Here is a 144,179-nt window from a genome sequence, read left to right on the forward strand (position 1 = left end):
AAAAATGGTCAGAAGTCACTTTTTCAGTGCCATTGCAATTTTGAATGGTCACTAAATGAATTGTTGTAAGTTGGACATTTGGAAGATTTAGTGAAAAAACAGGATTGGCTGAGATATAAAAACAGTTGTACTGAGAATTGAACCCTGAATTCAACTGGGCTTAAGTTGTCCACTGCAACTTTATTTCCACTGATTGCATCAATTTTCCATTTATTGTGCCTACTTCTTGATTGAGTTCATTGCTATAATCTACAATAAATGCAATACTGCATTTTATAGAATTTCATCGACCACTTTAATGCATAGTGTTTTTTACTTCAAAAAACTTAATAAAGCTATTTTTTAAAAAAAATCTGGATCCAAAAACAGTTTTTGCTAAAATTAACAACATCTGAACTCAGTGTTCCAAATTTGGCAAACCTAACTGCTGTTGAATTGTTCATACCAGTGAGCACATGCCCTAAAAAATATAAAGATCTGTATGAGAAATCAGTGAATCACAGCATGCTAAATAATCTTACGTTGATTATGCCATAAAAAAAACGCTTACAGTTGCTCCAATGTATTTGATGAACTATGTTGGCTTGAAGAGTCATAGATCACATATATTTGGGTTAAAAATGTGTACATGACATATACTTTGAGGATTTTCAGCTTTCATTCTGTGGAAATGGAAGAATCCCAATGGCACAGGCATCCAGAACAAACCACAATGCTATCATGTGCATTGTGAAATTGTCTATATAATAGTATCAGGATGTAGGACGATGTCCAGGAGATTGTAATTAAAAGAGCAGGAGAGTCATTTGTAGAATAACGGTCAAATCGCAGCAGACTCACTTTGATCACGAGCTTCTGCAGTAAAAGCAGTAAGTGACTGGCATAACTGGGAATCTTGCATCTGGATGGTTAATCACAATGCCCATATATGTAGCTAAAGTTGGCTTTGGAATGTCACAACTTTAGCCTGTAAACAATACGGAGATCAGACACAATGCTGATGAAGGTTTTGAAGATATCTTCCAGGAGCATTTTTCAGTTCCTTGATGCATGATGTTGTAATTTGGCTCTGTTTTTGTTGGGTGAACATCTTGCTTCTGCCAGACACTAGCTAAGTTAGACCATAAACATAACACATCTGTAAACTGTAAGCATCATCAGAGAAGCAACAAAATTGTATGCTTTCAGACATCTACTTAAACCTTCAGCTGTCATTACACCAGTTATCAAGTGCCCAGATGTGACTGTGGGGATGCTGCTACAGTTGTGCGAGAATCGGTCCTTTAAGTTACTTTTTCCACTACAGTCATAACTTCAAACAGTCATTAAATGGATGATCATATGTTGAGGACTACCTGAATTAGCTACATTACAACAGGAATTCCAAGACTTTGGTCCCTGCTGGTTAGGAATTCTCAGAGTTGTAAATTGAGCATAACAAGGGTGTCAAATTAGGGAAGGTTGTACTAGTTTCTTATTTCTTTAGCATTATTGTCACAGCCTTCCTTTCTGCTAGCTATGCATTTAACTTGATAATAATGTGAAATAAAATTCTCCAAAGAAGTTTCTGTTATATTTGAGATAACTGCAAATACAATCATTTCCAGTGGAGTGGCTTTCACACATTCAAATTCATCAAGTTATTCATATACATACAGAAACCCTTTCTTAGTGTTCCCTTGCTAGAGTATGAGATGTCAGGCAGCCTTTTGAATTATAATCTAGATGCAGAGATTCTTGTTAAAATTACGTGGAGTTGAAATTCAAAGACTCCGTTTGAAGGCAATTCGGTTGAATCTTACCTTCAGCCCAATCATCAGATCCAATTGTTGAATCAATTCTGTGTTTATAAGTTGTCATGCGTGCAACTAAACACTTAACAAGAATTCAACAATTCAAATTGAATTCATAATTGAATCAGTCATCTGAAATTTACTGATGATTCAGACTGGATCAGAGATGATTTGGAAATTCTCAATACTTAACCTGTATTGGAAATAAACTTCTTTTTAAAATGGTTTTTGAGAGAATCCCATAAATGATTTTACCCCCAGACACCTTGTGAGTTTGGATGCATCTTTCTTGAATTCTTAACTGCAGTAAAAACAAACAAACAAACAATTAAAAAATATCATAGTTATTATTTACCGTAGAAACAAGCAGCACAGTCTAGGTCTGGGCTGCGGAATTGCTGAAGTGTTGTCTAAAGAGGTTGGAAAGTTAATTAGATTTTAAAAGTTTTCTTCTTTGACAAGATCTTAAACTTTCTAAAGAAACAGAACATAAATGAATGAAAGAATATCCTTGCCTGAAGTTTCAGAAGTTGCATGTTGGATGTGAATATTTAATGTCATGTTTATCAGAAAAAACTATTATGAACATATCCTGTTATTTGGTTTAGCCCAGTGATGTCCATGGTGTTGGCCACTGACTTCAAAACCATTGGCACAATTGGGTTATTAAGGCCCAGTTCCTTTTTTAAAACATGCATAACATGTTTTGCACACGTGTAAAAAAAGGCAGAGCTAGAATCACCCAGTTACATCTGCTATTTTGAAGCCAGTGGCCATTATTGTGGACACCCTGGTTTAGCCAGAGAAATGTTTGCAATTTTTACCTGTAACTTTCTGTTACAGATGTGCGCCTCTGTATGAAATGATATTATATTACCATATTTGTTTTGCTAATTATTCTGAATGAAGTTTGTGTGAGTAAGCAATCCTTTGAAGCCTGGAAACCTTATAATAGCTAAAAGCCTTCTAATTATCAAGGATAATCGATGTTTAAATTTTTATAGCTCTTCACTTCATTTTTCCCCGTAATAATTTCCTTTCAATGCTCATGTATAAATTTTGAACAAATTTGAATAAAATTTTTTATCATGAGGAATTTTTTTATGATTGATATGTCTGAGAAGAATCTTAATTGGGATGCTTCCTTATCTTTTATATTCTACGCCAAAGCAATTTTTTCCCCATTGTTGTCTAGAGTACCTAATAATCTAGTAATCAGACATGTGTAAGAACCCCAAATTCTAAAATATTTCCTGAGCTTATTTTTAACGGAGTTTTACTATATTGAAATAAACATTTTGATTCATCTAATTATTTACAAAGTAAACTTTATTTTGGATAAACTTCACATTTGGAACCTAAATTGCCCCACAATACCTTCCCCCCACATGTCTGAATAGGTAAAGGTAAAGGTTCCCCTCGCACATATGTGCTAGTTGTTCCCAACTCTAGGGGGTGGTGCTCATCTCCATTTTAAAGCCGAAGAGCCAGCGCTGTCCGAAGACGTCTTCGTGGTCATGTGGCTGGCATGACTAAATGCCAAAGGCACACAGAATGCTGTTACCTTCCCACCAAAGGCAGTTCCTTTTTTTCTACTTACATTTTTATGTGCTTTTGAACTGCTAGGTTGGCAGAAACTGGGACAAGTAATGGGAGCTCATGCCGTTACGTGGCGCTAGGGATTTGAACAGACGAACTGCCAACCTTTCTAATCGACAAACTCAGTGTCTTAGCCACTGAGCCACCTCAGCATCCCATGTCTGAGTACATCACCAAAAATGCATTAAGTGATCAAATATGGCTTATGAACCAAAATGACTGAATTCATACAACATATAAAGTCATAGCCAAACAAATTGTGAATTATATATACCCCAAATTTCCCCAAAATCACCTCTCTTCTAGTAATTACACATTTTATTTATAAAGCTGTAATTGAAACAGGATTCATGCATAGCTTCAGAGTCAGATTCTGAGTCCAGAGCCTGGACTTTATCTCCAGATAAAATGGATTCCTCTGTTTTCAGAGCAGTTCTGAAACATCTCACAACATAATTTTGTTTTTAGTAGAGTTCCATCCAGCCATCTATTCCTCTTGAAAATGTTGACAATGGACAATATATTGAGGCTGTAGCTAAGAGCTTGTTGTAAAATTACCCTTTCGGACTAAGTCATGAAAATTTGAATTTTACTAGGAAGGAGGTATAATCTTTGGATTATTCAATGTTGCAAAAGACAGGATTATACCACAATTTTAACTTATTCCAGAATCTGAAACCAATGGGAAGAAATAAACCTGATATATTCATTCCAATTAACCTCAGAAATTGAAGTATGAAGAATTGCATCTTATTTTGACTTTTAGACAGAAGGTATAGGAAGTAACTTTTCAACTAAGAACAACTCTCTGGTGAATTCATCATTCTAATACCTAGTCTGCATCGTACATAACCATGCATGATTAAGCCTCACATGATCAGTGTGAAGCAAAATACTGAATGTTACTGAAACTATTATTATTATTATTATTATTATTATTATTATTATTATTATTATTATTATTATTATTATTATTATACTTGGAGCCAATATAATTGAAATGGCATAAAAACATCCCTAATAAAATAAAAACAAATGAAAAAGTTTTAATAGAAGCTGTAACAGTAAGTTTAAATGAGCACTGTGGGTAAGATAACTGCATCAGATGGTGTTATGAATTAAAAGTCTGAATTGTATCCTGTCATTTTCACTCCTGATCTTTACCCCTCTGGGGTATCTTCAGTTTTGTGTAATGTTGGGAACTTCAGTTTCGTGTAATGTTCTCTTTGGATAAGTGAGGTCTTGTCTTCAGTGTTATATTAGCAATAGAAGCAGTTATAAACATTACTTTGCCGATTAAAGAATATGCTTAGGGTTACTTCAGATGCTCAAAATACTTGTATTATTATTAGCATAGTTACAGTTCACATCTAATCTTCCTTGCTCAAAAGCAAGAACCATTGAGTTCAGTGCTGTAGACTTACCTAATGTTAAGGTCCCCGAATAAGAGCAAAACTTAATTTTAAATAAACTATTTAGCAAATCTCTTTAGGATTTAAGTCTTTGAAATAAAATCTTTATCTGAGATGTGCTATTGTATATATATTTCCCACCAAAAAGATTATTTGTAATTTTTCTATATATGACCGGGACCATACTTTACATTAAGTTATAATGTGGTTTAGTTAGTTTGGGATTATTGTTGTGTGACTCCTGCCATTTATTGATAATACAATATCTAACAGTGCGGTCATATAGCTACTGACTTGGAACTAACGTACTTCTTGGGAATTAACTTACTTCTGATCGATGTGAGTAAGATTGCTTTGTATAATCAGCATGTGCTGTCCAAAAATAAAAAGAACCTCTGCCCACCAGTCTAAAAATAACAATACAGTGAATTATGGATGAAGTCAAGGGAAGGAAAGCACAAAAGAAGAAATGCCAATCCCTTGAAATATACATCACAAACTACTCACTTCCTAGTTCCTCAGTCTCTACCATGTTGTGGATAAAGATGTTGCTTTCAACCTTCAACCTGTTCCATTTTCATGGCTGGCATGTTACAGTTTCTTGGGTGCCTGAGCCTAATTCATTCTTAATTTCAAACAATTCTGCTTTATTTGAATTTAGTAAATACTAAGTTACCCATGTTTGTAAGAATTTTTGGGAAATGTCTAAAAATGAGACCACAGAAGAAGAAAATATTTGAGGGGATGGAATTTGAAACAAATTTATCAGTACTGGATTCACATCATAACAAAAGAGGAAATACTGATGTTACATTATTTATTACATTTAGATTATTTTTTCCACTACAGTGCAATTCAATGTATGCAAACTGAATCAGGACAATGTACAAAAAAGCCAAACAAAATAGAAAACATGATGGAATAAAGATTAAAAAAAGAAAGGAATAAAGAACGAGAACAGTGCAGCCAATAAGTAAACATTGGTTAAAAACGTTACTGTGTTTAAAAAGTCAATAAAACGAAAATATATCAATAAAGAAGCATTGTCTATGTGCATATGTTATCTTCCTAAGCTTTCCTAAACCTAAAGCTTCCAGCTCTTTCTGTGCGTTCTGTGCTCAAACGGAAATGTGTTTGGGATGCTTTGGCTATAGAAGAATGAAATGAAGCTATTTTGATCTGGATAGGGTTTGAAATATGGTTATTCTAAGTAGAAGTGGCATGGGGAGAAGAAGAAGAACAAGGCCAACATTGAGGGCTTTGTGATGACAAGTGTGAATACCTGGGAACAGCAGCGGCAGCAGATGAAGGGAGCAAGGGAAGATAAGATGCTGGATAGATCAGAGAATGGGTAAGTCGGTGATATGTCACACATTCAGCAGCACTGATGGCAGAAAGAAGAGGGAGGATGGAAGGAATGTGGTAGTAAGATTAGGGAGGGGTGTACCAATGGAATATCATGCACTGGGAAATTTGGTGGTAGAAGATTTCTGCAGGGAGAACGCTCCAGAGGGCAGGATCTAACAACATGTCCCTGGTGATTGGCAAGGCCCAACAGGGACTTCATTTCCTTTGAGTCCCGCGAAAAAATCAGGTGGAACAACAGCTGATGACCTCTTTCTATCGGTCCGCAATAGAAAGTGACCTCACATATTGCATTATAGTATGGTTTAAACCACTGGTTTAACTGCTGTGGACAGAAAGGCACTACAGAGAGTGATTAATTTGGCACAAGTAACCATTGGTTTCCCTCTAACACCACAAGATGACATTGCCAGATCTTGCTGCTTTAGTAGAGTAAGGAAGAAAGTCAGAAATGATTCATACCCTGGTCGGAGTCTCTTCACACTTCTACCAAAAGATATAAAAGCATAGCCAGCCGAACAAATAGGTTTAAAAATAGTTTCTATCCTTGGGCTTTCAGACTCTTAAACACAACCACAATCACTCCATGCACATGCGGAAATGTATGACTAGTTTTTCTTTTTTTTTCTTTCTTTTTCTTTTTTGCTATAATTTTGCACCAGTGAGGCTAAAACCAATTTCACTGTTTATTTATTTTGTATAATGACAATAAAGACTATACTATATTATAGCACATAAGGCATGTCTCCTAATTTCTGCCAGCTGACATTCCTTGGCTGATGGGATCATAACATACCCAACTTGCTGGTCCAAGTTGAACAGGTAGAAGACATTCCTGGGAGAAGATGGTGCGTTAGGGAGCCCAGTGACATGGCCCAGGCCCACGCTCTGGCCTCAGATTCTGATGCTGAAGAAGTTGCTCCAGCTTAGCCTCTGGAATGTCATCCTCACGAGGCACTAAGCTGGACACCACATATGGCTGATCAATCATAAGCACCATCTGTGCAGCTGGACTTGTCTAGTGAGGATGACTGAGGAACTCCTGGTCCCCACATCAAAAGGAGAGTAGAACAGAGGAAGTCTATTAGGCTACTTGCCGAACAACAAGTAAGCATTAGTGACAGCAGGATTCAGCTTATATAAAAAAAGAAAGACTTGCTTTACTTCTGTTCTCTTGTTGGAAACAATGCCTGACTTGTGCGTGTCTTCTGTGAGTGAACTCTACTCTTGTAGAATTTAGACCTTGAACTGGCTGACAACCAGCTTTTGAAACGTGGACCAACTTGAAATAATTTGTCTGCATATTCCTTTTTGAATACAAGCTTCACAGGCAAGCCTTTGCTTTGTTTGACATTCCTTGCTATAGAGCTCATTCAATTGCCTGAAAATAAAATTGGTAATTTCCCAGGAAATTTACCTATCTGTGCATCTGTGGCTGAAACCTGAAGCAGGACAGTACGGTCCCAAGCTATGGAGGGGTTTAAATGTGACAACCAGTACCTTAAATTGCATCCAGAAGCACCGTGGCAACCACTGTAGCTCATGTAACAGTAGCGTGCCATGTATCAAATATCTGACAAATTTATTACCCATGCAGCTGCATTCTGCGGTAGTTGAAACCTCTCAGTGCTTTTTCAAGGGCAGTCCAATGTAGAGTGCATTGCAGTAATCCAGAGGGAGATGGTGCTGAGAAGTGAAGAATATCAAGGATGGTCACACAGTCCCCATCCTGCTCCTGCCAGAGGTCATCTGAGAGTGCAATCAATGTTGTCTCTGTTCTGTAACCTGATCTGAACTTTGACTGAAAGAGCTCCCAATAAGGCAGGATACAAATAAAATAAAAATATATCTATACTTAAGAATCAGGGTTTTCAATTCAAACCCACTGCTCTTCTCTAGCATACCAACCGTAAGCACATTACATTCAAATAAATGTTTCTGTGCTATCTCCTATAAGTGCTTATAGGACTGCAGATTACAGTAATGTGGTTTTTTTTAATGGCCAGTGAGGAGACTCTAAAGTGGCTTGAAGTTCCTACAGCAGCACACATTTAATCGCTTCCTCATTTTATTTTATTTTATTTTTTTTGCTACATGAAAATTTGTTCACAGTATTTGTCTATCACTAAGTCCTCCCCAGTGTAGTGTTCAAGGGATGTTACATGGTGGTTCAATTTTGCAGAAATCTAATCTAATAAATGAGAGATCATAAAAAGAATACTCACTGTAAGATGCTGTGCCTGTAAAATTTTCACAACCTCCTGAATTTTCTCTATACCCCTTGGTATGCCTTGGGTGTAAATAGTAGGAACACAATATATAGTACTAGTTTTTTTTTAAAAAAAACCCTCAACAATAGTTATATTGTACCTCCAGGGTGGTGAGGTTCTCTAATGAACTACGGTAATAAGAAACAAACAAAAGAAGTTAACAAGAACACAACTAATTTCCTATCACTAAGTTCTGTCTTTTGATCAGAGTTCTGAGATTTCTTTCTTAAACTCACAGATTTAATGGCCTGAAAAAAGTTGAAATCCCTCCCATAATGCACATATTTTAGAGCACTGTCTGTAAAAATTGGGGCTGATTTAACAGGTTGGTGCTGATTTAACACCTTATCAAAGTGCTGATGCAGATGCTAGTCCAGAAACAAGTTGATAAATTTAATTGTATTTATGGTGAGAAACACTCTGAAATGTTTCTCCTCCAGAACGTAGAGAAAGTCTTTTAGATTTATTTTGCTGAAATGTTGCTCTCCGGTGAGGCTAGTAAAAATGTCTTCAATTTCAGCAAGTAGTATTGCTTGGCATGTAATTGTGGATGAATGGTAACTTTTAAATCAGCACAAATCCTGACAATATCAGAATTTTAATTAGAAGAACCACAGGGTTCGCCCTTAGCTTCCCACTAGTTCAATGTTTGCATACACTGTAGCAGTGGTGGGTTTCTACCGGTTCGCACCGGTTCTGGCGAACCTGTTGGACAATGAACCCGGAAGTAAGTTCCTGCCCCGCCCCTATCACTCACTTGCTCACCCCTGCCGGTTCAGAAGCCACTCCATTGCTCGCTCACCCCCCTTTCTCCCGTTCCTCCTCTCAGCGATCTGAGGATTCCCCACCCCACTTTTCCCTTCCCAAAAGATCGCTGAGAGGAGGAAAGGGAGGATTCCCCACCCCACTTTTCCCTTCCCAAAAGATGGCTGAGAGGAGGAAATGGAGGATTCCCCACCCCACTTTTCCCTTCCCAAAAGATCGCTGAGAGGAGGAAAGGGAAGGGAAAAGTGGGGTGGGGAATCCTCCCATTCCTCCTCTCAGCGATCTTTTGGGAAGGGAAAAGTGGGGTGGGGAATCCTCCCTTTCCCCCTCTCAGCGATCTGAGGATTCCCCACCCCACTTTTCCCTTCCCAAAAGATCGCTGAGAGGAGGAAAGGGAGGATTCCCCACCCCACTTTTCCCTTCCCAAAAGATCGCTGAGAGGAGGAATGGGAGGATTCCCCACCCCACTTTTCCCTTCCCTTTCCTCCTCTCAGCGATCTTTTGGGAAGGGAAAAGTGGGGTGGGGAATCCTCCCTTTCCTCCTCTCAGCGATCTTTTGGGAAGGGAAAAGTGGGGTGGGGAATCCTCCCATTCCTCCTCTCAGCCATCTTTTGGGAAGGGAAAAGTGGGGTGGGGAATCCTCCCTTTCCTCCTCTCAGCGATCTGAGGATTCCCCACCCCACTTTTCCCTTCCCAAAAGATCGCTGAGAGGAGGAAAGGGAGGATTCCCCACCCCACTTTTCCCTTCCCAAAAGATCGCTGAGAGGAGGAAAGGGAAGGGAAAAGTGGGGTGGGGAATCCTCCCTTTCCTCCTCTCAGTGATCTTTTGGGAAGGGAAAAGTGGGGTGGGGAATCCTCCCATTCCTCCTCTCAGCGATCTGAGGATTCCCCACCCCACTTTTCCCTTCCCAAACGATCGCTGAGAGGAGGAAAGGGAGGATTCCCCACCCCACTTTTCCCTTCCCAAAAGATCGCTGAGAGGAGGAAAGGGAAGGGAAAAGTGGGGTGGGGAATCCTCCCTTTCCTCCTCTCAGCGATCATTTGGGAAGGGAAAAGTGGGGTGGGGAATCCTCCCATTCCTCCTCTCAGCGATCTTTTGGGAAGGGAAAAGTGGGGTGGGGAATCCTCCCTTTCCTCCTCTCAGCGATCTGAGGATTCCCCACCCCACTTTTCCCTTCCCAAATGATCGCTGAGAGGAGGAAAGGGAGGATTCCTCACCCCACTTTTCCCTTCCCAAAAGATCGCTGAGAGGTGGAAAGGGAAGGGAAAAGTGGGGTGGGGAATCCTCCCTTTCCTCCTCTCAGCGATCTGAGGATTCCCCACCCCACTTTTCCCTTCCCAAATGATCGCTGAGAGGAGGAAAGGGAGGATTCCCCACCCCACTTTTCCCTTCCCAAAAGATCGCTGAGAGGTGGAAAGGGAAGGGAAAAGTGGGGTGGGGAATCCTCCCTTTCCTCCTCTCAGCGATCTGAGGATTCCCCACCCCACTTTTCCCTTCCCAAATGATCGCTGAGAGGAGGAAAGGGAGGATTCCCCACCCCACTTTTCCCTTCCCAAAAGATCGCTGAGAGGTGGAAAGGGAAGGGAAAAGTGGGGTGGGGAATCCTCCCTTTCCTCCTCTCAGCGATCTTTTGGAAAGGGAAAAGTGGGGTGGGGAATCCTCCCTTCCTCCTGTCAGCGATCTTTTGCTAAGGGAGGCTTCTCAAAATGGGAAGCCCATCTCTTTGCACCCTTCAATCCGTCTCTCTCTCCCTCTGACCTCCCCCAATGGCTCAGCTTGAAAAACTGGGGGGAACAGAGGAAAAGGAGGAGGAAGGAAAGGGGGGAGAGAAACGGGGGGAAGAGAGAGAGAGAAAGAGTGACACACCAAGGGGGGAAGTTGGGGGACTTCCCTCTAAATACTGACGCCCTCTGCTTTTGGGGGGAAAGGAGAGGAGGGTCCTTGGTGATTTGTGAACCTCTACCCCCTATTCACCCTATCCCAGTTAAGCCAGCTGGGTTTGGGACCCAGCCTTTCTAACTTCATTTGGGATCTTCTAACATCCCACTCCCACCCGGTCACACGGCCAGCAAGCCACTCCCACCCGGTCACATGGCTGGCAAGCCACTCCCACCTGCTCACATGGCAGGCAAGCCACTCCCACAAAGCAGGCCACACCCACAGAGTAGGTTCCAAAAAATTTTGAAACCCACCACTGCACTGTAGTATATGGAAGTGAACATGCTTTATGAAACTTGGGAGTGACACTTTCTTGTTATACTATTTTACCAAAGCTGTGCTTGAATGTTGTTCACCTGTTTCTGATCAGTGTATTTTACACTGACAGATATTACACTGTAATTTTTTTTTGCTAGTACTAATTTTAACTGTATTTCTTGTGGCTTTGGTTTAGCATTATTACTACACTTCTCAAATTCATGCTGTTAGTCATTGTGAAGGGACGCGGTAGCTCAGTGGCTAAGATGCTGGGCTTGTCGATCAGAAAGGTTGGCAATTAGGCGGTTTGAATCCCTACTGCCACATAACTGAGTGAGTTCCTGTTACTTGTCCCAGCTTCTGCCAACCTAGCAGTTTGAAAGCAGGTAAAAAAACGCAAGTAGAAAAATAGGAACCACCTTTTGTGGAAAGATAGCAGTGTTCCGTGTGCCTTCGCCATTTAGTCATGCCGGCCACATGTCCACGGAGACATCTTTGGACAGCGCTGGCTCTTCGGCTTTGAAATGGAGATGAGCACCGCCCACTAGAGTCGGGAACGATTAGCACAAGTGTGCGAGGGGAACCTTTACTTTTACTTTAAGTCATTGTGAAAGCAAAACCAGCATCCAACTGCACTGGTAATATTTTGCTATTCTATTTTTGCCATGAACCCCATTGCAGGTCTTACTTTCATGCAAGAGATTGGCTACCCCTGTTTCAGTAATAAATTCTTCATCTGCAGTAGTTTCTCAACCTGGGCGATTCAATTGCTGGCTGGGGAATTCTGAAAGTTGGGTTCCCTTCATCTCAGAATTGCCAAAGTTGAGAAACGCTGATTTACAGCGTTTACTACTGCACTCCTTTTAAAGTAATGGCTTGGTAGTTTATCTCAGCAAAGGGTTTGCTTTTCCTTTAACAACAGGTTCTCCGGATATATTTCATAGACAATATTGTGTTGTTTCCAGCTAACAAAGAAAAGACTCTGGAGTCACAAGCTTGACGCTGCTCTCTTGAACCTTTTTATAAGAACTACTGTAACTCTCAGGAGCCTCCAAGAGCAAAACACCTACAGTCAGCCCCAGGCAATCAAACCACAACCCCAGATCACAGGCATGCCTAATCAACCAACAACTACCCAGTACACTATAGTAAGGTAAGTTAACCAGAGAGTTACTGTAACGCTTGTAGAAAATGTGGCTAGAATTTGAACAACACATTAGAACTTTAATTGAACTGGCTTAATGCTGCCCTGACTCTTATCCAGTAAATATATGTAGAAGTCATACTGTAGGAAGCCCCCCCCCCCCCAATCTCAGAGAATGAAATATTTTGGGGAATATTAAAAGAGGCAGAATATTATATTTCCGCAAAGGAGAAATGGAGAAGAAGAAAAAACCTTAACGAAGGCAGAAAGCAGCCCCAACAGCCTCCAGCAGATGCCTGAAGTCTTTAGAGATGGATATTTTGTGCCTGTTAAGAAATCCAGGCCAGCCTATTCACAAACAAAACACCTTCAGCTCCACCTGATGGGATCAAAATTTACATGCCCCACCCAAACTCTAAGAACAGGACGTGACCTTTAGGACAGAATAGGATTAACCCACCACCATTAGAATAGAAAAAGACACCAGGCTCACTACATCCCACAACCCCACAGGAGCATCTCAGAACCCTATAAAAATCCATGCGCTCATCAAACCAATTTGCCAGCTGCCCCAGAACTACATGTTTTTTGTTGGTTCTGCTCATAAATAGAGAGGGTCCTTCTTTCCAATCAGCCTCCATTTTATTCCCAATGGTTTTAGGCGATCCCTGTGAAAGGGTCATTTGACCACCAAAGGGGTCCCGACCCACAGGTTGAGAACCACTGGTATAGTTAATCAACCAATTAAATATCAGTCCAAACCTGAGTTCCAGTAGATCAGGGGTGTCAAAAGTGCATCATCATGTCGTCACGTGATGTATCGTGACTTTTCCCCTCCTTCACTAAACCGGGAGTGGCTGTGGCCAGCACATGACACATCCAGCCCGCGAGCCACGAGTTTGACACCCCTGCAGTAGATAGTCGACATTCTGCTCTCCTTATAACCAGGACAAAGTTTATAATTTATTGTATGAAATAAATACAACCTCCCAATTTCTAGATAAAGTTGGGACTCTGATTTAATTAGACATGCTCTTTTTTGTTGTTGTTCTATTTTATAATCAGTGTTGAATCTCTATGTTGGACAATGGTGACTTCACCTCCTTCCAGTCACCACAGTTAAGGCCACTGTTTTTTTAAAAAACAGTTTGAACTGTTCCTTTAAAAAAAAACACAGAAACAAACAGCCAGGCAAGCTCTGCAAAGCTGGTGGGTTGTCCATCAAAATGGCTGCACTCTAAAAAAACAGATTGTCCTCCATTTGGTTAGGTGATCTGGTTCCAGGTCTCTTGGTAAGTAATTTTTCCCTGGTTAAGTGTATTATGCAAACACCTTCATTTTGCATAATCCATAAACCAGCTGAGCACATTTCAACCCAGAATAAGAGTATCATGCAAAGACAGACATAACTTGATTGTTACAACTTTCTTCACACGCCTCTTTCCCTCCAGTTTGGCTTCTTTTCACTGGGTCAGTATTTCTTCCCGTGATCACCAATGAATCATTTCAGTGAGTAAAAGTATCCGTCATGCCCACATGGGCAGAGGAATTGACAGGATTGTATTTCAAAGTAAGGAATCGGGCAGAGCTTTACTTGTCAAACATGAAGCAATTTCAACAGCTATTAGCTGGATTCACACTTCTCGCTAAGCCATAATGCGGTTTATTTTTGGTGTGGTGTATGTACTCAACAATTGTGCCTTGTGGCTTAATAGGCTGGGCAAATAAAGTCAGTTCTGGTTTATTCCTATTTAACTGTCTGTGGTGAGAAGCCAGTCCCTTGGTGAATCTACAAAATATAACAAATTGTAGCTTTGTCGAGGTGTGAATCCAGCTCTTATTTTTTTAGTTACCCTAAAAACCCACTAATTTTGAATTAACTTTTCATTCCCTATTTAAAAGGTAAAAACTTCCTTCAGTAGAGTTGACTCCTAACAGTTACATGGACATATCCATGCAGTTTTCTTGGCAGCATTTCAGTCTAATACCTTTTCTTTCCCAATGCCTTTTGCATCTGCCATCAGGACCAGAAAAAAATTGCAAGGGACATCAACATCTGCTGGATAAAGAAAACCCAAGCTGTCTTCTTTGGCAGCCGTTCCTGGGACAGTGTTAATTCTAAAAGCTGCAGGAGGCCAGAGATTCAAAACTGAATAGCAATCAGAACATCTGAACGTAGAAAGAGAGGAAAGGAGTAATAATTATTTCTACATGGTAATTCTTTTTTTTTCTATTCTAAAAACCTTTTTCAAGTCATCTTTGCTCAGAAATACCATTTAGCTCAGGGAACTTTACTCCTGCCTAGAAATATGAAGGCCTAATGGGGTAAAAAAAATAGCGGCAAAATCCTTTTTCTGATATTTTTTGCTTTCTGTAAACAACTGTAAAAAAAATGGATGAAATATTTTCTGGTAGTTTCTTTTTAAAACATAACAGCTGAAAGAAATTGGCCTATTTTTGGAAATATTCATTCCAAATCAAATGAACATGTAAAAGAATAGAGAAAGTTGCCTCAATAGTTGCAGACCTTTGGTTTTTCAGAAGCATACAAATGATAAAATAAGGGTCAAAGAATTAAAAATGTACTAATTAGACAGCCTAGTAATTATGTATTTGTTAAGGATGCTGGTCTAATGGTTAAGGAGCCAGGCTAGAAAGGAGAAATCTCTGAGTTCTAGTTTTCCCTTAGGCATGAAAGCCAGCTGGGTGACCTTGGACCAATCACTCAACCCAACACACCTCACAGGGTTGTTGTGAGGAAAATAGGAGGGAAGAGTATTAGATATGTTTGCCACCTTGAAACAGCGGTGGGGAAAAAAATAGCAACCCCTTCAGTAAATTCTTTTGGATTTTCACTTGTTTTTCTTTCTGTATCAACATCTTTTCCCACATTGTAAAAGGACTCAGTAAAGTGCACTGCACACTTCTATCGATGGTACATATCACTTTTGTCTCCATTGTTTTGTCATTTTGCTTGCCAATATACAGGCTACATATATGACTGGAGATAAGTAGTAAATGTGGTGGCTCAGTGGCTAAGACGCTGAGCTTGTCAATCAAAAAGGTCAGCAGTTCGATGGTTCGAATCCCTAGCACCACATAATGGAGTGAGCTCCCATTATTTGTTCCAGCTTCCCCCAATCTAGCAGTTCAAAAGCACATAAAAATGCAAGTAGGGCTTCCGGTTCTGGCGGCTGACGGCGATGGGCAAGTCGTTTGCCCGCTCCGGCTCCCCGGTGGGCTTCCCCACTTCTTGGGGGGCACAGGACGCCCCGGAGAGGCGTCCTGCCGGAGGAGCGGCTTCGCGGGGGATCCTGGCATCGGCGGCGGCTGGTGGGGGCCCCCCTGCTTCGCTCTAGGCATCGGGGAGCAGTTTCGGAGGGCGCTTTCGCGTCTTCGCAACAGGCTGATCGGAGTATGAAAAAATAGAAGGAAGCAGCAGCGGTGTGGTGAGGCACTACCCCCCTTCATCCCCTTTCTTGACTTGAAGGACCTTTCAGCATTTTAAAACTTTAACTTTCGGATTACTTTGCAGGTGCGGCTGGAGGGAGGGGGATTTCCCCCCCCCCCTTGGACAAGCAGCTTGGAACAATTTTGCTCTCAGCCCCAGGGGAAGGAGGAGGGGGGAGAGCCAACCAATGCACTTTGCAACTGCCAAAATTTGTATACCTTTCCATTTACCTTTTCCCTTATAAATGTTAAAAAAACCAATAATTTTTTTTTTTTAAAAAATGCAAGTAGAAAAACAGGGACCACCTTTGGTGGGAAGCTAACAGCGTTTCGTGCACCTTCAGCGTTTTAGTCATGCCAGCCACATAACCACGGAGACGTCTTCGAACAGTACTGGCTCTTCGGCTTTGAAACCGAGATGAGCCCCCTAGAGTCGGGAATGACTAGCACATATGTGCATGGGGAACCTTTACCTTAAGTACTAAAGTTATAATGTGGTTTATTTTGTTTTAATATATTATCTTGGCCATTATGAGTTAGATGCTATTCTGTCTCATTTAACAAATATTATTTAATAGAACATCTACAAAGTGACAGAGTACATATATTATGGTAGATTTCTACCTTGCAGGTTTGTATACTTTGTTTGTACATAGGTTCTCTAGTTTGTTTACATAATCTTGGATGACTTGTGGAACTAGGTCACAAAATATTCGGGTTTATATTGTTAGCCATAATGTGGTTTATTTGCTTTTGGCTTAAGTGTGATGCATGAACTTAATTGTTGTTAATAGTTCAGGATATTGGATCATTCCAGGCAATTGTGCTGTTAAAGCAAATTACCATTAAGCAATCCATGGCTTACTGCAAGAGGCAGCTCATTGCTTCCCTATGGCCTTCAATAGTAAGTGATGATGAATCAATTGTAGGAGGTTGGCACCCACCCTAACCCTAACCCTAACCCTCTCCTAGAAGAATGAAATATTCTAGGAAATATTAAAAAGACAGAATATTATATTTCCCTGGATGAGAAATGGAGAAACATGTTTTTTAGGCAGGAAGCAGACTCACTCTTAATAGCCCCCACCCTCCTCAATAGCCCACAGCAGATGTCAACACTTAAGAGTGTTGACAATAAAGGGACAGCTAGGTCTATTCAAAAGCAAATGTCCTCACCCAGGATTCAAGAAAAGTATGATTAGCCCTCTACCCATCAAGCAACAGAAGTCACCACATGGCACCTGGAGAGATTACATCACCCAGGAAGATTCAACCAAGCTTGGGACTCAAGACACTGCAAAGTTACCCCTGCATGGCAGAATCCAGTTTTTCTGTGACGTTTCCATTTTATTATAATTGCTTTACCTATTTAATAACTGTGGTACTGATGTTTTTCCCCATCTCAAACTCTGCCTGCAAGCTATCTACCCCCCCCCCCCACTCCCCATCTCTAATCCTTTTACAATGCCTTTCCTGGGAAGATTACTCACAAAAGGGGGAGGGGACCTTGTTCTCATGTCTTTTAGCCCTGCACAGATGACTCTGCAACCTGTACAAGTAGATCACGCTGATCCAGATGCTGCCTCCAGAGGACATGTTCCATCCATTTGAGCCAGAAATTGGGTTTGGGTCCAGTCATCCACCTGAAAGCCATTACAGCAACCAGGAGTGAAGCAGACCTTCCCAAGCCTGACTGACTTCCAGCACATTAAAAAGAGAGCCAATAAAAATTGGTTCCTTACAAGCATCCAAGTTAAAATACAAATACAGGTAGTACTTGACTTGCAACCATTCATTTAATGACCATTCAAAGTTACAACTGCCCTGAAAAAGAGTGACTTATGACTGTTTTTCCCTCACTGTTGGAAGAAATGTCCATCTGGGTTCAGCTCCAAGTGGGGAGAAAGACACTGGAAGCATGGAGGCTGCTTGGAAGGATGGTTTTAATGGTGAAGCAGAACCACCAAACACATGCTATTCTGGGTAGCTGACCACATCGAGTGGAGAGTGAGTGTTATTTAGACCATCTCTTGGGCTTTGAACTTGAACTTCCTGTTCCTGTGGCAAGGGAATGTATTAGGCAGATTCCTATATCAAGTCATATTTGTCTGAATTAAGTTGTTTGAACCTTGGCTTGGTTGTGCCACGTGATGAGTTCTGCTGATAGATAACCCTATTATGTCCTGGAGGGTCATGTCTTAATCCCATTATCCTGGAGCTGAGGTCTTTTGTTTTGTACATGGGCTGGCCCTGTCCCTCTTAATGGGCACCAAATACTGTATCTGCTGGAAGCAGGGAGCTGCGTTTCTGTATTCTCTTTTAGGGGAAATATTCTGCCTTTTAAATATTTCCTAAAGGATTTCATTCTTCTAGGAGGGGCGGGTGCTAACTTTCTTCACCACAGCGCCATTGCAGCATCACTTTAGTCATTTGATCAAAATTCTGATGCTTTGGCAACTGGTATAGGAAGTTAGCACCCACCCCTCTCCTAGACAAATGAGACATTTTGGGAAATATTAAAAGGGCAGAATATTTCCCCTAAAAGTGAGGCAGAAACTCACACACACACACCTTTGTCAATAGGCCATTCAGGCCTGAGCCAGTCTATTCTACATAAGATCTAACTCCTTCAGGCAGAGCCATAGTAGGAATTGCCCATCTCACCACATGGCACCTGGGAAGATTACATCATCCAGCAAGGCTGGGAGACAGATAGCCTACAGTTAGCTAAGATCCCTGCCCCCTGGGAGTCAGACCACCAATCAGAATACATTTCTTGCACAGGAACAGGAAGTTCCAAGGCAGGGCCCAAGAGAGGGTATAAAACTCAGGTTCTCTCAGCATCTTTCCTTTTTTTCTTCTTCAAGATATTCAAGGCATGTGATCCCGCTTTTTTCCCCAGGACCTCAAGCCATGTGGTCCTCCACCATTAAAACCATCTTTCCAAACAGCCACTATTGTATCCAGTGTCTTTTTCCCCACTTGGAATTGAAGCCAGAAGGATATTTCTTCCAACACTGGTGTGTAGTCATACCAGGGTTATGTGATCTTCCGACAAGCAAAATCAATAAGGAAGCCAGATTCGCTTAATTAAGAACCATGTTACTAACTTAACATCTAGAGATTCACTTAACTGTGGCAAGTTATTGGGCAAAACTCACAACTGTCTTGCTCAGCAATGGAAATTTTGGGTTCAATTGTGGTGGCAAATCAAGGACTGTCTGTAGCAACATGTAAGCATTACAGAATAATGGTAAATAGGTATCAAGTTACTGCATTTCCACACATGCCAATTATAATCTTGCATAATGAACCCCAAAATAAAGCCCTGGTTAGGAGAAACAATGTAAAAAGGATTTAACTGTGTTAGAGTTAAGCCTCTTTACCAGTCAGATGATCAAATTTGCTATAGAAGTTGGGTTTGGAGCATATTTATAAAATTAAACATTCAATTTTGGAGTAATTGATATATAATTGTGTTTGAAATGCCTCTAAAATTGGATGGGAAGGCATATACAAATGCAACCACAATAATTCTCTCTTGCCTTAAAATAACTCCCATGTTTTTAAATGGCAAATTCAGGGACTTTTGATTCAGTGTTCCCTGCATTTTCACAAACTTTTACTTAGTATAGAGTCTGCGTAATACTGCAAACACCTTTACCGGTTTTGGTCACAAATATGCTAATCACAAATAAGAAACTGTATCTTTCACTGAAGATGTGCTGGGAGTCTAACAAAAAGTGCAAAATCCTATAGGGATTTACTCAATATTTACTGCACCAAAGAAAAGCAGGGCCTAGTATAGGTATGAAGGGGTTTCTCAGATCAAAATGAGCTACTCTGAAAGGCATTTTCTATATAAATAAATATAAATCGGAAGTAAATAAACACATTTGCCTCAATCAATATTATTATAACCGAAACGCTACCCAAGGACCGTCTCCCCCCCGCCCCCGGTGTATGCACATCCCATTTCCCTTGTCTTTACACCTTCCTAATCTTTTGAGGGCAAAAACCCCCCAAACCTTCAGTCTTGTGGACTGAGCATGCCCGAGCCACCTCCGCGCATGCTCATTGAGAACAAAAGAGCTCGCCGATTTGATGGGGAGCAGAACCTAATAGAGCTCGGCAACCTTCGGTGTTTTCCGTTGGGGCCCGGCCGCCATTTTCTCGCTCCCTCTCTTTACTCGTTAGCTGCGCGGCTCCCTGCCCTGGTCGCCAGCGCTTTGTCCTGTTCGGCGATGGACGGGTGAGTGAGGGAGTGAATGAGGGACGGCGGCCGGGAATAAGAAAGGGAGGAGGGAGTTGTGCCGCCGCCGCCGCCACTTCTCCCGCCTTTCTTGTCTTCGCATCGTAAGCTGACGGGGGAACTGGCCGGGCATCCCTTGTTGTGCTAGGCTTTTCCTCAGCCCCCTTCATCTTCGGCCGGCTGGTTCGCGGTGTGCGAGCCAGGAGGTTTCGGGATGAGAGGGAAAAAAAAGGGGTGTGTTTTTTTTTTGGGGGGGGGAGAAGAGGAGGAGGCCGGGAAGGTGGACGGGAAGACGGCTTCCTTCCCCTCCCCCTCTCGCCTCTGGTTACTCTCAGGGACTGGGCCCGCAGCAGCAACTGAGGCGCTGACATGAGGCATCATCCTATGGCTGGTCTCTTGAGATGCCGGGTTATCCAAGCTGGGGGAGGGGGCTTTGAACCAGAACAAGGCCTTCAATGCTGAAAGAGTGGATATAACACACTTTCTGACTCTTTCTCTCCCCCCCTCCCTCTCAGAGCGGCCCTCTTTTTCATTCGGGCTTGGGGGGGGGGGAGCTCGCGCCCCACAAGTCCCCGGCCCCCTTTTTATAGTAGCCAACCCCCTTTCCCTCCCCTCAGACGAGGGACCGGAGAGCCAGCAGGAGGCAGACGCCTTGCTCTTTTGTTCCCCCTTGGAGCTGCTCCGCGGCCTTCGTCCCCCCTTCCCCCCCAGAAAAGATGCCTTTGTATTCGTGGAAGGCCGCCTGTCAAAGCCGAAGGGAGGAAACGGCTGTGGGGTGGTCCGCCATATGGAGACAACGCACACCAGGGCTCTCTCATTGGCGGGAATATATTTGGGTGGGTAAGTCTGTGGACATAGAGTCACGAGGAGGCCCTATTTTTTTTTAATTGGAGGCCAAGCAGCCCCATCCATAGACATCAAGAAAGATGGTGTGTTTTTTTAATCACCCTTATAATTCTACAGTATTTAAATTTAGCTCTATACCACTTTAAACAGAAGGATGCAGGAGTATTCGAAGGTGGGCCTTAGGGAATTCATGGCTGAGAACTGTCAGTGATTTAGAATTGGTTGGTCAAGGGGAAAATAATGAGGTATCTATATTATTATTACTACTATACACAAATGTGAAATCACACCTGCCAGTTCTTTAGCTGGTGTTGGTCTTCATACATGTCAAGTTCTAAGTATGTCCTAATTTTTTGGCATAGTATATGTGCTGATCCAAGCAGCGTGGCCTTTTGTAATTGACAGATGGAAATTTTATTAATGTGCAGGTTTTCTATGGTGCCCTGTGTCCAAATAACAACTAGAACCACCAAGGCCATTTTTTTTGTTATAATCTTACAATTTCAGATCTTGATACTCCACAATTCCTTACCTTTTATCCTACCAGGTTTTGCCACATTAATCCACACTTTTTTTCAACCACAGTTATTTCTAGTGTGTTATGAGCCAAGACTATCAGTTTGTATTCAGAAATGACACAAAATTCTTTTTCTGCTACTTTTTCAACTGTAAAGCTTCATCAATTTTTCATTACTGGCATATCATATTGGTTTTTTTTAACAGATATTCCAGTTTGGAGGTTACTGTTATGTTGTTTATAATCAGCTTGTGTGATCTTGCATGAGCTGAGTATATGATCTACGGTTTCTTCTGCCTCCTTGCACAGTCTATCCTTTGAATCCTTTGATGATATTTCAATTCTGGTCTTGATTGTATTAGTTTGAATAGCTTGCTTTTGAGCAGCCAAAATCAAGCCTTCAGTTTCTTATTTTAATGTGTCAGTTGTAAGTCATTCCCAGATTTTACCTTTCTCAATTTCCCCTTGATCATTTGTAGAAATAGACCATGTACTGCAATGCTTTTCCTTGCCAACATTCTATTCTTTTTGAAATAATTGTACATTATTTCAATATACATGTTTTATTTCCTATACATTCAATAAGTTCCAATTTTGAAGTTGCTTTGATGCCTTTTTTGCTATCTTTTATATAAGATATCCGTTTTCTTCTTTGATCGTTTGACTTGAAGTAAACCTCTGCTTCCATTTCTGTACGGCACATATAATCTATCAAAATTACTACAGGGATGTAATACATAGTTTATTTTATTTATTTATTAAATTTGTTAGCCGCTCCCTCTCCACAAAGGGACTCGGGGCGGCGTACAATAAATAAAACACATAATATAAAATTACACATTGTGCGGAGGAGGTATAAAAAACACAATACATCATTATTATAACATAGAAATATTAAAATAAGTTAAAATTAAATACCCCATGGAGATTACAAATATAAAAATTGCCAGGAGGAGTAAAATGGAACTACGGTTGAGCCAGGCCTGCTAGTTGAAAAAGGTGGGTCTTGAGTTTCGAACGGAAGGAGCGGAGGTCGGTGGTAATCCTAATATCCGGGGGGAGGTCATTCCAGAGGGCTGGGCCCATCACAGAGAAAGCCCTACTCCTGGGCGCCGCCCTCTGGCACTGCTTAGTGGACGGCACCCAGAGAAGTCCCTCTCTGTGCGAGCGAATTGGTCGTAGGGATGTATGGGGCAGGATGCGATCCCGCAGGTAACTAGGTCCTATGCCATGGAGCGCTTTGAAGATGGTAATCAACACCTTGAAACGCACCCGATAGACCACAGGGAGCCAGTGCAGCTCGCGCAGGAGAGGTGTTATATGGGAGTATCTCGTACTTCCCATAATCACCCGCGCGGCCGCGTTCTGGACCAACTGCAGTCTTCGAGTGCATCTCAAGGGGAGCCCCATGTAGAGAGCATTACAGTAGTCTAGGCGGGACGTCACCAGCGCGTGAGTGACCATGCGAAGGGCATCCCGGTCCAATAGGGGGCGCAATTGGCGCACCAGGCGAACCTGGTGGAACACCCCCCTCGCCACGGCTGCCACATGGTCATCCATGGACAGCTGGGCATCCAGGAGGATGACTAGTGAATAGTCATTAGCTTTGTTGCTTTTCAGTCAAAGCTGTTCAGTTCAACTTGTGTCCAGTTAATAATTCAAACAGTGTATTGTATCATTGGTATGGGCCATATATTTGTGGCTTTGATGGTGTTCCCACTGTTCAGTTTTCTCTTCAGCACTTTTCTCATTCTTTGGATGTATTCTTTACTTATCACATTGTTAATTTGTCCCATGCTTCATATTATCCAACTGTAAAATGCTCAGATGTAGGCTTCATTCTGATGGCTCCTGATGGCTGGGCCATTCAGTATTTCAGCTCCATTACTGTTGTGTTTTTATTCCAATTTATTATATTTTATAGCACATTTCTCTAGGCCAAATTCCATTGCTATATTTTGTGCTGAATATTCTTACTCTACAGGTAGACCACGACTTATGACCACAACTGTGTGCAACATTTCTATTGCTAAGCAAGACAGTTGTTAAGTGAGTTTTGCCCCATTTTATGACCCTTCTTGCCACAATTTTTAAGTGAATTATTGCAGTTGTTTAGTTAGTAACATGGTTGTTAAGTGAATCTGGCTTCCCCTTTAACTTTGTCAGAAGATCATAAACTCTGATCACATGATGCCAAGACACTGCAACCATCATAAATATAAGCCAGTTATTTGTTTGAGTCATTTATTTAACAAATAAGTATGAGCCAGTTGCTAAGCTTTGAAATTTTGATCACATGATCTCAGGGATGCTGTATTGTTCATGTGAAAAATAGTCATAAGTCACTTTTTTCAGTGCCATTGTAACTTTGAGTAGTCACTAAACAAATGGTTGTAGGTTGAGGACTACCTGTATTTGTCAGTGACTGGATTTTGATTTCTGATTTTCCATAAAGTTTCAGATCATCCATATAAAGCAAACATGTTTTATTAGCATTTTTGTAATATGGTAGCCAATATTTGATTTCTTCAAATATTGTAGCAATTACAAATAATAAGGATGATACTAAGTCACCCTCAAAGATGTCTCTCTAATGTAGACAAGCCGGTATATTTCATTTCCAACCACCAGTTCTGTCTTCCGCTACTTCATCATTGTCTATAAGCATTCTAATGGTTTTATTGACAAAAGTTGTTTGCAAACATTTGATAATTCATCTATGTGGTAATGAATCAAACTGTCTTTTTTATAATCAACTAGCTAATAATCTGGCATTGTCCGGATATTTATTTATAGGGGGAAAATGTCCGGACCAAATATAATTTCTAATGTTGGATTTTCCTCCTTACCAGAGGGAGGCTGCTTGTGGAGTACTGTGAAGCCGTTACCATGGCAACTCCACTACGCTGAGCCATTTTACAGCAGTACAGTAGAAGCCATTTGAAGGCACAAGAGGGTGTATCCTAACAACACCCCCTTCCCCCCCAGGTGTATAAGGGGTGTCTTACCCCCACAATATTTGTTTCCAGAGAGTAAGTCATCTGTGTACCAATTTTGGTTGAAATTGCTCAAGGCGTTCCAGAGTTATGCTGGAACACACCGACACACACACACACACACACACACATTCAGACTACGTGTAAATTGCTTTTACTTTTGTTTCTTTTTTGTTTTATTGGAAGGATGTTATTTTCTTCTAAATAATCTTGGATATTGTCCGCTACTAGGCCAGTGATTCAACATTGTAGGAAAACATGTTATTGTTTACTAGTGGTGTCCTTTTGCTGGGTATTTTTGAATCAGGTACATTTTACCAGAATAACTAGTTGCTGATGTCTCCTTTGTGCAATATTTCATTAACATATTAAGCTATAATTGAATGTAAGTTACTCAGATATTTGAGCCAAAAGCCATGCAATTGATAATTTCCAAGAGATGCCCAGTTCTTAATTTTTAATCATTTCTGCTGTAATTATTAGTTCTTTCATTTGGTTTTACTAAATTCATCTTCATATTCTTTTATCCATCCAGCTTTTTTATAATAGTCTATTGGGGTTTCTTATAGATCTTTTCAAAACTGGATTGTTTCCTTTTTGTTTGGTTTTCCATGTTCAGAATTTCTACTGCCATTTATTCTTAGAATTCCCTCTGGTCTTATGGCTATTATGAACAAGATTCCTCTGTTTGGATCTTAAAGTCCCATAATAACTTGACCTGCTCATTTTTCAAAACCTTCTCAAGTCTGATGGTACCAGTAGTTTTTACTATATTTAAATCCAAACCTCGGGCAATTCAATTATGACACTACTTGTAATTTGTAAAATTTTGTTCCTGTTGCAGTCATTGATCAAAAGGTCAATTGTTTCATACGTTTTACTACAAAGGTGACATTTGCCATTCTTTGTTGCTTGTTGTATTTTCACCATAATGCAGTTAGTTGACAAAGTTTGTTCTTGAGTCACTAAAATAAAGCCTTCAGTTTCTTTGTTTAACAATCTTGATTTTAACCAACTCCATATGGGGTTTTGAATCTATTTTCTTCAAGTATTGACAATGCATTGCCTTGTTCTTCCAATTAACAAATTAGTTTTTACTTGTTTCTTGTCTTCACCTTTGTTGTTTTCAAGAATTTTCCTTGACTGACTTCCTTCAGCAAGGCTTTCTGGCTTTTCTTAATGAAGTCATTCAGGCTATACATTTCATCCTCCAGTTTGCTTCACTTGTAGGAATTCTATACTCCTCAACTCTTGCCAAATACAATTGATCAATGCCATTTTTGGGATGCAAGGTTTCTGTATTGTCATTTTTTCTTGGTTTCCAATCCAAGTTATCAAGTTCCATTTGGGTCCAATCAATATAGAATAACGGACTGCCCAGGTATTAATTGCTTTAATGATAATCCTACCATTCAGCTTTGATTTCAATTTTTTCAAAATAATATATTGTAAAAGAAAGCAAAGGTAGTAGCAATAGCGATAGGTCGTTTTAAGCGCTCCGAAGGCATCAGGGAAACCTCGGACGGTCCCTGAAGCGTTCGGAGCGCTTAAAACCACCCTTAAAACCACCAACCCGGAAGTGACTTCCGGGTTGCTCGGAGGGTCGTTTTAAGCGCTCCGAAGGCAGCAGGGAAGCCTCGGACGGTCCCTGAAACCTTCGGAACGCTTAAAACGACCCTCCAAGGAACCCAGAAGTCACTTCCGGTTTGCTCGGAGGGTAGTTTTAAGCGTTCCGAAGGCTTCTGGGACGGTCCCTGAAGCCTCCGGGGGGGGCTCTTTTCGCCCTCCCCAGGCTCCTATAAAGCCTCTGGAGCCTGGGGAAGGCGAAAAATAGCTTTTAAAAAGGTGAACTCAGCTGGCCAGCGCATGCATGCGCGCTGGCCAGCTGACAGGGCAGCGCCTCGCGTGCCCTGACAAATGGCTCCGCGTGCCACTTGTGGCACACGTGCCATAGGTTCGCCATCACGGCCATATACTATTTCATTGTTAGGATGGAGAAAATATCTCAGAAGATACCCTCCCTGTTCCTCTGGAAAAGTAAAGGCAGAGGATAGAGAAAGTGCTTTCAGTCTTGCAATATTCTGTTATTGTAACCTGAGAATGAAGGTAATATCAAAACTATGAGTTCTGGTTTCCTGTCTGGACCTGTCTTTCATAGGGACAACAGCAGCATACAACAACAAACAATCCATAAATCAATACCTCACATAACATTAAAATAGATAAACATAAAATGCAGAAAAAATGGTGACTGACCACCACAACAGAATAACTAAACGGTTCTCTAATGCCTGGAAGAAAAGCTAAGTCTTAAATGCAAGCACAATTGGGGACCAGTTAGACATCAGCTGGAAGATTGTTCATAGAACATGAGCAATTATAGAAAAGGTTGCAGATATTTATTCATATTTAAAAGAAGGAACCTCCCCATGTGAGCATGTGGGACAGGCAGATTTTCTTGGGAAAAGGAGCCCCTCAGGTTTTCTCATTGTACCAATTTCAGTTGTATGGAAGCTTCTCTGTGTAGCTAACCATACGTCCAATCTGCTGTGGAAGATGGGGGCCACCACAACAGATTTTGAGAAGCTCTGTAGAAAATTCTAGAAAAAAGCAGAGAAGAAGAAATTTGTTTCTTGTTCAACACAATAATTTACCTTTAATATGATAGTGCTCTTTGAATCAGTGACATGGATGGCATATCAATTTAATAAATATGTCATGTAAATGCAAATGTATTCCAATTTCCCTAGTTTTTAAGTAATCAGGAAGTTAAATAGCAAATTGAATACTTGATTTTATGAAAAATATTTGCGTTGGTGGAGAAAAATACATTTCCTATTCTAAAATCTATTTTTCTTTCTTTCCAGCATTGTTACTGATGTTGCAGTTGGTGTGAAGGTATGTAATCAGTTTAAATTACAATGTTGAATAATGAAAGCATTGGTCTAAAAATATTTATTTCTAAATTTGTTTTTTATTATCTTGGTGACTGGTTGTCATTTTTTTCTAGAAACTTCAAGCAACCTAGAAGTTAGTAGAAACCCCCAAATTATTTATCATAAGCACCAGAATCTAAATGTAATTGCAGCCAACTATAAAATGAATTGAAACATTGAAAAGCTTGCTGGAAATGAGATAATTGATAAGGAATTTTCACACTTCTAATCCAGGGTTTTTACAATAGTACTGGGGGGGGGGGGGAAGAATCTCAGTTTAAACAATAGTAGCAACATTCTTAAGGCCTTCTGTTTTTATTATTCTTAGAGGCCTTGTCTAGACATAGCCTTTCCAATTTTTATATCTCAAGTAATGGAATGGTGCTATAAATATGTATACTTATTTACCTGCAAATTTTTCTTGTCCTGTGCTTTTAATACATCTGTTGGTTTACACATTGTATTAAACCATGATTTGTCATGTTTAGTTTTAATGTGGAGTGTAAATCTAATCATTATGCTTTGTAAATCATGATTTATGTCTGAGAATGTGTTGACACATGCCCCAAACAATTTTATTCACTAAACAGCTTGGCATATTATTTTATGGACTTAACTTTGGTTTGCTTTTCCTTTTTCTTTGTCTTGATTGGTTAATTAACTTTGGACTTTGTATCCTCTGCAAACTGTTGGTAGATTTTTCTTTCAAAATTTCACTCTGAGTAAGTTAGGTTCAATATTCAATGCCATTTTTGAAGACACTTGTTCCTGAAATCAGAGTTTGAAATACAGTAGAAGCCAAATTGTAAAGATTTTTGTTAATAATACTATAATATTAATATTAGGAAGGGGTTTTTATATCTAAATCAGTGGAGTTTAATGTAACAACATACCAAAGAAAGAGAATTCGTAACTGTTGAATACCTTCTAATGAGGCATAAATTGTTGGATTGGGTCCATATAGCATACAAAATTACAAAAAAGTAAGCCACATTTTGATTTTATATGTTATATGCACATACTTGTGTAAGTAGGGGCATTTTTGGAGAATAAAGTATAATTAGCGTGCAGAAAATAACTTTTGTAATATTATTTACCTTGACTTAAGGAATTTTCAGAGTCGTGAAAAGGGAGGTTTTTTTATTTGGGCTAATTTTGATTTTTTTAAAAAAAAATACTGTCCTTAAACAATATGTCTCTAAAATTAGAGTTTACACTGTAGTCTTCATGTGGTCTTCACACACTGCTTTCCTTTTCAGTTACATTACAAGTATATCTATTTCTGACCTCCCCTTTAGGCTTACTTTTTTCAGTAGAAAAAGAGTTGTTTCTACTGAAACAACTCTGGTTGTTATCTTATAGAAATTGTAATCCTAGTCTACATATAACATAATCCTAATTTAAATAAAAGTTTTATTTGCACAGATCACTGTTTTCTGAAACAAATCATATTGGTGTGATTTACCTATAAGGGTAAACCATATTACATTGTGAGCTACTGAGAAAAAACAAAGCATCACATTATGCTAATATTGGTTGCAGACTAAAGTTTTACATAAGGCACTAGATTTTTGAAATGAAAATTTTGGTTTTCTGGGGGATTATAACATATTCAGAAGTTTTGAACTATAAATAGAAACATTCATTGGGAAATCTATATATAAGAGAATGTAGCTTAGGGTTGAACTGGGGAATATCATCAGTACTCTACTGTTGCCTAGTTTGGTAATGAAATGTCTGCAAGACAACAACCAAACTCAAACCCCCACAAATCCATATATCTAAATAATACTGTAGAACTTATTGGACACTTTTAAATACAAATGAAAGAATTGTCCATTTTGTCATGTTCAGACAATTGTGAGTGGATAGTTTATTTTGTCAACATCATCACTGATAATCATTTACTGGTAAGGAAAGATATCCACTTTATTCCATAAGCAACAGAGTAATTATGTAATAACAGTAACTGTTAACTGTAAATTACTTAACATATGCAAAGTAATAATACTAGAAGAAAGCAAAACATTTTGGTTCCTTTGAAACTAAGAATAATTGAATAATTCTAAACTGTTAAATAGGGCAATCAAACTAAAAACAAGGGTTTTGGGCCCATGTATCTATTATGGGTGGCTGTAGTACCTTTCTGCAAGGAAAATCATTTAGTTTAATTGTCTTTATGAACTCCTCTAAGCAGAACCATTGGAAGAGTTTTCTGTGCTCCAATGAGTAATCTATGAAATTTTCAGAAAATTGTGGCAGTAGTTCTTTAAGGATATAAATAAACGGGTGTTTGTGAAAAGGAATCAGTGTCAAAATGGTGGATGCAATGAGGCAGTGAAAGTCTCAGCCCTTTTTATGTATATGTGATGTATTGAAGCACCGAGACATGGTTTCAATCACTTGATCAAACATGCTACTTTGACTTTCTTGACACCCTGGTCTCATCCCCAAGAATGATGAGAGTATGGTAAATATAATAGATGATCTCTAATCCTTCTTTTGGCCCTTTTTGGAATGAGGCAAACTTCTGGAGCTGACTATATATCTGATGTGACAAAGTCAGATAATAGGGTATGGTTGGATTGTTGTTGGTTGCAGGCTTGCTATTGTCACATTTAGCCTAGAATTGTTGTTACCAATCTCTTGCCCCTCTTTTCCCATAATAAATGATCAGTTCTGCTTTACAAGTGCATGCCAAGTTTTCCTTATTTATCAGCAAATGAATTAGTGTATGAATGGTAGTTGATTATAAGCTTTATATCATATTCTCCAATGTTAAGTATTGTGCAAATATGCAGAGATTCCATGTAATCATTGCTATAGATGAAGCCAGATACCTTTTAAAATCAATATTTGACTTTCATATTGATCTCAACATTACTTTCTATACAAATTAGTTGAAAACTGGAAAACACAATCTACTTAATTTTAACATTTTTGTGGCATTGGAAAGAATGGCAAGGAGAAATTCTATAGTGTAGAAGTGTATATTAAAGGAGAATTGGTGACTCAACTATATTGCAAGAAAATTATTTAAATGGTTTCCAAAAATCTTGGAAAGTTGTACTACAAACTTTTAACACTGTCCTTAAAAAGCATTTTAAGAGGCAGTTGTAACTGTCAATATAACCTTCTTTACATAGATGGAAACTATTTTAAAATACAATGGCAACTCAATATGTTCATGGAATTGAGGCTAACAAAAACAATTTTACAGTTTTCTGTAAAGCTAAGTGAAAGTTATCAAATATTCCTATCTTAAATTTTGGGTAAATCTTAATCAATCAAACCTTCAGTATTTATTAAAAACATTATCTTTCAAACCAAATTGTTGCATTGATATGACGAAATATGCTCATGTGTGGAGCCTAATAAGTTGACTCTTGCATATGGAAACTGTTACATCTTTGATCCTATCCAGGTGTGGAAGTTCAGCAGTTGGACTTAGAATATGGATGGGAGACCGTTAGGGAATTGGGCTGAAGGCCTCATTGGAATGTCAAAAAACTTCCTAGAAGAAAGCAACATTGAACTATTTCCATGCTGTAGTGAAGATAATTGTGCAAGTATTCAGTTGCTCATATAGAAGTTGAGCTCAATGGACAGAATCATTACTCTTTAGTTTTCTTGTGAATTTAGCAAAGCTTGAAAAAGCAAATGTTACATACAAAATTAGCTTCCTGCTTTGTCCCTCCTTTGACAAACCAGGGTTCGAAAACAGGCTATTACTACTTCTGATTCTTATTCTATGCTTTGCACAATTAATTACCCTGAAAAGGAGTGTGCATATTTAACAAAAGTAATTCAGTCAAGATAAAACAATTTTGCTAACTGTCTAATAATGGCATATCAGGTCAGGGAAAATCTATGAATCTCTTTTTCAACAACTTGGTGTCTCCTGTTTAATTAAGTAGCCCTAGCTTGTGGGAAAGGATGCTTTTGGGTATGTCTTTATTGCACGATGTGCAAATGAAATCAATAAGTTGCTGTGCCTGTTGTTCAGCCTGTTGTTGTGTTATTTATTTTTATGAACGTGTTAAAAACAATGCAGTAAAGTAGATGGAAATCCAAATAGTGCGGAATATGGCAGTTAAGTGGGAATGAATATTAACATAATCCCAGCACTATCAACTAAGAATAATAAAGGTAGTCTTCAATTTATGGTCATGATTGGACCAGAATTTCAATCACTAAGCATGGTCCTTAAGCAAGTCTCATGTGACTGGATCCTTTTTACTTCAGTTAAGGGACTCAAACAAATCCAGCTTCCCCAATTGACTTCGCTTGTCAAAAGTTGACTGAGTAGGTCACAAATCATGATCTCATAAGACACTGCAACCATCACAAACATGAGCCAGTTGCTAAGGGCCCAAATTGCTATCAGGTGACTATAGAATCGATGTGATGATCATAATTGAAGGATGGGTTGTAAGTCACTTTCTCTAAGGCTGTAGGTATAAGTTGAGGACTACCTGTAAAGGAAAAGCCCTTTTATTTCAGTATTTTGCGTTACATATTGGTCAACAGATTATTTGGAAGTTCACAGTCATGAACAAGAAAATGACAACATGTGACTTTACAGTTATCTATGATTTAGGAAGCATTATACAACTATTAATTTAATTATTAATAATCCTATTCTTCGCCCTTTTTGTTTCTTGATGTTTTTAAAGTTTTATTTTCAATGTTGAAAACAGTTCGTAAATTTCCCAGAATTACTGAAAATTAGGCAGTATATAAATATAAATAATATTAATAATAAAAATCCTCCAGTGTTGATAGTTATCACCAGGTTTTATGGCATCAACCTTTGTAGTTTAATAATGCATTTGATAAAGAAATACTTTTATCTATTTCCACCTATATTTTGTTTTAGTGGGTTGTTTCTTGAAGGGAGGAAGAAAGCTCCTCTTTATTCACATTGTTTATACAGATGTATGATTTTGTATCCCAGTGTGATGTCTTCCTTCTTTACTCTAGCTCCAAAATCAAAACACTAAAATGCTGGAGTCATTTCTGGAAGGGAAAGATGTTCTAAGCGCCTAATCAGTTTGTATAACCAGTGCTTCATTTGGTCTTAATTTGCTTTTGGAGACTTAATTATTTTTCTGTATCCTGCCTTCTTTTTAGAAATAACTTAAGGCGGCGAACATATCCAACACACCCTCCTCTTCCTCCTATTTTCCCCACAATAAAAGCCCTGTGAGATGGGTTGGGCCAAGAGGGCAGTGACTGGTCCATAGTTACCCAGGCCGGTTTTTATGGCTAAAGCAGGACTTGAATTCACAGCTCCTATTTTCTGTCTGGTTCCTTAGCCACTAGACTTTTTATTTTTATTTTTGCAGCTTTAAATTGGAAATATGGAATCTCTATGGGTTAAATCTGACCTCAGTTCTTGACTCTTTCAAAATCTCTGCAAAATGGTAGCTTTTAAAACTTTCCCCATTTTCCTTTCCCATGAAAATCAAAGGAAGATGAAAATGCAGTGGTGCTTAAAAGTTTCAGAACCCTTTTCAATTTTCAATATTTTTGCATTAATATGATCGAAAATGTGAGCAGTTTTCCATACAAACCCTAAAACTAGTTAAAGAGAATCCAATTAAAAATTGAATCAAAAATATTATACTTGTTCATTTACTTATTGAGGAAAATGATCCAAAACCACATATTTGCATAGTGCAAAAGTATGTGAAACTCTATAATTACTTAAACTTTTTCTGAAGGAGAAATTAGAGTCATGTATTTCAATCAATGGGATGATTATTGATTATGAGTATGAATGTACCTCTCCATAGTGCCCCCAACCATCAGGCTCCTCATTTTACCAACCTCTCAGGGATGGAAGGATGGGTCGGCTTTAAGCCAGTCAAGATCAAACTCCTGGCTGTGGGCAGAGTTTGTCTGCAACACTGCATTCTAACATTGTAACCACTGCACCACCACAGCTCAGTCTGATGTTCACAACACAGGTATTTGGAAGTGTGGCATGGCTCAAATAGAGGAAATGCCTGTGGAAAAACAGTTATTAATGCTCACCAGTGTAGAAAAGGTTACAGAACTAACAAAAGGTTACAAAACTCCAAAAGAGTTTGAACTCTACCAGTATCCAAATGGAACATTGCTGCCCATCTATAGTTTATGAAAGACCACTTGGATAAGCCTGAAAGCTATTGGAAGAATGTTCTGTGTCCAGATGAAACCAAACTAGAACTCTTGGGCTTGAATGAAAAGTTTTCTTTATGGCGAAAGGCAAGCACTGCATTCCAGCAGAAGAACTTTGTCCCATCTGTGAAACATGGTAACATTATCATGCTTTGGGGATCTTCTTTGCTGCCTTTGGACCAGGACAGCTTGCCCTCATTGGTAGAACTATGAATTCTGAATTGTATCAGCAGGTTCTACAGGAAAGTGTCAAGGTATCTGTCTGTGAACTGGGTCATTCAACGAGACAATTGAAAACACATGTCATACAACCAAAAAATGGTTAAAGCAGAAGAAATTTGTTTTCACCATTTTCCTCAATAAATCAGTGAATAAGTATGCTCTTGACTCATTTATTTTTGACTCATTTGTTTACTTTGGTTCTGTCTAATTTTAGCACTAGTGTGAAGAACAAATCACCTTTTAGGACATATTTCTGCAGAAATATTGAAAAATATTGAAATACTGAAAATTCAAAAGGGTTTGCAAACTTAAAAAAACACTGTATATCTACAGCTTCAAGGGCCTTCACTACTTTGGAAATACTGCCCTGATAATTTAGTTGCTTCTCATTTTTCAAATGGGATGTTTCTAATTTAGATCTCTTATCTGCTATTTTCATGGGGATTTGGATAAGTAACTTTTGTTTTAGTCTCATCTGAACAGATTATTGTATCTGAATAAAAACTAGATGTAAATAAGTTAATATCTTTTAAAAGGACACCTGAAAGTTTAGTGAAAAAATTGATAACTCTCTAGTTTCCTTGCTTTAGATTTTCACTTAATGTCATTTTGACATTATTAATACCAATTTTGTATGTTTAGATGGCAAACTGCTTATTGTTTCTTTCTTTCTTAGAGAGGATCTGACGAACTTCTTTCAGGCAGTGTACTCAATAGCCCGAACTCTAATATGAGCAGCATAGTAGTTACTGGTAAGTGATGCATTTTAAAGGATCATTGTTATTTGAATATCAAAATATATCCATCCTGCAGAATAGATGAAAATATATGGCAGAAAGAATATTCATGATGCCATTTGAATCATGACACACTAAACTTTAAAAACAAAACAAAACCAGCAATAAATGCCTCAACTAAACTCATGTGATGTGCATGTGTGTGTGTATATATGTATGAATGAATAAATTGGAAAAAATCTTGCATTCTGTATGTTTTAAGGCAGGATAACAAATGGAAGTTTCTTCCATTCCAAATCTATTTGAAATTATATTATCTTATTCTTCCTTTGCCACAGCCTGACCTACAATTGTTATTTAGCTACAATATTCAGGTAGTCCTTGACTTACAACTGTTCATTTAGTGACCATTTGAAGTTACAATGGCACTGAAAACAGTGACTTATGACTGTTTTTCACACTTAAGAACATTGAAGCGTTCCCATGCTCATGTGATCATAAGTCAGATGCTTGGTAACTGACTCATATTTATGGCAGTTGCCATGTCCCAGTGTCATGTGATAACCTTTTAAAATCAAAGGCAAAGTCAGTGGGGAAGCTAGATTCATTTAACAATTTTTCTACTAATTTAATAACCTTTCGGGAGAGGGGGCGGTATATAAACGCTAATAATAAATAAAATAAAATAAGTAAATAAACTGCAGTGATTCCCTTAACAACTGTCAATAACAGTCATAAAATGGGATAAAATTCACTTAACAATTGTCTCACTTAACAGAAATTTTGGGCTCAGTTGCAGTTGTAAGTCGAGAACTACCTGTATTACAGAAAATTAATGCTGAAATTTACCTATTTTCCTTTACGCTCTCCAGACCTGTTACTCTTGTATCCCTTTTACTGCAGTATTTCTATTCTACTTTTTCTGCCACATACAAGAATATACTAAATGTGCAATCAAAAAAATGTATGCCCTTGAATAATTATGTACGTTTTTCAAATAATGTTAAAAGGACAAGTTCCCAGCATTTTCATACTCGGATAATACCTTGCTTGAGCATCTAGCAACTTTGCAATCAGTGTGTTGAAATCTTAGTGTTTTCCTTAATTATGCATTAATGTTCTTAATTATACATTAAGGTATCTTTTCATTTTATTTGATGCTTCTATTTATCCTAAATTTGACAGGTAGCATTAGAATTTCTTTTAGTTTTTAAGTTATCCTTAAACTTTGGTTGAGAAAGTAGTAATGAACAAATGAACTGAAACTAGAATATAATGAAATTAGGAGAGAAGATATTCTTGGATGGCATGCTTACAATAAGTAGGTAATCTTTGATTGGACAATAACCTGCACAGGGATATCTGTTTCATTCTTGTTGTATATGATGGGATTATGTGTTTTTTTGGTGTGTGTGTGTGTGTATGTGTATGTGTTTGCTTTCAAGTCAGGGATGACTCCTGGTGACTGCCTAGACAAGTCCTGTAATTTTCTTGTCAAGATTTCCAAAGTAGTTTGACATTGCCTGCTTCCTAAAACTGGCGTGTGTGTGACTGGCATGAGGTCACCCAGTTGGTGTCATGCCTAAGGCAGAATGAGAACTCATGGTTTCTCTATAGTTGGTGGAGACAGCACCCAGGAATGAGTTAACTCTGTCATCCAATTGGACTGAGTCTGCAATCTGTGATGACACTCCTCCTCTGGTAGCTCCTCCCAGCTTTTAGACTCAGTCCATTTTAGGACTAGACATGTTTTTCTCTCCTCTGCTTACATTTCTACAACAATAACAACTTCTATCTTCAACAACTTGAGGCTTGCTCCCTTTAAAGATCAGGTTAGAGCAGCCTTTCAATCCAGCGATCAGGGCTTCAGCCTCATTTTGCTGAAGGACACATGGCAGCAGTTCGGAACGCTGACCACAGGAAACGCTGCGTAGCTGTCCCGATGAGTCCTCAGGCCTCCAACAGCAACGGATGCCATTTTGCTTCACCGAGGGTAACAGGCACCATTTTGAAGATGCATGAATACAATGGGTGCCATTTTGAGGCACAGTTCAGCATCGGCAGCCATTTCAGGATGTCGGGATTGAGGCCTGCAAGGAAGCGAGCAGCCCCTCAGTCACAATCCAGAGGGCACTCTAAGAAGGCCTCTAAGGCCATGTAAAGGGCAGAAAGCCAGAGCCAGAGGGCCTGAGACCAAGAATTTGCCAAAGCCCAGAGGGAAGCAGCCAGAAGTGCTCCATAGAGAAGGTCAGTCCCCACCCCTTCACAGAGCTGCCCCTCATTTGTAACAGCTCCTAGCAGATCGAGATGTTACCCGGCAGTGAGGAGGAACTTTCCTTATCCCACCCTGAGGAAGGTGTAGATTTCTTTGGCACTCCACCCATCAGGCAACAAATATCCAGGCATAACAGCCCCATTCCGGAGGCCATCTTCACTCTGACGGCAGCAGGCCTCTGCCTTCAGAGACTGTACATTCGCCCAACATGGGGGCCATTGTCACTGAGGCCATCAGATGGGGGATTGCTGCAGGGCTGCAACACAGACCCGCTGCTCAGGTATCAGATAGGCTCAGGTCTTCGGGAGGCCAAGGACCCCCAGGGGCTCTTGCCCCACCTGGATCACCTTCCCTCAGTATCCCCCAGTCAGACTTCCCTATCGGAGGAGGAAGAGGCTCGCAGGCACTCAGACTTGTCTGAGGAGGAGGGGCTGACCCCTGACCAACCTGCCTTCATGTGCCTCTTTCGGCCCTCCTTATTCAGATACTTTCTTTTCAAGACTAAGAAGGTGGCCAATATGGGAACTAGTCAACCAAGGCAGGAGAACTAGTAAACCAACCAACCCACATCTACATCAGGAGAACCTCTTCGCTGAGACACACAGAAGCCTTGTTCGTTTCCTTTCAGCCAGCCACAATGGGCAACAAGGGAACCCCATCCGCTCTGGGTCGCCGGATCAGGGCCTGCATTGCGACAGCTTATGAATCACAGTCCTTGCCACTGCCAAGACACATTATAGCCCACTCCACTAGGAGTGCATGGCCATGACCGCGGCATGAGCAATGCAGGCCTCGATAGAAGAGGTCTGTCAAGCCGCCACCTTGGCATCTCCATCACTGTTTATCCGCCATTACAAGTTGGACAGCTACGCCTTGGGGGGGGCTGCTTTTGGCAGGCGGGTTCTACAAAGAGTACACATCAATCAAGGGACTTTGGCCCAGACCCGTAAGCACAAGCCAGGCTTTGGTATATCCCATTCCTGGATGCTATCTTTACCAACTATGGAGAATGAGTGTTGGTCCTACCTGAAATGCCTGTTCTCTGAGCGATGGATATAGCATCCAGACCCACCCAATTTTATGTCTGGTCCTGGGTCTGGGATGAGAGACATTTCTTCACCATCATACTTCAGTCTGCAGTGACACCTTCGTCAAAAGCCGGGAGGAGCTACCAAAAGAGGCGTGTCATCAGAGATTGCAGACTCAGTCCGATTGGATGACAGACAAAGTTAACCCATTCCTGGATGCTATCTCCACCACCCAGAGAACAGGTGTCTTCAGCTAAGACCAACGCCCATTCTCACCTGGTGGCTTAAGCCCTACATCAAACTGCCTCTCTAACATGCTGGCATTAGATTCTGTTGAAGTTATATATTAAAAGGAAGCACCAATGCTCTTATTTAAGGATTAAAAAAAAACTATCTGTTGGTAACTGACATATATCAGATTTTGAGATATTTCAGGAATGTACACAAAATAACTACTAGTGGAAACTACTAGCGGAAGCATGATTTTCAAAACATGACTGCCAGAATAATAGTTTATAGTTTATTTAATTTATAGACCGCCCCCTCTCCCCGTAGGGACTCGGGGCGGTGTACAGACCATTCATAATCAAAACAATAAAAATGACATAAGACATAAGACATGAAACATAAACAACTCACACACACGGTCTGTTATAAAATCCCAAAACCAATTTAAATATTAAGAACAATTTTAAAACCCGTTAAAACCCCAATATAAAATTTAAAAAGCCATCCAGGAAGGTTTGAATAGATGTTAAATGCAGTTACGATTATGGTTGTAATTAGGCCAGACCTGCTACTCGAAACAGGTGGGTCTTAAGTTTCTTGCGGAAGGAGCGGAGATCAGAGGTGGTTCTAATATCGGGGGGGAGGTCGTTCCAGAGGGTTGGGCCCATCACAGAGAAGGCCCTACTCCTAGGCACCGCCCGCCCGCACTGTTTAGCGGATGGTACCCGGAGGAGGCCCTCTCTGTGAGAGCGGATTGGTCGCAGGGATGTATGGGGTAGAATGCGATCCCGCAAATAACTAGGTCCCGAGCCATGGAGCGCTTTGAAGATGACAATCAACACCTTGAAACGCACCCGAAAGGCCACAAGTAGCCAGTGCAGCTCGCGCAGGAGAGGTGTTACATGGGAGTACTTAGTACTCCCCATAATAACCCGCGCGGCTGCATTCTGGACCAGCTGGAGCCTTCGGGTGCATCTCAAGGGGAGCCCCATGTAGAGAGCGTTACAGTAATCAAGGCGAGAAGTCACTAGGGCATGAGTGACTATGCAAAGGGCGTCCCGCTCCAGTAAGGGACGCAATTGGCGCATCAGGCGAACCTGATGGAACGCCCCCCTAGCCACGGCCGTCACATGATCATCTAGCGACAGCCGGGAATCTAGGAGGACGCCCAAATTGCGTACCCTATCCACCGGGGGCAGTTGTACCCCCCCAATGGCCAGAGATGGAACACATTGGCTAAAGCGGGGCGCCGGTAGCCACAGCCACTCCGTCTTGGAAGGGTTGAGTTTGAGTCTGTTGTCGCCCATCCAGACCCGCACGGCTTCCAGACACCGGGACATCACCTCGACGGCTTCGTTGGGGTGGTTCGGGGTAGAAATGTATAGCTGAGTGTCATCTGCATACAGATGGCACTCAACCCCGAATCCTCGAATGATCTCACCCAGCGGTTTCATGTATGTGTTGAACAGGAGAGGGGAGAGGACCGACCCCTGTGGCACTCCACACGTGAGCGGCCTCAGGGTCGATCTCTGCTCTCCCGCCAACACACATTGCGTCCGACCGGAGAGGAAGGAGGAGAACCACCGCAAAACGGTGCCCCTCACCCCCATCCCCTCCAGCCGACGCAACAGGATACCATGGTCGATGGTATCGAAAGCCGCTGAGAGGTCTAACAGGACTAAGATGGAGGAACAGCCCCCATCTTTCGCCCTCCAGAGATCATCCACCAACGCGACCAAAGCCGTCTCTGTGCTGTGGCCCAGTCGGAAACCGGACTGGCGCGGGTCTAGATAAGTAATTTCCTCCAGGTGTCGAGGGAACTGCTGCGCCACCACACTCTCGACAACCTTCGCTAAGAAGGAAAGGTTGGAGACAGGACGATAATTGGCTAACTCAACTGGGTCTAGGGAAGGCCTCTTAAGTAGGGGCCTCACCACCGCCTCCTTCAAGGCGGCTGGCAGGAACCCCTCCTCCAGCGAGGCGTTCACCAGACCCAGGAGCCAGTCACGTGTAACCTCCCAGGTTGCCAGTACAAGCCAGGAGGGACACGGGTCCAATAAACATGTGGTGGCCCGCAGTCGCCCGCGTAGCCTGTCCATATCCTCGGCGGCAACAGAGTCAAACTCCTCCCAGATAGGTACCTCAAGACTCGCCTCCGGTGTCTCCTCACGATCACTGAAGGGGACCCATTCGCTCCGGATCTGAGCGATTTTGTCCTGCAGATATTCCCCAAATTCCTCTGCCCTCCCCTGTAAAGGGGCTTCCCGCGACCTCTGTGATAGGAGGGAGCGGGTCACCCGAAACAGGGCGGCAGGGCGGTTTTCTGCAGACGCAATAAGGGTGGCATAATATCGACGTTTAGCCACCCTTAGTGCCACAAGGTAGGCCCGTAAATGGGCTCTTACCTGTGTTCGGTCAGATTCGGCACGAGAGGATCTCCATCTGCTCTCTAGGCGTCTCTTGTGGCGCTTCATCACCCTCAGCTCCTCGGAAAACCAAGGGGCCAGGGTGGTTCGCTGCCACCGGAGAGGCCGCAAGGGCGCTACCCGGTCCAAGGCCCCGGCCGCCGCACTGTTCCATGCAGCCACCAGGTCCTCCGTCCGGGAGCGGGTCAGGGCAACAGGAGGTGGCCCAAGCTCCGTCTGGAACCTATCTGGTTCCATCAGTCGCCTGGGGCGGAACCGTCTAAGATCCTCTGGTTCCGCCTCCCCGCGATGGGGGGTGGCGTCAGGGAAGTCCAGCCGGAGAAGCGAGTGATCTGACCATGACAGGGGAGTGATCACCTGATCCCCTATTCCCAGATCACTCTTCCATCGACCAGAGATAAAAACAAGGTCCAGTATGTGTCCTCCCTCGTGTGTGGGGCCCTGAATTATTTGGGTCAGGTCCAAGGCTGTCATGGAAGCCATAAACTCCTGAGCGACCTCGGATGATTCACCCGTCGATGGCAAGTTGAAGTCCCCCATGACTAATAGTCTAGGGGTCTCAACTGCCACCTCCGCAATCACCTCGAGGAGCTCAGGCAGGGCCGCTGAAGCATAGCGAGGAGCCAAGTATGCAATCAGCAGGCCCAACTGACTCCCTGGGCCCCATCTCACACCTAGAGTCTCACATCCGGATATCTGAGGTACGATGAATTCTCTCGGTGTCAAGGCTTCCCGTATAATGACCGCTACCCCACCACCCCTACCCCGGGCACGAGGCTGATGGAATACACGGTATCCTGATGGGCACATTTCCACGAGGGGCACACCCCCCTCGTGGCCCAACCAGGTTTCCGTGATCCCTGCAAGGTCCGGCTCCCCCTCAGAAACCAGATCATGGATGAGGGGGGCCTTATTAACAACGGACCTTGCGTAATCATGATCCCGAGGTATTTACATTAAACTTTACATTGCATTGAAATAACAACAGTGGACAGTAATATCGTGACACAAACCCTAAATATATTTAATGGTATTCTGGTATCTGCTGCAAGTATGTATGCTATAGGTTTCATTGTGACTTCTTAGTTGGTTTATGTGTAATAAAGTTGGTGTGTGTATGTGTATTATTTATACACACACACACACACGTACGTATACCGATTGCTTTGATATGCTTCTAATGTCTCAAATGATCAACACAATCAAAATCTTTGGAGTAGCCTATAAAACATAAGTTGAGTTCTTTTGATATTTTCTTGCTGTTTCTGTCAACCACCTAATATTAAATAACATGATTTTGTTCTCTCATATTTTTCCCATTGTGAAAATATGGGAGAACAGAATTGGAAATTGTGTATTTCCCATACAATTGCCATTTTTCTCTCTCCATATAGGGCTATAATCCTGTAGTAATTTCAACATTTTCTTGTTGGCATATGATATTAGAACTACTTTATTTCAAATCTTATTTTAAATCTGGCTTCCTATGGGTTAGGTCAGTGATGGTGAACCTATGGCATGGGTGGCAGAGGTGGCATGTAGAGCCCTCTCTCTGGGCACACATGCTATCGCCAGCTTCTGGTTTTAAAAATGGGCCACTTTGGGTGCTCTTTTTCAGGCTGTTTTCAGGTTGAAAAATGGTCTGAAAATGGCCCAAAAGGTGGCCTGAAAACTGCCAAAAAATGACCTGAAAACGGCCCAAAAGCGGCCTGAAAACGGCCCGAAAAATGGCCAAAAAACCAGCCAGTTGGTCTTTGTGTTTCCAGCGCTCCAGTGCGTGTACATGCACACATGCACATACGTTCCAGTTTGGGCACTCGGTGCCGAAAAGGTTCACCATCATTGGGTTTGGTGTAGGTAGATGTTTTCCAGTCTTGGGTCCCTGTTGCTTTTTTTACATTGGTTTGCAAAGAACTGTCATGATTGATTTTTCACACTGGTCTCCTTTAAGAGCTTTATGGAGATATTATCAGCCCTGGAGTTTTCCTATACAGGTAGTTTTCAGTGACTACAATCCCAACACTCCTTGCTGCCATTGTTAAGCAAGAATTGTGGTTTGATAATTGGTGAGAGACCCAGATAAGAAGCGTTGGGTGCTTCGGGGGTTGGGAGAGGCCCTGGGAGGTCAGCGCAGGCCATGAATGAGTTGATGGAGTGCTGCAGAATAGTGCAAATGCACGGAGGGTAGCAAAAGAAGTTGCACCAGTTCCTGAAAGCTTCAACCACCTCAACAGTGTGCCCCAGGAAGCACGAAAAGCCCAGAAAACTTCCACAATGGGGTGTGAAGGAGCCACCCCTAATAAAGTGCCAAGCATGTAGGAAGCATCCACAATTCAGCAAAAGATGCTATATTCAGGGAAGTATCAATGCCTAGAAAGTTCATAGTGGGGGACAAAGCAGGAAATGCCAAACCCCAGGAAGCTGAACAGCACTGTTCCCTCCTTGTCTCCTTCGCTCACACAAATGCACTTTGGCTTCCTTCCTTCCTTTGCTCGCTTGCCCTGTGCCTTCCTTCCCTCTTTTGCTGACATGGACCATGGCCTTCGTACACTCACATGCTTTGTGCTTTGTTGCAGCTCTGGGAGGAATGAGAAAGCCTCACAAACAGCCAGCAGCTTCCAAACAGAGCGCCAAATTGTACTAAAAGCACCCCGGCAGAGTCTTTGGAAGACACTTTAAAGCACGGGTATCAAACTTGATTGCATCCCGTGACGTATCACGATGATTTTTGCCTTTATGGAGCCGAAGTGGGCATATCCGGCCCACAGAACATCAGTTTGACACCCCTGCTCTAAAGAGAAAGGCAGGGAAGGAGAGTGCAGTGTGAGTGAAGGAGGCAAGGAGGGTGCAGTGCATGAGAGACTTGGGACCTCTCCTGCCAGCTTCCCCATTGATTTTTTTTCCTGGGAGATATGCAAGAAAAGTTGCAAATGGTGATCATGTGATTATGGGGTGTTTGGCAACTGGTTGTAAGTGAGAACAGGCGCCAAAACCCAGACTGCAATAATGTGAATGTGGGGGTACTGTCACAGTTATTTGGCCACAGATCATTGTTCAGCACTGTTATAACTTTGAATGGTTGATAAACAAATGGTCATAAGTCAAGTACTTGCTATATGTTAGTTCTTTTATAGCCCATCTGACTTCATCTTCAAGTACACCACATTCTTGAATACAATCTCATTTGTGTTAGTCACCTTGTATACGTTTTTCATGTCCTTCTATGTACATGATCACATTAACAATTTAATGTGATCAAATCCTTCCATTGTTCCTTATTAAATTGAAACAAGTTTGGAGTGTCCCCATGATTGCTATAATTTTCTATAAAATATGTTTTGTTCTTCCTTTCTTCCTTTCTTTGTCTACATTCTGAATTCAGACATATCGGTATATCTTTCCCACCTGTTGTTGGAAATTTGCATTAAGGTCCCTAGTTTTCCCAAGATTTCCTCTGGCTTTTGCCAAATCTCAGCATGAGGAACCATAGTGTATCTTCAGTTAGCAGACAGTGGGATGATCAGATTACCTATAGTATAAGTGGGATTTGGACCAAAGAATATGTAGTCGCAGATCACAAGTGGCAGTGTCATTAGGATGTGGTGAACTATGGAGAACAATGCAGTTCTACCAAATGTCCCAGAAATCCAGTCACAGCATTTTAAAAATTGCAGCCCATCTCCCTTACTGCAGGCAACACAGCATGTTGGCATAGATCCAATGTGAAATAAATCAGATGAGATTATTACCAAGCATCCACAAGTGAGGCCTCAGCAATTCTATCAATTGGCATCATGAAGAAGTATAACAACACTATTTTAAGATCAGTTTAATAGTTTATCAAGTATTACAAAAGGAGTGTTTCACTGTTAGTCTTCAGAGAGAAGCTAAATTGTATATAACATCAGTATGCTTTAGTTCTAGATTCCTTTAGCAGGAGTTGGAACTAAGTAATTTACTGATTCTGATTTATATATTGGCTCTGTGCTTTTTGCTCTAGCATACTGCCAGAGAATTAAATATTTATTTTTGATCATTTCTACTGTAAAAAAGGGCCAAGACCAAGATTCGGTTACTTATTTTAAAAGTTTACAGTGCTTGAACAATCTACATACCGTATTTTTTGGACTGTAAGATGCACCGATGTATAAGACGCACCAAGATTTTGAAGAGGTAAGTAAGAAAAAAAGTTTTTGCCTTCCCTCAGCCCCCAGCAGCACTCTGCAGGCTTCAGCAGGGTTGGGAAAAGCCAAAAAGGTCCCTGTTTTTGTGAAAAATGTCCTGTTTTTCGCAAAAACTGGGGCATTTTTGCCTTGCCCTAGCCCTGCTGAAGCCTGCAGAGTGCTGCTGGGGGCTGAGGGAAGGCAAAAAAGCCTCAGTTTTTGCGAAAAACGGCACGTTTTTCTCACATTTTTTGCAAAAATGGGATGCGTGGGCTGGGCTTCGGGAGGCCAGAAATGGCTGTATTTTGTGTATAAGATGCACCAACATTACCATGCTCTTTTAGGCGGGAGAAGGTGCATCTTATACTCCGAAAAATGCAGTATTTTGTCATTCTGAAGAGTACTATAATTCCAAATGGCAAGTTATTTTTGAAAGGGCTCTCAATCCAAAAAAGGTAATGCTTATGTCTCTTTTGAATTAAAGTTGACATAATATAAATGCATTAGTAATTTCTAATAGCAGAAAACAGTTCAGATTATGCTTGGCTAAAGTATATTAGTTGTTTATTAAATGTTTTTTTGTTTGTGAAAAAGAAGTTTATAGAAGTTAACATTTTGCAACCTCTATCATGGAAGAAAGTTGAAGCTGCATGCAGCCTGAGCATATTGTTTTCTGGCAATTAACCCTTGCTATTTATAATAAAATATTCTTCAGGTGTCATTGCAACTTTTTAAACTCAATGACAAATCTGTAGTTATTCTGGTAACAAGCAATCAGGAATAATACCAGATTTTGGCTGTTTTCCTTAATTTGCAACCTCATTTTTCACCCTTTTCCTTCAGAGCATCAGACTATATTTTTAAAGGTTGTAATGTTTTCCCTCATTACCTTGTTTGGAACAGAATCAAGTAATCATTTATATTTGAAAGTTAAATGTTGTGTGCATGTTTATATTTATGTTTGGTCTTTGTAAATATTTGTAGCAAATTTTAATTAACATAGAATGATGGAATCTACAGTACTGAGTGGACAGTAATTGGGATGGTTATTAGGGAGCTTGAAAAAAAACGGTCTAAGAAGCCATCTGCTGCTGTATATTCAGGATATTATTGGAGAGGAGGTAAGAGGAGGAAGTCTGATCACTTTTTTATTTAATTTAGCAAATCTGCCAGGCCATTCAACTCCAACATGTTTCACAGATGGGAAAAGGTTTTTATGTTGGAATGCAATGTTTGCCTTTTGCCAAACACTTTTCATTCAAAGCCCCTAAGTTCTATTTTGGACTCATCTGTCCACAAAGCATTCTTCCAATAGCCTTGTGGCTTATCAATTGGTCTTTTACAAATTGTAAATGGGAAGCAGTGTTCTTTTCAGAACATTGTATAACCATTATTTTCTCCTGAGTGCTCCCGGGAGAGTGCAAGAATGGGTTGCCTCGTCTTTTCTGCTTAGAGACTGAGCTGTCAACTTTGTGGCCACGCCCCCTGTCACCTTCTCTGGCCCAATTTTGGCTCAGTCTGTGCTTAGACCAGACATGTCAACTTATCAGGAATTCTTGCACTCTTAGGAAACAGGTTTTTACAGCGATTTATTGCAATTTAGGGGGGGGGGGGAGACTTTAAAATCTATATTTTGGCTAGATTTTGGAGACAGTGGGAAAAATACATACTAAAATTAGATACTGATAAATTAACTACATTTAGATAATTTCTTAATAGATAACGATTTAGAGTGGGGCCTGGAACCAGCAGTCATAATTCATTTTTTTAAAAGGTAGAATAATTAAGCAAACTACAGTGGGGCAAAAAAGTATTTAGTCAGCCACCAATTGTGCAAGTTCTCCCACTTAAAAAGATGAGAGAGCCTGTAATTGGCATCATAGGTAGACTATGAGAGACAAAATGACAAAACAAATCCATACAATCACATTGGCTGTTTTGGAAAGAATTTATTTGCAAATTATGGTGGAAAATAAGTATTTGGTCAATATCAAAAGTTCATCTCAATACTTTGTTATATATCCTTTGTTGGCAATGACAGAGGTCAAACGTTTCCTGTAAGTCTTCACAAGGTTGGCACACGCTGTTGCTGGTATGTTGGCCCATTCCTCCATGCAGATCTCCTCTAGAGCAGTGATGTTTTAGGGCTGTCGCTGGGCAACACGGACACTTTAAACTCCCTCCAAAAGTTTTCTATGGGGTTGAGATCTGGAGATTGGCTAGGCCACTCTTACAACTCCACTCCTTCGTTGCCCGGGTGGTATGTTTGGGATCATTGTCATGTCGAAAGACCCAGCCACGTTTCATCTTCAATGCCCTTGCTGATGGAAGGAGGTTTGCACTAAAAATCTCACAATATATGCCCCCATTCATTCTGTCCTGTACACGGATCAGTCATCCTGGTCCCCTTGCAGAGAAACAGCCCCAAAGCATGATGTTGCCACCCGCATGCTTCACAGTAGGTATGGTGTTCTTTGGATGCAACTCAGCATTCTCTCCTCCAAACACGCCGAGTTGTGTTTCTACCAAACAGTTCTATTTTGGTTTCATCTGACCATATGACATTCTCCCAATTCTCTTCTGGATCATCCAAATGCTCTTTAGCAAACTTCAGATGGGCCCGGACATGTATTGGCTTAAGCAGGGGGACACGTCTGGCATTGCAGGATCTGAGTCCCTGGCAGCGTAGTGTGTTACTGATGGTAGCCTTTGTTACGTTGGTCCCAGCTCTCTGCAGGTCATTCACTAGGTCCCCCCGTGTGGTCCTGGGATTTTTGCTCACCATTCTTGTGATCATTTTGACCCCACAGGGTGAGATCTTGCGTGGAGCCCCAGATCGAGGGAGATTATCAGTGGTCTTGTATGTCTTCCATTTTCTAATTATTGCTCCCACAATTGATTTGTTCACACCAAGCTGCTTGCCTATTGCAGATTCAGTCTTCCCAGCCTGGTGCAGGTCTACAATTTTGTTTCTGGTGTCCTTCAACAGCTCTTTGGTCTTCACCCTAGTGGAGTTTGGAGTGTGACTGTTTGAGGTTGTGGGCAGGTGTCTTTTATACTGGTAACAAGTTAAAACAAGTGCCATTGATACAGGTAATGAGTGCAGGACAGAGGAGCCTCTTAAAGACGAAGGTACAGGAAACGTTTGACCTCTGTCATTGCCAACAAAGGATATATAACAGCGATGGCGAACATTTTTTTGGCTCGCGTGCCACAAGTGGGAGGGTGGTTTGTGGGCGTGGCGCACCCATAATGCAACGCGCGACCCCCCCAGTGCTCATGCGCGCACAACGCGCGACCCCCCATTTTTACATGCTTTTTCCGCCCTCCCCAGGCTCCAGAGGCTTTATAGGAGCCTGGGGACGGCGAAAAGAGCCTCCCCTGCCCCCCGGAGGCCCTCCGGAGGCTTCAGGGACCGTCCGGAGGCTTCACTAAAGCCTTCGGAGCACTTAAAACCACCCTCCGAGCAAACCGGAAGTGACTTCCGGGTTGCTTGGAGGGTTGTTTTAAGCCCTCTGAAGGCATCAGGGAAGCCTCCGGACGGTCCCTGAAGTCTTCGGAGCGCTTAAAACGACCCTCCGAGCAACCCGGAAGTCACTTCCGGTTTGCTCGGAGGGTGGTTTTAAGCGTTCCGAAGGCTTCAGGGAAGCCTCCGGACGGTCCCTGAAGCCTCCGGGGGGAGCGGGGGAGGCTCTTTTCGCCCTCCCCAGGCTCCTATAAAGCCTCTGGAGCCTGGGGAAGGCGAAAAATAGCTTTTAAAAAGGTGAACTCAGCTGGTCAGCACGCACATGCGTGCTGGCCAGCTAACAGGGCAGCGCCTCGCGTGCCCTGACAAATGGCTCCACGTGCCACTTGGGGCACGCGTGCCATAGGTTCGCCATCACTGATATATAACAAAGTATTGAGATGAACTTTTGATATTGACCAAATACTTATTTTCCACCATAATTTGCAAATATATTCTTTCCAAATCAGCCAATGTGATTGTATGGATTTGTTTTGTCATTTTGTCTCTCATAGTTGAGGTCTACCTATGATGCCTACAGGCTCTCTCATCTTTTTAAGTGGGAGAACTTGCACAATTGGTGGTTGACTAAATACTTTTTTTGTCCCGCTGTATATATAAATACAGGTAGTCCTCAACTTTCAACAGTTCATTTAGTACTGAAGTTACAATGGAACTGAAAAAAATGACTTACACTTACAACCATTGCAACATCTCTAGGGTCATGAGGTCAGAATTTGGTTGCTTGGCAACTGACTCATATTTATGCCAATTGTAGTGTCCTAGGGTCATGTTATCATCTTTTGTAAACTTCTGACAAGCAAAGTCAATGGGGAAGCCAGATTCACTTAACAACCATGTTAATAACTTAACAAAAGTTAATCACTTAACAACTGTGACAAGAAAGGTTGTAAAATAGGGCAAAACTCACTTAATCTCTCATTAACAGCATAAATTTTGAGTACAAAAGTCGAGGACAACCTGTACATTAGTTTGCTTATTACAGTTAGCTTTATGCTAGACATGTAGATTAGATACAAAAGCATTAGCTAGAACAAGAAAAGCAGAGGAGTAGGTAGAATTTGGAGAAACCGATCTGCTATCAAACAAGGCTTAGCAATATTACATTTAATGGAGAAATACACTTGTCACTTCACAGTCTCCTTATACTTGGCTTTTATAAGTTTTAAAATTGCCTTTTGATTCCATCTCTTGAATAAAACAGAGAAAACTGAAAGCAACCATAATGGATTATCACCTATTACTTTCTACTTGAGCCTTTTACGATGTACACTATATTGCCAAAAGTATTCACCCATCCAAATAATCAGAATCAGTTTTGAGTGAATACTTTTGGCAATGTAGTGTATTTGAAAGTCAGAGGTAACCCCCAAAGCTATCTATCAAATGCTATGTCAACTTGAGAGGCAATCAAACAAGATTGTAAGTTACCTCTGCTTTGTTTAACTTTTCCATAAATGACATAGTAGGTTACTTAGATGGGACTTTCATTCTCCAAAGTTGATAGAGCCATTTATATCCATCCTTCTGTATGCATGTCTAGAAACCCCTATAAGTCTTAGAAGAATTCTACAAACTGTTGAGAATTTTGCAGGGACAATTATTTGTACACAAATAAGATAAAAGCTAAAAATATGAGTTTTGTTTGAAGACCAAAGAATACTGTTGGCATATAAATGGGCGTACATCTGGGTAGGTCATATGCTGTCTGTACCTCTCATAGTAATGAACATACATCATTACTATTGTTGCTCAAAATGCTTTGAGAATTAGCATTCCTAAAATGTTTATAATCAAAATAATATTATTGTTGGATAGGTTTTGAGTCTGATTGACATATTTCAAGTATGTTTTGGTTTATTGATTGGTAACAAAGGTGACATAAGCCTAAAGGGAAGGGTTTGGAGTTCCCCTAATTATGCAAATTCTAATATGTAATCAATATAGCGAACAGTTTTATTGGGCTATGGCAAAATATTTGTTAATAACATTCACATGGTGAAACAATGTATGGAAACATTTGGAAAAAGGAGAAACAAAGTTGACGGTCCGTATTTAATCTTTGACTAAGATTGATCTTGGCCATAGAGTTTTATGGATATCAAAAGTAAGTAATGGCCTATATGCTTATGTTAGAGAGCTAGAAGTTCTTGAAATTAGAAGAGACTTCAGTCTGGTAATGTTTTTCCTGTAGTTAACCTTGACAGAAGGTACAGTATACTATATGAGAATTTGTGTCCTGGAGTATCTGTGCCTTCAAGGTGACCGTCAAACAGTCCCTTTCTTTTGATCATATTCTGAAAACATCCAAAAATGTCCCACCCTCCCCTTTAAAAGGCTGATTAGATATACTGATAAATTTTATATCTTTGTACTTTTTTCTAGTTATAATTTTACTCTAGCATACAATATTTACAAGCTTGTAAATATGTTGGGAATTGACTGCTAATGAGAATTAAGTAGATTCATCAAAATACTCAGTTATATAATTGCGTTGTTGTATTTCTGTCCCATTATGCTTTGTTTTCTACTCGCCTTGTTTGACAGTTTTAATGTTAAAGCTTATTAGCATATTATATTAACATTTCATTATTTTTTTAAATTCTTTTTATAGCATAGAATACTTTAACATATATTGTTACGTTTATAGTAACAATATTTTAATGCTGTACCTAGTTTTAATATCAACTATAACTAATCATAATTTAGTTAATAGTTACCTTATTTTCATCCTAGACTGGAAAAATGATTTAAATGCTTTTATACTGTATTAAAACGTGTATATATTGTAAAATGTATAAACACCCACCCACACCCACCAGGTCTTATATTAATTTTTGCTGCAAATGACAGGGGTTATTTTCCGGTTAGGTTTTATTTTTGGAAAAATACTAAAATCCATCTGTCTGGCTGATGATCTTAACTGGGGCTTATTTTTTGGTAGGGTTTATATTACGAGCATCCGGAAAAATCATGCTAGGGCTTATTTTACGTTTGGAGCTTATTTTCAGGAAAACATGGTACATACATAATCGTTTTATTAAACGAAAACCACATTTCATTGCAATTGTCCATGAATAATCTGTAAGCAAGTTGTTCATAGGGTACATGTAACCTTAGGTCTGTGTAACTGAGGCCATAAACTTGGGTTTTAAGTTTGAAAAACTCATTTCTTGGTAGCAAGGACGCAGACAATCTGTTTTGTCCCCCTGCCAGTTTCCATGTTGTAGGTATATCATTAAAAAGTATGTCTATATCTGAAAGTATTAAACTATTTCAAAATCAAATCCATATATTTTATTTAAACAAATTCAGAGGCTGTCTATCTCACTCTCAGTGCAATTGTGGACAGTATATATGTGATTGCAACCTCCCAGAACTTAATTATTTTAGACCGTTGAAACAGATATTTTATGAAAAGTTATTCTGTTGGTTTACTTATTCCTTTTCTTTATAAATTTGTTAAAAGATATTCCTATATTCTCAATTATTGGGAAAATAATTGAAATTGCATCTTTTTCAAAGATATCTTTGAAATTGAGGAAACCCACAAAAATGTATAAAATAGTGTACGAGTTTTTTTTAAATATTTCCTGGATATGTACACATGCAAAATATAAAGGATCATGGGAATTACATTCATTTTTAGAGCATTTATCCTGTCTCAAAGGATATGTTTTAATCTCATCAGTTAGGGTCCAGATAAATCTATTAATGATTTTATACCTATTCAGTAATTATTTATTTATTATTCTTATTTAAGAAATAGTACTTGAAATAAGGATACCTAAACAAAGGAGGAAATTGGTACATATATAAAAATGATAATTATTTTATTTTATTCGGGAGAATTTCTTCAGACATTAGTTGTGTGATTTTTTAATTTTTTTAATTAGCTTCAGCCCAGCACTGTGTACACCAAGGCTGCACAGCAATAAATCCAGCAGGAAAAATCAAAGAGTTCAGGAAGCAAAGGATCCAGTTAATTAGGCCAGAAAGTCAGAAAGGATGGAAAGACCAAAGTCAGCACTTAACACTTCAGGAATTCTGCATTTGTTCTCAACAAATGCCCCTCCCCACAACGTCTCCTTAGGTCTCATTCCCCAGGGCTTGTAAAGATGGGTGGAGCACTCTTCTCCCATGTAGCCTGCTCAGTCTCACCTTCTCTCCACTCCATGCTCAGATCAGGAGGGAGTGGTCTTGCTCCTCGCCTAACCTCTGTCTCTCATGTTCATCCTGCCCCTGTTCCTCCCTGTCTGGCCCTGCCCTTCCCCATTTTCCTCCAAAACCAACGAAGCTGCCCCCTCAATCTCTGTCGACTCAGGTTCCAGCTCGCCTTTCCCCGAAGATTCAGGCTCCAACAGGGACATGATAGCTGGTGAGGGGAGTGTGGGGAAGCTCCATCCCACCTCATCTCATGGCCGCGGGACTTGTGCGTTGCTCAGCCTCCTGCTCCATTGTGGCCGCAAGCGGAATAAGTGGGCTGGTAGCCATGCAGGTTCTTCTGAATAAGGTTGGCGGAGCTGCGAGGCGAGGCAGGTATTGGGGCATGGGTGTCCTGGCTGCAGGGGCCCTGATGTAGGCCATTGCAGGGTTAGTTCCACCCCACCCACCCCCGTCTTGTGGCGGCGACACTGGTACGCTACACGGCCTCCTGCCCTGCCACGAGCAAGCAGAAGAATTGGGCCTCCAATACATGAGGAAAAAAAGACCGCCCCTGAAAATAAGCCCTAGTGCTTTTTTTGGTGCCCAAAAGAAAATAAGACCCGGTCTTATTTTCAGGGAAGCATGGTAGGAAAGAAGAAGCTCTGTGTCAGTTTCCTCTCATGGATGAAATATTGCATGTTTTGGCCTGTGGAATGCAATGGAATTTTCTGTGCAAGTGTTTTTTAAAAGTAACCTGGTATGATCAATAAGAACAGAAATGTATGTTTATTAAATAGAAAGTAAAAACCAATCAGCTCATAACCCTGAGTTCATCCTTTGTAGGGAAAGATAAATTCTGAGCGTGTTGCTTTGCTTTTGCTCTTTGCTAACCTGGAAATTTGGAAAAAAAGAAAGAAAGAAACGGAGCAGAACTCTGGTGACTGTTTTTGTTCAGGTACATGCTTCAGAGTAGTTTGTAGATATTATGAATTTTAGTTATTTTATTCCTGTGATATCATGTGAATTAGCACATAGTCATAAATATATCAGGTCAAGGATTCAGAAGACATTGGAGTTTTTTTTTAATTATTATTTTTTGAGAGCTACAATACTAACACTTTTGTCATTTGGATTGATACTTTGGACTGGAAGAGATAATTGAAAATAAGCTCTTCTGCTTTGTCTAGTTGTGTATGTATGTGTTTGTGGGTGTGTGCGTGTGTGTGTATAGTGTCACAACTCCTGGTATGCCCAAATATGGGAGGGAGCATACTGCTTCCCTTTTCTGTCTTTCAGCTCACCCTAGGAGCCATCGAGGTTTCTAGGGTGCCTTTGTTACATTTGTGTTGCATTTGTGCTGATAAATAAATAAAGGGAGACTAGTATAGATTCAATTCCCAGTAAGGGTATGGCTGGCTGATGAGAGCTAAATAGCTTGAAATAGATCTATACTAGTCTCCCTTTATTTATTTATCAGCACAAATGCAACACACACACACACACACACACGTTTTCGTAGATTTTCACGGGTATAGGTATGCAGAGCTTGGCATATTCGGGTCTTTTCCCATGTAAGATTGACAGTATCTTGGCAAGGTTTCGACGAGGTCACACTTGTCATCTTCAGGCTGGTGCCTTTGGCTTCGTGCTTGTGTAAGCAAAGCGTGATCGAGCTACCGTTTTTCTATAAATATAGGTGGGGTGTGTGGAATGTTGGCTTTGTTGCTTTAAATTGATTGGTTGGCTGTGTTGTCACATCTTGATTGGTTGATGGAATATATTTGCTGTTGCTGTTACTTTGCAATCATATTCTGTATTGATGAAAACCAAGGGCATAATTTATTCCTTTGTGCAGCTGATTGACAGTTCCTATAAAATTCAATAAAGCTCTTTAAATTCTCCTCCTGCTATTGTGGCCTTTGGTTGCGTATAAGTAGGAAGAAGCATATTTTATTGCGCCTTGAAAACAGCCATTTTGTTTGGTGAGGGTGATTGGTGATGGTGTCCTTTGTTATTCTGGGTCCTGTGTCAGTTTTGTGGCTGGGGCTCATTTATGGACTAGGGCTAGTTTCCAGATGTCTGGTAGGCGGGAGGTATCACGTTTATTCATGTTGTAGGGGTGTTTTTCTACTTCGATAGCTTCCATAATTCTCTTGTTGAAGTGTTCAGTTTTGGAGAATAATTTGGTTCCTTCAAAATCAATTTCATGTCTTGTTGCTTTAAGGTGCTGGAAAAGGGAGAAAGTTTTTTCTTCTTTTCTGACTGCTTTCTTTTGTTCTGCGATGCGTGCATTTATTATCCTATTAGTTTGTCCAATATATGTGACTGGGCAGATTTTGCATGGTATTTCATAGACTCCTTGGTTTTCTAGCTGGATCTTGTCTTTGGGGTATTGGCTATTTTTTGGTCAGTGCCAAAGGCTGTCTTGATATTGTGTTTGTGGAGAATTTTACTGATTTTATCTGTGGTGCCTTTGATGTAAGGGAGGAGGGCGATGCTGTTGTCCTGTTCTGTTTCTTGGTTCTTGTGGGGGTGTCTCCCTTTGGATTAGGTTGGTAATTGTTTTTTTTTTTTTAATCTGTTGGAAATTAATACGTTTGTGAGGGTGTGTAATTCAGTTTTCAGGTGGTCTTTGTCAGCTAGGCGTTTGGTTCTGGAGATGAGGGTCTTGGCTACAGAGTTGATCTGTGCAGGGTAGTGATGGGATTATGCGTTTAAGTAGCGGTTGGTGTGTGTTTTTTTCTGGTAGATGGTGTGTCCTAGGGAGCCATTGGGTTTTTTGTAGATGTACATGTACATGCATACATGTATGTATGTTTTCGTAGATTTTCACGGGTGTAGGTATGCTGGTCTTGTTGTATTCGTGTCTTTTCTCGTGTAACATTGAGATTGTCAATCTTACATACATACATACATACACACATACACACATACATACACATATTCATTCCCAATGCATATTTGAAAACAGGAGCCTCTTCTGGTTGTGCATTAAATATGTCTACTTCAGACCCAAATGCAACAAATCTTCCCTCCCAGTTTTGAACATAGTCACATAATGTAGAAAAACAAAAAGAAATATATCAAATCATGATGCAAAATTTATATAATCATACTCCTTCAGAGAAAGAATATTTTGCAATATATCCATTACTTTAAATGTGTGTGGCAGATCAGACCATAGGCTTATCAAGTCCAACATTCTGTTTCCTGCTGTGGTCAGTAAGATAACACTGGGTGGTCCACGACAAAACATGGAAGTAATAGCTGTTCTTCCTCCTCAGTTTAAATTTATAGGCATGCTGCTTTCTAGAGATAGCTTACATGCAGCCATGAAGATTAATACTGTAAGTGATGATACTTAATCATTACACGTTTATTTTATTTCTTTTTAAATGTGATTAATTCCAAGGTGTGCACAAATTTTAAAATCAGGTTATGGACAGTATTCTGGTTTTTATGGCATTATGATTACTTAACTTCAACAATCAGATTATTTTTGAGAAACATGTATACACACAACTAGTGGTTGTCTATAGCAGGACAATTTTTTGTCCCATTTTCTAATCAAAATACATATTTCTTGTTGACTTTTCTCTTTAGAATTACCAATATCAGTTTTTAGCAACTCTTGTTTTGTTATAGATTTATAACAATTTTGTATCACTCATTAAGATGATTCGGGATTGTTTTCAATAAAATATCATAAAACATTCCACTAAAATAACCATCATTTTCCATAAAAACTATGGTTGAAATAATTAAACATTACCCAATGACAATAGCTGACTGTTAATGCTGTTGTGAAAAGTTTTTCCATGCAGGTGATCCAGAATTCTGCTATAGTTGATGATATAATTAATTGTCACCAGCTCTGAGGAGACCCTGCATGCCTTACTCTTCCATCTAGTGTGTCCAGACAAGAGGACTAGGCAGAAGTTGAGAGATGACCTTTTCAAGGGAAAGAACACCACTGTCTTTTTCATAGTAGTATCATCACTTTTCTTCAGAGAAATGTTAACCCTATCCTAAATCTAGCAAAATCTAGCGGGTCCCATCTCCTAGGGAGATACACCAAGGTCCTTCTCTGTAGTGGCTCCCTCTCTCTGAACATCATTCCCCCAGAGATTAGAATGACCCTTACCGTAACACTCTTCCGGAAGGTGCTAAAGACCTGGTTCTGCCAATGGGCCTGTAGAACCCAGAGCAGGATAGAGCCAATTAAATACCTTGTGTGATTTGTCGCCAGGGTGGGGTGTGATTTTATTATATTATATTAATTTATTTGATTATTTTTATTAGTTTTATTGTTTTAAATGAGGTTTTACATTCTGTAAGCTGCCTTTAGTCGCCATATGTGAATAATCAGCAATATAAATTAAATAAATAAATAAAATACGTTTTTAAATCTTATGCCAGTCTTGGCAGCTTTTCATTCTCTTTATCTCTTATAGCTCCCCTGCAAAGCATGGAGTTGTTCAAGATCTGTGACAGGGAGGAAGCCACACAGGAATAATTTTACCCAGTTGTCTATCTATAACAGACTGATCAAGTACAGGATGAACTATCCACCAAATTGTCAGGAAATTAACCTGAATGTCTTCAGAAAACCATCAGCATTTATTTGCTGCCTAGAATGCATCCTGACCAAAAATGATCTCCCAGTAGCAAAGGACAGATACATGTCAAAATCCTCCATATGTAGATCCCATTTCATTTACTGTGAATCTAAACTAAATCCAGTCCTTGCTTGTCTTCAGGAGTTATAGTTTAGTTTACCAGCACAGGTCCATCGTTAAAAGTAAATCTGTATAGAAATTAAAGAAGAGGATCTTCATGAATACCATTCCCAGAGTGAAGGGGGAAGAAATGTGACTCACCCAAAAACAATATGAGGAGAGGAAGAAATAGCTCAGATTGATACTTCTTTAATTTTCCAGGAGTATTAGTGTAGGTGTGGAAAGCATAATCAAGCTTGCAAGTTTCTGTTTCTATAACTAGTATAATAAAGTAACCTTCCTTTGCACATATTTTCACAGTCTGGTATACATAATGGGATTGATAGACCATAAAATTGCAAACCAACCCAAAGCCAATTCTTAAGCATGGAGATTAAAATTCACCAGAACCAGAAGTCTAGGAGATGTCATGTAATAGAATGTGGGAATGATCTTGAGAAATTAGGAAAAGAGCCATAACCAGAAGAACAGTGAGGTAAGAGACAGCTTAGCTTGCAGAAGGAATATATAGAAATAATAAATAATCTCAGAAGGATCCTTAGGCCCTTACAGAAACTAGAGACTATAACTATAATGGGGGAGAAATTTATTTTCAGACTTGGCAGGATTCTGATAATGTAACTTTATAAAAGAGTAGACTTTATTCACCTGGGTATGGTTCTTTTTTTTTTTTTTTTTGTTCTTAAAAATTTTATTGGTTTTAAAAAATTTTACAAGGGAAAAAGGGTAAAAGGTTATGGAACATTTTGACAGCTACATCGTGCGAGGGGTGGGGGAGGAGCCCCCCGGGTCTCGCAACTTTTACAAAAAGGAAAAATAGAAAACCATAAACATTTACTTAGATATTAGCAGTTTTAAGTTTAACCAAATCATCAGTATGTTTCAATCATTTTACTTTTGCCACTTCCTTAAAAATACATTGTAACAACATTTGGAATAGTGTTTCAATTCACTTTTGTGATCTGAGTCTTCTTGTTGTCTCCTCTTCCCGCCCCCCCCCCCCCCCATCCACTGGCAGAGCCTCAGCCCCTCCCTGCTTTGTATCTTGTGTAGGATCCCCCACATCACCTAATAGGGCAGTATGTTTTTTCATGAAAGCCTCTGCTTCCGCAACTGTGTTAATTCTAATTCTACTGCCCTCCCAAAAAATCAACATGCCTTCTGGTAACAGCCATTTGAACCAGATCCCGTTATTATATATTTTTTTTGCTAAGAAGGTATATTTCCTTCTCTCATCTCTTACTTTCTTTGGGATCTGCTTAAGAATGGCTATTTCTTTATCTTTGTATTTTAATGGTCCTCCCCTTTGAGCTCCTAGAACCTCATCTCTTGTAGTTTTTCTAAGAAATTTAACATGAACTTCCCTTGGGACATTATGTGTTCTTGCATAGGCTGAATTAATCCTATAGATCAAGTCAATATCCCACCCAAGCTGTTGTTTATCTCTGTCAATGTATTCTGCTAACATTGTGGTCATAATCTCTTTAAGATCTTCATTTTCAACTTCTGGTAAATTTTGAAACCTAAGAAAAAAAGACATCCTTTCAAATTCCGTTTTTATCATGTGATTCTCAAATTCTATATTCCCCCTTTGGATTGCCTCCAGGCCACTCCTCATCCCAACCGCACCCTCCTCCAGTTCACCTGTCCGCTGTTCGTTCTGTGTTGTTTTTTGTTGTGTCTCTCTGAGCTGATCATTTAAGTCCTGCAACTGTTTTTTCATTTCATCCTGTCCCTTTAAGAGGGCCTGAAGCATCTGCTGAGTAGAGAAATCCTTTGAACTCTCTTCAGGGGCTTTAGGTTGTAGAAAAGACCCTAACTGTGACTGGTGGGCAATGGGGCTGGACGTAGAAGACATTGGGGCCGACGAGGCCTTTCCAGGTGGTAATTTTTTTGGACCCATCATGAAGCTCGGAGATAGTTGTTGTTCTATACAGGGAATGGTGTCCGTAGGAAAGCACAGCCGGTAGAGGCCACCAAACAGGCAAGTCCAAAGGAGAATAAGTTGTTTAATTCAAGACCAAAGCAGATGGGTGGATCAAAGCATTCCAAATCCAGGGAAAAAGTTTGTTTGAAGAGGCTCCTGGAGATCTCTGGGGTAGAAATTAGATCAAGGCAAACAAAGTCTTTCAAGGGAGGAGTCTCATGCTCACAGACAAAGAGGAAGTGAGCCATCTTGGCTCAGCCAGCACCAGTGGTTAGGAAACAGCTAAATCAGAATTCCCATAGATAGCTTAGAGAAGAATCAGTTCACCATCCTTTCTCTCACAGTTGTAGTCAAAAGAGAAAAAAAAGGGGGTTTCTTTTCCTTTTTTCCCCATTAATCAAGGGAAGTGAAAGTATTTTAAACTTTTTTGAACTTTCTCTCTCTCCCTCGCAAGGGAGAGATTTTCCAGGTGCCGCTTTTCCGAGGGGGGTGGAAATTCCCTCCCCCACTCCACTTTTAACTTCTTCACTGGTTGAAACAAAGTCAGGAAAAAAAACTGCAAGACAGTCAGTAAGGTTTTAAACTGTATAAGACCCGGGGAAAGCCCCCACTCACCGCGCTTCAGCTGCTGCATTCTAATTAGTCATTTCCTTCCTGGCTGCGCTCGGCGAAGCACGCGTTGGAATTCCGCGCGCTCCCTGCGCTCCACGGCTCCTGGGGCAAAGCCGGAGAACCCCTGCGGCCTCCGCCGTTCCAGGGGGTCCCAGCAAGCCACCCCTACGGCAGGGCGCCACTCCAAGGCACCCTGTGCTCCCCTAGGATCCAGGGGAGCCCACCGAGGCAGCGAGAAGGCAGACGCGAGCGTCTGTCGCCTTCGGCTGCCAGAAGTGATCTCCACCTGGGTATGGTTCTTGTCTGGACTATATCACAAGGTTGAACTCACAATCCAAACATGTGGGCCATGATCTTCTACAGATCATTTCGTACACCAGCTTTAGCTCATATTTATCCTTACAATCCATGTTCTCATATATACACATCCAGTTATTTCCAAAGTAGCATTGTTGATTATTTCCAAATTCTTATATCCTATCCTTCCTATCTGTATCATTGTGACTCGTATAAGACCTGAAACTTGCTTGGTCAAATCTTGAGCTCCTGAAATCAAATTTTAAAAAATTGCTCTCTGGATTGAACACTAAAACTATTATCAGTAATTTGGTCATTTAGGTACAAGCCTGGAGCAATGAATTAGAAGAAGGGATCTGCATTGTGGGTCTGTTATTTTAGTGGTCTACTGAACACACACACACACACACACACCAATTTTCATATGCCCAACATTGCTAAATATGGTCATTACTGTAAGGACCCAGTATCATTTCAGCATTCTGGCATCCCATTTGGCATCTGATACCCTTTTATCCTACACCTTTAGTGGCAGAATGCATAGTACATTTGCAAACCCTTAAAGTCCAACCTATGCCCCCATCAATCTGCATCTACAATTCCATGGACATTTCATTACATCCTAATTGTGATCATGTTCTTTTTCTTAGTACATAAATCAAATCTCTTGAAAGTATGTTTTTGAATCTTGAGCAAAGTTCTTAAACATATAGCACAATTTAAGTGTCTGACTAAAGCAACTGGTGTAATGTTATCTCTGTTGAGAAAGAAATAAGATTTTCATGGATTTAAATTGTGTTTCCTGACAACTAAGTTTATATATTTTTATATTTTGTAAGTGTTTCATGGATGAATTGTTCCAGATTTTTCAAATTAAAATAGAACACAAATTTCACATTTATAGCCAAAGTGCTTTCCTCTATTTAATTAGTAGAATAGGCCAATAAATGTTTGTGACTCATGCAAAAACTCAGTAGGAGCTTTTATTTTTTTAAAAAAATGCAATTATGTTGTGTGGAGATTGGACTGAGATGATCTAAATCACACTCCAAACAGGGATGGAGCATAACTTCATATTCTGTGGAGCAGTGAATGCAGATTATACTGTAAGATTAATACTGTAAATTATAAAGAAATCCTACAGGCAGCATCGCTAATGGGATGGGTAGATAATTTTGAAAGGTATAGACTATGTTCATGGCACATCAGTGTGACTCAACACATGCAAATTGTTTGATAATCCAAATACCAAAAATAATTGTCACTCATTATAAACTGATTTTTGCTTTAGATAATTAGTTATAGAAACTATGCTAGTATGTCTTCCCTTTTTCTGTATGCTGTAATGCTAGAGTTTCCTGATTTGTTTTGGTCTTCTTGGTAATTTATTATGTGTAGTTTTAATTTTTTTAAACTTTTAATTGAAAGATTTCAAATTCACTTTTCATATACTAATTTGAAAATGTGTGTGTATACTAAGTGTATCTTTCTCTGAATTTATAATAAATTTTGAAAATGAAATTAATTAAAAAATGTCTTACAGCCAATGGTAATGACAACAAGAAATTCAAGGGTGAAGATAAAATGGATGGGGCTCCCTCTCGTGTTCTTCATATCAGGAAATTACCAGGAGAAGTGACAGAGACAGAAGTTATTGCTTTGGGCTTACCTTTTGGTAAGGTAACCAACATTCTCATGCTGAAAGGAAAAAATCAGGTATTTTGTCTTTTTGTCTTATTTTTTTTTCAGTGTACAAAGTTTTTTTTCCATCCCAAGACACATATGTTTTACACTTGCCATGTATGCATTTTACCATAATATACCAATTATAGGAAACCTTTTTTAATCCACTGAGATGGAAAAGTATTTTAGGTTGTTAGGTGCAAAATCATATACGATGTGACGCAAAGATTTTTATTCATTTGCTTTGTGAAAAATGGAGAGAGGGGAAGCAGATCTTAAACTGTTCTTATATTGCAACCAAGAATGGTCCACTGTTAGTTTTTAGCTATAAGCTATAGCACCAATTAACTGGAAAGTTCAAGGAACTGGACACATTTCCTATGTCTTGTGGTATCATGTTCACACAGTGATATAGTTTTTTTATAGGGAACTATCTGTCTCCTATGAATGTTTTAAAATGGGAGCAACATAGCACTCTATGGTTCAATTCTAGATTGACTTGGCAAGTTGTATCAAAACTACTTTGAACTGGGTAAAACTTGAAATAATCAGCAAATAATGGTGTGCATAAAGTAGAAAAAAGACAAAACTTGTTTTGAGCTTTGGACAAATCTATTGAGTTGCCTACATCCGAACAAAACACTAACTACTTTGTTTCAGATAGCACAAACTATTTTCTATAAAAATAGAAAATAATAGGAACTTGAAAAAAATGCCCCATTCTTTCATTTTTGAACCACAAAATTAGATGGGATGATTTGGTATATAGGCTGACTTTTGCTTTTTATTTAACAGGCACAAAAGTTTGCAATGAGAGTGATTAAAACATCAAAAAAATCCAATAGGCAACAATGGAACCAACAGCTTAAACACTGTTATTTTGCACAGCCTGCCTATACACAGCTGCTGAAATCTAGAAAAAAAAATAGCATGATTCACTTCAATCTGTGAACAATAATGACAAGTGCAAATGTATTTTTACTGGCTTCTCTCTTAATGCATAAGCTGATATTTTTCAGAGTATAAGACGCACCGGAGTATAAGATGCACCAAGGTTTTGAAGAGGCAATTTTTTTAAAATGTAGGTAGGTAGATAGAGGGAGAGAGAGAGAAATACAGTAGGTAGGTAGAGAGCGAGAGACAGTAGTTAGGAAGGTAGGTAGATAAAGGGATAGAAAGAGAGAGAAATAGAGAAAAGGAGAGATATATACAGTAGGTAGGAAGAGAGAGAAAGAGTAGGTAGGTTGGTTGGTAGTGGGATAGAGAGAAAAAGAGAGAGAGAGAGAGAGAGAGAGAGAGAAATACAGTAGATAGGTAGGGAGACAGAGTAGATAAGTAGGTACATAGGTAGATAGAGGGGGGAGAGAGTAGGTAGGTAGGTACGTAGATGTTTCCAGGTGTATTTATCCATGTGCTGGAGAAGAAAATCGCTGACAATCTGCAGCACCTAAGACTTTGTTTCTGCTGGCACAGCACTTGATCAATCTAATTCTCATCAATCACTAACTAAAGAGCTTTCCAAAAGGAAAAAAAAGGTTTTGCACCTCTGCAAACCTCCCAAAAACGGCCTAGTTTTCACAAAAACAGACCCGTGTTTTTTTTTTTTAAAGGCACAAATAACATTTGGAGCGTTTACAGAGTGCTCCGGGAGGGGGGACAAAAATGAGCAAAAAAAGGCTCGTTTTTCATGAAAACGGGCCTATTTTTTGTCAAGAAAATTGCATGCATAGCTTTATGGAGGCTTAGAGTGCTCCTGGGGGCTGGGGGGGGGGGCAAAACTGAGCCCTCATCATTTCTGTCCTCCCCAGCCCCCATGAACTCTCTGAAAGCCTCCTACGAGCTATGCATGGCCATTTTGGTGAAGGGATGGGGCTTTGGGAGGCAAAAAATGCTGTATTCGATGTATAAGATGCACCCAGATTTTCACCCTCTTTTTTGAGGGAAAAAGATGCGTCTTATACTCTGAAAAATACGGTACCTTTCCATTTGACAGTCTACAAGCAAAACTCAACACATGCAGTAAAAGCAACCTACTCTTTGAAGTTGATGGGTTTATTCCCATCTTGTATCTTAAATATAATCAGTGATATTGTTGTCTGCCTCTTAAGCATGGATTAAAATAATGTCATTTCCTCCTCCTCTTCCTCTTGCCTCCTAGTCTGGGCCAGTAATAACGCAGGTGCAGCTACTGTTATTTTGATGGTTATGCTGTGGAAAATATATATATTTAATTTATAATTAAATTACATACCGCATTTTTCAGAGTATAAGACGCACATTTTCCCTCCCTAAAAGAGGGTGAAAATTTGGGTGTGTCTTATACACTAAATGTAGCCCCACTCACCCGCCAGTCCCCACCCTTTGGCCTCTGCCTCCCAGCAATTTAGCTCCTTGCAGCAAAAGGGAAAATGGAGCTTGCGGAGGATCCCTGCACCCCAAAGCAGCTGATGATCGGGAGGCCCATGCTGAAATTCAAAGGGAAACTTGCTGTTTGCTGCACGGAGGCAAATTGCTGGGAGGCAGGGTTCTTCATGATGTCAGCAATCTCATTAATACTCTCAAGCTTAGGTTTGCTTCATGTGTTCCTAAACTATAATCACAGCTTTGATTTTATGATTACAGATATAATTATATAAGGAATACTGATCATAACAGAGAGCATAAATTAAATCAAAATTTTATTATGGTGGTAGACCAGCATAAAGGGAGAGCATACAGCATGTTATAGAAGCCAGGGATGGTGGCATATATTGACTCAGTGCATGTATATGCAAATATGAAGCACATATGGTTCTTTATAAGTTGTATATTTTAAATCCAATCTAAATTCTAAATAACTTTGGTAAATAGTTTTAATACTTTACCAGACTATAATTCTAAAACTAGGCATGTGGGTGAATAGATGAATGGACTGATGGATGTGATAGTAATTTCTTTTATATATAGTTATGTATCTATGTATATATATATATTTTCTAGGCTTTTTTAGAGCTGGCAACAGAAGAAGCTGCTATTACTATGGTAAATTATTATTCTGCCGTGACACCTCATCTTCGCAATCAACCTATATATATTCAATATTCAAATCATAAAGAATTAAAGACTGATAATACACTTAATCAGGTAACATTATTATAGTTTTTAATGATGTGACTAATCTGTATATGTAATTACCAATATAGGTTTTCTGTACTTATATCATGTTTAAGAATATTGGGAATTATTTTATAGTTATGTAGTAAATATGGCATTTATTAGTAGGATCTAAGCATGTTTATCATTAATAATCTTTCTTGCCCAAGAACTCAAATTAACCTGTAAAAAATGTTACTTTGTTAAATAGGTAATGTGGAACTATGTTTCTGGTATGTTTAAATAATTCATTCAAGTTTTGAAACTCAACCTCACCTTACTATGATCTGCTCTTCTAATAAATGAACTTATTGAAAAGACATTCATATTCACTGTGGGAATAACTAAGTACATAGTTACTTGATTTTGAAGATATTTAAAATGTATTATTTTAGATCAAGACACTATTCATGCTTCAACAGCAAAACTACAGTTATGCAGGGACTAACTTCATGGACATTTTAAGTATATGATATTTCTTTTTCCATGAAGAAATGTAAAAGCAGCACTGACCCATGCTATATCAAATGGTAATAACTTCATCTTTGCTTTTTCTATTACTTTATCATTCTGAACAATGGTTTAACAAGCATTAAGAGTTTTTCTGTTCCAGTCTCCTCTGTTAATCCTAGCCTAGAGACTTTTCTCATTTAAAATATAGAAGCAAATTTGTTTTCAATTGGATTTTTTCCCATAGCAGCTATATCAATCACAATAAACTGGTTCAGTAGTAAAGGTGCTTCAGTGAATGGCAGCATCTTGCTAACCTTGGGTTATGTCAGAAACTAAGCAGGACCAACCCAATTAGTACTTTGATGGGGCATTGCCTGAGAATTTCAAGGCTATATGATAGATGATAAAATTTAAAAAATGTCTTGGAAGAGGGTACTGACAAATTTTTGTAGCATCCTCAAGAACGCTACATTGATATAACCATCAGCAATTCATTTTAAAAAGTGTTCAGAAGCTGTTTAAAAATTGCAAAATAATTTTAATTAAAGAAAAAAAGCTTGGTTCTTGATTGTTTCGATTCTATTCATTAAAGACTGATTGGATTACATTTTTACCCAAATAGAAATGTGTTAAATTAAAGCTGAAATGTATTTAAAAGGTGCTTCAATTGAAATATATATATAGGGTAAAATATTATGCCTAAATTCTGCAACCTGTTCTAAATTTGAGGATTTGCTACTGGTATAGGAAATACATATTTTACACTATATCTTTACACTTTTATATCAGCTCTTCTCACCTGAGATTCAATATATTGATTCAATAGTATTATCATAATACTATCGATGTACTATTATGCACTATTTATTTTCGTAGACATACTATCGTCAACAAATATTTTTGTCTTTTGCATGGAGGAGCCTAAACTTTGCAGTCATTTGCTGCTGAAGCTAAAGTTAACTCTTCCGTGTTACAATTTAATAGAAGAATTAAAATCTTTTTATTTACCCAGGTCTTTCAGTTGAGGTTTACAAATTTTTATTCCACATGGTTATTTGTAATATGCCTACAGCCATAAGTAGGAATGGGCTTCGTATGATTTTTTTAAAAAAATAATTACATTTTATCTTGTGCTTGGCAAGACATTGTAACCAGATATTTATGTCTCTATAGTTAAACCAAAATTAAATTAGATCTAACATTTTTCTAACAAGATTTATTACTTTTGTCTTTGTCAATATGGTGATAACTATAGCTTTCCTCAATGAGATGTTTACATTACCTGGATTTCATATAACAAGCCAAAGTTTTAAGATTCCAAAAATTTTAAAAGATAAGAATCCAGAAAACAATTATATGCCTCAATCCTCCAAAGTTAATATCCTCAGGTTGGATAAGCCAAAATGTAGGACCAGATGGTGTCATGTCTGCATCTATCTCTGATGGTTAAAACTGTCATATCCATATAATTGTAAATGCAAATTACTTATATGAGAAATGCATTGCAAATTAGTAACAGCAATCCTTCAGCTGGTTTGCACAGCAGGATACCTGGGGTCCATGCACAAAAGGCTCTTTATCACACAAATTATCCACTAGCCAGCATTAGGGCATATGCAACAATGAAAACAAGTAATATTTTTTGTTATTTAGTCATGCTCATCATCATGTCATGCCACCTGCACTCTAGCTGTCAAACACCATCATTTAATTGTTTGCAGCTCTCAGGAATACCAGAGGAGCCAGAACGTCTTTGAATTGAAAACATTCAGATCCATCAGCTGTGTTTATATAATGTGCTGATCCCTAGGTAACTGAACCATGATCTAATGAATGATCCCAATTCATTAGACACAGAACCAAAAATTAACTGCCCAGCGAGACACAGGTTGTTTAAACATATTTTGTCCTAGCACGTTTGGCAAACAAAATCTTGTATCACAACCTAGTGCCTTGAGAAGATTGCAGCCTATAAGAAATTTAATGAGAGATCTTAGAAAATATCCATAGATCTTCCAGGGTAGACATTTATATTTGGATTTTCCATCAATTTGGAGTTTATGAGCCATGGTGATGCAGTGGTTAGAGTGCAATTTGGCAGTTCAAATCTCACCAGGCTCAAGGTTGACTCAGCCTTCCATCTTTCCGAGGTGGGTAAAATGAGGACCCAAATTGTTGCTGATGCTGTAAACCGCTTAGAGAGCACTGTAAAGTGCTATATAAGTCTAAGTGCTATTGCTGTTAATCAGACAAATAATGATTGTCCATGATAAATAAATCATTGGCTTCAATAATTGAGACTAAACCTGTACACAAATGAAGTTTAGTGAATAAATCCTGCTTCTGCTGAACTCAAGAGTGATAAACACATAGTTGTAATAGAGGCCATAGGATCCTGAGCTTTTCCTAAGGAACTTTATCATAATAGAATTAAAATCTCCTAAATTTCAGCCGTGGGATTGCATTTATGCAATGTCTGTCAGCTTCAAGTTCCCAACCAAATATATTTAACAAAATGCCATTCTTTTAACTAAATTGGCATTACATAGATCAGGCTAGTCTATTTTTCTTGATACTGATTCAAAGATTATTAAAGCATTTACTAATCATACCTTCAGAACAAAGAAATTGCAGCTGAATCTTCAGTGCCACCAGGATGTCCAGAAGGGTGAAAGAAAAAAGACATATAATTCATCTTACCTCAGTTTGAAAATCTGGCTTTCCCTACCATAAAAGTCATTGCCCATAATAAAATGTATGACAAACATTTACTATACTTGCTTGCAAAATAAGCCTAGATGCCCAAACACATCCTCAAAATTGCATTTGGCTTAACCACAGATGACCTTGTGTAGGGAAGAGGGTAATAATTTTTAAACCACCTGTATATCTTGTATATGCCATATTTTTCGGAGTATAAGACACACCTTTCCCCCTTAAAAGTGGGTGAAAATTTAGGTGCATAGTATGGACTAAATACAGGCATTTTTGGCCTCCCGAACCCTACGTGCATTGTGTTTTCACCCTCTCCGGCCCCCAGAAGCACTCTACACATCCCATTTTCATCAAAAAAGGGGCCGTTTTTGGGCTCCCAAGCCCCAAAACATCATGTTTTCGCCCTCCCAGACTCCCAGAAACACACTGCAATGCTCCGCGTGGCCCGTTTTAATCTGTTAATCAAGTGGAGAGTTGAAGGAAACAAAACATACTTGTGCCAGTATCTGGGTCACAGAGTTCATCATAGAATTCAGCTACTACTGTTCTCCCTATATGAAAATGAAAGTTGAAGGATATAACCCTAGAAGTAGAAGAAAATCCATCAAATCTGCAAAGCAGTTTGAAATATAAAGCACTCTGAAGGCATGTCATTCAGTTGCTGTTTTGAAAAAGGCCTTCACTTTGATCTGCTTTGTTGAGATAATAGAAGTATCATTGAATTGAACTACATTTCTTTGAACCTTTGCACATTGTAATAAATGCTAGAGTTCTATTCATTTGTAATTGTTCTAGATTTTGTTTTTACAGTGACTTCCTGCATTAATGTTAGCTTTTGTTTAGAATTCTTTTTTTAATAAGGAGATTAAAATTAATGTGATTTTTTTTTGGCCAAGTCGTTTATCTGGTAAAAAATGAGGGGTATTAATTCATAAGATTATTGCCAAATTCAACTATTCAAATGAAAAGGTGAATAAAAAACATTTAACAAACAAAATTATGCCCTAAAGATTTGTTCTCTATAAATATTTTCTTATAAGGAAATAGATTACTAAAAATTCAAAACTAAATTATTTATAGATTTTGAGAGTATTTTACAAAAAAATGGCAGTATTTTGCTTGTTTCTCTCCATTTTCTTTATAGAATAGGTTGCAGAACAGTAGGTCCCATGCCCATGGGAAGAAATACAAACATCAAACATGCATGCTTGTAAATCTACAATATGTCCTAGATTTTTTTTCTACTTACTAGTAGCTAACCTTTCAGCATAGTTCTAATTTATTGTTTTTGAGCAACCAGACTTAATGCATAATTCACTTTTAACTTCTCTTCTGCTAATGTGGGTGGTGATATTTCTTTGGTTAGATATAGTCAGTTAAGAGTTGCTTATTGTGATTAATTTATTTTTCAGCATGGTTTGAGGCAATTACTGAATATATTGATTTCTAAACTTAATCCACATGCATTATTTTTTCTTTTTCTTTGTATATAGCGAGCTCAAGCTGTCCTGCAAGCAGTAACTGCTGTACAGACAACAAATACTCCCATAAGTGGAACTACTGTTAGTGAGAGTGCAGTAACTCCAGCTCAGAGTCCAGTCCTTAGAATAATTATTGACAACATGTATTACCCAGTAACTCTTGATGTTCTTCACCAAGTAAGTTGCCTTTATGAGTAATTTTCATTCTCTTTTTTACATGCTTCATTAGCTAGAAAATGACAGTGCTAATATGATGATGATGATGATGATTCTCAATTTAGTGGCAAACAAGCAAGATCAGGGCTTTTGCTCCTATCTGACTGAGATTGATGGTTGCAGTGGACGTACAACAAATAATCTGTTATGTGACATGAAGAAAGAATCAAAGCAACACACCCAGTAGAAATGAAAGGATGATATTTCACCCCATTTTTGTCTTTAATAAAGCACGGTATGCTTTATATATATGTTTATATGAATATTCATTTACTCCCCTCCCCCCTCCAACAGATATTCTCTAAATTTGGTGCAGTCTTGAAAATAATTACTTTCACAAAAAACAACCAGTTTCAAGCATTGTTACAATATGGTGATCCTGTAAATGCCCAACAAGCAAAGCTTGTAAGTATGATTTCAAATACTTATCTTTAACCTATATAAATAAGTATATATGTATCTATTGACAGTACTTTTGCAAAACTTTTGTCTTGTTGGATAGAATGGACACAACTTTAAATTATAAATAAGTCATCCTATATAGACTTTATATTAAATGCAAATTTTGGTGACTTCTTAATTATTATACTGCATCAAAACAGATAGTGTAGTTTCTGTCTCTTTTTATGTCTCTCATATCAAGATAAGCCACTATTTTGCTTTGTTGAAGAATAGTTGATAAAATGTTACGAGCAATTTGTCATAGTCCCTAGTTTAAATATATCTATTACAGTGTGCTCTGTGTGGACTCTACATGGACTATTTAAGGTACTTTATGTGCGGGCCACCCTTGAAAATTGAAAATTACAGTTAATCCAGAATACAGTAACAGGAATAATAATGAGTATATCCTATCTTTTCCATGTAGCACCACTGTTTTGCACTGTTCTGGCTTTTGGATGTGTAATTCAAAATGACATTTTCATTTTGTGGCACGCCCAAATTTACAATTCTCACCTGCCTATTTCACCCATCTATGCTCTTTTGGATACCCTGCACTCTACCACCCCTATTCCCCCCCCCTTTGACCTTTGCCATCTTCTTTGCAGCAGCTGCCTATCTCCTCTCCCCCCCCCCTTCCCATCTCTGCTTTTTGGCCATTTGCACTCGGTACAAAGGCCTTGCTGCTTCAGTTGAGCACCCCTCAGTAGTGAGAGAAAGCAAATCAGCTGGAGGTGATCAGGTTGATAGGCAGGACAGGAGAGTTGAAAGGTGGGGGGGTAAAGCAGAGGTGAGTTCAGCACAGCAGGAGAAACATGAGATCCTCACCTAAAGACAAAGTCCATGCCTAATGACCACAACCAGAACTGTCATTGCTAAGAGGTGTAGTCACAGGATATTTTTGGCTGATAACTCCTTCACTTAGCAATGGAAATATTGGTCCCAATCAGGATTATTAAATGAAGACTCTCTCTGGTGTCAGGAAATAATGTAATAGGCTATATTTAAGATGGCTAGAGAAAAGACGTTGCTTTGAATTTTGCATGCTTATACCGCATGTTACTTCTCCAAAAGTTAAATAATGAAAATTAAATGTCTTAATGCAGATTTCAAGAGAGGATTTTGTAATTCCAATTTACATAGTTATGTAGTATCTGTGGCATAGCAGTGATTCTTGAATAACACTTTCTCATTTTTAAATTATTTTATAACAAAATGAATAACTCTGGAGTACTGTACATAACATAGTCAAAATTAAATTATTGGGATGGCTATTTGTACTGGACGATCTTTTAACTGATTAAAATTTCACAGGAAAATAACTTTTAAATAATATACATGTAAGATCTACTTCTGGCAAAAATTCAGATGCAGCCAACCTAATGCTAGCCCAGTTTGTTACATAATTAGGGACAGATGGAAATTGTTTTTCCTTCCAAAAAAGAGAAGCTTCAAGCTTTGGCATACTTTGGATGGGAGAAAGAAAGCAAAAAATAAAGAGTAATGCTTGTATCCGCACAATGTTGGTTAATCCATTGGTTGCAGTATTTTAAAACTTAGAACAATGTGTACTTTTTAACTGAATTAATGAAGAGAGGTAGGTACAGAAAGAAAAAATGTAGATATATGGTCAAAAAATTAAAAATAAGATTTACTCCAGAGTATAAATTAAGCTGCCCGGAGTTATCATGAGTAAGTTGGGTGGTCATATATATTTTCTTCATAAATAAGTAAAATAAAAATGAAATATACAACAGTTGACGGGGGTCAAGTATAATACAGGTGAGAAATCATCAAATGTGTTCACTGGTTTCTTACTTATAAAGGTTAATAGCAAAAATTATTTTGCACATAGTCTATATCAGAATATGGCCTTCAGAGGTGTTTACAATTTAATAAGGAAAACTTTAAAAAGCATTTTCTGAAAAATCTGATGAAAATAACTTTGTTGTCAACTTCCTGCTATAAAGTACTGGTTATTTTTAGCATATTATTCAGGTGGCAAAGGTGAATATTGGCACCAATTATTCTATTTTTGTCTCACAATGACTCCCTCCCTCCGTTATTATATTAGTTTATGAGTGTATGTGTGTGTTTATATCATAAATTACTCTTTAAAAATTACATTGTAAAGTAGCATTTATCATTAGCTTGTATGAGCCACCAAAACAAATAAATTAGTTTCATTTTCTAAAATTAGATCATAGTATAATAAAAGCATCTCAGATTAAACTTTGTGTATCTGTAGGGAATTGGATTTTTTTCCCATAGCAGCTATATCAATCACAATATCCAAAAACATGGATATCAGGAATAGATTTGCCTTTTTTCACTTCAATTTTCCTCCAGTCATAACTTTCTGTGAGGTTTGAGTGAGGTGGATAATGGTTGTTTTGACTTTTATATTTGTAGCAGTGAGGCTGGTAAAAGCCTCTCTGCATAAGGAGGGATAAAGGAAAAAAAATTCCTGTCAGAAGACCCTGGTCCCTATGAGTTTTAATCCAGAATTGTTTGAAACAATTTCTTAATTTTTTGTGAGTAAACATGCATGCATGTTTTAACCTTGGAAAGAACTTTCATTGTCTTCAAGAATGCTTTTACCATTATGCTTGTTAAATTGTATTTTATTGTATAGCTGTGTACCACTTATGACCTTCCTGAGGCAACAGAACTCACTTGGATAGTCCAATTCTGGTGTCTAATGGAATTTAATTGTTTCCAGGAGTACTTAGGAAACGAATTGTACCTCATCTCTGGCAGACGGTTCAGTTTAGTGCTTGGTAAACCATTGTCACTGGGAGGCAAGCTGGACACTAAATAAAAACTCCACAAGTTCTCTTCCGAGGGGTCAATCCCTAGAACAGCGATGGTGAACCTTTGAAAGTTCTTTCCAAGGTTAAAACATGCATGCATGTTTACTCACAAAAAATTAAGAAATTGTTTCAAACAATTCTGGATTAAAACTCATAGGGACCAGGGTCTTCTGACAGATTTTTTTTTTCCTTTATCCCTCCTTATGCAGAGAGCCTTTTACCAGCCTCACTGCTACAAATATAAAAGTCAAAACAACCATTATCCACCTCACTCAAACCTCACAGAAAGTTACGGCTGGAGGAAAATTGAAGTGAAAAAAGGCAAATCTATTCCTGATATCCATGTTTTTATTCCCTACAGATACACAAAGTTTAATCTGAGATGCTTTTATTATACTATGATCTAATTTTAGAAAATGAAACTAATTTATTTGTTTTGGTGGCTCATACAAGCTAATGATAAATGCTACTTTACAATGTAATTTTTAAAGAGTAATTTATGATATAAACACACACATACACTCATAAACTAATATAATAATGGAGGGAGGGAGTCATTGTGAGACAAAAATAGAATAATTGGTGCCAATATTCACCTTTGCCACCTGAATAATATGCTAAAAATAACCAGTACTTTATAGCAGGAAGTTGACAACAAAGTTATTTTCATCAGACTTTTCAGAAAATGCTTTTTAAAGTTTTCCTTATTAAATTGTAAACACCTCTGAAGGCCATATTCTGATATAGACTATGTGCAAAATAATTTTTGCTATTAACCTTTATAAGTAAGAAACCAGTGAACACATTTGATGATTTCTCACCTGTATTATACTTGACCCCCATCAACTGTTGTATATTTCATTTTTATTTTACTTATTTATGAAGAAAATATATATGACCACCCAACTTACTCATGATGACTCCGGGCAGCTTATTTTATACTCTGGAGTAAATCTTATTTTTAATTTTTTGACCATATATCTACATTTTTTCTTTCTGTACCTACCTCTCTTCATTAATTCAGTTAAAAAGTACACATTGTTCTAAGTTTTAAAATACTGCAACCAATGGATTAACCAACATTGTGCGGATACAAGCATTACTCTTTATTTTTCAGGTTTGGTAGAAATACTATTTATTAAATTTGCATCCTCCACAATCTGCAATATCTCTTGGACATTTACAAGAATCATATATATTACTGCAATATTGTACTAGAGATAATAAGGAGATTAAAATTAATGTGATTTTTTTTTTGGCCAAGTCGTTTATCTAGTGAAAAATGAGGGATATTAATTCATAAGATTATTGCCAAATTCAACTATTCCAATGAAAAGGTGAATAAAAAACATTTAACAAACAAAATTATGCCCTAAAGATTTGTTCTCGATAAATATTTTCTTATAAGGAAATAGATTACTAAAAATGGCTCACAAATGGCTCCGCGTGCCACCTGTGGCACGCGTGCCATAGGTTCGCCATCACTGCCCTAGAATATATATACTATATCAACATGGTAATTATTCCTATCAATATCAGCTCCAACCATTTGATATTACTAAAATTGAAAGGTGCTCAGGGGATTTCAAGGGAACAAATTCAACCGTTGAAAAATAACTTTGTGTGACCTTACAAAGAGTGATGATTGTAAGGTTTTTCCTTCCTCACACTTCTCAAATGTCTCTTAACTTTCTCTCATCTTCAACATTATTTTGGCTATAACACAAGCAAGAAAATAGTTTGTATAGACATACACACATGCACACATATGCACAAAAACAGGTGGGATTCAACCGGTTCTTACCAGTTTGCCCAAACTGTTAGTTAATTGCTTATAAGTTCGGAGAACAGGTTAAAAATAAAGTGCAAGCGGGGAGGTTTTTTCCCTTATCTCCCCCTTCAGTTAATAGCTCCACTTAACAGTTGCAGCTGCAATGCCGGGCAGGGAAACCCATCAATCACCCATCTAGGGATGGGAATAATCTCTTCCGTTCAGGAAGAAGGACAAGATTACAAACATTTTCATTATAAAAAGTATTAAGGAACACTTCTGTGATCAGCTGATACTCCCTGGAGTTTCCCAAGACCTTTTATAGCTGCTGCAGTGCTGGCTACACTGGGGACAATGATGCAGCTTGATCATATAGGCCGTGAATTTAATGCATGTGTGGTCTAGCCAGCTGTATTGCTTCTGCTGTAAGCACCCAATTTAGAACATAGGTAATATAGAATAATAGAGTTGGAAGGGTTAATGGCTTTTGGCAGCATACTCAGGCTTTAGTTAGCTTGAGCAGTTGCTCTTAGTTTCCTTCTCAGCTGTTGCATTTGCTTTGGTTTTTTTTTTTAAAAAAAAGGGGAATGGCTGTTTTAAGTTTTCTACATTATTTTAGTGGTGCCTGGCACTGTCTTTCTGGGGTGTACTTCCCTCACTCTTTTTGAAAGCCTCTAGTGATGGAGCACCCACAACCTCTAAAGGCAAGCTATTCCATTGGTTGATTGATCTCACCCTTAGGAAATTTCTCCTAAGGTTGCTTCTCACTTTGGTTAGGTTTCATCCATTGTTTCTTGTTGTGCCTTTTGGTGCTTTGGAAAATAGATTGACTCCTTCATTTTTATAGGAGCCCCTCAAATTTCCTGACAGAGCAATTAATCAGTGGAACAACTTGCCTCCGGAAGTTGTAAATGCTCCAACAATGGAAGTTTTTAAGAAGAGATTGGATAATCATTCATCTGAAGTGGTGTAGCAGAGTTTCCTGCCTAAGCAGGGGGTTGGACTAGAAGACCTCCAAGGTCCTTTCCAACTCTGTTATTCTATTCTATTCTAAATATTGGAACAGTGCTATTTTATTGTGCTATTTTATTGTCAGTTGGACTAAAAAGAAATTTCCTAAGGGTGAGACCAATCAAGTTGGCCATGCCTACCCAGTCACATGACCCATTTCCCACAGAAAACACAGCTACAAAACCTGGGTAGGTGTGTCTGGGTTGTTGTTATGTGACTGGGTGGGAGTGACATGCCTACCCACTCGCATGACCACACACCCACCCACACTCACTCACATGACAACCATGACCTTCAATGTCTGCTGAAAAAGATTTGGACCAATTGATATATTCTGTATTGTACCGCTCCACATAATCCAAATTTCTCTTGAGTTTAAGTGGTATAAAAATTAAATTGCTAATAAGGAGGACTAAAATCTTTTCCCCCTTGTGGCTCCTTTTTGACCTTGGATATCTGCTGGACCTCCCTCTCTCCAGGTCCCATTACTTTATATGGATTTGAGACAATAACATGTATTTTCTGATATCAATAAGACAATACAGGTAGTCCTTGTTAACGATCATTTGTTCAATGACCATTTGAAGTTATAAGGGTACTGAATGAGTGGTACTTTTGACCAATCCTCAAAGCTCCATCCATCCTAGCACCCCACAGTTATCTGATCATGATCTGGGCACTTGGCAACTAGCTCACAATTAAGACAGTCGCATCATCTCATGCTCTTACAATCATCATTCATAACCTTCTTCACTTGATGTCACAATTTACGACCCGCATTACTTAGTGATGGAAATTCTGATCCCAGTTACTGTTGTCAACCAAGGACTACTTATTTTGCAATATTATATACTTGCTTGTCTGCCAGGGCTCCCATTACATGTTTTTCATCTGTGGCCCCTTCAAAGTATCCTACGGCCCCCAGAGGGTCATATGGCAAATGATTAAGAACCAGTCTAGAATATTGATACCCTGTTAGCCCATGAATATAAAAAGTGGGGGAGGGAAATGATTTACTTGTGATTTTCAAGCTGGAGCTATCTCAGAATGCAATAATATTACGTTTGGTTGCCTATTCAGCCAGATGTTTAGACTGGATGGATTTCTGGGCTGTATGTTGTGCAGACCTGCTTTAATATATCTATGAACATCTGTAAAGATCGGGGATTTAACTGACATTTTGATTTTCTTAAATAATCTTAGATTAATTATGCTAAAGAAAATGTGCTTGTTACTAAATCATAGTCTTTAAATCACTTGAGTATTGCTAGAAATACAGTGCAGTTGTGAAAATGATGACCTAGGAGCAGGGAATCCCAATCTAACTTTCACAGTGTGTGCATGAATTTGGGGAGTGCAATGGAAAGTGTGGATGGGTGTGTTGGGAGACAAGGGGAAGAGATCTGCCTAGGAAACAAGGGAAGCAGGAGCCCCCAGTGGCTTAACGGTCAGAGGAAGAAACATAAGAAGAACCCTTTTAAGAAGTTAAGAGTGGCAGTGGAAAATTTGTAGTTTCAGACTTGCTACTTTCTGTTAGTGTAGCTTTATAATAAAGTAGAATTAGGTCATCTAGTTGCATTTTCTGTCTGCTTTACCTGGGAGAGCTGACTGGTACTCTTTTCCAAACTAATTTTGAATGGTTTCATATTTATGACAGTTGTAGTGTCATGTGAGCATCATTACAACCTTCTGATAAGCAGTCAATAAGAAAGCCAAATTCACTTAACAACCATATTACTAAAAATGCCAGTGATTCACTTAACATCTTGTGGAAAAAAGGTTGTAAAATGGGTAAAAACTCACCCAACAATTGTCTCACTTACCAACAGAAATGTTGGGTTCAATTGTGGTCGTAAGTTCAGGTCTACCAGTATGCTTGTAATAAGGTTGAATACCAGATCTTCATAATTTATTTTGGATCTAGAAATACGTAATCAAGGATATTTTTTTAATTATTGCTGATTAAATGTTCTGACAACTGTATTCATTTTTAATTACTCTAGCCCTACGAAAGACTACCCAGGTGTTTTATATGGGTGCTTTATACTTTTTTCTATTCTAATGGTGGATTAGTTAATGGCTAAAATTTTAATAAAATTTTAAATCCTCTATAAGGTTGTCATGCTATTCTAACTAAGCATAATTCTTGTACATGGAAAATATTACAAGCTTGTTTATATTTAAATACACCAGTGTTAAAAGAAATGTATAAAACAGTTGAAACAAGGCTTCAGATAGCTTTTTACTATTGTTTTTTGCAAATTTCTGAGGATCGTCAGGGCTGCTATCCCAGAAATAGGCAGATGGGAGACTCTAGTTGGGACACTAGGCCTTAGGGATCAGTTGGGATTGCTGTTGTTGACCAGGTCCCCACTGTTTTTCTGCCTGTGCTGCTTGATGCGTTCTTTAGGTTGCCATCTGTGATCTCCAGGCTTATGGCCAGAGGGATTTCAACATATCCTCCCTGGGTACAGATTCAGAGGCACTTTTTGAATTCATACCCACCATGGCAGCCATGGCAACCAGCAACTTAATTTATAGCAGGCTTGACTCATTGCAGAGGTGTCACACACTAAACCTGGTTTTTGCTTGGAGTGATGGTGATGTGATTTGGAATTGTAGGACATCACCATCAAGGACGAATCTACGTCTTTCTTAATGAAGACCATAAAGCTCCAAATTCAGCTGCTCTGTGATATTATCCATTTATTTATATCTATAAATGGCTAAATTTATTTTTTGGTTCTGATATATTAAAATAACATATTTTCTCAATATTTTGGATAGTGTGGAGCAGTGACGTGCAGTCAGGTGAGGCAAGTGAGGCACAGCCTCACCACTCTCATCATGAAAAAAAAAGTAAAAGGAAAAAGCTGGGCTAGTTGCTGCCTCACCGTGGATGACTCTGCTTAACCTCACTGGTGCTCTCCCTCCCCAAGTGTAGTGACTTCCTCCCTAGGCCCCTATTCATTTCTCTCTCTCACACACACAGCTGGATAAAACTATATAAAAATCTAGCCCAGCTTCACTGATTACAAGTTTGAAAAGGCAACGTGGCTCCACCTGCAATCAAACTACACTTGGGGAGGGAGAGCACAAGCAAGCACTGAGGAGACCACAGGAGGAGGCAGGAAGCCAGGCAAAGAGCCATGCTGTAGTACACACACTTCCCCCCAGCCTCTTTCTTGGAAGGCTCGGCTCCCCTCTGGCTTCTCTGCCTCTCCTCTCACCCAGCCTGCCAGCAGGAGGTGGTGGGTGGGCTTTATTGTGTTCCAGGCATTTCCCACCCAGACAGCAAGCTGCATTTGCAATGGTGGAGGTGTTTGGGAAAGGCAGCAGGGGAATGGGGGGGGGATGGCAGAGGAGCTGCTTTCAAGCCACTGGAAAAGATATCCAATCCAACTTTTGTGTGTGGGGGGGTTTGTTTGAGAGTGAGTGAGAGAGGGAAGGGGTAGGAGAGATAGTCCAATCCAACTTGTGTGTGTGTGTGTGTGTGTGTGTGTGTGTTTGAGAGAGGGGGAGGAAGGGAGAGAGGGAGGAAGGAGGGGAAGGAGAAGAAAAAGAAAAAGAAAGAAGGAGCAAAGGAGAAAAACAAATGCTGTCGCTTTAAATTGGAACTGAGCATGCCTGGCTGTGGAATTCTGGGAGTTGAAGTCCACAAGTCTAAAAATATTTGAAACTCAGCACTGTGTCAGTGCCTCACCAGTCATAAACCTCACCGCACGTCACTGGTGTGGAGTACCACTTTATGCTGTTCCCATGGCATTTTTATTTATATACCATCTGACCTTTCAAAACTTTAAATTATCTTAAGCATCCTGAAGTGATTATTCTCTTTATCTATACTTTTCAATTCTAAGAAGCTGCTTAAATATTAAAATGTGTTGAATTTAATAATACCAAAGTAATTGTTCAACAAATTACTTTAGAACCAGATGCTAAACATTTCAAAAGAAATTCTTCATTGCTTTGGTTTGTCTGTAGGAACTTCCCAGTCATTCCAAGACCCCTTAATTTCTTATATCTAGAAATACTATGCATCAGTTGAAACCAGAATATTTATCTATCTAGCAAATGGAGGGTAGCTGAAGTTATAGGGATTTCAACTATTATTACTATGTTTTCTCCTGTTTCAGTTGCTTTTTAAGATCGCAGAGTGTATTCTCACTATATTACTTTGGGATTAAACATGTATATATGTTTTGATCTTAAAAGGCAATATTTTCTACCAATCAAAGAACACAGCAATATGTGTTACTATGGCAGAGATTGTGATATCTTATAATAATATCGTAATATAGTAGTAAATTCACTAGTAAACCAATGACTGTTGATAAATATATTTTTCTTCTTAGTTTGTATTTTACTTTTTAAGTGTTTTAAGATTAAGATTGTTTTGTTAGAAAAAATAAAGATGAGAATAAAGTAATTAAATATGTTTTGATCTTAGATTTGAGATAAGGCCTTTCTACTAAATTGAGAGGAAAAGGTATTAAAGGAGGATGTGGAAAAATTCAATGAGGACAAACGCTAGAAACACCATATAATGCAGATTGGAAAAAGAATAGCTGAAAACAGTCTAATTAAGTAGCAGTTGTATCAGTTGTAACTTTATATCACGAGAGCAAATGTCACTTGCCAGTTTAGAGACAAATAAAGCAAGATCTAGTTGATATAAACATTTTAAAATATTTTGAGATTAATTTCAGTGGACATTTAATTTTCTTTTATAAATTTTGCTGCATCATCTTATTCCATATTTCTGGTTTTCCAGGCATTAGATGGTCAGAATATTTATAATGCTTGCTGTACCTTACGGATTGATTTTTCCAAATTGGTCAACTTGAATGTAAAGTATAATAATGATAAAAGTAGAGATTACACTCGTCCTGACCTTCCATCTGGTGATGGTCAGCCAGCTTTGGATCCAGCTATTGCTGCTGCATTTGCAAAGGAGACTTCACTTCTAGGTATGATTTTGTTTGTTCCTCTTTCTTAGTTGTTTGTACTATATATTCAGTAGTGCTTTATAAACTAGATGTCATTTGTGGTTTATGTACACACACATACACACAAACACATGAATGAGCTTATTGAATTAATCGGTTCTTAAGAATAACATTATTTGATTACTCTTCTCACCGTTTTTTCTTTTCTTTCTTAAGCAATTACTTATTTATTTCATTTCAAGTCTTTTCAATCTGAGTACCTGCTTCTGATATTCAGGTAATAAGTTTCCCATTTTGGAAGGTACTTTTATTAACATTGCATTAATTTAATGCATCATCCAGAATCTGTTGAAATGAATGTTAACACATATCCTATTCTACACGGTCCCTTGTATTTTCATTGGCCAATTTATTATCTATGTATGATAAAAAAAAGAATTGGCCATGAACATTGGCGAGTTTTATTATCTATATAAGATTTAAAAATATAGAATAAAGATAAGCACTCACTTTTGAATTAAATTATCTATTCACTGAAAATCAAAAGAAGAGTAATACTAAACATAGCTTTTCTTAGAAAAGAAAGTTTTCTAGATTTCCTTCTTCCCTAATTCTTGATAGATTAGTGAAACAGGCTGAAAATGAAATTTGGAAAGCATTAATATTCTGCAGTGTTTTCTTTTAAAAAATGCACACATTTTAGTAGTACCTAGTTTACATTAATATTTTTGGGGGGGGGGGTATCTTACGGTTATAGTCTAAGCCAGCAATATCACATGGTCAGTCATGATATAGTTCCTAAATCATGAGTCATAGGATCAGTAATCATAAATTCCTAAATCATAGGAATGTTCCATTCTGCATTTGTCATGTTGCACTCCAAAAATGATACATCATACTTTAGAAAATACAGTATTCAGACAAATTGGATGCATCTAGAGAAGGGCTGCAAGCATGTGTGAATAGGAAATCAGAAACTACATTTTGTAAGAAACAATGAAGGGAACTGAAAATTTTCAGCTTTAAGAAAAGAATACTAAGGCGGAATATAATAGCACTCATTAAGAATTTGAAGGGATGTCACATAGAAGACAACCACTGCCTGTTGTCTGTCATCCCATAGTACAGTATATAGCAAAGCAGATCCTAATTGCATGTTAAGAAAAATCTCCTGAGAGTAAGAATAATTCGACAGAGTCAGTTATTTAGAGAGATAATGGGCTATCTTTTTGTGGTTGTGTTCAAGTGGTAGCATAGCCATATATTAAAAACTTATTTTATTCATTTTAATTCCTGCACTAAATGAAAGGTTTAATTCAGTAGTATAAATTGCCATTTTCAATTCAGAGTCTCTGATCTATATAATAAAATCATATTCTCGCAGTGATACCATCCAGAAATAATACAGATGATGCTGTATTGTTGATGTAGGGCATATGAACTGAGATAATACACGTTGAATGAGGAACTGCATTTATCAATAAATATTAGCAATTTTATGGTAACAGATCAAAATGTTTTATATTAGGGATCAAAAAAGGTCTTACAGACTTGCTCTATTTTAGAGCATGTAAGTGAAAATAAATGTTCAAGTTCACCTGACTCTTTATCAAATTAGCAAGCTAATTTTAGGCTCTCCAGTTAAATATTGGCATAACAAATCTAATAGAATAGATTATTTTCAGTTGATGTGATACAGGACATTGGTCACAAAAATAAAGAACAAATTCTTAGTGTTGCCTTTCCCTTTTCCCTTCTGTGTTTTGAAACTGCTGTTCCTGACATAACCATTTGAAAACAGTCTTCATTCTAAAGATGTATATCATTTACTGATATGAACCAGGCCTTATATAATTGAACAGATTATTCCGGCAGAAATCGTTTCCAGTTCAACAATCTGAAGAAATGTGAAAGATTTATGTAGGAGACCTAAGCACCTTTAAGTATAAGCTTCTTGTCTAGCTTATAATTAAAACAATTAAATAAAAAGAATAAAAATTAACAGCACTAGATAGTTATATCAACTATTAAACATGCTGAAATGGCTGGTGTTATTTTCTCCTACAATTTTAACATAATTTATCAGGTAAGTTTCTGTGGAGATCGGACTTCAGATGTAAGATGTCATGATGAGAAATCTTTCTGTCTGATCATCAACAACAGAGCATTGTACTAGAAAGTGATAACATTTGTACAGAACTGTGTGTAATTTGACAAATCCTTCAGGTAGTTAAGCAAATCCTTCAGGTACCATGTTATGAATAACAGCACTTCAAAACGAATTAGCAACCAGCCAGTTCTAGTCTTGCATTGTTGACTAGACTACATTTTGTATTATTGTTTTCCAAAAAGATTTTAAAGTTTTGTGTTCCTGCAAGAGATGAGAGCTATTACTTGTTTCCCTCTTCCTTTTGCTTCTCTGTCAGTTGTATATATGGTTGGGATAGGAGAATCTCATTGCTTACAATCATTCAAATTCGGTCAGTATCTTCACTGGACCAATAAATTGTATTGTCAAAAGGCAATTAAATATATTTTTGCTTTGTGCTGATAAATATTGCTTCAAGGGAAAACACAGTAAACTGTGAGTATGGCTATAGGTTATTCTGCATGAAATCTAATTATATTTATTGCATTTATTTGTCAAAACCTGTTTAATATAAAAGCAAAAATGGTCTTTTGATGAGTAAGTCAGTATACATGAGCCCTGTACATTGATCTTTCCAACTATCTGAGATTTGGCATTAATGATACTGAAGTAAATAAAGAAATGGTTAGGGGCTGTATTATCCATAGCTGCTGGTTTCTAATATTACGTTTGGGGCCAAAACGAGAGCATCAGTGTACTTAAAAGTAATTATTTTTTTGAGATTTGTAATGCATGTAAGGTACTATTTCTGATTTTCAGTTTAAAACTGTAAATGTTACACCATGGTCTTTGTTCATTTGTATTTCTATGGTCTGTTCTTTCATTGATTGTAAATTGAATAAATTTCAATCTGCTTTTTTATGTTTTTGTAGAGGAAAAAAAATCTCTTCAACAAATAGAAAAGCTAGGAAGTGTTTTGTTAGGAAGAGTTCTTGATTCCTTTACTGACAAACATTTTGTACTTTATGGAAGAAAATCGCACGGAGGAAAACTGACTGTGTGACACTATATTAGTTCTCTGCTTGTAACTTAAGAACAATAACATTTTGATAGTGCCATAATTTAGTCTTGAGGGGGGAAAGTGTTTAAAAGTTTGCACATTCCAAACCAAAAGTAAATTTAAATCTTTGCAAGGTGCATTTGGATACTTTTATCACTAGAAGTCCCATTTATATTTTACATGAATAAGCTTCTTCTAGTCAAACTGCTGTGAGAGTCCATATAGTGCAGGTAATGTTTAGTTGAGAGAAGGAATACTATTGAATCTTCCTGAGTAAGTGTTTTGGAAATTATACATTTAGGACAAGAACATCTTTTCCATTAGGACTATAGAATTAGAGGATAAATAAGCATTTGATCTATTAGTGTAGACAAATAAATTATGCTATTTTTCTGATGAGTTGAGACTCTTCTGTGTAATTAGGCAAAAGAAATTCACATGCTTAGTAATAAAAAATTAGAGAGATAGTAAAAGTCATTTAACAATTGACATTTATTTCCACTAGAGGATAGAACTGTACCATTAGGGGTTGAATTACAAAAGTAGCTAAAGATTACAGTCTTGAACAAGTAAGAAAAAACTCATTAATTATCACTTAACCAGCTATTTTAATAATGCCTCCTTCTCAATGCATTCAACATCGACATTGTTGCCACAGTTTTTCATGATACTTTATGACCTATTAGGTTTTTAATTTGTTGATCTGTTTTCTTCAGTGACTTTTATTATCTAAGTCTCTGCTGAAATCTGCCCCAAGATCCTATTTAGAGATAGAAGGGCATTCTGATGAAGCTTAACTCTCCCATCTAATTTTGGAGATGGGATTGTTTTATGTTAATCTAGTAAATTGCTATGTGGATGTGAGCTAGAAAAGTTCTGTTGCAGGACCAGAGCTTTTGTTGATGTGGGTTTAGGCTGAGGTGAGGATAGATAACAAAAACCACCCCCCCAAAACAGTGATAACTTGAGGTCAACATGTTCTCACTTCATAAATACTGTCTATATGTAAGTGACCCAATACAATGTGCAGAAAGTGGAGAGCCTGACCATAAATTGGGTCAGGGACAGAAACTTGTTTCATCACTTTATATGCTTTGAACTACAGGTAGTTCTCAACTTATGACCTCAATTGAGCCCAACATTTCTGTTGCTAAGTGAAATAGTTGTTAAGTGAATTTTGACCCATTTTATTACTTTTCTTGCCACGTTTGTTAAGTGAACCACTGCAGTTGTTAAGTTAGTCACGTGGTTGTTAAGTGAATCTGGCTTCCCCATTGACTTTGCTTGTCAAAAGATCACAAAACATGGTTACATTACCTCGGGACACTGCAACTGTCATAACTTTGAGTCAGTTGCCAGCATCTGAATTTTAATCAAATGGCCATGGAGATGCTGCAACAGTCATAAGTGTTAAAAACAGTCATAAGTCACTTTTTTCAATGCCATTGTAATTTCAAATGGTCACTAAATGAACTGTTGTAAGTGGAGAACTACCTGTAGTGTCTATGAAACTACAAACTGAATCTCAAGTTTGCAATGCAGAAAGTTAAGAGTCTTCAGCATATAATCTCTAGGAGTCATACCTACTGAGTGTATTTACTAAAAAGGAAATTTGGTATTTTTGCGGGTGGAAATTCCAGTCAATTTAATATTACATTAAACTGTTGAAGAAGAATCTTTGCTTTGCACATGAGATTATTTAGCTTTTAAGATTAGTGTCCACTAGTGTACCCAAAAGCAAAAAAAGGAACAGAGATATTTAGATAGATATTTCTAATTTCTTAATGAATTCTTAACATAATATCTTGAGCAAGAAAACATTGCTCTTGGTAGCTTCCTCATTTTTTTCCAGAATATACAAAATAGTGATCTCCTAAGTATAGCCATGTTTCAGTAATAGGTAAAGTTGTTAAGTCCCATTTTGAATGGAAAAGAATTTTATTGATTTGCGTTTAGAAAGTGAATTCCATTATCTGTTTCTTGACAGAGAGGAAGGACTGTTTATAAGAACACTGCAGTATTACAGTTCTTATATCACTTTTCCCCCCAAAGAATTTTCCAGCCTAGTTAAGGCAGTTACACAAGTTGCATTTGAGATATTCCTTCAAGTTTACTTGGATTGCTGAAATAGATGTTCTATAAAGGCAAAGCCCCAAATCAGGCGATTTCATTTTAAAATTGTCATATGCTTGTGAGGAAGAAAAATAACAATCTTATTTCTAGTTAGCAATGAATCCATATTTCATTAAGGCTAGTTGCTTGTCAAATGTGCTGCTATGAATAAAAATCTAGAAGTCTCCTTATAGCTCTTCTACCACTTTAAATCTGTGAGAGTTTGGTAACCTTCTGTTCACCAGTTTTTACATTATTGCTTCTGACCAATGTGATGATTCAATTTGCATTCTTGAACTCTTCAGGTGTATTATGATTTCATCTTTTTTAAAGAGATCAACTCTTGGATCATTTTCTACCCCTACAGTTCCCCCACTGAGGATTATATGAACATTTGTTACTTCTTTCTTCATCTCATTTGGTCTCCAAGTATTGAAATTTAATGTTCATATTACTTTGACAAGTGGCATTTTTGAAATGAGTGGTTTTTTTTTTGTTAGGTTAATTTACTTTTGTTTGCTTTAGTCTGAGCCAGAGTTATATTTATGGGATGCAATAGACTAGCTTTGCAAATGTAATGCCCTCGGTATATATTCCCAAGAAACATGGCCCAGACAGTTTCATCATTCATCCTAGAGACTGCTTACTTATTCCATGAACTTTCTAAAAGTATGATGATATATAATAGATGTCCATGAGAAATTATAGGGTTTTATTGAGTGTTCAATTATGACATTTTGATATATTTACTTTATTTTTATTCTTTCATCTAAGCATTATATCTAAAATCATAATGGGCTACTAAATCTCATATTGTTCACTGGCCAAAGCAAGAATCTGGGGTATGTCGTGATCATGGCATATTAAGTAAAGATGTCACTTCTGTATCAGTGAAGGATTTGTGTAATTTGTGACATGCAGATCTCTGATTCAATATATGTCTTGTATTATTAGTCAAATAACTATTTCTGCAATTATAGTCTTGGACCTCCAATCACTGAAATATATGACCCATTTAATAATACATACATCGGTTAGGGAGGGAGGGAAGGAGAGAGAGAGAAAGAGAGAGAGAGAGATTTATAAAGAAATGTTGTTTATCAATCTATCCATGTTTGGAAATTCTATGATGATTCAAAAATACATTCATTATGGATTTTTTTTTGAACTAAGTATGCATATTTTCTTTTCGTTTTTGTGCATAGTCTTACTCAAAAAGTAATCATATGTAAAGATAGCTTTCCATAGCGCTCTTCTACCGTGTTTCCCCGAAAATACGACCTGTCCCAAAACTAAAGCCTTGCCACATTTTTCGCGTGGGCAAAAATATAAGCCCACCCCCGAAAATAACCCCCCTGGACAACCCCCCCTTCGGCCAGGCAAAGCACCACTCACTGACCTAGCGTTATCCCGAAAGCGCCAAGTCGCAGGAGCAGGGGGGGAGCGCTCACGTTGCTTGCCGCCTTTGGGATACCACTAGGTTGGGGAATGGCATTCTGCCTGGCCGGAGGGGAGAGTTGCCGGGTGGCTGCTCCCTTGTGAACTGGCTCCTGAAGAGCTGGGCACAGCCTCAGGGGCAAAGCAGCCATGAGGTAACCATGCTCACGAGCAGCCGCCCGGTAAATCCCCTCTCCAGCCAGGCAGAGTGCCATTCACTGACCTAGGGGATATCCCTAAAGCGCCAAGCCACGTGGTGCTCTGCCCACCCCCCAGCTCCTGCAGCTTGGCGCATTCAGGATACCCCCTAGGTCAGTGCATGGAGCTCTGCCTGGCTGGAGAGGGGAGCTGTGCGAGCGCCTGTTCCACCCGCAGCCTCACCAAGTCCTTGCGCAGCTCTCCCAGGCCACCGCTGCTGGCCACTGCTGCCCTCCGCTCCGAGCATAATTTCCAAATTCCAAAACTCGGGGCCGAGTCTTCCAGGATCGGCCGCTCTAGGAGTGCTCTCTATGGTGGGCCGGCTGCTGGAAGACTCTCTGTCCGGAAGACACTCTGATGTATTTTCGGGGAAACACGGTAATTGTCTGTCCATTAATCTCAGCACAAATAAAAATTCTGGTACTAATCAAATATTAAGTTTTTAAAATTCTTTGCATCGTGTATATTTGAACCCAAAATTTTCTGGCTTTTTTTTACAAGTATGCCACATGATACAGTGACTTTTTGTCCACATTTCCAGTATAAATTTTAAGTTCCTTTATATGTACTATACAATTTTTCTGAAGTCATGTAGCAATCATTTTATCTCTTCTGTGTTAAAACAAATACTGTCTAACAAAAAAAGTAAAATGTATTACCTTTTAACCACATTTTTCTCACAGTTTATCAATACACCATGTCCATAGTCCTTTATCATGCATTCTTTTACGTATTCTTTTGTTTTACAGTTGAATAAAAGTTTATATATTTTAGCAATTACATGTTCATCTTTTTACAGAATTTAAATACAGAGTCTGTCTTCTGCTTTTCAGTTCCAAAGGTCATATCTACCTTAAATCTTTCTCTTCATTGTACATACAAAAACCATTGAAAATTAAATCCCTCTACAGACAGCTGTTCTTTTAATTTCATTTTATATTCTCCATGCTCTTGTCTTAAAAACCTCTCAACAGGTTAGCCTCTTTGATTGCTGTTCTTTTTTCTTCTATAAAATGCTTCTTGTGCTGAGATCCCTGAAGACATTTTTGGACAAAGTCTGGGTTTATATCTATTCCACATTCTCAGCGTGATGGTTCTCATATAATTATTCTTAAGATCTACATTAACCTTAAGTTTATCATACCAAAAAAGAAAGCCATGCCATCCAAATCTCAGATTGTGCTCTTCTAATTTTAAAATTCTCTTACACCTCAGGAGAACCTGGTTCTCATCCACATCAAATGGCAGGGTGCAAAATACAAAATCAAGTTAGGCAATTCAGCTCTACCTTGTTGCTTTGCGTCTGTGCTGCTCCATTCCACACACATACAGCAAGAGTTCTTATAAAGGTGTTCATTCAACACCAAACAGGTTCTCAGAAAGCACCCACGATGTGCAGGTTTGGATTCTGAGCTCAGCATGGCAAGAGTCACTGGGTAAACCGAGTCCATTGGTTTACACCAGTGGGTCTCAACCTTCCTAATGCCGCGACCCTTTAATACAGTTCCTCGTGTTGTGGTGACCCCCAACCATAAAATTATTTTATGTTTTCCATATTTTTCAAAAATATGTGTTTTCCTATGGTCTTAGGCGACCCCTGTGAAAGAGTTGTTCGACCCCCAAAGGGGTCCCGACCCACAGGTTGAGAACCATTGGTTTACACACAAAGTCCAACAAAATAAGTCAAACGGGTCAGGATACATGGCATGAAGACACAAGGCACGAAACTGGGCACATTTCTGCAGCAACATTCAACTCCTCGGGGTGGGATTAAGTAAGCGACACTAGTGCGACGCTTCATGAGATTGCCTCCTCACAAATAATCCAGCTGACTAGCATTGTGCCTGTCTCCTTTGCCCTACATGACCTTGGGAGGAAGGGATGCAGTGGCTCAGTGGCTAAAACGTTGAGCTTGTCGATCAGAAAGATCGGCAGTTTGAATCCCTAGTGCCGTGTAACAGAGTGAGCTCCCATTACTTGTCCCAGCTTCTGCCAACCTAGCAGTTTGAAAGCACGTAAAAAATGCAAGTAGAAAAATAGGGACCACTTTGGTGGGAAGGTAACAGTATTCCATGCGCCTTCGGTATTTAGTCATGCCAGATGATCACAGAGAAGTCTTCGAACAGTTCTGGCTCTTCGGCTTTGAAACAGATATGAGCACCGCCCCCTAGAGTTGGGAATGACTAGCACATACAGTATGTGCGAGGGGAACATTTACCTTTTACGTGACCTTGGATCAGGAGGACATGTGGACTTCACTTCCTTCTCATTGCTAATGGGTGGCAGCTGCTCCCGGTCCTCACCTGGAGCCTCCTGGCTATCTTAAATGCAGCTGCAGCTTGCCTCGCTTAGCCTCAACCTGTGGCTCATCCAATCCACCCAGCTGTGATTTCTCTGTCAGGCTAGCACTCTCCCAGCCCCGATCCAGACCATCGCTCAGCTCTGGGTTGTCCTCTGCTCACTCAAACACATCCTCCTCCTCCAAACTCGTGTCTGGAGAGGGGTCCAGAGACAGATCCATGACAGCATCTTGGAGTATTTTATATTTAACTTTTTTAAAAATTCTGTTGCCATACAAACTTTGATAGATCTTTCTGCCATTGCTTAAATGATATATAAGATGTCAGAGTATGTAGTGTTTGAAATAAAAACATCATTCTTGGCAAAAGATTCATCTTTATAACGGGAATGTTATAAACTAAAATTACAAAAATGGTAATTGTAATGTTACCTTGTTAAAAAAAATCTTAGCAGCCATAAAGAAGTTTATATCATGATTTGAGGATGGAGTTATTGCTTTTAAATTGGGGCATGGAGTAGGCTATGGCACTAGTACTAGTAATACTCATTAGTGCATAGTCCATTATCACCAGAATTTGATACTATTTGCAAGTAGTTTTTTCACTCAATACCAAAAGATGCCCAGCACAGACACATTTTTATGTTAATCTCTGCAATATTGAATGATAATTTTACAAGGTACTTATACAGATTGATTTCACACTTAGGACAGATAATTGTGAATAAACTTTTCTAGAGAAATATTGTCATGGAATATGGTTTGTAAACCTTAGATAGAGGGTTTTTCTTTAGAAGGCATTATGCCAGGACTTGCAATGATGACTTCAAAATTAAGAAGGGTGATTGTCCATGTCCATTGTACAGTTTGATGCTTATATATCTGAGCTTTCCATCACTTCTGGTAGATAATTTGCAGTATATTTGGGGCAGTTTGCAGATTAAGAAGTTGTTTAATAAAGTTGTTCATTTATTAAATTCTGAGGAATGGTGAAATACAAAAATGCATATTCTCTTCCCTTTGTTATTTGTTACTTTTTTCCAATAGAATATGTAGGTAAATGCTTCAAACTCAAATTGATTAGAGGGGGGTTTTTTCCTCCCCTTTGCTAGAAGGGATTTTTTTAAAAAATTAAAAAAGCCTTAATCTGGAATTTGTTATAAAAGAAATAACATCATTTGCTTCGATTTATATTAGTCAGTTGAAGAGCATGCTGGCTGGATGATTCTGCAAGTTGAAGTCCACACATCTTATAGCTGCCAAGGTTGAGAACACTGCCATTAGTGTCTCTATCATAAAGAATTGGTTTCAGCAATGGGAGCATTAATTAGGCTATATTAGAGCGACTTGTGTGTGTTTCGTAAAATATGCTTTATTTTAAAATTAGGGCTTCCTGTTGCAGCTGTTCCAGGAGCGCTGAGTCCTTTGGGGATTCCAAATGCTGCGGCAGCGGCAGCGGCTGGCCGTGTGGGTATGCCTGGAGTTTCAACTGGTGGCAATACAGTCCTTTTGGTTAGCAATTTAAATGAAGAGGTTAGTGTATCTACTCTCTCTTCAGCATTCTCTTTTTTAAAAATCATGCTTCATTCTTTTTTAGATTCTTATGTATGTTCTTATTTTGAGTTTGCTTCCATATCTTAAGATTTTATTTATTCATGTTACTTCAGATTGAGTTATGGCTGGATTCCAGTATGTTCTATATTGTTAAATATTTTTGATTTTAGAGGTATAGCCTTTTTAAAATAACCCTTTCCTACTTGGCTACCTATGTTTCATTTTTTTTAAAAAAACTAGAGAGAGTAAACACTGCATGTTCTGCATATTTTTAGCTTATTTTTGTAGCTCTGAGTGTGCTCCATTTTGAAATACAGAATTTAATAAAACTGCTATTTTTGTTGTTATTGTTCCTTTGCTTATTCATTTCATGCTTACACATCTCTGCTGTTTTTGTTGTATTAATGTATGTGAAAAACTCTAACAAATTTTTCTTTGAAGGTTCCTCCCAGCAATCTTGATGCAGCACTCTTCAATCTCTCTTAGTAATTTTTCTTTTCTTTTGCAGTTGCTATTCATTTTGTCTCCTTTATAGAACACCTTTGTTTTATTATTTCCTTAACTCTGAAGTCTGAGTTACTTTTAGTTTTGCATTTTATTGCCTTGGATCTTTACTTTGACTTGCTGTGGGAGCTGGTATGAAATGTGGGATAGTTTGTATTGGTTTGTCTACTTTGACTATGTGTTCCATTTGACTGGCCTCTGTTTTAATATTGAACCATTATACTTCTTACATTTTCGTCATTCATAGTCTTGCGTGTTAAAATGCTTGAATCAGAGTGCCATTTGAAAGACTTCTCCCTGCATTTCATAACCAGACATGCTTATGCAGTTAAAGTTTAGAGGATTTTTTTTCTTTACGTTTCTATTGCATGTTTTTTCATGTTCTACTGAAATGTAATTTACTGTATGATATGGATGTACTTTACCCATATTTTGTCTTGGGTGACTACATTTTACTCAGTTTTTCTTGTACAATACATAAACCAACCATTTTCTGACCAAATTCCTGCATTTCCTATGTACTGACCTATATTTTATTTTTTTTTGTTCCCCACTTCCTTATTTTTCTTCTGCATTGCTGTTTCCCTTCCCCATTTCATCTTCTCCCTGTGTGCTCACCTACCCTTTCCCTGTCTCTTCCCAAATTCCCACACCCTCCCCTATCCTATCCTTCGCATTCCTTGTCTACACCCTTGTCTCCATCCCCTATGTTCTTGCTTCTGTGCTTGAACAAAATGTTCCTCGGACCAACTTGCCCCAATTAACCGCCTTGAACCATGATCCATGACCACCTCACCATTCTGCGGGAACCACCCTTCGTTATGGATGATCTGTTCATCTCCGCTCTTCCTCGACTCTTCTCTCTTCTTGTCTTATGCTGCTTGCTCTTCTCTCCTTCTAAAGATGGTTACGCCCCAAAGTCTGTTTACCCTCTTCGGTATGTTATCGTTAGCACTATACTTTTATTATTGATTTAATTATTTGTTTCACCTTAATTCTTATTTATAGCTAGCAGTTTGGCTTAAAGTTGAATAGTAAATCTTTTGCTATTTTTCTTTTGCTATTTTTAAACTCCATAGATGCAAACTTTTCTTTTAATGCATGTGATTTTATTTTGCATGGTCTTTTATTTAAAACCATTCTCATAGCTTTGAGGGTATATCAAAAATGTCTTCCTTTTTTCAAAATCCACCTATTCAAAATCTTGTTCTTCTTATTCATTTGTGTGAATGCTGGAAGAAGTGAAAGATCTGTCCGAATGTTTCATTGATGTTTCAACGTATTCTATTTAGCTATATTTAAAATACTATTTCTTTTGGGTTACTTTTCTAATCCTAAAAAGGTGTTTATGGGGATGTACAACGTGTGAAGATTTTGTACAATAAGAAAGACAGTGCTCTTATACAGATGGCTGATGGAAACCAGTCACAGCTTGGTGAGATTAACATGTTTTTTTTCTCTTCCATTTCATTCTTGGTTTTCAGTATTTCTTAAAATTATTTGGGAAACTGTTCATATTTCACAGTTCATAAAACCACAGGATTTCTGTTGGGGTAAATGAAGTCTGTAAAGTTGCCTCATACGTTCTACAGATAGATAATTGTTTTCTGAACATGAGGCTGTTCAATCGGACAGTACAATGTCAGGATTCAAATTTACTTTTCAGTGGGTGCAGCTACAGACTTTTTTTCTGGATGCTTCGGTTTTTTAGATCTCAACCCTCTGTACCTATGAAGTAATTTATTAATTGCAAAGCTGCACCTGTGATGGATGGATAGTTAAATAACAGAATATTGCAGATTCATGCTCTTTTCTTCCGAGGTTGCATTAACAATAATTTTATCTTTAAGGAAGGGAATGAGACTAATGAGAGTAATTCATTAACTTGCCTACTTATGTTAAACATAATCTTATTTATAAGAAGTGGAAGGAGAGTAATTTTTTATGTACATGTCACGTTATATAATTCTTTTTGATACTGCTCCAAAATGCACCAACTTACAAAAATGCATCATTGTTTACTGTCTGAATAAAATAAAATTCTGAAACATGTCTTTTTAGATTTGTATCATAAAATTGATCTGCCTAATTACTGGTAGAAATTAAATCATCTGATTTGTACATTAAATAAGCCATTTTTTTCCTTTTTCTTTACTGAATACACAGTAATGTGAATGAAACTTAGAAATTAGTTTTAATTTTAAGTAGAAATTTATTGAAATTCAGTAGTAATTCAACAAAAAAGAGTTCTAGACAGCCCTGGAAAATTTGGAATGGAAAATGACAGAGACATCAACCTTCTTGCCTGCAGGGTCTTGCTTATTGAATGCCCTTTTCAAATAGGAAGGCCAGGCTTTTTTGTTAGTCTCTTTTCAGTACCAGGCATTTTAAGGCATTCCTTTTTTCCAAGGATTTCTATATTACGTTACTTTGATTGAGATTAGATGTATACTATCCACGAATCGTAAATATTAAATTTAATTATTTTATTTTAGAGTTCATGGGTAGTCTAGATACATGAAAAATAGGTAGGTAGGTAGATGATAGGTAAGTAGATAGATTGATTGATTGAATATACTATGCTATTTTTATTATTTAAATTGTTTTTCAATATGTTTTTTTTTAAATTAATTCTTTGAGAAACTTCCAGTATTTCAAATAACTTTGCTATTGGGCAGATGAAAAAAAAATACATCTTTTTTCATGTCTTCATTTAATAAAACGAATAGCCACTAGAGGCTCATTTTAAAAACAACAACGATATCAAAAAGTTATATTGTTAAATTGTTATAAGGACTGAAGCAAATAATCTTCATTATTTTTGTTTAGCTATGAGCCATCTTAATGGGCAGAAAATGTATGGCAAGATTATTCGTGTCACTCTTTCCAAACATCAAACAGTTCAGCTACCTCGAGAAGGTCTCGATGACCAAGGCTTAACAAAAGATTTTGGCAATTCACCTCTTCATCGTTTCAAGAAGCCTGGTTCAAAAAACTTTCAAAATATTTTTCCTCCATCTGCAACTCTTCATTTATCTAATATTCCGTAAGTCTTGGCTAGAAAATTCCTTGAAAAATGCATGTAAAAGCCAAATGTAGCTTTTAATTCTTTCCTGTCTCTCTTCTCTCTTTTACTTCTTTTTGTAGACCGTCAGTATCGGAAGATGACCTGCGCATGTTGTTTGGTAATACTGGAGGCACTGTGAAAGCATTTAAATTTTTTCAGTAAGCACATTTTCTTTGACACTTTATTTAAAATGAGGTAGCAGCTGTCCTTGGTAAGAAAACTTTAAATTAAAACTTTCTTGTATTGTTTTCGTATCTAATTTCATTGCTTTGTTCCAGAAGAGATCACAAGATGGCCCTTCTTCAGATGTCAACAGTAGAAGAAGCTATCCAGGCTTTGATTGATCTGCATAATTACAATCTTGGAGAAAATCATCACCTCAGAGTTTCTTTTTCCAAATCAACCATTTGAAGTGAGATATCAAAATAATAAGGTTGTATCACATTGTTTAGTGTTGTCATCTATGACTGTTCGGGAAAGCGGGGACCAGAGATGGACATCTGTTTTTCATGCTGTTATCATTCCTTGATTGTTTATGTATAAATGAAATGAAAAAGGATTTGCAAGGAAGAAGCAGTGATATTATCTGCTGGTTTTGCATATGTTTATGAAACCATTTTGTTTAAAGGGGATTCTGAGGAAATCCCATAGTTTTTCAACTTAGTTAACATACGTGCCTTAAAGAAGGAAAACTTAGAGTTGCATTTACTAGTTAAAAATTTGGTTGTTTGGGGCACATTATATGGGAATTAATAGTGCAGTCCAGTGAATGTTAGGCTTGCATTTATTCCATTGAAATCCAAGAATTAGAACATTGATTTCAGGGGGAATTTGTTGCACCTAACTTCTGCAGGATTATGCCAAATATGTATTAGGCAAGAGTGTGTAAAAAGGGTTAAGCTTTTTTCTGTTTGGGATTTATCAGTTTTCCATGAAACATTTTAAAAACAAAATCAGTTGCTCTTCTCCAAGAGAAACTCAGCATATTATTTTTTCTCTCAGTAAAAATGGCCTTTGTATTTCAGATTTAGTTTAGTTGAAAATATAGGCTTTAGTCAGAGCTACAAAGATGCAAAGAGTTAATTTCTTTGAAAGTCTGAAAGTGATTTTTTTTTTTTTTTGGTAGTTCCTGTGGCTTTTAGCCTCAGTGAAAAAAGAGTTGTATAAAGTCTTAACCTTTTTGTAAACACACTCTGGGGCAAATCATATAAATGTTGGCACTAAGTAATGTCTTGTTTGTGGCTGAATATTTTTTGTAGATGTTTTTTGAAGTTGACATAACTTACATGCATTTAAATATATATTGCCATTTTTAGTTAGTAATTACAATTTGAAATATGGTTGTGGATTTCTGAGCATGTTCAGACTGGTCTAGCTAGTTCAGGAGTTGGTGCATGTATTTCAAGGATGAAGAAAATGTATTGCAAACTTTTGCAGAAAGATTAATAATTTTTTGGCAGTTTTCTTTATAAAAAAAACAAAAACAAAACTGACAACCAGGTGGGACCAAAGTTTATGTGCCTTTAGTCTTAATTTACCTTGCATTGTAATATTCAGTTTTAATAAATCTCTTCAAAATATTTTATATCTAGAAATGGATCTGCCTTTACTCTAAACATGGCTCAGAATCTACAGGAAAAAAAAAGTTCATTGGAAACAGTTCCTCTATCAATCTGGGCTGTTTTACTGATCCTGTTCAAATGACCAATACTTTTTGCAATTGATGTATTTAGTTCCAAGAGTCATAGATTATGTTATCTATGTCGAAAAAGGTCATGTATATTTTCTATTAGTTGAGTTTTTACATCTTTAGAAATGTAATATTTCAGTATAGTTTGAAAGCGGCACAATTAAAAATTAATTTTCTAACAAAGTTGGGAGGTTTGATGGTTGTTTAATTTCTTCTTATGTGTACGCTGCTTGCCTCTGTAGCATGCTCAATAAACACTTCTGTAGCTCTGTATTCACCTCTTCTGTCTTTCTCTGCTGCCTTTTCTCTCTTTTCTTCTTTTTTCCCCACTTCCACTGTGCTTTTGAATTCATGTTTATTCTCTGTCAGGGTGGGAAAAGCATAATAATCTGATTTTTTAAACTTATGGATTTATGCTATATAAAAACCAAATGCTGTGCAAAGAAATAATACTTTGGACAGCATACACACTTTATTTATTTGGAAGTCTAACCACTTCGCTTATAGAAATGGATATTAAACATTTCCCACCCTGTTATATAATCTATAGCTTCAAAGACATAACTTTTTATCGTAGCTTGTAAGTTCTATCTTTTTTGTTTTTAAGATAGATTTATGCAGTAATTAACTTTTCAGATTTGCCATGCTTCTGCTGCAGTTTCATCTTCCATTTTCTGTGTCTGCTAAAAAAGCCTTTCCACTAATCACAGGTATTACGTGGGTTAAACAAAACTGTCAAATTGCTCAATGGAGGGAGGGGAAAGAGGAGAAAAAACGGAGGACAAACCTTGTCAGCTGCTAAATACAACTAAAAGGTGCTGAATATGTTATCCTACTAGTTTTACACTAGTTCAGATTCTAATTGTATATACATCCCCAATTATTTTTATGAGTACTATATTTAACAATTTATTTTAAAGCTTTATTTTTGCCTTTTTATCTGATCTAAATCTCAGTACACAATCATGTATGATTGGGATGCATTAATTTCACTGGAGTTTAACTTACAATTTTATACTAAAAATGAAACAAATCCATGTTTATATAATATCAATGACTTGTCTGGGGCTCTTCAGGAAACTTGAACTAATAATTTAAATTCAAACATCATTTTAATGAATCGTTTTACATGAACTCAAAGACAATATCAAGGACTTTTAAACATAATTATTCCCTAGGTACATGCCAGAACTCATTCACTTGTGTAGGAAGATATAATCCCAATTAATAACTTAGCCAGTATTCATATATGACTGTCAACAGAATTTGAGGAACAGGGGGGAGGGGGAAATAATAAATTCCCTTCACCAAAAATGATGCAATATTTGCAGTTAAATATCTACATTAAAAGTGTTATGTACTTCGGGGGGTGTTACCTTTTAAAAGCAAGATTAGGTGATTTATAATAAAAAGCAGACATTAATGTAAACTGTACATAATGTTCAAAGAATGTAGTATAAAAGGTAACTTTTGTCATTTAACGTATTTGGAAAAGCAGCTTTCTCACACAACAAACTGCTTTGCATTATGCAGTAGACTGACTTGATTGCTTATAGGAAAAAAAGACAAGTGGTGTACTGCAGAGTCACTTAGCTTTGCAAAGTGGATGTGGATGTGGAGTGAACCCGTGGCATTCATTCTGCAGTATTCCTCTTAGGCGCGCATTCTGCAAACATGCCCAAGGCTGTAAAAACTGGAGATGGATTTCTGGAGTAAAAAGCCCACAGTATATATGATTTCTGTTACCTTCCACTTTTTATTCCTACTGTTTCACTATTTATACTGGACTGTGTTCTTTAATAAAAAATAATGGGTTTCATATTTATATTTATCTTCCTTGAAACATAAAAATAAAATAGATAAGCATCTGGAACTAGGATTTTGGAATTTAACAGAAGACTTAAGTGTGCCAAGAATGTCCCTCTCAAGGAGCTCCTGATTAATCTTGCTGAAAACTTTTGCTTTCAGAAGGTTTAAACAAAAAGCATAAGAGAATCAACTGTGGTTTCATTTATTCTAACCAATAGGAAGAACCCCTAATAAAAGAAATGGAAGTAGCTGGAACAGTTGAAGGAAAATTAAAACTGAATGTGGCCCAACATTTTACATATTATATAAGATTATATGCCCTGAACTGATGGAGTTCCTTAAAAAATTACCAATCACAATAGCAAAACATTTCAATGAAGAGGGAAAAATGAAGACAGTAGAAAACGTTAAAAATGTAATAAAATTTTTGAAAGCAAAGAGTGTATAGAAGAAGAAATATCAACAAATCATTACACAGGAAGCCAAGAATTATAGAAAATGATGATAGAATAGTTACAATCCAGCAGTTGTCAGTGGAGGCCAAGAACAATGGTAACAGAACAAAATGTCATCAGAAATGTTCAGTAAGTATAATAATAAGCCAGTATATCAGTTGCTTAATAAAGACAATGTAACACTTAATAGGTAGCAAAGAAAAGCTAGAACTATTGCTTAATAAATGTGCATGTGTTACAAAATTGGATGGGATAGTAAAGCAAAATAAAAATGTGTTGGAGATAAGGACTGAATGAGCTTAATAGAGAAAAGACAATGTTATTCATTTAGACATGTGGTTACACAGAAGGGGATAGAGTACTTTGTGGAAAAGATGTTGAAGGGTAGTTGATTAAAAATTAAGTAGGTGTCATCAGTGCCAATGCTGCCAATTGTAAATTTAGCTGAATGAACAATATTCCCAAATTACAGGAAATCATCATTCCACTTTATTTTCCATTGGCTAGACATCAGCTCACGTATTATAGAAGTTCTGGCAGTTTAAGAAGAATTCAAACATTGGAAACTAATTCCTAGAAGGAAAGTTGAGAATAATTGGGGTGAGGGAAACAAAGCCATATGAAGAGAGATTGAAGAAACTCAGCATGTTGAATTTTGAGAGGCCTAAAAAGGGAATATAATACAAGTCTTCAAATATCTGAGAAAATACCACACAGGATGTCAAGATCTATCTTCAGTAGTTCCAGAGTGCAGAACATGAATTTTTGCATTGGATATGCTTCATTGGGGGTGGGGGGTGGGGGAAACACAACAGGTGATTGTGTTTCATTGAAAGTTGTGGTTTCACTTTAGAAAACAGAACTGTTTTGGAACTTGGAAAAAAACCTTCGCTCTCTCACTTTTCTTCCTATGACTACAAGAATAAATATGATGTTTGTTCATACTCACTTCCAGCAACCACTGAATCTTTGGAGAAATCAGCCCTTATTTTATTTTTAATAATATAATATTTTATAGAAATTGTATGGAAACAGGTGCCTACGACATTTGATATGCTCCTGAGAAATACTTATACAAGAGAATGTGAAGTGGGATCAGCTTTTTAACTTTTTCACTTCTATCATCCTTTCAGGTATCTTAAGAAGTGCAGTCAGGCAGAAAGTGAATTTTAATTAGCCTACAAACCTAAATATTTCAAAACTCTGTTAAAACCTCATAATCTTTTAATGTACATTGCCTAAACTTTATATTCAAAAGCACAGATTATCTCAACCTGAATATTTACATGGAGATTCCATCTGAAAATTTATTTATCATATTCAATGTTTTACTCTTTAGCTTTGCTGTTTGGTTGCCTAAAATAGGTCTGCAGTTCCTGCTTCATGGAATGAGAAAATGAGTAAAAGAAAGAAGTGTTTCTGTTCAAGAGAGAGAGATTGGATTAAGGAAGTACCCAGTGTCTTCTAATGCTAGCTGTTTTTCAGTTATATTCTAAAATATTGAGGAGAAAATGAAAACACAGGCATCAATTTTCATCAAAATAGGGAGGCAGGTATTTGAATTCCCAAAGGGACAGAACTATACCAAACAGACAAACCAATATGCTTGTGTGTATTTCTTGTACAATGAACCATGGATTAAATAACTGCACGGGCATTTTGAGATTTTACCATGTTATCTGAAGATGCAGTTTGAAGGGTAAGAGATGTTCTACCTGGCAACCATTGCCCAATCTCTGCAGATTTTGGTGTTGGCTGTTCAAAACTGGAGAAGCAAAAGCTTTACTCTGCCTTACTAAGCTAACAAAAGGAACCTTTCTCTTCCACTGGTCAAATAATATACTAATCGGTGTAGAATCTCAATAGCTTGGAATCAGAACTCTTATCTATTGCTGGGATTGAAATGTCCAACAGATGGTACTAATGCTTGCTCTACACTTAAGGACTTCGGTCAATGCATAACTCCACTGTAAATTTGACCCCCCCCCCCAAGGCTTTTTTGGGGGGGATTATCCAAGTTTGTTTGTTTTTACAAACAAATTGCACAACTTGGCCTATTAAGGCAAACTCTCAGGGCAAGAATGAGTAAAGTATAGAATCTGCCTTGACCATGCCTCTCCCCTCCTGGGTATTGAGGAGGCACGTTGAGTATCTTGCCATGTTGGTAGGTGGAGTTCCATTACATAAGGACTGCCACGACAATCAAATGTTACTTGATTCACACTTGATATGTTTCATTCATACACTCAATAATTGTCTATGTCAGTATTAACACATGGTCTGATTCCTCTTGGTCTATCCATTACTATCCATTTTGGATTCCGATAAGAGTACCACAGGAGGCAGATCCTTTTCCTCCTGACTTTTACTTTCAGCCTCCTGGATTGCTAACAGAGAGCAGAAACCTAAATGAGTGCCATTTAGCACCATTAGCTCCTCCAAATGCTGCTAAAAGCCCTTCCCCAAATACCGAGCCATTCTTCTACCTCACCAACATAATAACTGGGGTCACCATAGCTGCTGCAGGAAGGCTAGGCCAATTATTGCATTCAGTAGTCATTAATTGCAAGAGACTAGACCATAATATTGTAATAACATTTTCTGAAACAAAGCAAAATACTTTAAAAAGCATGCTTTGTTTCATCTTCAAAACAAAATATTTGAAATGTGGATTTCGGATCACAGAACACTCAAAATGCTTTCATATTTTAATTATTTTGCACACACCTTCCAGTTGCTCCCCATCACTTGATAAATGTAAACAGATTGTAGACAGTTACACTTTAAGAAATGTGGATTACACAGAAAATTGGACTTATTGGCCTAAATACTCTCTTTTAACACTGATTCTATCGATCAAATATACTCATACTGAATACACAAATAAAAGGTTACTAAATGTAACTTACATACATACATAGTTACCAATCACAATATTCTTTTCATAGTGCAATAAACTTTAGGGAGCCCCCCCCCCCTCCATAGAGATAAACTTTTGGGAAATCTGACTTAAACCCTACACAGTCCTTTCTGTACAGTAATATTCTCGCAAGGCACTCTGTCTTCTTCCAGATCTATGCACTGATTCACACATTACATTTCTCCATCTCTTTGATAATCTTGTCACTCCATCCAAAAGCAACTTATGTTTATTTTGCAGTTTGATCCTTATTGTTCTTTATTCACCATATTATTCTTCACCCAATCTATTCTTGTTCTACCATCTACACTTACTAATCCATTCCCACTGTATTCAAGTTTCCTTCCAGCAATTTTCCCTTCTTTCAACATTGGTATGCAATGGACTACGTACTACCTTCTATCTTTCTCCAACTTCCCATCTTTAGCAACCATTGTAGCAAGATATATATATTACTTATCCCTCCTCATTATAAGAGTTAGAAACCAATAGTGTATTTTCTTTAGCATTTTGGCTATTGACATTGAGTGTCTCCTTTCTAAATTTTGTTCATTATAAATTCATTCCCCCCAAAATCAAAATAAATAAGAATTGTATCCTGGTGTTGCCAGGTGACATGCAAATGATATGAATATTACTTGCAATGCTAGGTGAACCTTTTAAAAATGTAAATAACTACAGATACCTTGGCTTTAGTTGATGAAGAGCAAATGTAATGCTGAATGATTTATTAGAATCATTTTTACTGATTAGTAATTGCATCACACTTTTAATTTTTGAATTGCACATTATTTGGATGATTCTCCAACCTCCCCCCTTTCCCCTAGCAACAGCTTTCTGAACATCCATCTTATTTCTGATTAGCACTCAAAGGTTATTAACTGTGTGTCTTTGGCATCTTCTTAAAATCTAATTGGTAGAATCCTATTTTTCATGCTTAAAACTGTCCTCCCAGAGATGGCTTCATATTTGGCCTCAAGTGTAGGTCATTTTCTTGACATTGAAGTTACTAAAATACACATTGTATCAATGTGACTTTCCTTCTCTGAAGGTAAAGTTGCTTTCTTCCAATTATTCTTCATGATTTCAATCTTACAAATTAGCTACCTTTTTAAAATCAATATCCTATCATTACCATTTACCTGAGATGCACGCTTTTGTTGTGTCTCTGAACAAATATGCATTTCATATTAGGCTGTTGCTGCAAAATAACTCCTGTAAGAACTAGCATTATAATGTGTGTTTCCCTTTCATTCCTCCTTCGGCATGTGTAGAAATGCAAATTTCAACACTGTAGTAAAGATAAAAGTAGGTAAGGTTTTCCCTTTCAGAGCTTCCATGTGTTATTTATAGTGTTTGCCCTTTCATTCACTTTTAAAATAAAATTAAAGGATGCTATACTCAGTGGAACTGATTATTGAACAAAATTTTTAAGCGTAAGGTTTTAAAAAGCCAACTGAAGAACTATAGAAGAATCTCTTCAAAATAATTGCTAAAGGTAAGTAAATTACTTGTTTGCCATATACAATTCTTCCAATGAAAGGCCAAAACACCATCATCACCTTTCAGAACATTATTGCTATCAGGGATTTTTGCAATTATTGGAAGCCATTGAAAATAATAACTTAGAGCACAACATTTTAGTATGTAGCCTAGATTTGATTCCATTTTTGTACTTGGACAATATGAGCTATCACCTTATTGCTTGCATGAAATCTTAACAGTTTTCACTGCATAAATAAGCAACCTTATTCCATTCTGTAGAAATTAGACTTTATAGTACATCCTATTCTGTGGGGGGGGGGGGGAATATTTTTAGCATTAGTAAAAATAGTAAATGCCAAAGATGCATTTGGTTTAGGGAGTTATAGTAAAATGCTTTACTTAGATTTTAAAACAACTTGAAAGAGGCTTGAACGTCAAAGAAAAAATTATGCTGAATCAGACCAAAGGCTTACCTAACCCAGAATTTTGTTCCCACACAGCCAATTAGTTTATTTTTTCTCCTTAAAGAAAAGGAAATAGGTTCCTGCAATGGACAAGTATTTAAAGCTATAAAACTCCCATTAATTTATTACATATATATGTCACCTGAATCTGGGTGGTTTACAAATTAAGAATAGAATTTCAAGTTGCACTAGCATGAAGTATAAACTACTTTTTCAAAAGAAGGTGCAAGGAAAAGAGTAATGGGTATCATCAGTTGGAGTTTGTTTTTTCATGGAAATTTAACAATGGAAAGAGCTGTTTTCTGCCTGGTAGTAAAAGGCAAAACAAAAGTTTGAACAAGTCTCTTCACAGCTTAATTCTTTCCTTTTGCTATAAAAAAATGTTACACTGTTCTAAATTGTTCCTTTGGAGTATCATTACATATGAGCAGCACTCTGGATATATTAGCTATTTGTTTATTTTCTTCAGAAGAGAGATGGCCAAAATTGGGTTTTTTTTAATATATCTCTTAATAGGCAATGATTGATTTATTCAAGTGAAGCTCTGATCAGTTACTGATTAAAATAAATGATAATCACTTATTAATGAAATTTACTACTCATTCTTTGCATAGAAAAGTTGTTTTTCTTGGTTATACATTATTTTTATTATTTCATTATTATAAAGGGCAATAAAATGTCTGCATGTTATGGCTTGGCAGTCCAAATTGCATTCTAATAATCCTGTACATATTGTAAACTTACGCAGAACCAAAAGCAACAATAAAATGTAGCTTGAAGAGGACAAAAGGCTGCTAATTAACACTTCTAGAAGAAAAAAATGCATAGCTCATATTACATGAGCACACCTATTAACATGTGAAGAAGGTACATTGTGAATATGTCACCGTGAAAGACCGAAATTGGTGAATGTTGACATTCACCGGTGAATGTTGGTGAATGTCGACATTCACCGCTGAATGTCGACACATACCAATTTCGGTCTTTCACGGTGACATATATATAACGAGTCAGCGTAACGCTTTACTTTAGCTTTTCAATTCGCGGTCCTGGAAACTACTCGTTCTAACCGCGCAGGATCGCAGGTTTTTTAAAAAAAGAAGTCCGCGAATAGAAGACGCTTAAAAGGAAGCGAGGAGCCGAGGTGTCGAGAGGATAAGGGTATTAGGGTAAGGGTGTCGAGAGGATAAGGGTATTTAGCAAATATTTCGGACATACATCAAGCAACTATGTGAATGTCGACATTCACCAGATTTCGGACTTTCACAGTAACAAATACACATAATGTCTTTATAGTTCTATACAGAAGACAATATCCAACAAGCGGTAATACTATTCTCCCACATTTGTAGTAGCTGAAATAGCTTGTATTGTATTGCTTGCAGCTTAAACAAGCAAATTATGTTTGTCAATTCAGTGAACAGATACATTTCAGAGACGTACTTTAAGTATACATGGCTGTCCCCTTCCAAGCACTTTTTTTCAACAGTATGAAAGTGCTTATTTCCTCCCTATCCAGACAACATCCCTCATACTAGATGAATTTTTTCAGTTGCAATGGCAAAATACAGTTTAAGATTTAAACATAGAAGGATGTAAGATCATGCATAACTCCAATAGCAGAAATTAAAGCAATGATATCTCACTTTTTATGTCTGGAGGAAGTGAAATAGACAACCTGATGTGGAGAGTCAGCTTGATTTGATGTCTGTGACATTTTACAGATTAGTAAGGTAATTGTTGCCAAATTTGAAGACCTAGTTGTAAGGCAACAGTTACCTTGGCCTGAGGATCTCCAAAGTTATGATTCACTGTCTTCAGTACCCAGAAGTATTATGAACCCCATCAGTTGATCTTACACCTACTTGTGAGACCCAGGAGTTAATGTCACATGGCTCTAAGAAAACTCAATTTTGGAACAGGTAACAGGTAACTTCAGGCTGAGCATTTTGACCCCATTGAGGAAAATTATCAGGATAAGATGTAGCACCTGTTTTCTATCTTTCAGCCACTACTGTTGCCTCAAGCCCATTTCCCTGCTTTGAAGACTATAACTACCCTATTATTAGGTGGAATGAAGCACAATGCAAATGTCATATCTGATATTTCATTTGCAATTCTCCCTGTAATATCCCTCATATTACAATTAATGCAATTCTTTAAAAAGTTCCAAAGTTTCTCAGAAGTTGTCTTCTTTTAAAGAGAGTTTTGCTTTTCTATCTTATTTTCAATATGATTGAGTGTTTATTTCAAATTTCTAGCCCTGATGTTTTTGAGCTTTCATATCTGGGACAGTGGAAGATGCTACTGCTACTAGTGATGTTTTCTGCTACACAGCTCTAGCCTTCCTGGCTGTCCAGATTTTAAAAAGTCCATGGAGGCAATTACTTTGTGATGCCACCCCTTGCTAAATTAATATAGCTACAACAATTACAATATTAAAAATCTGCCATTCTCTTTCAATGTTTGGAACAAGAGAGAGAACACAGTAAGTCACTTTTTGGAGCTGCCAATTGTAATCCAGATCTTTGCCCTTCACCTTTTGAGGCTGTGAATTATCACTGGCTCCAGTTGATACCTAATTCAGAGAGTGCCCCAAACGTGGTATTCCCTGAAAAATGCTAAGTGGGCTCACCCTAGTTCGTAGTTCATTTCTGAGCCCAAAGAAGAGTAAGTAGGTGTGGCCATTTAAGAGGGCTGAGGGAATGGCCTTAAAGAGAAAGGAGGAAAGCCTTATAATAAAGTAGGGCTGGATTGCTTCCTGGTTTAGTCTACCTTGAGCTGACAGGTCCCTGCTGAAGCATCATTATAAAGCTACATCTCCAAATTGCAACCAAAAGGAAACATCATCTATGCTTCTTTTTAAAAAACAAATTCAAGTAATACATTACCCTAATACATTAGAGGAAATACTCTCCCCTAACAACAATGCAGTAGTTCTTTTACTCTCAAAAAATGATCCGTGAAAATCATGAAAGGGACCGGCGACCAGCAGAACTGGCAACAAAGCCAGACAGTGAGGAGGTGCGGGAGGAACATGGGCCGGTCCTGCGGGCTGAGGAGAGCTCAGATGAGGGTTCTGCATTGGAGGCAGAGAGGGAGTTAGTCAGCAGTGAGGCAGAGGAACAGCTGGAGCCTGTTCCCAGTGAGAGCATGCGCAGAGTTGCAAGAAGACATGAACAACTAAGAAAGCAGGGTCGATTTAGGACTAAAGCCACACCTTGGAAGTGATTGGCTCCTCCCATAGGAAACAAAAGAGGAGTGAACAGGGAAGGTGATTTTGCAGGAAACCATTCATTCAGTCGTTTCAAGAGTGGAAAGTTCTGTTTGTGACTATAAGAAAGACTGCCAAGTTTTGCCTTGCCCTGCGTTTGGAAACTAGTTATTTGGCAGCTCTCCAAATAAGATAAGGTTCATATTGAGAAACATTTCTCTGAAGGACTGCTAAGCCTTGCTGACTGTAAATGAAAGGAATTCACGGTCATGTAAATAAAAGGGATTTTGCCGGAACCAAGACTGCTGCTTGCTTTTTAAGGAAGCCTGAGTCAGAACAGTAACTTGATACAGATTTGGAGATACTGGAAGAAAAACTGCCACTGAAAGTTTCATCTTTTCATTCACAGAATTGCAAATGTTCCTAACTTAGGTTATTTTCCTTGGCTAGCACTTTCTATACATACAAAGTTGGTTTCACACTTATGAACCCACCCATCCTGCCAGAAATCTAGTCTTGAGTGAGCTTGGTCAGTAAAAATCAGCTAATCTTGCTATTTATATTTAGAGGCTAACTCAATATTTGTTTGGCAATCCACTTATCTAATGAATAGTACTTAAGATGCAAAGGTACTTGCCACTGACATGAGAAAATGTCAAGCTCATCAGGCACGTTAAAAGAAAGAGAAAACTATTAAATACAAATGACAAGTTAAATCATCTGTCACATCTGTGAAGCTGCCTTGTGTGGCTTTAAAGTTTCAAATTTAATATAGATAGCAAGTAGCAACCAAATAACTTTTTCATTGATTGTGCAGAATTGTGTAGACTTTATTCCCTAGAAAAGAGATTGGAAGGACAAGTAGCGGAAAGGAAAATAGAAGCAATATATATATATTAAAAACCAACAATCTGGTTTTAGCTCTCATTTATCCATCTCCCTTCTTAACCGTTAAAACTGTTGCCATTCTGTAAACAAATGCAGCCAAAATCCTCAACTATGACAGCAAATACAGTGACCAGATATAAATTGTAAACATTCATTTCTGAAGTGAGGCATTGTAACAGAATGTTAAGCCTTTGAATAAATTTAAAAAAATGATTCAGCCTAAAACAATATATAAAAATAGTAATTGTCCCAACTATATCCAGGGAACACAGAGCTGAGTTTTGCACCTGTTTAAGTCAAGTGTCTTATAAGTAAACTCATACATTCGTGCTAGCCTAATAAAATATCTTGGGTTTTGATATGAATGTAGAGTTTAAAATTCTGCACAAGGATGACACCAAAGATATTGGACAGGTTTTCTACGTATCCATGAGTATGCCAATGTTTTTTTTTCTTTTCCCAACAGACTGCTTTTAAATGATGTGGCTGTTAGCTGTTTGTACCACTAAGTAAAGTGTGCTTCAGTTTTCAAGTATTATAGATTTATAAGTAGCAGCTGCATCTCCTTCGACTATCAGAGAAGAGTGTGATGCTGCTAAGCAGGGGGGGGGGGGATTTAAAAAGAAAAAAAAATACATTCAACCAGCAATGATTTGAATTCTAAATATTGCTAGAAAATCAATGGCCCTGTTTCAAGTTGAGTAAGAGAAGAGATTTACAGGCAGAACATTAACAATGAAGTTTGTTCAGTATGTCATTTTTCACCATACACCTATAAGCCGATGCAGAAATTCTCATGAAAGGAACAGAATTCAAAAAAGCCACTGAATTGGCAGCAAGAGTATGCAGTGTTAAATGAAGTAAAGACCACCGACCTTTTAACATCTCTTTCTGTCCTTCACACTTTGCACTGGTGTATGAATCATTCTTATACTGTAGATATTACAGGCACTGTCTTGCAATTTTTCTGATTTCTCTTAAAATAATTTACATTTAGCATCCCACCTGCCATTGTAGTGCCTGCCCTGTGAAAGGGGTTACAGCAGAGATCCTGTCAATGCCTGAGAAGGAGTCCTCATTGTGAATCTAAACAGTCAGAGATTGCGTTTTCTAAAGATCAGAGCACAAGTATGACAGGATTAGCAAAGAGTTTTTGCATGGATTTATATTGGACAAGAAAAGTTTGTTACAAAATATTGCCCTAAGCTGTATCTACAGAATTAAAGTGTCATGGTCAAGAGAAATTATCATTACCTCTAATCTGCATTTGTCAGATCATATACCGGGACTGAGCACTACATTTTAAGAAAGACTTGAGAAGCCAAGCTTTCCTGGATGAGAACCACCAGCATAGTCAGCGTCCAGAAGGAAGGAAAACTCCTTAGTTGGAGGTGCTACATATGTTTAGTCTGAAAAGAGAAGACTGCAGAGAAATATATTTGCCTTCAATATAGGTAGTTCTCAACTTACAACCACAATTGAGCCCCAAATTTTCATTGCAGAGCAAAAAGTTATTAAGCGAGTTTTGCCCCATCGTATTATCTTTCTTGCCGCAATTGTTAAGTAAATCACTGCGGTTGTTAAATTAGTAACAAAGTTGTTATGGAAATCTGGCTCTCCCGTTGACGCTGCTTGTCAGAAGGTCACAGTGGGTGATCATTTGGCCCCAGGACACTGCAACTGTCATAAATGTGGATCAGTTGCCAAGTGTCTGAATTTTGATCACATGACCAATTGTGATGCAGCATCCCCATGGTCATAAATGATCATAAGTCACTTTTTTCAGTGCTGTTATAACTTCGAACAGTCACTAAACAAACTGTTGTAAATTGAGGATTACCTGAATTTAAAGGATTCCTATGAAGATGGAGCAGGATTGTCCAGGATTATTTCAGAAGGTATGGATTGAAATTGAAAGAAAATAGATTTTGGTTGGACATCAGGAAAAAGTTCTTAAGAGTAAGAATTGTTCTGGACTGTTCCAGGGTGGTGGAGTCTCTGTTAAGTTTATCTCCTTTTGGAGATCAGAGTTGAGTAGCAGAAGGTAGTAACGAATGTGCCGCTGAATAGTCACTCACAGCCACCAAAGGTAAAACAAGGATAGCTTTACTTTCATTAACAAAAATAGGATAAACAGTCTCCAAAAACAAGCTATAAGTAGTCTTGAATTATATACAGTCTATGATACAACACGTTGATATACAGTTGCTCAACTCACACTTCACCATGTAGACAGGTAACTAATATACAGAGTAGCCACCATTCAATACACAGTATTCAATCCCAATACCATACACAGAGAACATACAGGAACAACCAGGAACAATCAGGAACAAACAGTAAGAGTCCCTACCTCCTTTTATGGCTGCTTAAAGCAACAGCATCCAATTACATCTCACTTGCATTTAAAGTAACAGATACATTGTTACAATCATGGCTTATGCATATATATTATTGCCAAGCCAAGACTAGGGTTACATCCCTAACAGTCTCCTTGCAGGAGACAGATCTGTTGGGAATTTTATATGATGAATTTGGACTAAATGAACTCCAATATCTCTTCCATCCCTTCTATTTTATTGTTCTGCTTTTTTGTGTTAGAAAATTCACTCTTTTTCATGATTACCAGTGGTGGTATCTCTGACACTGATACTAAAGCATTATTCATTCCCATTTCTGTTCATTTCCACCACCGGTATCATGTGCAATTGGGCCCATGCACTATTCCAAGCTATTTAATCTATCTTCTGCAGTTCATTTTCCTTTCATTAATAAAACAATGACCTCTGCAAATAAAAATCAAATCAGTGTGAAAGTCTCATTTGATCACAGTTATTGTTAATGGTTACTTTGAAAATGAGTTCTTATTCCAAGTGCCTGATTAATGGATCTAAGAATTAATCAATTACAGATTCCTGATTATTTTTGCCAGAGAGTTAATAGACCATTGATTTACCTAGTGTTGGGTGCATAAGAAGGGTGTGCAGATACATTGGTTCACCCCAAGCAAGGGCACTACAGGAATGCAAATAGTATATATCAGCTTATGCGAATCTTGGAGCCACTGGAGTGTTACTACTACATTGTCTTGCCATCTCACAGGAGTTCTCGATATTCAAAATATTCGAGGTGCACATTTTAATTATTACAGTTTGACTTAATAGGTAGGGAATATATTTTAACTGATGAATATTGGTTTTCTGTTTAGAAAGCTTGATTTGAAATGTGTATGAGACAGATCACCAGAAGATAGAACAAAAAAGGAGTTTAGTGAGATGAAAAGAGGATTACTGGAAGGCATGAGTTACCATAGATCCAGGAAAAAACGAAATCACCCTGCCTTAATAAGCTGGATTCAGAAAGGCAGAAGGCTCCAGGTCAAGGGAGAGGTAAATCTCATGGGTCTATGACAGAGAACTGGTTTCTCTGGGAATGGAGGTGAGGGAAGAAGACAGTGGTGGGTTTCAATTTATTTTACTACCGGTTTGCTTGTGTGCATGCACACAACACTTCTGCGCATGAGCAGAAGTGTCCAGGTGGGTGGGTGGAGCCTCCCACTGCCGCCACTACGGGTTCGCCCGATCCAGGGCAAACCAGCAGAAACTCACCTCTGGAAGGAGAGCAGAATTGGAGTCCTGAAAACGGGAAGTCCTTGGAGAAAATCACACTCAGAACGTTGAAGAATAATTCTTCAGGTCTATTGAAAGATCAAACTGTCACATCTGTAAAAGAGCTTTGCTACTTTCGCTGAAGAATAGAGGTAAGCTATACAAAGTTTGAAAAATCACCCTGAGTGTCCCGAGAAAGAGTGAAATTTCAGAGACTGATTCTAAACCAACGCACAGTCACAGAAATGTGGCGTCAAAAGGCCTTGTCACAATGGGAAGTCTTTCTGTTCATTTCACTGTATGTTTTCTTCTTCTTCTTCTTCCCCCCTCCCACGGGAACAATCGGAGAACTTTAAACTCTCCTTAAGCAGAGCTTGGAGTTTTATAGCTTCACTTAAGAGCTTTCTTGCAACCCAGAAAGCAAACCTCTTATTATGTTGTGCATGTGAATTTCATACATAACAATGCTGAATTCGCTGGGGATGGTGGGGGGGGAGGCACACAGCATTCTGCATGGGTTGGTACCTGTGGCTCAACTCCAGTAGTTTCTTTGGAAATAAAATAATTTGTTGCAGTTATAAACCACAAAGATCAGACTATACCCGCTTAAGCAATTAATGGAGGTCCTGAATATACAACACCCCAGTTGTTGCATGGAGGCATTAAAATATGGTCCCTCCTATCCCACCAACCTACTAATTCACTTTGCTTCTTTCCTCTGCCATTTTAGCCTTCCAGAAGGCCATCAAGACATAGATGTTTTACATAGGTGCTGGGATAGAATAAGGATACAGGTAGGCAAGGTTCACTTAATGACCACCTGCTTAGCAACAGAAGTTCCAACTCTAATTGTGGTTGAGGACTACATATATCTGGAGCTGCCTATAGGACATCCCAAGGGAGTTACAATGGCATTGGTTTTTGGGGGGTGGTTTATAATTTTATAGTTATTAGCTTTATTTTTACAAGCCATCCAAAGTTGCATTTAAAAGGAGTAGCCATACAAATCTTTTAAATAAATAAATAGGGGCCTATAGGGGTTACTGGGCTCTGTTTTAAATGACCTGGTGCCATTGTTACATATGAATGCTGGCTGAGGAATTGTAGGAATTGAAGTCCAGAGAAATCTTAAAATCGTGTACTTTGAAAAAAACTGCTAAGTGAATGCTGCATATTTAGAAGGGTGGACCCTTTCCTCTAATTTAGAGATTAAATCATGTAGATTAGTTCAGCGTTCAAGAAAAAAGTTGCTTTAATTTTCGATAGGCTATGAGTTATGAAAACATAAAATATAAATATCCATTGAAAGCCCGTCTTCTTAATTTTGCAAGGTGAAACCATGTTCTACCTTATCCCTCGTTTTGCTGTATAATATATATCTAGCTTTTTAAAAAAATTAAGTGTGGCTGGAGATTGGCCAAGACATTATTGCAATAGAAACTAGTTTAAGTAAGTATTTTGATGCTAATTAGAGGTTTTCCCTATTTGCCCACCTGCGTCTTTTCAGTTCTTTTTGTCAGAATAAAGCAGAGCTCACCCAGGTTCAGGAATGCAGGGCTATTAAAAATCTCCACTTTCAGAAGCAAGATTTTCTTAGCAATCCCCAAATCCCCAAAGACCTATGTAGAAATCTCAGATAGCATGTAATTTTCAAGAAAGAAAGACATGTAGTTCCCCCTTTTATACATTCTGCTAAATTTGGACTTACCATTTTTTTCTCCCTAACTCAAAGAGTGATTTAGTCTCCCTTAATTCACTGGAGAGATAAGAGATTCAGGAATTGAATGCAGGCTTTTAAAGTACAGTGCCTTCAGCTGGTAATATGTTGATGTTAGTAAAATACTTACACATCTAAGGAAAGGAATTCAATATTCTGTCTTGAAGCTTTTGCAGTAGAATATTACTTATTCTGGCTTGATGGAGACACAATGCTGAATAGAAATCACAAGAGTTGGTTCAAATCAGAGGTGGGTTCCTTCTGGTTTGGCCCGGATCGGGTGAACCGGTAGTAGCGGTGGCAGGAGGCTTCGCCCACCCGCCCGGATGCTTCTGCACACACACAGAAGTGTTGCGTGCGTGTGGGAGTACACCTGAACTGGTAGCAAACAAATTAGCAACCCACCACTAGTTCAGATTCTGAGTTGGCCACTAGATATAATATATACTGAGAGTGGGAGCTGTGATGTCATGAGAGTAAACAATAAGCAACACATGTGATATAGACATTACTAGGTCATGAACCTTATAAGGCATGACCTGTGACCTAATCCCATCAGGAAAAGTCACTTGCTAGACTTAATGTTAGTGATTAACCTAACCCTCCACTTGATTGCATTGGCCTTTGATCCCTCTACAATTTGATTTTATTAAAATCCCTTATTTTGAAGCAAACCTCATCTCATTTGAATCCTTAAAGTCCAAATACAGTTTTACTACAAGCTACAAGTCTATTTTTCTATCATTTCTGAAAACTACACACACACACACACACACACACACACACACACACACACACCGTGTTTCCCTGAAAAGCACAACCAACCCCTAAAATAAGCCCTAGTGAAGCGGGTTGGGTGTGGCCAGCATAAGCAGTGAGCAAGTGTGGGCCAATGGTGTTTGGCAGTAGTCACAGCCACCGCAGCACAGGTGAGGAGTACCTATGCAAGTAGCAGACGGAAGCACAGGCAGCAAGGGGAGGCAGACGATCCAGTCATGCCAAATAGGCCACGGGCAAGCCTAGTGGTGGGCTGGAGCGGCAGACGGCTGTGGGATGCTCATCTTCATGTCTCTCGGCTTGCCTGCAGCCCATGCAGCAGGGCAGGATCGCCTGCCTTCTGCTCCATGCCTTCCATTCTGTGCAGCCCCAGGGTGCGGAAACCATGAGACCAGCAGGCTGCAGCTGCTGATGGATACCATCAGTCCCCGCATGCTTGCTGGCTCGTGTGTGTGGCGGGGTGGGGGGTAGGGCACCCAGCTGGGCTGATCACCTTGAAATCGTGTTGCCCCGAAAATAAGCCCTCTTATTTGAGTTCGATTGAAGGAAAATAAAAGCTACCAAAAAGACCTTTAAATTATGTGTGCCAAGGTTTGATTATAAGTATGTAATTTTGCTGTAACAGCATCCCACAATGATGATTGCCATGTTCAAAGCAAGTCCTAAAAAAAGGTTTGTTAACTAAATAATTGAGTAACTACTCCCCAGATGCACAGAGCATAATCTGCTAGGGTAAATGTGTATCACCTAGTAAAGCAGGTGCTGGTAAAATATCATGACCTGTCTGGGCAGAGACATTTGACTTCCACTTTTTAAATTCCCACATGCTTTTGAAAAACAAAATACGGTTTTGAAGATGGTGACCTCAGATATCAGAGATGCTTAAAGATTCTACAAGGGTTGTTTTTTTTTACACCATTGGAGATGCTCTCCAGCACTTGGAGTAATTCAAAGAATTGTTTCTCAAGGTACATTCTCTGCAGAAAGAAAGCCCCTGGCCACAAGTTGCAATAAAGAGTTGATTTCTTCCACTCTCTTTGATTGTGATAAGAGGAGTTCTGACAAAACTCACAAACAATAGAGGAAAACTGAGGCAAAAATCTGAAGGAGAGAGAGAGTGGGGCATTGTTTTCCTTAAGTCCATCAAAATAATTGCTGGTGAAGTCGGGCATAAGCAGACTTTCTGAAGCTAAGCTCTGAACTAACCTCTATACTATAAATGTCTGTATTACAGATACTGGGGAAGCACATGCATTCTTGTTCCTGGGTGTCCAGTCATCATAACATCAGCCTTCAATGGCAATAGCAATAGCACTTAGACTTGCAAACTGTTTCACAGTGCATTATAGCCCTCTTGAATGGTTTACAGAGTCAGCATATTGCCCCCAACAATCTGGGTCTCATTCTACTGACCTCAGAAGGATGGAAGGCTTAGTCAACCTTGAGTTGATGAGAATCGAACTGCCAAACTGCTGGCAGCCTGCAGTCAGCAGAAGCAACCTCCAGTACTGCATTTTAACCACAGTAGCTGAGGGGGGAGCAATCTCTCAGAGATTTTCTGCATTCCCATGAAGTCTTAACCAGTGGACCCATTTATCTCTTCCAAAGTGAGATGAAATAAAGTAACATGGTTGCTTCATCTTTGGAAGCAGGAAGGGAACTTTTTTTTATTGATTGATTGACTGATTGAGATGGCTGCACACCTCGCAAATGTGACTCCAGCCAATAACACCTAATTAAAGACACTATCAAAAAACAGTATCAGTACAAGCATAAAAATATACAATGGTCATCAAGAGCAAACCCAATAAATGCTTAGCATTAAAAGTAATATTTCAAGGGACATCTAACTTTTTGACCTGCATGACTTACAGAAAAACTTCAGCAATTCGCAAAAGGCTGACATGGTCAGGACTAATTTAATCTTAGGGAGGGGCATGTAGTCTTCAGAGGGCCAGTGGTGGGGAGAAAGGTCCAGCTTCCTACTGACCCCTTAGATGGCATTTTTAAATTGTCGGGTTCTGAAAACTGACCCTCCTCTTAGACCTGGTGGGAAAAGTGATCTTGCAAATTACCTAAAAGGTTTCAAAGGAGACAACCAGCATACTGAATTCCACTCTGGATTCTCATGAAGCCAGTGCCACACACAGGGTAGAGTGTAACCTGTACATATCAAGGTTTACCTAAAACTACACACCCCACTGCATTGAGATAAAGCTTCCAGATGGTCTTCAAACATAACCCCATATTGAGTTCCTTGCAGTAATTCACTCAGGAGGTGACTAAACTATGACTGTAAGCATGACCTCATAGAAGCCATGAGTCCTGAAGGACCTCTGGAGCATGTACTGGTTCTGTTTGCAATATTGCAATCCCATTTAGAACTAAAAATGAAAACAACTTTACGTTCAGGGGGCTCTGAAATACAAAGCCATTCAGTCTTGCCAGGATTGAGATGAAGATTATTCTTCTCCATCCAGATTTCCCACAGCTTCTAGCTTCTAAGGCAGAACCTCCATGGTGTCACTTGGTTGGCCTAGAGCAGAAATTGTGAAACCTCACTTTGTGCTGTTGGATGTTCTCTTCCAGGGCTTAATGTAAGGTAGAGGTAAAGGTTCCCCTCGCACATACTTGCTAGTCATTCCTGACTCTAGGGGGCGATGCTCATCTCTGTTTCAAAGCCGAAGAGCCAGCGCTGTTCGAAGACGTTCTCCAGGGTCATGTGGCCAGCATGACTAAACGCCGAAGGTGCACGGAATGCTGTTACCTTCCCACCAAGGTCCCTATTTTTCTACTTGCATTTTTATATGCTTTCGAACTGCTAGGTTGACAGAAGATGGGACAAGTAATGGGAGCTCACTCTGTTACGCGACACTAGGGATTTGAACCACTGAACTGCTGACCTTACTGATCAACAAGCTCTCCATCTTAGCCATTGAGCCATCGCGTCCCTTGGGCTTAATGTAGATGTAGATAAATAGGACTTGGGGGGGGGGAGCATTGAGTCATATTATGGTTTACAGATGATTTCAAAGAGATGATTAGCCCAGAAGCAAAGTACCTCCTTGAACTTTTGTAGCGCTGTAAGAGTGGTTGTTTTCTAAAGTCATCCAGAACTGATAGAATGTATTCCAAAATTATCTTAGAATTAGTGCTTGCTGCAAAGCACATTTGAAAGAGAGAGAGACAGAGAGAGAGAGAGAGAGAGACAGAGACAGAGACAGAGACAGAGAGAGACAGAGACAGAGACAGAGAGATTTTCAATCAGCTTTCCAAATGTGTGTTAATGTATCTTTGAGAAAGATCATTTATCACAAGTGCAATGCTTTCATATACTTTACAATGCAGTGCCATACTAATGACCGTTACATACCCAGGTGTTCATATTTGCATTGCACCTAAAGTTTGAATAACTCATTAAGTTTTTCCTAAAGTAGAGAAAAAGATCATTAAACATTTTGATTTAAGCAGCTGAGAATTTATAGTAACTATATGAAATGCTGGAAAAATATTTGATCACTATGGGATCATGGGAATTGTGGATATGAAACAGCTACAGACTATGGTCCAAAATATATGCAAAAGGAGAAAAAGCAGAAGCTGAGAAGGCTATAAATATTCAGCCTTGAGAGCAACGTAATTATCCAACCTTATTCACATCTAGAATGTACCTCTTTAGCTTAAAATTAGCATCAATCGCTTGGAATTCTTAAACATGCTATTAAGGAATTACCATATTATTAGGGAATAGTTATGTTGCTCCAAGTTTACTCTTGGCATAAAGATGCCGGCATATACACAATATCCCTACTAAAAAATAAAAAAGGAACAAAGGAAGGCTTTAACTACATTCAGGGGCTTCTGTGTGCCATCCTTGAACCCATGAACAAAAGATACCAGACTTCTGAAGGAGTCAAATGCCTTATTCTCCAGATCTTTCAAAGTTCTCTCTACCCCTTGGGGTATGTCTACATGCTTATTAATAAAACATTAAAATACAAAGAATGTTTAGAAAGACAAATATTGAAATAGAAAGAAAAAAGAGGGGGGGGGAAACAAAAAAAGTCTACTACACTTAAATTCAAAAGAAAACCATAGTAAGAAATGGGGGGGAGGAACCCAAATCAAAATCAAATGAAATGAAATTGCATTCTCTCCTTCCCTTCCTTTTATAATTGCAATCACAAGGTACAATTTGAAGACTTAAACTTGGCAGCTAATATTTATAATTGTTTTTAGTTTCTATGTGAGTTCTAAAAAAAATTCCATATATATATATAAACATGTCTTGCTCTGTAATATAAAAAGGATGTTATTCTTGCTTGAAGTTAGACAGGCTTTTAGATAACAGACAGCTGGAAGAGACAAAATACAGCACTCATCCCCAAGGAAGGGCAACATTTGATTTTACCTAAAAACTATAATAATAATAATAATTTATTAAACTTCTAGACCGCCCCCTCTCCCCGAAGGGACTCGGGGCGGTGTACAGGTACAAATTTAAAAACCATACACTCGATAGATGAGCATCATTACTGAACAATGATTATTAAATTTTCACAATGATGTTAGCTGAAAGGATGAAAAATGCTTTACCAGATCCACAAAAATCAGGGTGGATTTTTTACCCAAGAGACAATATATTGAAATGTTCTTAATTTATTAAAGTACTTGGAGGAACCGAATGAAAAACTGCTCTAAAATTTCTTCATGCAGAGAAAGCTTTTGACAATTTAAATTGGACTTTTCTGTTTAGAATTTTCAAAGGCACAGATTTGGGGAAGAACTTTATTAGAGGGGTAAAATAGATGAATACTTCTCAAAATGTCACAAAGGTTTGTGAATGTGGTAATTGACTAATTCCTGTGAAAAACAGAAAGAAATAAAGTAAAGATGCCCACTTTCACCACTGCTATTCATTCTGGGCCTTAAAGTTTGAATAAAGACATAAAACAAATGAGGGAATTGCTGGGGTGAAAGTTAAAAAAGAAATGCATACACTAAGAGCCTTCACCAATGACATGGTTTTAATTCTGGAGGACTTTCTCGATGGGATAGATGTATTAATGGCAAAAGTAAGAGAATTTAGAGCATTGGCTGGATTTAAAATTAAAATTAATAAGGAGAAAGCAAAGAACATGAAGATGGAAGATCAAAACGTAAAAAGTAGGTTTCAGATTGGAGGGAAAAGGGAACATTTGGATATTATAACTAGCATGAATTTGTATGTGATTTCAAAATAATTATCACAAAATATGGAATTTATGTATGTATGTATGTATGTATGTATTTATTTATTTATTAAATTTATTTGTCACCTATCTTGCTCTAGTGGTACTTTAGGCGGCTTACAACAATAAAAGGGGAAAAAATGAAAAGAGCATAAACAAAAGTAGAATACTAGAACAATAAGACAAATAATGAAAAAGAACACAATGAGACTAGATCAATATGATCACAAAAAGATGGACAGGTGGAGAGCAAGAGGAGAAGTGGAGTCTACAATCCATTCAACCGCCACCTCCATCTGGATTCTAAGCCAATTGGCAAAGTCAAGTCTTCAGGCTCGTGTGGAAGGATAGGAGAGTGGGGGCAGATCTTACCATACAAGGTAAGATGTCCCAAAGGGCAGGTGCTGTGGCAGAGAAGACTCTTCTTCTGTGAAAAACTACAACTATCATTGGTAAGAATTTCTGTGGTTAAAACAAACGTATTACCTAGATTCTTGTTTTTCTTTCAGACAGTATCTGTACTGACAAAAGGATGTCCCATTTAAATAATGGCAAAAAGACATAACTAGATTTATTGTTCATAGACAGAAACCAGGAGTTAAAGATAAAATTGTCCAAGGTGCAAAAGAAAAAGGAGGACTGTGGTTGTCTGATTGTAAATTCTACTTTGCTGCCTGCTGTTTGGTTTGAATGAAGGAATGGCTGTTGTTAAGAAACAAGATACTTAGAATTAGAAATACATGGTCTAAGGTTTAGGTTGCATAACTTTTTATGGTATGATAAAATTAAAGAAAATATAGATTTAAAAAATCATGACATTAGGAATGCTATATTTTGAAAATGGAGCACATATAGACCCAGATCATGCCTGAAATTACTTCTGTTGGTCTCACCCCAAGAAACATTTAATAGAAAACAAATAAGTTTACATATCAATATATCTGTGTATGTCAGTGGACATATCTGGATTTCCTTGATAGACAGTAAAAGAGCTTTGGAGACCCTAATAACAATTCTAATTGTTCTTTGAATAAATTCTTGAAAACATTTTGCATGGATTCTGGATTTTTAGTCTCCAAACTTCTATTGAGGTAAATGTATCCATAGACTAGAAGAGTTTTCTTGGAAGCTTTTATCTTTTTTTCCCCTTGAGTATATTTATCTAAATTCAGATCTACCACGTCATTCATATCTCCCACAATAAGTATTTCTGCCTTTGCCTCTTCTATTAAAATATGAAAAAAAAATCATAAAACTGTTTTTTGTTTAATATGTAGATGGATGCATTCCCCTATTTTTCTTAATTTCAAGATTAGAATCCTTCAGTCTTTGTTCTTTAGCTGTTCTAATACTTCCAGAGTGGCAATTTGAGATAGATGATTGTTTCTTTGTTTGCTTGTTTTATTTTTCCAAGCACTGTTCTTGACCTATCTATTTGTGTTTAGTAAACTTGTGCAGTCTGTTTTATCTGCCGTTTATAAACAAACAATATCAGTGTTATGTGTTCAGAGCTTATTAAAATTGCAAAATAGAATAACATCAGAACCAGAATGAATAAAGCAACATTAATCACATTAAATGAAAATGGACCCAATTTATTCTTTGCCACTTTCTCAGTATTATTTGTTCATCTATGGTAGGGACCTTATCTTTCTAGATTCCGATTGAAGGGGCATCCTTTGCCCAAGTGATAAGCATATCATATCAACATGCTGGTTAAGAAAGAACATTTTTTTGTGTCTTCAAAAATAGCCAGATGCATCCTGGATGTTCATAACATTCTTTCAATGTTGCCCCTCAGAACTTGATTTGATAGCACCCTGTCTTCAATTACAGAGATGGAATACAACCATCACAGCAAGGCACCATTGACAGCTTATCTTCTAGGGATCTAATTTCTTTTGTCACCTGTCCCATTTGATGGCAATGGATTGCATCACAGGTTAATTGTGAGTTATAGGAGTACCTGGTTTTACTGGTCCTGAATTTTCCTGCTTTTTAGCTTCAGTAGAGACTCTGAACTCTAATATTGTGCAGAGAGGGATGAAATCGTTTCTCTATTGACATTTTGCACAACATGCCTGACTTTATATGTTTCAATCATGTTCTCCATTTCTTTCTAATCTAAAAGGCTCCAAATGCTTTGGTCTTCCATTGAAGAAGAATTGCTTTGGTGCCTTAAACATTTTGGCTTTGCTTTCAATTTCTACAATAATGTTCTCAGAGCGATGACCAAAAACTGTATAAAATATTATATAGCACGCTTGCCTCTTCAGTTTATAAATGGGCATTACTATGTTGGCAGTTTTATTTTCAACTTCTTTGCTGATGACTCTACTGTACAATTTTATTTTATTTTTACAATTGTCATATATAAGCTGACATTTACATTCAGTTATTCACTAGAAATCTAAAATCCTTTTTCTAATTAATTTACTGATAAGCTTAGAACAGTGATGGTGAAACTTTTCGGCACCAAGTGCTGAAAAGGTTGCATGGAAATGGCACGCATGCTCTTGTCGGGGCCATGCTCCAGAAAAGCCGAACTTCCAGGTTCTAGCACTCATGCGTGCCCAAAGATCAGCTGGCCGGTGTGAATGCACAGGCCAGTTTTTGACACTGCTTGCACACACCTAGGGATCACGCTCTGGAAAAGCAGAACCTGGTGCACATGCGCACCTGATGATCAGCTGGCCGACGCTCATGTGCACACCATTTTTGGCACTGCTGCGCACATGAAGGACAGCTGATCACCATGCACCAAAAACCCGGAAGACAAACAGGCAAGGCTGTGCATGCCGGGTGACATGGCTTTGCGTGCCACTTTGGGCACGCGTGCCATAGGTTCGCCATTACTGGCTTAGAAGATCCTTTAAAAATATATGAATTGTGGACTGTTTTCTCAAACTCACACACTTTGCACTCATGTTCTCGTGCTTAGTTGTGAAGATTGTCCATTTAGTCCCTGTTTCCTGTTCTTGAGTAAGAGACTAATCCATGAGAGAATCGTACTTTCTTTTTGTCACGGTTGCTGATTTTTCCAGACAGTTTGTGGTAATGAGCTTTATGAAAGGCTTTTTGAAAATCAAGGACATACTCAGTAATGTAGTAGTGAAGCCAGCTTGCATCAACTCACAAGAGCCAACTGTTAAATTTTCTTGGAGGCCTAGCATGCCAACCAGCTGTTTAATGGCTCGTGCAGCAATTCAGTGTCAGCAATGAAACTGGCAGAGTTGGGTATTTTACATTTATCAGCACACAACTGTATATAATTCAAAAAGGACTTATATATCTATATGGTTGCTGAAACCCTCAAAATAGTATAGATGTTTAAGCGTGAGTTAGATGCTAGCCCCTGCAAGGTACTCTAGACAAGAAGCATAATGATGAGTACTACTTCTGTCATTATTGTAAGGTTAAATTAACAGACTCTTGCAAGACGGAATGCATTTCTCCATCTCTCCTTTTACTCCCTGGAAAACTACAAAGTTCCCATTTCAAATGCTTCTCATGCCCCCTCTGCTTCTGTAGGCTGGGATATTTTTTACGTGCCAGTTGATCCAGTCTATGACTCTTCTTCCTGTATTCCAAGGTCATTCTCACATACCATTATAGTAGGGCTTCTGATCTGTCAAGAAATTGTTATTAGCACTCTGCTAATCAGCTGATGGGATGCAGTGGCTCAGTGGCTAAGACCCTGAGCTTGTCGATCAGAAAGGTCGGCAGTTCCGCAGTTCGAATCCCTGTAATGGAGTGAGCTCCCATTACTTGTCCCAGTTTCTGCCAACCTAGCAGTTTGAAAGCACATAAAAATGCAAGTGGAAAAATAGGGACCATCTTGGTGGGAAGGTAACAGCATTCCAAGTGCCTTTGGAGTTTAGTCATGCCAGCCACATGACCACAGAGATGTATTCGGACAGTGCTGGCTCTTCAGCTTTGAAACGGAGATGAGCACCGCCCCTAGAGTCGGGAACGACAAGCACGTATGTGTGAATGGAACCTTTACCTTTACCTTAATTGATATTATAATTGTCTTACTCCCTCCCTCCCTACCTGTTGCTTTGGGTAAAATAGCAATAACATTGATATTCTCCAAATAGCTTGATTGTACAGTACCTCTTTAATGAGGAAAGATGGCCTCTGGAATCTGTAAGAGAGAATGAAGCTCGTTCACCACCTTTTCTCCTTTAAGTGCAATCTTTTAACATGCCAAGAACCCAAATGCAGAAATCTTGGAATGCCATCATCCACAATTTTACATGAACAGATACACACTGTCAAGGAAATGCCAAAAAAACAAATATTTTATTTCTTGATAGATGAAAAAATGGCATATGTTTTTGTTTAACTGGCAGTGGAGATGCAGCACAGCTGGCCTTCATTAGACTGCTGGAGGGCTGATGGTTTCCTGCACATAAACAAGTCTGTTCTCCTAATATCCTGATTTCTGAGACGATTGTAAATGAACAGTCCAGAGCAATATCTCCTAGGCTTTTAATTGGAATTGGAAAGTTTTGCAAATGGAACTGTTCATCATCTGGAACTGTCTTCATACTTACAGAAATGATTGTTTTCCTTCATTTGTTTGAAGATTTTCTTTTCAGGAACTCAATTCTGCCAAACTAGTCTAAACTTCCTTATCATCCAGTTAGCTCTTTTCAGAAATTGAAATCACATTAACTCTTTTTCAAGCCTTGGAGATAGTTGATGATTTTGGAGGGCAAAAAAAAAATGCATTTCACACTTCTTAAAAAATCACTGGGACTCCATGGTTCTTTTTGGCAACAAGGTCTATAACGTTGTCTTCATTCTTAGAATTCTGCTTCTGGAAGAGTTTCTTCAGATGCAGAAGACATAGGCTTTATATCCTCAGCTGCAAAGATAGATCAAATAATTCATTGAATTTCTCTGCAATTTCCTTACCACCATTTAGGTCATCTTTAGGTCATCTTTGCAATTTCCTTACTTTCCTTTAGGTCATTTTTATCCTATGACTCATTGGTTGCACCACCTCTGTGTTCAGTGGCTTGCTTTAAATATAGTTAAAATACTTTTAAAAAAAAAACATCATTCATGCTTTATTTTGCTTTGTTTTTGCATTCTGGGCAATTTGCTGGGATCTTTTCTTTGCAAAAATGTATCGCTCTCCTTCTTTCAGTCTCTGGCAAAATTTCCATTCACTGTTTTTAGCTTTGTTGTATGCCACCTAGAGTCCCTTTTGGTGAGATTCGTAGCTATAAGAGAGAGAGAGAGAGAGAGAGAGAGAGAGAGAGAGAGAGAGAGGGAGGGAGGGAGGGAGGGAGGGAGGGAGGGAGGGAGAGAGAGAGAGAGGGAAGGAGGGAGGGAGGGAGGGAGGGAGAGAGAGAGAGAGAGAGAGAGAGAACCATTAAAAGCTCTTTAATTTGGTATCATATTCCTCAAGTCAAGATGTGCGTTCTAGATAAGTTTTCTTCATCACAATTCCTCATTTTACATTTTTATTGAGTTATAAGATAAAAGAAGATACAAAATGCGCAAGTAAATAGGAAAGCAGTGGGAGGAAGAGGGGGAAGAGAAGTGAGGAAGGATTAGGAAAAAGAAAACGAAGCATTGACTTCCGACTCTTTTTGTAAAATAAGGCATTAACAATATATCACAACTTTGTGTTTTTTCTTCTTCATTTCAGTTCCTAAATAATACAGAGGAACCTAGTACATTTGATTCCCTCTGAAACATTCTTTTTACCATCATCTTATTTGCAATCAGATATGACTGTTTTGGACATTTTGAGCAATTATTCCATTTTTTATGTTAAATTCAGTAGCATTATGGTCAATGTTTACAGGTTTTTCAATAATATCCAGAGACAATGCTACTTGCTTAGGATTAAACCCAAGATGATTTTTTATCTGGTTGACTGCTGATAAAATATTCTAGGACATAGATATTTAACTATCTAGAAATTTTGCCTGTTTGACACGACATGAGCATGTATTTTCACTGTCTGTATAAGGGTGATTGAGCTAACCGCTCAGAGAGTTCCTCTTTAAATGCCTATGTGATTTCATCTTTCATCAGAAGACAGTCAAGAGAATAATAATGTGTCCCCAATACTAATTTTCTTTCTTTCTTCAGCTACATGGTTAACTTCAGTAGCTTTATGTCATTTCACCCCTTAATTTAAACCGAGGAAGAAATGAACAACCTGATTGTGTTTTACTGATTATAAGTCTATCTTCAGTTTTCTTCACATCTCACCTTTAAAAAAAAAACCCACTGGGGCTGTGACAACTCCATCAGCATCATTTCACAATGGAGCAGTAGTAAGTATTGAGTGTGAACTTACAACATTATGCCTTACTCATCTGTTGCTCTGCCAATCTGATGACCGCATCTATTAATTTATCGGAAATAGTTTGTTCTTTTGGTTCAACAGTAATGAATAATGTAATGAAAAACTGCAGAATAATGATTAGGGAGTAAAACACAGGCACTGAGATTATTCATTCACAGCAGGAAATGGATGCACAACTGTGGAGGTATATAGGCCATCCTATAATAGTTTTTCCCACCCTGCTAAAATATATATGTATCATGTATTATTCCCAAAACTCTCAGTATTCTAAGTTCTCTGGTTGATGAAGATCATCATCATCGTCGTCATGTAAAAAGCAAACTAAAACTTGCAAGAGCACATATACATATCAAATGTCAAACAAGCAGCAAATGGCAGCATGACAAGAGAGTTGATGTCTACAAGAAACAACAAGAATTTAAAAAAAAAACAAAAAATCTGACCTTAGGCCATATTTATGGAGGGTATGATTTGGCTTGTCTTCATCAGGGGACTAATATATGCCTCTGATCTTTTGTTAAATATCACCCTGCATCCAGAATAATAGACTTTGATTCTCATATTCATCTTTTCTTATGAACAATCTAATCCCTGCATTCTGAAGAACCTTTGAATCCAGGGGTTGGTCTACCCAGTGTGGTCAAGAAATCAAGATGGCACTGCAACAGTACAATCAAAGCTCCATCTGGGTTTTGTGGGTGGTGTATGTCACACTTGCCATCTTAACTTTTTACCATATCCCATAGGGACCTGCCCGGAATTATTATTTTTGTCCCAAACTTCCCAAATTAATTAGGGAAGCTGGGAAATAAAATTGAAACATGTTTGGAAGGCAAGTTGTAAAAAAAGAAGTCTGGACTAAACCCTGTTTTGAAGGAATAAGGTTGCATTTGTCCTTTAAATATTTATCATCCTCGAAATAGATGGGGCCAAGATAACATACACATGTATATGTGTGCGTGTGTCATTCATTTACATATTTAGTAATTTTATTTGTATTGAATTAAGCAACAATATTTAGAGGATCACCAAGGTTTTCAGAGGCATACCTGTTTAATTTGATGCACCCACATTATTAAGGTTATGATCAAATAGGCAAATGGGACAAACGGATTGTAAGGATGGTTCTCCCTATATGAAGATCTATCACAGGTCACTTGTTGTCTGAAGTTCTCCGTGGGGGAAGACACGGGGTATGAGGTTATTCTAGGACTGGTTCTGCATATGTTCTTCTCATTTGGATGAAGGTCTCTTTGCAGATGCTTCCCATGCTAGGTTTATACACCCAGGCCGAAAAATTGTAAGCACAAATCTCATTTTAAAAATAAATAAAAAGACGGCTTTAATTGTTCCAAAAACAATTATATTATAGAAGATGGGGAAGGGAGGAAAGAAGGACTTTGCCTTCTTTTCAATCATAGGTTTTTTTAAGTTTTCAGCTCCAAATTATATTTCAGAGCTGCATCCTTCAGGGTTTCACTGTAACTATGTTGGCCAGCTTATCTCTAACCTGTCGGGCTCTGTGTATGGAGAGGTAGTAATAACCTTTATTTTGATGGAAAGTAATTCTTCTGGAAATTTTTTGAGAGAGAAAAAAAACCCAAACACAAAGATGATTGTGGTTGTTTTTTTTCTTCCAGTGTTTTTAAATCAGGTCAACCAGGGTGTTCAGTTTTTTTTTAAAATAATCCATAAAATTCAGATTTATATTTTTCAGTGCTTTTCATTTCAAATGCTATAGAAATCTAGTACAATTCTTGAGGTAACATTTCAACATTCCTGCAGTGATGGATCTCATCAATCATGCAGTGTCAGCCTCGAACAAGATTCAAAAACCATTGGAGCTGAATGTTGAGTATTAAACCAGACAGGAGTGTTTTAACGAAATTAACATGATCAATATTGATTAGTATTTCAATGTTAGTGTCTTTCCATTTGCTGATATAAGCTGTCTTAGCTTATCCCTAGTTCTTGCATATGTCAAAAGACAATAGCAGACGTTTTTCTCTTCAAAGGACTGCCGTATACATGGAATAATTAAGACCTACGAATTTGGTACAGGAGACAGTGAACGTTGAAATCCACATTATAAAGCAATAAGGTTAAATACATTTCCGTAAAAACAGTGTTTTGCTCAAGCACAATTCAAAGCTCTGAACTGCGAGTGGGTTGACACATTCCTACATGCAGTCCCAAAGTCACAGCTCTAGTAGTAGTGGAAGTAGTAAAACCAACCCAATACACCTGCAAATCATTTCTATGTGAGTCCCAAAGCTTCTGAGATTGTGATGGTTGATATTTTCCCCCAAAGACCCTTTGGACTATGAAGCAAGGCTAGAGATGACCCTAGTGTGAATAGAAGAATATTAGCAGCTTTGCAAGAACTCAGTTGTGGCTCTTGTTAATCTCGATAACAGATTATCTGTGCATTTTGGAACTGCCATCCTTCTCGGTAGAACCTTCTGAAACCTTCTTGATGCTAAAAGATAGCAGAGCAGAAGAAGTGGAAAGATGGATCCTTGAAGCAGAATAGAAGAGGAAGAGCAGCTGTTGACTGGGAGAAGTTGACCATCTTATCTGCTAACATTTAAAAATCAGAAACAGAGGCATGAGTTTGAATATCAGATTGCATAAAGCACTCCTTCTCTGCCCCCTTCATAGTATTATCTGTGACTCTAAAGCAAACTCGCATCCCGTGGGCCAGATGCGTCATGCTCTGGTCAGGCCCACCTTCGTTTTAGCAAAGGGGGAAAAAGTCACAATACATCATGTGGCAAAAATGTGATGCTGTGAGTTTGACACCCCTGCTCTAAAGACTTAAAGCAGACGGCCCAATATGAAGGCTTTTGATGGAGCCAAAGTTAAAATGGTTGATGCTCCAGAACTAAAGCTTCTAAAGCAAGTGATAGCATCAGTTAAATACATCTGCCTGTGCATTAACTGCTCAAAAACAATATCTGCTGGAAAATAGCAATAGACTTATATACTGCTTCATAATGGTTTACAGCCCCTCTCTAAGTGGTTTACAGAGTCAGCATATTTCCCCCAATAATTTGGGTCCTCATTTTACCCACCCGAAAGAATGGATAGCTGAATCAACCTTGAGCTGGTGAGAATTGAACTGCTGGCAGTCAGCAGAATTAGCCTGCCATACTGCATTCTAACTACTGTACCACCACGGAAAAGCTGGATAGTAGTCTGGGCATGCTCGGATTTATCATGACATTGCAGTACACCACCCATTTTGTACTGCATGCCAGAAAGTAAAGGATGGAGCTTGTATTGTGATGTCAGAACAGGTCATCATTTGCATTAAATTTTCATTGCTTAGTATCCATACTTGTTCAGAAATAAATCTCATTAAATTCAAGTCAGTTTATTTTCAGGGAAGGATATATCTATCTAAACATTCATTCCTGCCAGAACACAATCCCTTCATTTCCCTTTTTACCTTGGGCAAAGCTAGCTATGAAAATATTTTATTTATTTGTGTATGAGTATTGTAGGTGCAATCTAGTGCTATGTCTATCTGACGTGAGTCCAAATGAGTTCAACAAGGTTTATTCCCAACGAGAGCATTGAAGGCTGTAGATAGTTCAGAGACCTACCCAGTATTGACTTCCTCTAACAATCTCTGCAAAAAAGAAAACATTTTCATCCCCCTGCACAATCTTCTAACTGCATAAACAAAACATCATCAGAAAAACACATTTATGATTTGTGCTTCACATTGCATGCATCAGGACTTTACGCCAAATAGCTAGGCTAAATATTCACATCCTAGTGAGGGCAACATAGGATGGACTTTGTAATATTTGAAACATTGTGTTTGTAGTACTGTTGCACTGGCAAACTGGCATCACTTTACTTTCTTTAATTCAGCTGACAGTAGCCATTGCTCAAGCCAATTATAAACTCTGCAATTGCTGTAGATCGGGAACGAACATCTTTTAGCTCCTACCAGATGTGGCATTCACATTGGTAAGCATGCCCAAAAGAAAAGCCCTCAGAGCAGTAAAAAGATCAGCATCAAGCAACTCAAAGAAAGGTTATTGGTTTCAGGACTGGGGGTCCAATATTTTTTCCAGGATGAGGCCTTTCTGCAGGACCACACCTTGAAAAGCACGATGATCCTGGGACCTTTGTAATGGCTGAAAGGTATAAATAGTGTGGAAAGAGCCAGCCTAGCCATGGAGGAAGGTGGGAGAATTGTCAGTGATGCTACTTTTTGAGTGTAGGAATTATGCCCGAGTGTATGTTCTTCTCTTTCACCCCAGGGGTTAGAAGATTTAACCAGGGAAGCCAGATGATCTGCTGCCTCCAATACAATTGAATGTCCTATTACAGTTCAAACTACTTCTTTCCTTCTCACGGGAGTAGAGGAGATGGATCTGCGAGATCGTTGCAAGACCATTCAGCCTCAGCTAGGAAAAAGAGATTTTTCCAAGCCCCTTTTCTTTTATCAACTCAGTCAATAGGCTTGCAGACAGGAGGAAGTAGTTAATATAACAATGGTTTTTCACTATTTGTAAGGTTGTGCGTATCTGGCGTCTGAACTTTTCAAGGTTATTTATATATGCTGTTTAGGGAACACCCGGCCTAAAGCTTTCCAGCAATGGGCCTGCCTAAGCTCCTTTGAGAAAAACCTATATAAGCAGTCACAGAAAAACATTGTGATCCTTGAGTGGTACTTTTTAATACAATGATATCTATTTATGCTAAATCACTTTTCCCTCTCCAGCTTTTCATTTGATTTCCATTTGTATTATTAGGGGTGGGATTCCACTTGCATCAGTTCATCTGATGCCGCTATGATATATTGGAGTTACAAGCCTGAATATTCCCACAGGTTTCCAGAGGATCTTTCAAGACATTGGTCCTGTCAGCTCAGTACAAGGTTTGCCTAAGGCATTTTGTGCCAAGTGACACCTGAAGCACACCAAATCAAAGAACAGGGTACTCCTAAGTCTGCTCAGAATGGTTTTAAAGGAATATTTTATTTCAGAACGAAAGATCAAACCATTTCAGCCAATGCTATTATGCAACTGCCTGCTCTCTGTATACTAGGACTTACCAGATCTCGACTGCAAAAGTATAAACAGCCATTAGATGGCAATAAAGATATATGGGAAAAGTCTATTTCCATCTGGTGGTCATCCATGTTTTCACAATCTTAAACTGCTATTGTAGATCTCTCTCTATAGGCAATTCTATCGGTTCCTGGACCCTTTGAAATTTAAAGAGAGGATAATACATGATTTGCCTTCCTACCCTATCTTCTCTTTTTTTAAGATACGGGGAAATCACTCAGTGCTCAGGAGGAATATAAGGGTGGACTGTGTGAATATATGTAGAACTGATCTTTGGGAAGGTAGGCAAAAGCTGGTAAGAGCGAAAAGAAGGAGCAAACAGTTGGGGAGAATTTGCAGATAGGTTTCCCCAATCCTGAGGTAGAAGCAGAGGTGGGCTGCTACAGGTTCGCCCAGGTTCTGGAGAACGTGGAGCTAACATTATTGCTGGCTTCCAAACCCACCCCTAGCTGCCCCCTCCCACCCCACCTTGCCCCTCCCACCCCACCCTGCCCCTCCCAGGAGTCTCCATGTGGCCCAATTTGGATGTGAGGTAAGTGCAGGAGCCCATCCGAAAGCTTGGGGTGGGGGAAAAACGGGCCTCCTGGAAGTTCTGGAAGAGGGCCTCCGGAGCCCGGGTAGGCTGTTTTTGCCTTCCCAAAGCCTAGAGGAAAGCCTCGGGAGCCTGGGGAAGGTGAAAACGTCCCCCTGGCATGGTGCAGGAGGCCGACTAGGCCAAGCCCACCCAGCAACCAGGCAGAAAACCCATTGTTGAAATTTTTGAAGCCAACCTTTGGGTAGAAGGCAGTATGAAAAAGAAACTCAAAGGAAACTCAACTTGGTTTTGTTTAGTATTAGGTGGGACAGAGAGAACCTTGAAGAAGCTTTCAAAACTTTGTCATTCTATCTTAAGAATAGGATAATAGAATAAGGATTCTAGGAATCCCTGCCATGCCTGTTTCGGGCCTACCTCTAAGACATCAATCCTGGAAGCCTCACTATGGTCTCCTTGAGGCAGACATTAAACCTTGGTTATAGAAGATGAAAATAGTGGCAGATCCTCCAGGCGTCTTGCTGTCTACAAAAACAGTGGCCAAGGCATTGCTACAGCCTCAGCAGCAAGTGAAATGAAGCTGCAGAATGTCCTGATGCAACTAATACAGCAATTGGGGAAAAGCTTACCTCAACCATCTGCCAGAGTTGCTGGACCCTTTCTGTCTGGCAGCAATTCTTCGGAAAACATCTTGATTGCCTTAACTCCATGGAGATGAATGCCTTGGAGCCTATTTACACATCAACAGAAGACCTTTAGGACAGGGGTGGGCTGCTATGGGTTCGCCCGGGTTCGGGAGAACCCATAGCTAACATTATGGCCAGTTTGGAGAACCTCCAAATCCTACCCCTGGCTGGCACCGCCTGCCCCTCCCATCCCATCCCTCCCCTCCCAGGAGTCTCCATGCAGCCTGTTTAGATGTGAGGTAAGTGCAGGGTGCATGAGAGGCTCAGGGAAGGGGAAAAACAGGCCTCCTGAAAGTTCTGGAAGGCTGAAACTGCCTCCAGAGGGCTTCCAGAGCCCGGGGGAAGTAGTTTTTGCCGTCCCAGAGGCTCGAGGAAAGCCCCTGGAACCTGGGGAAGGCAAAAACGGGGGGGGGGGGGGCTGCCATGGTGCAGGAGGCCGACTAGGCCATGCCCACCATGGCAACGCCCACGCCCACCCAGTAACCAGGCATAGAACTCATTGCTGAAATTTTTGAAGCCCAGCCCTGCTTTAGGACAGCTGTTAGGAGAGAGCCACAGATATGACTTTGGGGAAATTACATACTGACAATGATTATGAAGCATTATCAAAAGCATGCTCAAATCCAGGAAACCATCAAAGGACAAGAAAAATGCTCAGCTGACACAGGTTTTCAACACTGATGGTCAAGCCTTGAGGTAAGACAGATAAGGAAATGGACACTACTAGTTAGAGTGGAAATATATTTTATAAATATATGTTATTTCAATAGAAGTTTAATAAGCCTGACTGTGTTTTCCATTCCTCATAATCCCAGTGGATTACGTTCCTGTATTTAAAGCATATTTTTGTTCATATAACTGTTGTGGTTTCTACCTAATTTCCCCAAAGTTTTCTCAGGCTCATTTGCCCTTTTATTCAAATGAGGTATTTTGTCCATCAAATTTGGTCAAGCCACTGCCCTGAAAGTTCTGAACCCTATTTTCTTTCCTACAAGTAACAGGAATATTGATAGATTTGCCTGTTTTGTGGGTGCACTGTAGCTGTTTTGCAATTATGGTTTATACAGATAGTCTTCACTTATCAAACATTCATTCAATGAGTGAATGCTTCACTGAAATCAAACTGATATTGCATGACAACATAGGCTAAGTTAAAGCAACACAGATAAGAAACTAAATATATCAGGTATGGCTTCCAGAAAGAAGTAAGGAGATGAAAAGTTAGATTTTAAAAATAGAAGAACTTCCTTTTAAAGTGTCTTTGGAGATTCTCAGTCATCTAGGTCATGGCTATCCCAGTTGACTCGTTTTCAAGAGTCAACTGGACTTTCTTGTTTTTCTTTGAAGACGCTTTGCTTCTCATCCAAGAAACTTCTTCAGCTCTGACTGGATGGTGGGGAATGAAACCACCATCCCGTCAAAGCTGAAGAAGCTTCTTGGATGAGAAGCGAAGCATCTTCAAAGAAAAACAAGTCCAGTTGACTCTTGAAAAAAATTGAGATTACTTTTAAGGTCTAATCACCAAGCTCTCAACTCTCTGAAAGACAAACAGCTGGCAAGCTCAAACCGTCTTCCTTGCCTTTTTCCTCTGATGCCCCTGCCCCCCCCCCAACCACCACCAGGGAAAGATACATGTCAGAGATGATCTGGCATCACTGAAAGAGATAAAAACTATATGAAGTGAAATAAATAAATAATGTTGTGGTTGGAAACCCAAAGATGACGGGGCATTTGAAGTATTTGAGTTTGCCAGGCGGTCAGCCTGATCTGGGGCTCTTTCTGCGTAATGTGTCAGGAGACGGGTCGTCTCTTCTGGTCCTTTATTGCAGCACAACATGGAATTGGTTTCATTAACCAGTCTGATTGCTAGGAGAGGTTGACTCAGGCAGAGCTGGTAGTCTATGCTTCCTGTAATTTTCCTTCCATGCAGACCATGGAATTGTTAAAAGGCTATTTTTAGGAGGCGCTGGAGTACGGTGACCGTGGTTACTCCTTTTGCAATCAAAAGAAGAGAGGGAGGGGGCCGAGCGGATCTCACCTCAAAGAATATAAAATGAGAATCACTCACAAGTCTTTGAATGTGCTGGAAATCATTTGCCTTCTGCAGACAGAGGTGATTTTATTTGGAAGGGAGTTTGAAACCTACCAAGTTGCAATGCACAGGATCACATTCACATAATTTTTTTCAAGCTAATGACCAAAGTATTAAGTTGGATGGTAAAAAGAACTATTCAAGCTAATGACCAAAGTATTAAATTGGATGGCAAAAAGAACTAAAAACACACACCCTATGCCATTTTTTGCCAGATCAGACACATATTTCAATTGCTTTATCTCCTTCTTTCTAAATGTAATGCTTTCTTATCCCAAATGAAACCCAGTAAGAGTTGATAACCATCAATAATACCTTTTTCACCTGGGCAGATGACCAAATGAGCTAGATGGGTTTGTCGCATAATTTTCATTTGTCAGTTTTCTTGGTTCTTTAAGGGAAGTTGCACTCATGTCTTGGGTGCTGCCTTGAGACAATTTGAATTATGAGCAAAAATTGGTTCCCAATAATGGAAACAATATATCATGGAGAGTGGTTTTAAGAATGCCTATTCTGACTGAGGATGGAGCTGGCATGGCTTTAAAATTGGGATGTTGTGGACAATTGACTTGGATGATTGACGTACACCAAGGATATACTGCTAAGTAAACATGCATAGGACTTTCTTATAATTTAGAATCTATTATTAATTGTGTATGCCAGAGGTTAGAAATTTTCTGTATTCAAAGCAAATATTCTCCTAGTAAGCTAAACAATTCATTGATAAGGTAAAAGACTCTTCCATCATGCATACACTCCTCCTCCTCCTCCTCCTCCTCCTCCTCCTCCTCCTTTCTTGCTCTTAATTGCAAGCTACGTGTCAGGGTTCCAAGTAATACCCCCAACAAAAGAAGACTCCGAGGCTTGAGTTTCCTCAAAGTTCCATTTTTTTTAGAGATGTCATATTGGCACATCTGGGAAAACCCAAATCTGAAAGTGTCCAGGTTTTTCCTACCCAAGTGAAAGTTCAAGTCCCTGTCCAGCACCCACATGTCCGTCACATGGTCCAATCAGGCACTGTCTCAACTGGAGATGCCTCCCAGTCACGCCACTCCAGGTACAGGGCAAGATGTTCTTCACTCTCTGAGAAAGGAATGTTATTTAGACTATATATCTCCCATATCCCATATAATCCCACCTCCCATTTTCCCACAGTAGAACATGTGGCAGGCCTGAAGGCCCAATGTAAAAGATGACTTCCAGGCCTGACACTATTCTTAACATACTAGTCTCCCAAATAACTTTCTAGTTTAGATGACTGTGTATTGTACAAATCATGTAGGGCACTTCATGGGACATTTTGATAAATAAAGTCCTTTATATCAAAACTCTTCCTACCCATTGAGACATAAAATGCTGCAAAATTCTTCTTGCTGTTGACCCTCTTGAGCTTACTAAGAGAGTGGCCTTTCAGGAATTATATATAGTCACTTAGTGGCTACTTGAAACTTTGAACAAAGATCCATGAAACCCATTTCAGCAGCTTAGGGTAGTTGAACAACTTAATTTATTACTCAAGTTGTCTCAACAGTAAAGGGAAGGAAAGAGGTATGGTTTTCTTCTGCTTACCATTCTTTCTTTTCTTTCCATTTGCAGCCAACAATCTGGACATACTGCAAGCAGCTTTTAGGCTGAGGCCATATTCCAATTGTATTAATAGGGCTAAGTGGAAGGAACTAAAAGGGGGCTATTTCAAAGCATAAAACAATTGGTGATGTCTTTATGAGTGTGTATGTTGGCATTGTTATTTATCATTCTAACCCAGGAAACAACGAGATTGCAGCTATTGCATTTAGTAGATATGTAGTAAATATGTTATTAATGTAGACGTTCCTACTACAGAGTTATTGGCAGAAGTCATAGGCAAGTTTTATAACAAATTGCCAGAACTGTTAAATGCAATATCTCAGAAAGGATGTACTACTAATAATGGATGATTGGAATTCAGAAGTTGGAAAAGTGGAGGAACAGGAAGATTTGAATTAAATTGAATCAATTAGGCAGCACATAGGTTAATAGAATTTGAAAACAGAATTGCTAACACCTGTTTCGAACAGCCTAAGCACAGACTCTATGCATGGCTATCACCAAATGTACCTCTTCAGAATAAAACTGGTGATATAGCAAGAGACAGAAGATGGAGGAATGCAATTAATTCAGCCAGGGCACTTCAAGATGCAGACTGTAGAACCAGCTAGGAGTTATTGGTCTTGAATATATATGAGTTAAACTTTAAAAATTAAAGTCACTCCAGCAAAATCTGACCTGTAGGCTGTATAGTCAGAATATAAAGTCAACATAAAAATCAGATGTAGTCCACTTACTGTATAAAGAAAAGAAGTTGAGATACTATGAAAAGAGATTTTTAAAAAAACTAAGAAACCAACATTTCAAAGAGGAAAAGATCCATACAGCTTTCAGATCAAGCTATATGAGGTCTAGAATAAGACGGTGGATGAAAGATGCACAGGAAGTAAACACCCCATTCCAGCATCAAGCAAGAAAGGATAAACAGAGGTGTGACAATCTAGAATGCTAACAAATAGAAGGAAATACGAAAAGAGAAATGAAAGTCTTTTCAGTAGATCAAAGAACTCACAAGGAAATTTAAATAAGGTAAGACCATTCAAGATTAATCAAAGGAGAGATTTAAGAGAAGTAAATGAGGTTAAAGGAGGATGGAAGGCCTAGAATGACAGATACATTTGTGGAAAGAGAATACAGAGAGGATTCCCCCCCACCCATGAGTGAAGTAGGAGAGGCAATAGACAAGCACAAGATGCAGATAAAATAAGCACTGAATTGTTTAAAGCTGCAGGAGGAGAAACAACTCATGCTAACAACTTTGCACCCACGAATATGGAACAAGGCTTGCTGGTCCAGAGACTGCCAGTTACTAAACCATTGCACTAATTCTTCATGCATGCAAAGATGTGTTTTCAATCTTATGAAGAAAAACAAAACCGCACATGGGGAGGGGGAATATTGAATGAATAGGCAAGTTTCCAAAAGAAAGAGATATAAATCAAGCAGACACTATAAGATGGACAATGGAGAGAGAGGGGGGAAGTGAGGGTGGGATGGAGAGAGAGAGAGAGAGAGAGAGAGAGAGAGAGAGAGAGAGAGAGAGAGAGAGAGAGATTTTAAGAAGGAAGTTTATTTCTGCTTTATTGACTGTAGCTAGGCCAGAACAGCTGATAATTCTTCTGAATTATTTTTATAGTAAATAACAAGCTACTATAAGAATTGAATATGCTGAAACAGAAAGAATCACAATAGAAATGGATGAGGGAAGAATGCATATTGTCCTCATATCCATTGAATGTAAACAGTGAATATAATATAATGTAAGAATGACAGCTGGATTCAAAAGTGAAGGCTGAAGACTGAAATGATAACATTTTTGAGAGATGCAGACAATATCACCACTACCATTGCAATGGCACTTAACTATTTACTGTTTTCATAGCATAATTCCATGAGTTTACAGGTAGCCCTTCACTTACAATAATTCATGTAGTGACTGTTCAAAGTTACAACGGCGTTGAAAAAAGTGACTTATTACCATTTTTCACACTCACAACTGTTGCAGCATCCCCCATGGTTATGTGTTCAACATCCATATATTTTATATATTCTGGACGGGTATTCAATGTGAGAGTCGGAGGCTTTTAACAGAACGGTTTATTCACCACTGCTTCAGAACGAATACAACGAACTCTGGGTTGACAGTTTATTTTAAACCCACAGCTGTCAACCCGTTAACCAATAGGAACACAGCTTAACTCATGCTTAACCAATGTATGTCCAAAGCTGTGCTGATTGACAGCTGGGACATAACAATATGCTTGGCAATTGACTCATATTTACGATGGTTATTATGATGGTCCTGGGATCAAGAGCTCAACTTTTGACAAGCAAAGTCAACGGGGAAGCCAGGTTCACTTAACAACCCTGCTACTAACCTAACAACTGCCGTGATTCACTTAACCACTGTGGCAAGAAAAGTCATAAAACAATTCACAATTCACTTAACAAATGTCTCACTCAACAACAGAAAATGTGGGCTCAATTGTGGTTGTAAGTCGAGGGTTCCCTGTACCTTGCAATACAGGTGACATAAGCAAAAGACAAACCTTGCCCTCAACTGAATTTTGAGAACATGCAAGATTATAGAGGGAGAGAGTGAAAAGAATGGGGGATAATATAGCATCTTTACAGTAATGCAGCTAGACCAGGGGTATCAAACTCAATTTCATTGAGGACCACATCAGAGTTGTGTTTGACCTTGGGGGGCTGGGGTGGGCGTGGCCAGGGTGGGCATGGCCAGCTCGACATTACTCGTGTTGGGGGGGGGGCAGTGGAGGCCCAAGGGTTCTACCAGCAAAAATGGCAACGGCCTCCGTCAATCCTCTGCCAGCGAAATGGAGCTCAGGGAGGCTGCATGCAACCGTCCCAAGCTCCGTTTTGACAGAAGCATAGCGGGCTGGTCCTTTGCTGTTTCCAGGGTGGCCCCGTGAGCCAGATCTAAGCACCCCATGGGCCAGATCTGGCCCCAGGGCCTTGAGTTTGACACCCCTCAGCTAGACCATATAATAGGTGGCAGTACTGTAGTATCAGTCACAGCCATATTTTTTGCCTTGTGCACATCTGTGGCTGCCTTACTATCTTCATGTACCTAGTGAAGGCAAGGCAGCCTGAGCATATCCAGAAAGTGCATTGGTTTAAGTGAGAAGAGGATCATGGGATTTTCTCCAATGTGTTCATCGGAAACAAGCAGGGTTGCTTTCTGGCCATTTCTACTGATTGGGTTACTGCGTATGTATCTCCCTGCCGTACTAACGTTTATTTACATGAGGGCAGTGGGTGTTAATATGAGTATGTCTCAATAAATGAAAATATTTGAAGCTCAGGGTTGAAATGAGGGGTGTTTTTTTTTGGTGCTCTTTGAGCTTGATTGTTTTCTTGCAGACATTTGATTACTTCAACTAGGTAACATCATCAGTGTTCTGATGATGTTACATAGTTGGGTAATGAAATGTCTGCAAGAAAACAACCAAGCTCAGAGCACACCAAGGGCCCCTCTTTCTGGCTGATTCTTTTGATAAAGCCAATGAAATGGAAAGCTGGAATGTATCAGAACAAACAGCAGAAAATTAGTGGATTTGAAACTGCCCACAGGAAGTTTGTTGTTTAGCCAGTAGTTTAGATTAGTGTTATTACAACCATGACAATCATTTTGTGAAAGCACCCACAACATGCTCCAAAGGAGCCCTAAAGGTTGCATTACCTATATGTACCCTTGTGATACCAATCAGAAAACTCATGTAGGAGATCCCCAGGGTAAGCCCAGGGGAGGGGTCAAATACATCCTAAGTCTGTGATGGCGAACCTATGGCATGCGTGCCAGAGGTGGCACAGAGAGCTCTTTCTGCTGGCATGCACACTGTCGCCCCAGGTCAGATCTCCATGGTGTTTCTTTCTTGAGTTTCTGTTTCCCTGCAAACGACGAAACAGAAGCTCACACACACAAAAAGATCTTACTCTTGCTGTGCTGCCAGTGTTGGGAAGCCCTGCCCCCTGCTGGCCAGTTGGACTTCGGGTCTCTGCTGCGCATGTGCACATGTCCGTACATGCACACATTCGCACAACTGCGCACCTTTCAGTTTGGACATGCACACCCGCGCAGTTTGGGCACTCAGTATCTAAAAGATTAGCCATCACTGTCCTAAGTCATGGATCCCTGCATGCCTGCAAGAGATCTAAGTCCAGCCCACCTTGAATGCCTTCTTAATTCCCGCTTATTCCCGCTTGACAGTTAGTAGCTCAGATTTTTGTAGAGAGCTTAACCCTGCAATAAATCGTTATACTCATTTGAACTGCCTGAATCGCCTAAGTTCCCTAATTTCCCACATTGCTTGTTCCACACTAGCATGAAGTAAATCTCTACAGGTGAACAAGAGAAAGGAGGTGGGAATATATTTACTAGGAGGAGGTACAGTAGCTGAAAAAGTTAGAACTTTATCTAAGGTTTGTCAGTTGATAAAGAGAGGGACTTACCTCAGGCATCAGACCTCAGAAAAGCAGAGCTGTCTATCACATAACCTGCCCTTGTCCACTAAGATAGCTTGCTTCTTTCAGATAAAATAGAGACCACGCTCCATTTCCAGTTTTCCGGGGGGGGGGGGGAAATCAATGCCAATCCTATTTATAGTTGGAATCGGAGGGGGCACCAACTTGCCTTTATTTCAGACAGTGAAATATTTTTGGCTGGTTGGCTCTATAATGGACAGAAAGCAAAGGATTAAATGTGTCTTCATTATCTTAGGGTCACACTTCAGAGTGGACAGAGGCATGCTGCTGAATTTAGTACATTGTTTAAAAGTGTGTAAGAAGTGTGCAGGTTCAAGACCTCACAAAGCTTGGACAATTTCTAAATATATAAAGATCAGAAAGGAAGCGCTATTTCTACCAGTCTAATCTCTTTTTAAAAGGTCACATGATGATGGACAGAGGATATTGGTAACACTCACCAATGTAAATGTGGATCCCTAGATTATTATTTCCAGTCAACACTGAATGTCAGCCACCACCTTATGCCTGCTTGTGCTTTGCTGCTATGCAATGACAGACTGCCATGAGCTGTCAGGAGGGGGAACGAAGGAAGGGATGCTTGGGGAAATGAAAATAAGTTCCTGTGCCTTCTTGAGACACTACTTCAAGGTCAGCCAGATGGAAGAATTGAGGGAGTTGCATAGCAAACTGCACTTGGACTTATAGTTATGAAAACATCTTGCCTGGACTTCCGGTTCCGACGGCTACGGCGACGGGCAAGTTCCTTGCCCGCTCCCGCTCCCCGGTGGGCTTCCCCGTCTCTGGGGGGGCACAGGACGCCCCGGAGAGGCGTCCTGCCGAAGGAGCGGCTCGCAGAGGACTCTGGCATCGGCGGCGGCTGGTGGGGGTTTCTCTGCTTTGCTCCAGGCATCGAGGAGCAGTCTCGGAGGGCGCGCGTGCATCTCGCTCCAGGCTGATCGGACGATGCAAAATTGAACGAAGCAGCGGCGGTGCGGTGAGATGCTTCCTCTCTTCATTCCCTTTCTTTTGATCTGATGGACATTTCAGCAATTTTAAAGTTAAACTCTCGGATTTTCTTGGAGGTGCGGCTGGAGGGAGGGGGATTCCCCCCCCCCTTGGACAAGCGGCTTGAGAAAATTTTGCTTTCGCCCCCAGGGGAAGGAGGAGGGGGGAGAGCCAACCAATAATGCCTCACCCCTGTAAAAGTGATTTTCACTGGATTTAGCTCCAGGACTTATTGATGACCTGAGAACTTTGTGAAGTTTTTAAAACTTTACTATGCCTCTGAGCCCAAAGCTGGCAGGGCAAGATGGCACACTTCCGTTGTCTTCATGAACTGTGAAACCTGACTCCACCTTTAAAATTCAGGCTTCCGGTCTTTGTCTCCATGTCACCCAGAAGACTCTCTTGTGGATTGTTATTTCTTGAACTTCCTGGGGGGAAAATTCCTCTCTATTGCTAGACTGACTAAAGGAACTCCCATCTGCCTGGATCTTCTTCCTCCTGGACTCATCTGTCAGCTCTACTTCTCCAGCTGTCCATTCTCTATACTGACTGATCTCTCTACTTTATAAACTATGTCTCCAAAAAGACCACCCCCTGGAAAACCTGGCTTTGCTACTTCTGCACCGACATCTGCAACATCCAGTCCTGCCACACAGTCAAAGATTACAGAACTGATGCAACCTAAGAGTACAGAGATGGATTTGCAACAAATGCTCCAACAACTTATACAGGGCCAGGAAGAAATTAAGAAACAAAGGAAATGAAGGAAGAAATTAAAGAGAAGCAAGTCCAAATTTATAAGAATTCACAGAGACTGGACCTTGTGGAGGGTGGGGTGGCGGAGGCGAGGGGGGGGGGGTAGAAGCATTGCAGAAGGGAAACAAAGAACTTGATATCCAACAAATGAAAACAGAGTTTGAGAGAATGTCCTTTTATCTTAGATTTCAAAATGTTATAGAAGCGGATGGGGAAAATATAAGGGACATTATGACTAATATTTTAGCTGAATACATACATAAAGATAAACAACAGATGGAATGGGAGATAGATCTGGTCTATAGAGTGAATTCAGCATATGCCAGAACACACAATGTACCCAGGGATGTCCATATTAAATTCCTTAGGAAAAGCACAAGAGATGAAATTCTGGGTGTACAAAGGGGGCAAGCATTGACATATCACGACAGGGAGATAACCATCTTGAAGCAGATCCCCAAAAAAATTAGGGAGAAAAGGAAAAATTATTTGCAATTGGCGAATAAATTATACCAGAAGGGGGTGTGGTGGTTGATGCCTGAAGGTATGCTGATATTCTGGGAGGAGACAAGAATTAGAATCAATACACCCATAGAGGCACAGGCCTTTATGGAAAAAAGCAAAGCAAACCTAGAAAAAACAGAAGACTCTACAACGGTTATACAGGACACGGGAGGGGCCAGAGCTCTGCCAGAGGGGGGAGAAGGGGCAATACCAAGAAAGCTCAGATCACAAAAATGAATAAGAAAAACACATTGTTATAAACAGACCGAAAGTAATAATGAAATTATATCTAGACTTTATATTATAATATATAAATTGATTGAAAATTTTTCTAGAATTAATATGCTGATTTTATATGATCATGTATTAATGATTTATACTTAGATGTACTTAATGAGTTTGGAGGGAGGGGGCGTCTGCCACACTTGCAACTGCCAAAATTTGTACACCATTCCACCTACCCTTTTCCCTATAAATGTTTAAAAAAACCAATAAAATTCTTTGAAAAAAAGAAAAAAGAAAACATCTTGCCTGAACCTGATTAGTTACACCGAGGTGGGCAGTGATAGACAGCAAAGGAAGGGAAAAGTACAGTAGAACTTGGAGACTTTGGTGCACGATTCTCAGTTCTGGCTTTGCACTATTGCAATACATTTGGCCTCTAATAAAACTATCCCTTTCTCAACCACTGGAGCCAAGGATCATTTCTATTTAGAGGTTTAGGTTGTAGCAAGTCTGAGAGTGAATGTGATCCAAGCCATCTTCCATCATCTGCAGAAGTTTTATAATTAAGTAGCTGGCTAACATACACTGCTCTACTGTGTATGTCTATTTTCCCTTTCAGCTCCCCACTTACTTGAGCACGTTTGCTAAGACAGATCAGACTATTGGTGGTTTTTTTTTTCAGATTTACATGTCTGATGCCTTCATTTTAATGCTTTGTTTGCTTTGTAAAATACTAAATTGTTCAAAGGTGGCTTTAATTTTATACACAAATGAGAAATGGCTGAATAGATAGATTGTGTTTATAATAGATAGCCCACACAAAGTTAGTTGATGAACAATTTAAAAAAACATAAGTAGATAGCTCAAGATATAATGGTAAATAATATATAATTCAAATTCTGATTATTGATCATCCCAAACATGTCTATCACTAATCCATGTCTAAGTTCATTGTGCCATAAACAATGGTTTACAAACCAAGGTGTTCAATTTCACATAACTGTGGAATGTTTGCTGCCCTCTGAGCATGGTTGCTGGCATGCAGATATTTTATTACCAGACTAGGTGACATATTCAGTGCCAGAGGGGAGTGGGTTTGCGGTTATATTCGATAGTTCTTCCTATCAGTATTGGTAGTGGTCAGTGGTGGATTCCTACCAGTTTGGACCGGTTCAGCTGGACTGGTAGTGGTTTGGTGGCCTGGGTCACTAGAACCAACAGTGACCCAGGCCTGCCACACCCCCGAACTGGTTCTCTGGATGGTGCCATAGGCACCTCCATCTTGTTTTTCACTTCTGCGCATGTGCAAAACAATTTTTATTGCACTGTGCATGTTCGCATAATGCGCATCAAGCACACATACACAAGTGAACTGGCAATAGTACTTGCTGGAACCCACCCATGGTAGGGGTATTATTTTTCTCTTTGGCTATTCGTTGGTTAAGCCGTTGTTTTCTTAATTTCACCTAAACCTTATGCTAGAAGTAATGATTTACATTTAGTTCAGCAAAATGGTTGAATTGGGTTAGGGACATACAGGATATAATGACATGATATAGAGAAATAGTAGAAGAACTATCGCTCTATATCAGGGATGTCAAACA

General features: G+C 38.8%; 1 protein-coding gene across 4 annotated transcripts; it reads left to right on the forward strand.

Annotated features, from left to right (window-relative positions):
• Positions 1-20,092: 20,092 nt before the first annotated feature.
• On the forward strand, positions 20,093-98,518 carry PTBP2 (polypyrimidine tract binding protein 2). 4 transcript variants are annotated; one of them, XM_081949295.1, is made up of 14 exons: positions 20,093-20,247; positions 27,474-27,504; positions 34,606-34,681; positions 61,577-61,749; positions 64,696-64,839; positions 69,510-69,674; positions 70,008-70,118; positions 80,524-80,719; positions 91,281-91,426; positions 92,855-92,888; positions 93,294-93,386; positions 94,781-94,997; positions 95,099-95,176; positions 95,297-98,518. In XM_081949295.1, exons 1-14 carry the CDS (start codon positions 20,240-20,242, stop codon positions 95,427-95,429), a joined length of 1,605 nt encoding a protein of 534 aa, XP_081805421.1. In that variant the 5' UTR covers positions 20,093-20,239; the 3' UTR covers positions 95,430-98,518. The 4 variants fall into 4 exon arrangements, with proteins under 4 accessions (XP_081805421.1, XP_081805423.1, XP_081805422.1 ...); XM_081949297.1 differs by having other exon boundaries at positions 20,116-20,247; positions 91,296-91,426; XM_081949296.1 differs by having other exon boundaries at positions 20,116-20,247; positions 95,300-98,517.
• The last annotated feature ends 45,661 nt before the right edge of the window (positions 98,519-144,179 follow it).

Source organism: Natrix helvetica (assembly GCF_964273705.1).
Source record: "Natrix helvetica genome assembly, chromosome: 3".
In the NCBI taxonomy this organism is placed as follows: Eukaryota; Metazoa; Chordata; class Lepidosauria; order Squamata; family Natricidae; genus Natrix; species Natrix helvetica.

Coding starts and splice junctions, on each gene's coding strand:
- PTBP2 (XM_081949295.1), top strand. Junction 27,505..34,605: donor ATGTTGCAGTTGGTGTGAAG/GTATGTAATCAG, acceptor TTTCTTTCTTAG/AGAGGATCTGACGAACTTCT. Junction 80,720..91,280: donor AAAGGAGACTTCACTTCTAG/GTATGATTTTGT, acceptor TTTTAAAATTAG/GGCTTCCTGTTGCAGCTGTT.